General features: G+C 42.5%; 2 protein-coding genes across 2 annotated transcripts; one reads left to right on the top strand and one right to left on the bottom strand.

Moving 5' to 3' along the window:
* Nucleotides 1–12,255: 12,255 nt before the first annotated feature.
* On the top strand, nucleotides 12,256–28,638 carry surf2 (surfeit 2). The gene is made up of 6 exons (XM_028809100.2): nucleotides 12,256–12,422; nucleotides 13,646–13,800; nucleotides 14,808–14,911; nucleotides 15,753–15,944; nucleotides 19,603–19,760; nucleotides 28,451–28,638. The coding sequence occupies exons 1-6, from the start codon at nucleotides 12,348–12,350 to the stop codon at nucleotides 28,535–28,537; spliced, it is 771 nt and encodes a 256-aa protein (XP_028664933.2). The 5' UTR covers nucleotides 12,256–12,347; the 3' UTR covers nucleotides 28,538–28,638.
* A 15,207-nt stretch (nucleotides 28,639–43,845) lies between these two features.
* On the bottom strand, nucleotides 43,846–123,574 carry surf4l (surfeit 4, like). The gene is made up of 6 exons (XM_028809099.2): nucleotides 123,304–123,574; nucleotides 68,182–68,368; nucleotides 62,525–62,601; nucleotides 58,681–58,724; nucleotides 52,494–52,680; nucleotides 43,846–45,025 (listed from the first exon to the last, which is right to left on the bottom strand). Exons 1-6 carry the CDS (start codon nucleotides 123,349–123,351, stop codon nucleotides 44,759–44,761), a joined length of 810 nt encoding a protein of 269 aa, XP_028664932.2. The 5' UTR covers nucleotides 123,352–123,574; the 3' UTR covers nucleotides 43,846–44,758.
* Between the last annotated feature and the right edge of the window lie 20,605 nt (nucleotides 123,575–144,179).

Here is a 144,179-nt window from a genome sequence, read left to right as displayed (position 1 = left end):
GAATGAGCAAGAGAGAGAGAGAGAGAGCGAGTGAGAGAGAGAGAAAGCATGCGCACGCAAGTGAGCAAGAGAGAAAGTGCGAGCAAACGAGCGAGAGAGAGTGCGAGCGAACGAGCGAGTGAGAGAGAGTGCGAGCGAACGAGCGAGAGAGCGAGCGAACGAGATAGAGAGAGAGTGCGAGCGAGAGAGAGAGAGTGAGCGAGCGAGCGAGAGATCCCAAGCAGAAGTAAACATTACAGAAAAAAATTTCCTCATGTATGATGCGCACCTGATTTTCTAATGCTAATTTTTGGGAAAAAATGTGCACGTGGTACACGTGTAAATACGGTACCGTTTTTACTCATGTACCATGCGCCCTCGTGTAAAATTCACACCCTAATTTTTACAAAGAAAATTGCGAAAAATTTTGCCCCGTGTATGACGCGCGTTGTGATTGTATAGAATGCGTTTAGGGCATGTTTTCCACAAAATGCCCTTCTGTTTTTGTTGCTTGACGAAAGAGCGAGAGAGAGGGAGCGCGGCGCGCGAGAGAGAGAGAGAGAGAGCGAGTGAGAGAAAGAGAGAGCATGCGTGCACAAGCGAGCGAGAGAGAGAGAGTGTGAGCGAGAGAGAGAGTGAGAGAGAGAGAGAGAGAGAGAGAGAGTGCAAGCGAGAGAGCCCAAGCAGAAGAAGTAAACATTACAGAAAAAAATGTCCTCGTGTATGACGCGCACCTGATTTTCTAATGCAAATTTTCGGGAAAAAATGTGCGAGTGGTACACGCGTAAATACGGTACTTGGAAAATGGCGGCTAAAGCAAAAGGGCTGCGAAAAAATGGTCATTACAGACAAGAGCCCAAAATAGAACTGAGGTTTGTTACAGACATGGTGGGTTTTAAGGATGGAAGGAGGAAGTGATGTCTTCAGGGGTGGAACCGGAAGTGATGTTCAAGAGCCCAGGCAGAAGTTCCTGCATTTGGTCTGTGGGGAAAAAAGAAAAAGGGCCAGTGTACTCTGCCACCCCCTGATCCAACCAGGAAAGAGCGCCGTTTTGGGGTGGCAAGTGGGGTGATCACTCCCAGGCCCTGTGCCTAAAGGGGCCCTGCTTTTGAGGTCTGCTTGCCCCTTTCATGCAAATTTGTTAAGTTACATTCTCCAGTATATATATATACTAGCAAAATACCCGCGCTTCGCAGTGGAGAAGTAGTGTGTTAAAGAGGTTATGAAAAAGTAAAGGAAACATTTTAAAAATAACGTAACATGATTGTCAATGTAATTGTGTTGTCATTGTTATGAGTGTTGCTGTCATATACATATACATATACACATATACACACACATATACACACATATACAGATATATTATATATACATATACACATATATTTTTTATATATATATATATATATATATATACACATACATACATACATACATACATATACACACATAGATGCACTTACAATAACATAGAAATCAATATAAACAACATTAACATTATCATATGAGAATATGAAGTAATATATAAGAAGCACATTTCATATAAATATAAATTATTAAACAGTAAAATCTTCTTCTATAATTTGCTACTGTGGCTTTTCGTTGGTCTGTCCAGGATTTTAAATCACATGTAGCTTGCAAACCGTTTCACGTATTGACTTGAAATGTGGTACACATATAATATGTCACGTCTGCTATCCGCTTTATGGGTGATGAATGTATTACTCTTTTTATGTTTATTTTATTTTAGAATCAACTCCTATCTGCGCACACCAGGGCGGCCGTGGGCAGATGCGTATGGTGTATTCACTCCATGTTATCGTGCATTGTGCTGTCACTGGTATTTTGATAAAAGAATTTGAACAATATATAAGAAGCGTATAAATTATTAAACAGTAAAACATTAACATTTAAGAAGTAAAGTTACATTGAGTACTACTGTAGTGCCTTCGGGTATACCTCATTTTTTCTTTGCCCATTACATGCTTAAATGTGTACATTTTTTGGTGTACCTACCCGAGAACACGCGACATATAACCGACCGTGGGAGAAGCATGGATTTTAAACACGCGTTGAGTTCATCTGCTGGTCTCCCTCGTGGAATAACTGGTAATGTTTGACTAAAATCTACAGCGAGTAAAACGACATTACCTCCTTTTTTTTTTTTACGATCTCTGAGATCTTGCTTTTTTCGGTTCAAGGCTTCATAAGCTCTTTTATGTTCAATGTTGTACTTAATAAGTACTAATTATCCCAAACCATCATCTTTGAATGTTGCAAGACTTTCGCCTTGTATGTAGATTGGGGTAATTACATTCATTGCATTCCTAGTCTGAATCACAATCTGATTGTATGGGTGGTTACCTGGCACTGTAGGGTTGCCACCCGTCCTTTAAAATACGGAATCGTGCCGCGTTTGAGAATGAAATTGCGCGTCCCGTTTTGAATAAATACTGGACGGGATTTATCCCGTATTTTTTTTATCATTTTTTTTTTAAAGCAGCGTCTCATGCAAATCATCCCACACGCATTTTATGAAGATGCCTCCTTTCCTACTTTTGATTGGGTAATACTTGATGTCATCGTTAGCTGGATTGGTGTTTTTAACTGTCCAGTGAGGAGGGCGTGTCTTTTAAGTACAGTCTGCAAAGTGTTGGCACTGAGATGTTGCGTCAGCGCCATAGTTGAAGCCCCTAACGTTGCGGTCAGCAAGTCGGCTAACATCCGCCATGCGCCGTCTTTCAGTTGCGAGAAGCAGATCATAGAATGGTTGAAACTGTTGCCCCTAACGTTGCGCCACGGCGTGTGCTTCGTTTATACCTCGTGTCCTCTCATTAAACTTTTATCTCGCGAATATGTTATTGCAATCTGCAGCGGGAGCGTTTCTATAAACTTAATTTAAACTTACGTTTTACACCGTGCTTTGTTTCCCTTATGAACATGCTTGTATGCTTAACTCGCTCCGTTCTCAATTGTTTAATTAATTTTTTGCTCTTCGCTGTTTGCGGCTGTTCCTCCATTTCCCCCTACTTCGTTCTTTTATCTCGCGAATATGTTATTGCAATCCTTAACGGGAGCGTTTCAATAAACTGATTGAAAATAGTTTTGCATTTACCTTTTTAGTAAAAGGCGAGCTTTTAATCCTGAGAAATCACCCCGTAAATGCACACGTTTAATTGGACATGTGTTAATATGTATGGTTACACAGTATTAAAAGACAGTGAACAACGTCAGTTACCTTTGTTCCCGCGTTTGATAAAAGGTGAGCTTTTAAGCCTCAGAAATCACCCCGTAAATGCACACGTTTAATTGCACATGTGTTAATATGTATGCTCACACAGTATTAAAAGACAGTCAAAAATTAACGTCATTTACCTTCGTTCCCGCGTGTGACTCGTGCTGTAAATGTCTTCCTTGTTTTTAGTTCACGTGATTACGTAGGAGGCGTGATGACGCGATACGTGACTCCGCCTCCTCCATTACAGTGTATGGACAAAAAATATGTTCCAGTTATGACCATTACGCTTTGAATTTCGAAATGAAACCTGCCTAACTTTTGTAAGTAAGCTGTAAGGAATGAGCCTGCCAAATTTCAGCCTTCCACCTACACGGGAAGTTGGAGAATTAGTGATGAGTCAGTCAGTCAGTGAGTGAGTCAGTCAGTCAGTCAGTGAGGGCTTTGCCTTTTATTATTATAGATATATATATATTGTTCCAGGCAGCTGGCGTCCATGCACAGCCGGGACCCCCCTGCACACTATATTCAGGGGGAGTAGCCCTGGATACTGCAATACCTCCCCCTGGACGCTAGATGGCCGCACCCCTGGGGTGGAGCAGTGCCTCTGTTTCCCACAGGGCTCCCTGGGAATTGGAGTTGGGTGCAGCCCTGTTGGGTCCCGCAGGCACCACCAGGGGGTGCTGTGTTTGGGACTGTGGGGCGCACCCCCCTAGAAGTAATAAAAAAGGGGGTGCGAATGTTACCATATGTGGCGTAATTTCGCTATTCATAGGGAAATTTTAAACTTGTAGCGGTGTATTGGCAGCAAAAAATATCGGAATACATTTTATTAGGGTTTCAAAAAAACATTAGGGGGGCGCAATTAAAACTGTTATGAAAATTCGGGTCGCAAATACTTAAAGGTTGAGAAACGCTGGAATATATAAAGGACTACTGAAGACCCAGCAAACAAGCCAGAGTTGGGAGGTAGAAGACAGAGCTTGTTGGGAGGTGTGGAGGAGAGAATTGCATTGAGTTATTGTAAAGTGCATCCGGAAAGTATTCCCAGCGCTTCATCACTTTTTCCACATTTTGTTATGTCACAGCCTTATTCCAAAATGGATTAAATTCATTTTTTTCCTCAGAATTCTACACACAACACCCCATAATGACAACGTGAAAAAAGTTTACTTGAGGTTTTTGCAGATTTATTAAAAATAAAAAAACTGAGAAATCCCATGTCCATAAGTATTCACAGCCTTTGCTCAATACTTTGTCGATGCCCCTTTGGCAGCAATTCCAGCCTCAAGTCTTGTTGAATATGATGCCACAAGCTTGGCACACCTATCCTTGGCCAGTTTGGCCCATTCCTCTTTGCAGCACCTCTCAAGCTCCATCAGGTTGGAAGGGAAGCGTCGGTGCACAGCCATTTTAAGATCTCTCCAGAGATGTTCAATCAGATTCAAGTCTGGGCTCTGGCTGGGCCACTCAAGGACATTCACAGAATTGTCCTGAAGCCACTCCTTTGATATCTTGGCTGTGTGCTTAGGGTCTTTGTCCTGGTGAAAGATGAACCGACGCCCCAGTCTGAGGTCAAGAGCGCTCTGGAGCAGGTTTTCATCCAGGATGTCTCTGTACATTGCTGCAGTCATCTTTCCCTTTATCCTGACTAGTCTCCCAGTTCCCCACAGCATGATGCTGCCACCACCATGCTTCACTGTAGGGATGGTATTGGCCTGGTGATGAGCGGTGCCTGGTTTTCTCCAAACGTGACGCCTGGCATTCACACCAAAGAGTTCAATCTTTGTCTCATCAGACCAGAGAATTTTCTTTCTCATGGTCTGAGAGTCCTTCAGGTGCCTTTTGGCAAACTCCAGGTGGGCTGCCATGTGCCTTTTACTAAGGAGTGGCTTCCGTCTGGCCACTCTACCATACAGGCCTGATTGGTGGATTGCTGCAGAGATGGTTGTCCTTCTGGAAGGTTCTCCTCTCTCCACAGAGGAACTCTGGAGCTCTGACAGAGTGACCATCGGATTCTTGGTCACCTCCCTGACTAAGGCCCTTCTCCCCCGATCGCTCAGTTTAGATGGCCGGCCAGCTCTAGGAAGAGTCCTGGTGGTTTCGAACTTCTTCCACTTACGGATGATGGAGGCCACTGTGCTCATTGGGACCTTCAAAGCAGCAGAAACTTTTCTGTAACCTTCCCCAGATTTGTGCCTCAAGACAATCCTGTCTTGGAGGTCTACAGACAATTCCTTTGACTTCATGCTTGGTTTGTGCTCTGACATGAACTGTCAACTGTGGGACCTTCTATAGACAGGTGTGTGCCTTTCCAAATCATGTCCAGTCAACTGAATTTACCACAGGTGGACTCCAATGAAGCTGCAGAAACATCTCAAGGATGATCAGGGGAAACAGGATGCACCTGAGCTCAATTTGGAGCTTCACGGCAAAGGCTGTGAATACTTATGTACATGTGCTTTCTCAGTTTTTTTATTTTTAATAAATTTGCAAAAATCTCAAGTAAACTTTTTTCACGTTGTCATAATGGGGTGTTGTGTGTAGAATTCTGAGGAAAAAAATGAATTTAATCCATTTTAGAATAAGGCTGTAACATAACAAAATGTGGAAAAAGTGATGAAGCGCTGGGAATACTTTCTGGATGCACTGTAAATTTATTGTGTTTATGGTGGCTGTGGTGCTTGAAAGACACAGTGAAGAAGGAGAAATATATCATTTTTGTCCGGTGTCTGTGTATCTGTCTATTGGGTTTAATGGGGTGACAGCGACCCCTGGTGTTCTCGGATGTTAGGATTCTGTATATTAAGAGTCAGCTGACGTGATATGTTAGATAAGGTAACAGTAATAGGAAAGCATAAAAGGGAATGAATTGTGTTATAGATGGCTCACTCCATGGACCGAGACGTTTGTGCGCATCGATGTGCAAATAAAGAACCGTCTCTGAGGATGAATTCTTGAAGTACAGAGAAAAGTTTTTTCCACAACAAGAACAACACATTGGACTATTGTGAAGGGGCCTTCTATGAGCCCTGATTTGAGTCTTAGTGAACATGACTTCGGGACAGACTGGACATGACTGGAGCAGTTTGCTCAGGATGAGTGGGCCAAACAACCTTTCGAAGGAGTGCAGAAGACTGATGGGGATCTCCAGGAATCGCTTGTTTGTGGTGACTGAAGACTCTAAAGGTTCTGCAACCAAATATGAGCTTAAGGGTCCCACCATTCTTATCCACGCCATTTTCATTTGTGTTCTGATTTGAAATATTCTTTTGAATCCAAACTGAAAAGCAAAGTTGGATTTTGGTGAAACAACGGAATGAACAACGATGGACGCCAATGACTTTGGTCAGCTTTAAGTGATTTCAGACACCATTGTGGGTTCTTCTTTTTTTGTGGAGGGCTACCAACACGTTTGTCCACGTCTGTATATTTTTAACGAAGTCTCCACATATAATGTCCTTTTCCTCTCTCATGATCTAAAACTTTTTATGTAGCTATTACTGATGTGTTAAGAAAACAATGCCACATTCACACACTCATCTCATCTCATCTTCCCATCCACTCTTCCTGGTGAGGGTCACGGTGGCAGCAGGCCAGCCCAGATGTCCCTGTCCCCAGTTACAGATTCCAGCTCCACCTTTGGAATTCCCAGCCATTCGAGAGATATAATCCCTCCAATGTGTTTCGGGGTCTGCCATGGAGTCTCGACCTGCCCAGTAGGATGTACCCGAAGCAGGTCTAGGGAGGCTTTCTTGCAACTTAGCTAAACCACCTCAACTGGCTCCTCTCGATCCCAAAGAGCGGCTCACCTGAATCACTGAGCTTCTCGCCCTGTCACACCAGCCACCTTACAAAGACCCCCTGACCTGAGAGCGAACTGCCTGGTGAACGTTTTGAGCAGAACTGGGAGATGTGCGTAGAAAAGCAAAAAAAGAGTTCAGCAAAATTAGAAACTGAAGCCTGTTGTGTTTCAGCCAGCAATCCCTCCCTGGGTGGAGTTCAAATTAATTTTTTTCAGTCTGTTTTGTTCATGTTTGATTCTTTTATTTATGTGAATGTTATGTTTGTTGTCTATTTGCCTTTATTTTTCCTTTTGTCTTTGTACCAGGGTGGTCCAGATCTAATTATGCAATTTTCATTACTCTATAACTTAAGTTTATTACATAGAAAATCCCCCATGACCCTGTAGCTAGGATATAGTGGGTTGGATAATGGATGGATGGATGGATGGATGGATAGATGGATGGATGAATGGATGGATGGATGGATGGATGGATGGATGGATGGATGGATGGATGGATGGATGGATGGACATAGAAAATCACCCAAAAAATCCCGGACCATCAAGAAGTGTGCGAACTGACGGCATGAAGAATCGTCTTTGCGCCGAACTGGAATCGTCCCCGTATAAATCAAAGTCATCCAGACGATCTGGATCTGCAGAATTAGATCTGGACCACCCTGTATTACAATTGCCTTTGTTATGTTGCGTGTATGTTTTGTGAGTGGTTACCCAAGAGGTGCCATGTGTCACCAAGCCACTTTGGAAGACTCTAAATCTGCTAGACTGGGCTGGCCAGAAAAACTGAAGCTAATGAATGAGGATGGGCACCAAGCTAAAGTGCCTTGGATTGGAGAGACTGCGCAGCGGAGCCCAGGTGCTTCACCAGTCACAGCTTTATAGAGGGTGGGCAAAAAGAAAAAACATGCAGGGCATCCTGGCAGAAGGCACATTTCACTTGTTTTGATTTTTAACCTGTGTTAGAAAGAAATCCTTGGAAAAAGGTTATAAGAATATTTTTTAGCATATCTATCCATCCATCCATTTTCCAACCCGCTGAATCCAAACACAGGGTCACAGGGGTCTGCTGGAGCCAATCCCAGCCAACACAGGGCACAAGGCAAGGAACCAATCCCGGGCAGGGCGCCAACCCACCGCAGGACACACACACACGGCCACACACACTAGGGACAATTTAGGATCGCCAAGCCACCTAACCTGCATGTCTTTGGACTGTGAAACCCACGGAGAGAACATGTAAACTCCACGCAGGGAGGACCCCAGAAAGCGAACCCGGGTCTCCTTACTGCGAGGCAGCAGCACTACCACTGCGCAACCATGCCGCCCTAATGTCCATGAATTCTCATTAAAATTAATCTTACATGTTCATTTGAAAATGGCAAGGCCTTATAACCTAAACTATCCATTGGAAATGAACGACTTTTAAATTCGGACATTCGTTATTACATTTTTTTTTTGTCAGTGACAGGAATCTGTAGCATATTAAATGTTGCTGCATTCTTAGTTACACTATCCTTTAAATTGATCTGATATTCATTGCAAACAGATACAACATTAAAAGCTACACAGTTTATTGAAAAACGACAAAAATTAATGATTTATCACACATAAAGTATTACGTGTCGTGTACTAGGAGTCCTAAGCACATAAAAGTTCCGAAAAGAACCTAAAGCATTTCCAAAAAAGCCCACTAGAGGGGGGTATAACATCAAGACACAAAAACGGCCTCGGAGAATCTTTATACCGTACATTTGTTTTAGATAGATAGATAGATAGATAGATAGATAGATAGATAGATAGATAGATAGATAGATAGATAGATAGATAGATAGATAGATAGATAGATAGATAGATAGATAGATAGATACTTTATTAATCCCAAGGGGAAATTCACAAATTTAATCTTTGGGAGCTTAGACTCCAAAAGAAGACAAAAGCGCCCCCATCCAAAAAAAAAAGAAAAACACATGTATGGAGAGACAATTCAGAGACAGACTCTCTTCCAGGCAGGTACAATGGATGTTAAAAATTGAAGTAATTTTAATGACAGGATTAGAAAGGAGTACCCTTGAACGGTTGGGAGACAAAGTCAGAAAGGCGAGATTGCATTGGTTTGGACATGTGCAGAGGCGAGATGCTGGGTATATTGAGAGAAGGGTACTGAGGATAGAGCTGCCAGGTAAGAGAAGAAGAGGAAGGCCTAAGAGGAGGTTTATGGATGTGCTGAGAGAGGACATGTGGTAAGGTGGAAAGATTTAATACTAAAGTGAGGGCTGCTGTTGACTTAGTTGCACCTGAAAAGACAGTTAAAAAATCTTCTAGCATTGTTATACCATGGAAGACCCAAAGAATGTCTGATTTAAAGAGAACATGCCGTAGAGCTGAGCGTAAATGGAGGAAGACTAAACTAACTATTGACTATGAAATATTAAAATAACAGAATACAATAACACAGTCCGTCTTGAGAGGCGCTGCTATTTCTCTAAGATTATAAATAACAATGCTAGTAATCCCAGAGTCTTATTTTCGACAATTGATCATCTGTTAAACCAGGTAACTCAAAGGAATGCCTCCTAAGTACTTCCAGTAAAACCTGTGAGGCTATCGCTGTATTTTTCAATCAAAAAATTAATGATATTAGAAATAACATAGTATATCTCCCCAACACTAAGGATCCTCCTAAACCACAGTACTCCATAATAAACAAATTAAAGTCTGTCACTAGGATAGATTTACCTGATTTACATAAAATAATTTCTCAAATGAAACCCTCCACCTGTGCCCTTGACCCAATACCAACTAATTTTTTCAAAGAAGTATCGGGCGTGCTTATTGATAATGTTCTTGACATAGTAAATTCGTCATTAGATACGGGGGTCTTCCCAGACTGTCTTAAGACTGCGGTAGTTAAACCCCTACTTAAGAAAAATAATCTCGACCCCTCTGCTCTTGAAAATTATAGACCCATCTCTAACCTGCCTTTCTTAAGTAAAATTCTAGAGAAGGCAGTCATTATACAGTTAAATGAGCACCTCAATAAACCTGCTATTCTTGATAAATTTCAGTCAGGTTTTAGAACAAATCACAGCACAGAAACTGCACTCGTTAAAGTAGTAAATGACTTGCGGGTAAATGCAGACAGAGGCCATTTATCTGTTCTCATCCTCTTAGATCTGAGTGCCGCATTTGACACTATTGATCATAATATTCTTAAGAATCACCTTAGTCAATGGGTGGGCCTCTCTGGCAGAGTCTTAAATTGGTTTGAATCCTACCTGGCAGGGAGAAAATTCTTTGTTAGTTGTGGTAATTATAACTCAAAGACACATGATATTCTATATGGTGTTCCACAAGGCTCTATCTTGGGTCCGCTGCTCTTCTCAATCTACATGCTTCCATTAGGTCAGATTATCTCAGGGCACAACGTGAGCTACCACAGCTATGCTGATGACACACAGCTGTATTTATCAATAGCACCTGATGACCCCAAATCTCTTGAGTCGCTAACACAATGTCTGACTTGTATTTCAGAATGGATGAATAGTAACTTTCTCAAATTAAATAAAGAAAAAAACGAAATCTTAGTGATTGGCAATAATGGATACAATGAGGCTATTAGAAATAAACTGGATGCATTAGGATTAAAAGTCAAATCGGAGGTAAAAAGCTTAGGGGTAACCGTTGATTGTAATCTGAATTTTAAATCGCATATTAATCAGATCACTAGGACAGCATTTTTTCACCTAAGAAACATAGCAAAAGTTAGACCTCTTATATCATCGAAAGATGCAGAGAAATTAGTTCATGCGTTTGTTTTCAGTCGGCTAGATTACTGTAACGCACTCCTCTCAGGACTACCCAAAAAAGACATCAATCGTTTGCAACTAGTGCAGAATGCAGCTGCTAGAATCCTTACCAGGAAAACAAAATCCGAACACATTTCTCCAGTTTTGATGTCACTACACTGGTTACCTGTGTCATTCAGAATTGACTTTAAAATTCTGCTTATGGTTTATAAAGCTTTAAATAATCTCACCCCATTTTATATATCGGAATGTCTGACGTCTTATATTCCAAATCGTAACCTCAGATCCTCAACTGAGTGTCTCCTTAAAATGCCAAGAGCAAAACTTAAAAGAAGTGGTGAGGCGGGCGACCTTCTGCTGTTATGCATCTAAAATCTGGAGTAGCCTGCCAGTAGGAATTCGCCAGGCTAATACAGTGGAGCACTTTAAAAAACTACTGAAAACACATTACTGTAACATGGCCTTCTCATAACTTCACTGTAATTTAATCCTGATACTCTGTATATCCAATTCATTATAATAACTATTCATTCAAAATCTGTACTAACCCCTACTCTCTCTTCTGTTTCCTTTTCCAGTGTCCTGTTGGTGGTGGCTTGCGCCACCACCATCTACCCAAAGCACCATGATGATCCAACAATGATGGATGGATTAAAAGCCAGAAGTCTGTATGACCATCAGCATCAAGAGACTCCGTGAGAACCCAAACTACAAAGAGGACTATTTCATTTATGTTAGGTAGAATGCCCAGAGGGGACTGGGTGGTCTCATGGCCTGGAACCCCTACAGATTTTATTTTTTTCTCCAGCCTTCTGGAGTTTTTTTTTGTTTTTTCTGTCCACCCTGGCCATCGGACCTTACTCCTTTCTATGTTAACTAATGTTGTCTTATTTTAATTTCTTTTTTTGTCTTTTATTTTTCTTCTCTTCATTATGTAAAGCACTTTGAGCTACTTTTTGTATGAAAATGTGCTATAGAAATAAATGTTGTTGTTGATGCAGGTAATGGGGGTGACAGAGCAAGATGACAAGGACAGGAAGATATGGAAGAAGATGATCCGCTGTGGCAACACCTAATTGTAGGGTACGAATTCAAGAGAAGGCCGTAGTCTACTATTGATTGCTGTGCAAGCCCTGATCGTGACTCGTCACTTTTTTTTTTTATTACAATTTTGTCAGGGATGACAGGGGGATTGGAATTGGTTACAACACCCGCCTTGAGTTAACGAGGAACACTCCAATAATATAACCGACTGAGCAATCGACTCAAGCGTGGTTTAGTAAGATAATAATCCCTATTTCATCGATTCGTTTCGAGATCCAAGTTAATCTCATTTCTCCTTCTGAAGAGATCCCTAGCGCGACACTACAAAATAACAACTTCCCCTCGCCGTCCTTGTTTATGTACGTCACTTCCGCTATTTTCTAAGGCTACCTCACATCCGGTCGGTGCGCTCTCACGTGTTGTTTCCTTTCGCTCGCGTGTTCATCCCTGCCGATTTTGTTCGAACTGGAACGGCAGCATGAGTGAGATTCCGCCTGACGTTCAGGCATTTCTAGATCGACATCCAAGTTTGATGCCAACAGAGCGGGGCAAGGTAAGTAAATGCAGGGCTATGCACTTTATCTCCAAATGTAATCGTTCGTTCGTTGTGTGTGTGTTTGAGAGAGCGAGCCGATGCGCTGCGACCGTTTCCGTGTTACTTTTATACTATAAAATGTGTCCTGTCTTAATCAGTTCCATTAATTTAAAAAAAAGGAAAATCTGCAGTTGTACGCGTATTACGCTTCTTAGTTGACGTACTGATTTGAATAAACGAGTCCTGTGCACGAGGGCACGATTTACCAGTAGAGACATCAGCCAAGACGATACTGTGTTTTTTTTGAGAGTTTTAAGGAACTAATGGTGTGTCCAGCATAACGTAACACCAAAAACAGACGTCCGTAACAGAAGTGACAGCATCCGAAAGGCACACGTGCATTATGGGGTGTTGTGTGTAGAATTCTGAGGAAAAAAATGAATTTAATCCATTTTGGAATAAGGCTGTAACATAACAAAATGTGGAAAAAGTGATGCGCTGTGAATACTTTCCGGATACACTGTAGATTTTTTCAAATACACCAAGTAGAAACTAATTAACATAAATGAAAACCAGCCATACCTGCCCATCAGTTCATGTAAAATCTCGGTAGAAGAGAAGCCAGAAGCCTTGGAGACCTTGAAGGTGCCTCTTCCCTATTGGCCATTCTACAGGTGAGTAGGTGCTAAGCTGGCCAATCTGATGAGCAGACCCTTGAGCAGATGATTCCAGTGCTCCTTTATCTGAGATGACTTCCATAGGCAGGCTAACCACATTCTCGTGCTGATGTTGTTTCCAGAGGTAGTTTGAAACTCCGTTGTGAGGGATGCAGCAGAGAAGAGGTAATTTGTTTACATGCTGTGCACTCTCTGACCCCAACTCTATGATTTCGGCTTGTTTGCCACTTCATGGCTGAGCTGTTGTTGGTGCTTGACACATCCACCCCACTGTAGCTGATAGGAACGAATCTAGAAGAGCTGAAGTTTCACATGCTGACTTGTAGCAAAGGTGGCATCCTATGAGAGTTCCTTGTTTAAAGTCACTGAGCTCCTCAGTACGACCATTATTACTGCCAGTGTCTGTCAATGGAAATTGCATGGCTTCTCTATGCACCTGTTCACAATGATACACCTGAAACTCAATCCTTTGGAAGGGGGCATCCTCAAACTTTTGGTCACATGGTCTGTTTTACGTGAAGAAGTGTTATGTATACTTAAAACATTTCTCATCTCTCTCCACAGATCAGATGTGAGCTCACTGGCCATGAGATCCCCTGTCGCCTTTCTGACCTCCAAACCTACACCAGTGGCAAGAAATACAAACACCTGACCAAACAAGTCCCCAGCTTTGACTACAGCCAATATGAGCCCCACGTGGTCCCTAGCACAAAACAACCGTGAGTGAGTGGACAACATCATTTTTTGTTTTCCTTGGCTGTATTTAGATCCTATTACTCGACGTACTGGATTTTGCCAATAAATAAGACTCCCAAGTTGCCACTGATTTACTTGAATCTTCCTTCAGCTGCACTTTCACTGTTTCTCTGAATTTCTTTCTTTCTACTTTATGAATCAAGTTAAAATTAAGTAACTCAATGCTGTAACACTAGTCTTCCTTTATTTACCTTTCACAGCAGCAGCTTCGTGTGAAGGTTTACAACTGAAATCCTGACTGCACTTGCTAACCCTAACCCTAATTGGGCATCTATTATGATGACATAATAATATAAGCAGGGCAAGATCACTACTTCAGGCTTGATGGGGGGCCGGGCCCTATCTTAGCTGCGTTGGGTACAAGGCAGGAATTATCTCAGAACAGGACGCCAGTCCATCACAAGGCACACTTGGGCAAGAACTGACACTCACACAAACACAGATAGACTTTAGAATCAGCAGTTGACCTAACCGACACATCTTTTGGGATGTGAAGGGAAACCTGGAGGAAGACACGTGCAGACATGGAGAAAACATTTAGAGTGTGGGGTACATATGTAAAAAAAAAAAAAAAATTATTCATTGGGGGGTGCACATACTTTTTCACATAGCTGTTGAGACTACTTTTTTTGTCCTGAGGTTTAAATTTAAATGTTGGTAGGATTTATGAATTTGAAGGCTCATCACAAGCTGCATATCATTGTGGCACAGTGGTTAAGGCTTTGGACTTCAGACCCAGAGGTTGTGGGTTCAAATCCCGCCACTGACACTGTGTGATCACAAGCAAGTCATTTGACCTGCAAGGGAAAAAAAACCAAAAGAACTGTAACCAATTTTATCGTAAATGTTGTAAGTCGCTTTGGATAAACAGCTTCCGCCAAATAAGAAAATGTAAATGCATAATTTGCAAAGTAACAGCTGTGCTAGACATTTAGTCTGACTGTGTCTTTGTTTAAACTTCTGTTCACAGCAACCACCTCTTCTGCAAACTGACTATTCGGCACATCAACCGCACCCCACATGATGTCTTGGCACATGTCAATGGAAAGAAGTACAAACGAGCCCTGCAGAAGTGTGAGTGCTGCCACATTTTAAACCTGGTCCTTTATAAAGCGAACAAGACTCAAACGTCTCAATTGTTTTTTTTTTTTTTAATTAATTCTCAATCAAACAATAATGAGGTACAAAATGGGCTGACACATGACCAGCTCACCAGCAAGGTCAAGTTCTTAGTAATGTTGATCAGCTCAGGTCCACAAAAAAATTGTTAGTACTCTTAGTAAGAAGAAAGTCAACCATTTTGGAAGTGTCAGCTGTGGCAGAAGGAGAGCACCAGAAAGCCATAGCATTAAAGGACGGGTTTAACAAAAACTGACTTCTAATTAAGAGAAGTAGACTGTTGTACTGTGTTAGCCATAGATTGATTAAATAGATTAACTAAATTGATTACAAATGTAAGCTTTCGAGGCAGCTAAGGCACCTTGCCTGATGAAGAGATCATAGCTGCCTCAAAATCTTGCATTTGTAATCTATTTAGTTAGCCAATAAAAGGTGTCATTTCACCCTACTTTCTCCTGTTCTTATTAAGAGACAGGTTGGAGTGAAATTGGCTGGAGTTTGGGGCCCTAACTTAGCTGGTCATTTGTTGGCTCACTTCACATTTCATTTTTGTTTGGCTGTCTTTTAAAGCAGAAAGAAGGAATTCAGAGGACTGAGTCTTGAAAAAAACATGGAAATTAAAATGAAAGGGAAAAAACTCCAAGAAGTTGCAGAAGTTTACAAAGTATATCAAAATCAAAAAAAATGTGGTCACCGATGAAGGAAATGGCAGGAAGGAAAACCTGCAACCCTGTTAGCCCTCCAGGATCAGAGCTGGACACTCCTGATTTAGGCTAAATGTCCTTATGTGTTACAGATGAGCAGTGTGTCCGGGATGGAGTAGAGTTCGTGCCAGCCTGTCTTCAGAATAAGCAAAAAAGAGTGGGAAAGAAGGAGGAACAGGAACAGGAACATGAAAGGACAAAAAAGAAAAGCACGGGCTTTTGGGAGCCCACATCTAGTGACAGGGAAGAGGAGTCAGATGACAGCATGACTGACCTTTATCCAGGTAAGGCTTCTAGATCTGTTATTTTTATCTGAATTGCCATTTTCTTATAGATACATAGATTTTTATATATACATAGGTTTATGTATGTGTATATATATATGTGTGTATATATACTGTATATATATATATATATATATATATATATATATATATATATATATATAATTATATAAAATTAGCATCTGGAGATCCACAAAGGGAGACCAAAATGAATCATGTATCATAAAGTAGTTTTTATTCCTGAGCTTTCAGTCCCTACCAGGAGCCTTCATCAGAGGATAATGTTTAGACTTACAAGAATCAAAGGCAATATATAGATATAATATTCAGATAAAAATGAGCTCCTTCCCTGTCCATCTTGGCAGTGATCTCATCAGACCTGCCTCTACTGTAAAAAATCTTGGTGTCATTTTTGATTCCTCCCTCACTTATTCCGCCCACATAAATCACATTAAGAAACTTTCTTACTTTCACCTCCGTAACATATCCCGTGTTCGCTCCTTCCTCTCCTTCCCTAATGCTGAGAAACTTGTCCATGCTTTTATCACATCCCGGTGGCTCTGAGGCTAGAGATCTGCACTGGCAATCGGAAGGTTGCCGGTTCGAATCCCGTCAATGCCAATAGGAACTCTGCTCTGTTGGGCCCTTAAGCAAGGCCCTTAACCTGCAATTGCTGAACGCTTTGAGTAGTGAGAAAAGCGCTATATAAATGCAAAAAATTATTATTATTATTAAAAAATTATTATTAAAATTATTGTAATTCCCTACTGGCAGGTGCCCCTTCTAATCTTATATCACAGCTCCAGCTTATTCAAAACTCAGCTGCAAGAGTCCTTACTCGAACCAGCAGCAGCGAGCACATCACACCCATCCTGCTCCATCTCCACTGGCTCCCTGTGCCTTACAGAATCGAATATAAAATCCTACTAATAACCTACAAAGCCTTAAATAACCTTGCGCCAAACTACATCAGTGATCTTCTCCATCACTATGTGCCTGCCCGCCCACTAAGGTCCTCTGATTCTGGCAATCTTGTTGTGCCCCACACTAATCTACACTCCATGGGTGACAGCAGGGCCTTCAGCTGTATAGCGCCCAGACTCTGGAATGACCTACCGAAATTAATCAGGTCAGCTGACTCCATGAATTCTTTTAAAAAACAACTCAAAACTCATCTGTTCATTAAGGCTTTTAGCTCGACTTGACTTTATTACCCTTCTCTCAGTTTACTTCTGTGTCAAGATGCTCATGTAACCTGTATGTGTGTGCGAGACCATCAATTATGTTGTGTTTTTTTTCCAGTATTTACTGTCTTAATCTTCTTTATTTATCTGGTTTGTACAATGCTATATACTGTATATTCTGCCATTCTTTATTATATTCTGTAAGTGCCTTGAGCATGGGAAAGGCGCTATATAAATAAAATGTATTATTAATAATAATAATAATATTATAGCCTGGTGCAGGTCTACAATTTTGTTTCTGGTGTCCTTTGACAGCTCTTTGGTCTTGGCCATAGTGGAGTTTGGAGTGTGACTGTTTGAGGTTGTGGACAGGTGTCCTTTATATTGATAACGAGTTCAAACAGGTGCCATTAATACAGGTAACGAGTGGAGGACAGAGGAGCCTCTTACAGAAGAAGTTACAGGTCTGCAGGAGCCAGAAATCTTGCTTGTTTGTTATTGACCAAATACTTTTTTTTCCACCGTAATTTGCAAATAAATTCTTCAAAAATCAGACAATGTGATTTTCTGGATTTTTTTTTTCTCATTTTGTCTCTCATAGTTGAGGTATACCTATGATGAAAATTACAGGCCTCTCTCATCTTTTTAAGTGGGAGAACTTGCACAATTGGTGGCTGACTAAATACTTTTTTTCCCCCACTGTGTAATATATAGATGTACAACCCAGTACTCCCGTACCAATCACCCACTGTCCAGGCCTTTCACAGTGCCTCTCTTCATGTCTTCATGACCGCCTCCACTCCTCTCCTCCGAGCTCCGTCCTCTTCCACCCGACTCCAGCCCTTGAACGGAGGGAAGCGGCCCCCTTTATCCTCACCCGGACGTGCTCCAGGTGCCTCCCGATTAACTTCTGCCGGCACTCCCTGGTGTGGCGGAAGTGCCAGCTGTGCACCCGGAAGCATTCCGGGTGTCCCTGGTCTTCGTCCCCGCAGCACTTCCGGGTGTGGCAGAAGTGCTGAGGGCCAGAGCTCTCCAGGCATTCAGGCACCCCCTGGCGGTGAACACGGGCCCCTATAGGGTTGAGCTTCCATGCTCCTTTCCTGTGGTCCCCATAGCCACCGACCGCCCCCTCGTGATCCGGAGTAGGCGTAATCCCTCTTCCGGTCCTTCCGGGCATTCCAGCTGGGTACCAACCCCAGCTGCTCTCCACACCAGTCAGAACTAACAAAAGTAATTAGAACTTATGACACTGTCTCCTTCATAGAAAACTCTGGAATGCTTCCTTCACATAACTTCAGATAACTTAATTTCACATTGATTCTGTGTACAGAACGCAATATTATTTGGCTTTAGTTTAAGGTACTCCCATAATTTAGAAGTCCGTGGTCTTTTACACAAAGGACCTGCAGGTGAATTAGGCGCTGCAAAGTTGAACTCTTGAAAGATGGTAAAAACGCGATACATCAACGTGTGCAGCACCAACCAACAAATTTAAATAATCGACTATGTCGATTACACCAACACACACACACATACACACTCACAGGTCTGATCACTTCCCAATTCAAATGTTCATATCCATATTTTCAACTGGTTCACAGATTGTACCTGAGCCCAGTTAACCCAGTGTGTTGCTGGTGTTTAATTAAAGTGCCAGTGAAACTTTTCCTAAATATGTTTTGGTTCCGTCTTCCTGCTGAGTTCATTCTTATCTTTTGCTGATGTCTTCCTGTTCTCTGTGTTAGTTGAACTCCTTGTATACCATTGGACTTCATCCGTTTCAACACTCGGTTAGGTGGCCGTATTGTAGTTAAACTCGTGTATATATTCCTCAAAGTAAATGACATCAGAGCAAAAAATGAATAACATGAATGTCATGTCAGTTTCTAACCCACTTAGTCCAGACGAGGAGCGTGAGGGGTGTTTGGAGCCTATCCCAGTTAGCGTAGGCATGAACAAACCCTGCGTAGAACACACACACGCCCTTGACAAGCCAAACCCAGACTGGGGCCCAGTTCACTTAACCTGCATGTCTTTGGAGCCACGCAGACACGGGGAGGACCTCTGCAATTTCACTGTGCCACCGTGCACCCCATTACATGAATGGACAAATTTGTAATGTTGACCAGTGGTGTGAATGTGTGCACTCTTAATGTTCTCAGTAATGGAGTGACATGCCATCCAGGGTTGATTCCTGCTTTGCGGTCAGTGCTGCCCACATTGGCCCCATGTTGCTTCAACTTTGTAATGGAAGAGCAGCAGAACTGGGTTCAGGAAGCGACACTGAAACTTCTTCCACAGTTTGAAGTAAAAACAATGAAAGGAACAGCTCACATAAATCAGCGATGGAGTAGTATCTCAGCCAGGTTTGGTAACCCCATGATGGATAAAGGGGGGTCCTGAAAGTGGCTAGACGGGTTGTTATTGTTTAAATTATTCTTTGGCGCTCAGTTTTTTTTTTTCTTTTCCAACAGAGGAGATGTTCCCACTTAAAACTTCCCAGGATGTGGAGATGAAAGCCACGGAGTGTGACGACTTCCAGTCGGACAGTGATGAGGAGGCAGCATCAGATAAACTGAACAGTTCAAAAAAGATGGAGGTGGAAGTGTCGACACAAAACAAGAGAAAAAAGGTAGGTGGTGAGATTTGTTTTAGACAATTATAAAAGCGTTGTCCAGATCAGCATGCTAAAGAAGGAACTGTTTGGTTCACAAATTGAACATGAACATGAAAAGCATGTTGCAGAATAAGGACATCTGCTGCAGGTAAGCAAAATAGGCAATAAGCGAATTCAAAGTTTAAAGATACGCTGGGTGTTTTTCAAGTTGAAGTTATTTATTCACAGTGCATTCATCTGCCTGGTGGTGGGGGAGCCTGTGGCCACTGCGAATGTCAACGACCAAACTTGTAACAGACCTCAAAATACTCTAATAAAAAACATGAAATTTGACAAATGAGATGAGACCATTCAGTCCTTCAAGCCCACGTGTTTAGCTAATAGCTAATCTGTCTCAATATCTCATCCAGATTCTCCTTAAAGGTTGTCGATGTTTCTGCTTCAACTCCATGTCTTAGGCAGTGAAATTGAAATGGCCAGTGAACTCAAAAGTGATTCTGGTGAATCCGAAAGTGTCACACATGTCATTCGGATATGTGCTGCTCAAAAGCTGATCAGTCTGGAAGGAAAATCCGCAAGGAATCACATTACTATTGTCATGGCTGTGATGTTGGATTGTGTATTTCACTGTGTTTCAAAATATACCACACAAACGACACATTTTAACAGTATATGCCAGGGGTGTCCAACTCGGTCCTGGTGGGCTGCGGGTTTTCATTGTAACCCTTTTCCTAATCCGTGCCCAGTTTTCACTGCTAATTAACTTTGTGAATTTCCCATTGGGATTAATAAAGTATCTATCCATCTATCTATCATATAGTGCCTTTCATATCTATCTATCTATCTATCATTATATAGTGCCCTTCATATCTATCTGTCTGTCTGTCTGTCTGTCTGTCTGTCTGTCTGTCTGTCTATCTATCTATCTTTTCCCTTAATTTTATTAGCCCTGTTTTTAAGGATTCAGTCCTCTGAATTGATTCTTTTCTTCATGAAATGGCAGCCAAACAGAAATGAGACGTGAAACGAGTCCACAGATGACCAGCTAAATTGGGGCTTCAAACTCCAACCAGTTTCTCAATTAGAAGCAGTTGTTAATTAAACCTATTATTTAATTCCATGGCTTGTTCCTGCTCTCATTTTGCCACAGCGGACATTTCTAAAACTGCTGTTCTTTTCTGTTTTTTTCTAAGAACACCATCAAAATGTCTTGGTTGACCTGCGAGATCAACCTTACCGAGACCTTCACCTTACTTTATTTTCAGATATTGTGTGATACGCACAGATGAGCTGGTCATGTGGTTTTGTGTCTCATTATTGTTTGGTTGCTAATTAAGGAAAAAGAAACCATTAAGGGGCCTGAGTCAGGTTACTTAAAATTAAGCCAAAAGAAGTTAATTAGTAGCAAAAACTGGTCACTGATGAAGAAGATGGTTAGAATGAAAACCGGCAGCCACTGAGGCCCTCCAGAACCCCTGGTATATGCGGTGTTAGAATTATTTGTTTTATTATTATTATACTTTCTACACTTCTGACTTTATACTTTTAGTGTTTTGCACATTTTACAGTTCAGATTTAATAAATATGCAGTTTTTCAAGGCCAAAAATGCAATGCTTTTTACGTTTTTTTTTTTTTTTTCCCCAAGAAAATTAAATGTAATGCTAAAGAGGCTACAGGTGCAGACCCTTTTCATGGGCAAACCCAGAGCAGCCCATTTCCACCTTTTATATACATTAAGGAGACGCAAACTAACAAAAGGCCAGTAGTGCATGTGGGACCTGCTACAGCCTGCAGGACCTTCAGTGGTTTAGAAAATCGATTGTAAGGATGAACTGGACTTGTAGGAGGTCCACTATGTTTTCTTAGGGTCTTGGCTGAGTTATGTGAATTTCCAAATGCAATAAAACACTGGCTTTAAAGGTAGGCCCCTAAATAAGCCATACGCGTACTTCTTATCAACTGAATTACCGTATATACTCACAGATAAGTTCTCCCACGGATAAGTCGTGACTTGATTTTATTGTATAATTTCTGGAATTTTATAATGTCGGTCGTATAAGTCGAATGCGGAAAACTCACGCTGTTGGTCCAAGAGATTACGATCTGCTAACACCCGCCTGAGAGAGTAACCACGGAGCACACGGCCCTTTTCTTTCTATGTATTGTGCCTACGTGACCACACGGTGGTACCTGAACTATTCCGAAGCGACGTTTGCACAGATTTGTGTTTTTCGTATCTCACACCTTCATACACCTTTATCTATGATGGAGAGTTTGCTCAGAAGAAAATATGAAGCTGGTTTTAAATTAAACGTCATTGAAGTAGCGAAAGAAATTGGTAAACGCGCTGCTGCAACAAAATTTGATGCATTTGAGAAACTGGTGCGAGATTAGAGAAGGCAAGAAGATGTAAAAAAAAGAAAAAATGAATTGTCACATTTTTGAACGGCCATATAAGTCGGGGTCTGATTTTATGATCAATATTTCAGGTTTCGAGACCCGACTTATATGCGAGTATATACGGTAGGAAACTTTGCCAGTCAGAGGCTTCCAAAAGTTAATGCCTCGTATGTCAAAACGGTTCTAAATTTGAATGTTCCAGAGTTCGAATGCTGAGGAGAAGTATGATTTGGAGTTTGAACGATGCTTCTACATTCGGACTGTGCACAAAGTGCAAAACAGATGACAACAGATGGCGCTTATGCAGCAGGAGTAAATTCGTCTGTTGTGTACAGTCTTAGTATTATTACAGCGGCTGTTGTTGATATACAGGCATAATCAGCCCCCCCCCCACCCACCTTACCGGAGTCTCCGGTCCTGTCCTGCCAGTGTTCCGTGTGGCCTGCTAACTCCATAGCTGTATCCGGAATGAATGAAGCCACATCTGTGTAATTAACAGAATACAACTGTCCTCAATGATCTTATTTGCTGTAACCTGCATCTTCAATGCGTCCATCGTATTTGCGAAGGATCTTGCATTGATGAGAAAAATACTAGGAAGAGGCGGCTTATGTGGCCCCTCCATAGTCACGCCAGCCCTGCAGACCCACTTCTGCCTCCTGTCCCTGTGCCACCTCCTACCTGTGGTGAGTCCTGATACCTGGCTGTGTCCACTGGCATGTCGTGGGAGTGGAGAAACTCGGCTGTAACAGGCTGTCCGCTCGCTGCGTGGTCCTAGTTTTAGGAGATCATGTCGGCTTTAGATGAAGAACAGCAACACGAATACAAACAGACACACAGAGCACCGAGCCGCCGTGACTATGTGTGCCACCGTACATTTCATTTTATTATACACTATTTACGTATTTTATTTATTATTTAGGGCATGTGATGAGAAGTCAGGCAAAATGACACTTTTTATTGGTTAACTTGAGCCCCTTCTTCAGGCAACATGCAATACACAGACTGGAATTTAGGGCATTTCATTGTGTTGTTTTTACCTTAAATTAAGTGTGTTTGCTGTTTAAGTTTATCGAAATGGGTAGGGCCTGGTCGCCAATTTATTCACCTTCCATTATTTCTAACTCACCGTCCCCTGAGGCTGAGGTAGTACTGAAACAGGACAAACTTTAAAAATCAATAACCAAACAGGTATCGCTAGCTAAGCGGAGGCGAGGTCCTCTCCAAAAAGTGGTGAGCGGGTAGAGTGACTCGAACAGAGGCTGGCGCGTGAGTGAGGAGGGCTCTGCCCGGCTCCCCACTCCTGACGTAACGCTGCCCCCTCCCCTCAGCCCGTAGCCTCTGTCTCGGATTTGTGCGAATAAATCGCTCCTGCAAGCTAACTATGATTCCAAGCGCAATGAGAGAAGTCGCAAAATCAACCAGAATGTTCCAGCAAATTCTACAATAAAAGACAAGATCTAAATGCATTAAGTAGTACTCTCGTGAAAAGCAGACAGACATACAGACGTTGGATTTTATACATACTGCTCAAAAAACTGAAAGGACCCCTTTTTAGTGAGAGTATAGCATCATGTTAATGACACTTGTGGGCGATTGATGTGGTCAGTTAAGTAGCAGAGGGGCTTGTTCATCAGTTTCAGCTGCTTTGGTGCACTAGAGGGGCAACAAGGAGACGACCCCCAAAACAGGAATGAATGGTTTAACAGGTGGAGGGAGGACACTGACATTTTTCCCTCCTCATCTGTTTTGTCACTCGTTTTCCATTTGGCTATGGTCAGTGTCACTACTGGTAGCAGGAGGCCATACCTGGACCCTACAGAGGTGGCACAGGTAGTCCAACTTCTCCAGGATGGCACATCAATACCATGTGGCATTGCCAGAAGGTTTGCTGTGTCTGCCAGCACAGTCTCAAGGGCATGGAGGAGATTCCAGGAGACAGGCGGTTACTGTAGGACAGAGGTTCTCAAAGTCGGTCCTGGGGGCCCCCTGTGGCTTCAGGTTTTTGTTCCAACCAGATTCATAATCCGTGACAACACCAGACAACAGTGATCTCATTTAATTAGCTGTTTTTTTTCTCGTCTCTTATTCTACATTAAGAAAGCACCGCAGCATGATTCTTACATTAATAAGACATTTAGGAATATTTCCATTTTTGCTGTAGATTTAAATGCTTCACTCCCTTTTGTTGATTTCATTCTATTTTGCCCTTTCTCTGTGCAGTTTGCTCCCTTCATTGTATCTTAATAATGACAACCAGCAGAGCAGCAGACAGCCAGGTAAACAACAATGAATAATCAAAGGCTGCAACTACTTCAGCTTTAGACCCACTAATTAGAAAATAATTAATTAATTAAACAATTAGAACACTTGGCAAAAAACAGAATGAAAAACAAGATGAAAATATTGTTAAAAAGAAAACAAAAATACATTATTCCAATATAACTGCTTGGTACATTTTAATATACCAAACTTAGTTTTCTAATTTCTACATTTTTCCCAAAACACAGAATCTGACAAATAACAGTTCACTTAATTAGCCCAGGAGTCCAATTAAAAATAGAAGCTGGTTGGAACAAAAACCTGCAGCCACAGTGGGCCCCCCCCCAGGACCGACACTGAGAACCTCTGCTCTAGGAGAGCTTGACAGGGCCCCTCGTAGATGGTCCTTAACCCATCAGCAGGACCCACCAGTATCTGCTCCTTTGGGCAAAGAGGAACAGGATGAGCACTGGCAGAGCCTACAAAATGACCTCCAGCAGGCAGGCAGGCCATTGGTGTGAATGTCTCTGAGCAAACAATCAGAAACGGACTTCATGAAGGTGGCCTGAGGGCCCAATGTCCTCTAGTGGGCACCGTGGAGCTCGATTGGCATTTGGCATAGAATACCAGAATTGGCAGGTCTACCACTGGCGTCCTGTGCTTTTCATAGATGAGAGCAGGTTCACCCTGAGCACACGTGACAGACGTGAGAGGGTCTGGAGAAGCCGTGGAGAACGTTCTGCTGCCTGTGACATCGTTCAGCATGAGCGGTTTGTGTGGGGAGGCATATACATGGAGGGACGCACAGACCTCTACAGGCTAGACAACGGCACAGTGACTGCCATTAGGTATTGGGATTAAATCCTTGGATCCATCCTCAGACCCTACGCTGGTTCCTCCTGGTGCACGACAATGCCGGCCTCCTCATGTGGCGAGAGGACGAAGGAACTGATACCATTGACTGCAAACGCTCACTCGCCTCACCACAATCCAATAGAACACATTATGTTTCGGTCCATCCGACGCCTCAGCCTGTCCAGGAGCTCAGTGATTCCCTGGTCCAGATCTGGGAGGAGATCCCCCAGGACACCATCCGTCATCTCATCAGGACATTGTCAGGCATGTTGGGGGGGGGGGTTGGCATACAAACTACTGAGTACAATTTGGAGTTGCTGCAATGACATTTCGGCCAAATGGACTCGCCTGCCTGCCCCATCATTTTGTTCCCTTTGATTTTCGGGGTGTCCCTCTGTCGGTTGATCATTTTCATTTCCATCCTTTCGTTCCTCACACGTCACCATATCAGTCCTTATCAGTAGAGAGAGCCAGCAGAATTGTTTTTCCCATTGAGATCTCATGTGTTTTCAAAGTGGTTCTTTCATTTTACTGAGCAGTTATATAGAGATGGGGAAAATCGATTTGGACTTTGAAAAATTCAAACGGCCTCCTGAATCAAGGCACCACTGTACTTTGACTTTTGTAATCTTTCAGGCTGTTTACGCAGACCTTCAACTTGGTTTGTGCCAACTTTTGACCTGTTGAAAATCCGATCAGTAAATAAAGGCTCAAATCAGTTTATCTTCTATGCTATTCCTTTGACTGGACAAACCTGTGGAAGTAAAGTACAGTAGACGCCACAATTGACTTGACGCAGTGTGGAGCTCGGAGACACTGGAGGTTGAAAGTCTTTTGCTGAGATGGATGGATGGATGGATTACTGCTTGAAAAGACTGACTTATAATTTTATTTTTCCCATGTCAGCAGCCATTTATCCTGTGTCCTTATGGGAGACTCTCTTGGCTCATCTTTATTCTTTTCCTTTGAAATTCACTTTAGTTATTAAAGATTCTTTTGTCATTGTGCCAGCACAGTGGAGACCTGGCCGGTCTGCTCAGTAAAGCGGGTCAGTTGGTTTTTCTGTGGCTCAGATCAGATTAGATTAGATGGACTTTATCAATCCCCTGGTGAAATTCAGATGAATATGGCGGCAAAAACATAAATAACAACAATACAGTCAGCCAGTCAATCGATCAGTCGATAAGTAAACCCATCCATCCATTTACCAACCCGCTATATCCTAACACAGGGGTCTGCTGGAGCCAATCCCAGCCAGCACAGGGCACAAGGCAGGAACCAATTCCGGGCAGGGCGCCAACCCACCGCAGGACACACACACTAGGGACAATTTAGGATCACCAGTGCACCTAACCAGCATGTCTTTGGACTGTGGAAGGAAATCCACGCAGACACGGGGAGAACATGCAAACTCCACGCAGGGAGGACCCGGGAAGCAAACCCAGGTCTCCTTACTGCGACACAGCAGTGCTACCACTGCCACCCGATAAGTAAACCAATAAATAAAAATATTCTTAATGAGTACATCGGGTGGAAACAATGAATTGCCTGCTAGCAGTGGGCAGAAAAGACCCCTCAGAGGTGCTTCTTAGCCCACCGTGGTGGAATGAGCCTGTGGCTAAAAGCACTCAGTGAGAGAGCGCCTCCTGGAGGAAATTTTTCACGATGGCATCCAATTTTCTCATCATCCTCTCTTGGTCCACAACACCTTCCAGCATGTCCAGGGTTTGCATGCTTTCCTGCTGTTTGTTCAGGCATTGTATGCTTCTTTAGTGCTCAGGTCTACCACAGCATAGACCACCACACTGGTGACTGTGGATTGGTAGAACATTTCCAGCAGCTTGCTAATGCAAATCAAACCACACCCTGGGTCTGGCCTTTCTTGTCTAGCACCTCTGTGTTGTCAGATCAGTCCAGTTTGTTGTTGGTGTGATTGCCCCCCAAACCACCCCGATAGGTGATGGGTCTCGGAGGCCCCTTGGCATGCCTGAAGTCCACCAGCAGCTCTTTTTGTCTCGCTGATGTTTGTGAGTTGCAGGTTGTTGTCTTCCATGACCTTCCTGTACCCCAGACTCGTCTCCATTGTTAAAGTAGCTATGATGGACACAACGGATCTGAACTCCTTGGGGTCTCTGGAAGGCCCCTTTCTTTGAAACTGGGACCACACAGGATATTTTCCACAGCTGGTGAACTTTCTGCAGTTTAGGGCTGTTGTCCCAAACATTCAGTTCTGTGTTAAAAAATGATGACATTACAATGGCCTCCTCCAGATACACATCAGTCTAGCATTGTGTTGGGAAATTCTAGGGTCTTCAGTGGGGACTTGAGTGGGCCATGGCAGTAGCGTAATGTTTGTGTTCCTTTAACCGTTTGATTTGGACACACATGTTGAATCATTGAGGCAGCCAGGTTTAAATTTAAAATCTCCTGGTAGTTCACGTGATGCCACGTAACATAATGAAGGATAAAGAGAGCTGCAGCACCACAGAGCCTCCACCGTCCATGACAGAGGTGAGGATGAGGTGATGATCAGCATAGCCCTCCGTTTTCACATCAAACCCACCTTGAGTTGTTACCAGAAAGCTCCAGTTTCATTTCATCCAAATGCCAGTAGTGTTTGTTGAGCTCCAGGTGTTCACGTCTGTGGATGAATGGCAGGGAAGGGCGTTTAAGACAAAGGTGTCCACTTGTCCTCTGAGGGAGAGAAGGCGGCAAATGGGAGATAAACGAGGAAGGGAAAAGAAACAGAAAACCAAAGTGAACAATTAGATGAGCGCAGCTGTGTGTGTGTGTGTGTGTGTGTGTGTGTATGTGTATGTGTGTGCAGTTTGAGAGACCGACAGCTTACAGGGTTCATTTAATGTGATATGCAGAGGGGGCAAAACTAAAAACAGGGAGACACAGAACTCCCTCAAAACCAACGTCTGCGCTCTTAAGTGCATCCGCCAAGAATGTCAGTGTCCCTGGGGGAGTCCGCACTGCACTGCACAGTCATGTCCCAGGACTTCTTTCAAATAAATGTCCCCCAGTGCCCTGATGTGTTAAATAAATGACCACCAGGCCTGAACAGGTTCTCCATATCCTGACCAGTTTGTAGCAAATGGTCGGCTGGGTGAAGATTTTTTTTTTTAATGTTCTGAGCGTACCGCATGTTCACATCTGATGACTTCTTTGTTTTCTTTTGCAGAAGCAGTTGGGTTCGTTCCAGAAAAGATTCAAAGGTCAGCACCGGAAAGGGAAAGGAGTCAAGAAAGCAGGAAAAGGAAAGGCCTGAGTCATCTCTGCATTTTCTATCTGACGGCGTGGTGTGTCACTTAACTGGTAGCGTGTTTTCAAACTAACTAAATGTACAAATAAAAGTATTTTTTTTGGAAATGTGTAAATTGCAAAGTTGCTTTTGGATGTAAAATACTTTAGATCAATAGCAAAATAACATGTGAAAGGCACTATATAATTATATGGATATGAAAGGCACAATATAATGCATAGATACATAGATGTGAAAGGCACTGTATAATAGTTATATGGATGTAAAAGTCACTATATCAGAGACATGAAAGGCACTATATAATGCATAGGTACATAGATGTGAATGGCACTATATAATAGTTGAATAGATAGATGTGAAAGGCACTATATAATAGTTTGATAGACATGAAACGCATTATATAATAGAAATTTAGATATGTAAGGCACCATTTAATGCATATATACATATATAGAGAGATGTGAAAGGCACTATATAATATGAATATGAAAGACTAATACATTAATATTAAAGGCACTATATAATGCATAGATATACAGAGAGATGTGAAAGACACCATATGTACATTACATTTTGGTTTCTGATATGCCCACTAGATGGCGCCAGCGTAACAGTTTATTATGCTTGCGACTCAAGCGGCGGACAACTCAATGGAGATGCAGGTTTCGTTCAGTGTGTGTGTCTGTAAAGACCAGTTCTCTTTGACTGGTTTATTTAGAGTTCTTCACTGGTTTATACTTTTAAATTTTGGGTTCATAAGAATTACTTCTCAATGCTTTGTGTTGCGCCTCCTGACTCAGTAAAAATCCCCCGGCTCTTCTTCCATTGGAGACTGTGGTCCTTTTAATGTGTGTAGTGACACCATTCACATCCTGTACATCTTTGTGATGGCCAGTGTGGTGTGCTGGGCTGGTCACATCAATTCAAGAGAGGACCACAGAATCAACAAGCTAATTAAAAAGGGCAGACTCAGTTACAGGACACACTCTGGACCCCCTGGAGGTGGAGGAGAGAGTGAAGACAAAACTGAGAGCCATTATGAACGATGCTGCACATCCTCTCTGTGACACAACAACACTGAGGACTTTCAGCCAATGAATCACTCAGCAAAACACGACTGGGGGTCCTTTATACCAACAGCAATACACCTGAATAGCACCTCACAGGGAACTGGGACTGCCAAGTCAGAAGTGTTCTTTCTATTTAAATTCCTTTTTAGTCATTCTGGTGTGTGTTCAGACCACAGTGTGTGTTTATATATCTGTTTAAAGTGCTTCAGTAAAAAGCCAAATTTCAACGCTGCCTGGGGGACAAATAAAGTCGTGTCTAGTGCAGTGCCTTTCACATCTACCTATCTCTTATATAGTGCCCTTCATATCTATCTATCTATCTATCTATCTATCTATCTATCTATCTATCTATCTATCTATCTATCTATCTATTATATAGCGCCTTTCATATTTATCACATAGATACATAGATATGAAAGGCACTATCTAGCTATCTATCTAGCTATCTGTTATGGCGCCTTTCACATCTATCTATCTATCTATCTGTCTCTTATATGGTGCATTTCATATCTGTCTGTCTGTCTATCTAATAGATAGATAGATAGATATGAAGCCTGCCTGGGGGACAAATAAAGTTGTGTCTAGCTCAGTGCCTTTCACATCTATCTATCATATAGCGCCTTTCATATTTATCATATAGTGCCTTTCATATCTATCTATCTATCTATCTATCTATCTATCTATCTATCTATCTATCTATCTATCTATCTATCTATCTATCTATCTATCTATCGTGCCTTTCATTTCTATTAGATTTTGTTTTCCATGTCTATGTGTCTGTCACATCCTGCCTTTCCCTCTCATATAGCGCCTTTCACGTCTCTCTGTCTTAATCTCACAGAATGACCAAAAGCCAATCTCTGACTGAAATACTGTATATTTATGTTCGGTAAAAGCTTAAAGTCCCTCATTAAGAAGTAATCATTTTTAGCAAAGCCACACTTCCAGCAGTTAGTGGCCCCCCTAGAACTTCTTGTGCCCAAAGCGTAACTGAAGTGTTTCTTCCATTCCTGTCTTATATTTTTGAAGTTGATCAAAGGGTCTTTCACCCCTTAGGCACGATAGATAGATAGATAGATATGAAAGGCGCTATATAAGAGATAGATGTGAAAGGCACTGAGCTAGACACAACTTTATTTGTTTAATTCCACGAGGTCCTAAATTTCGGGTCAGAGTCCCTCATGTGAGGGGACACAATTCAGAGGAAGCTAAAGTGTGTTGGTCTTCATAAGTCATGGAATGGCTTTAAAAAAAAAAATCGTCCACTCCCCTGAGGATGGTGGTTGAGGACCCCCTTACGCTTCTTCCATCAAATGGACCCCTCTGTCTGGTTTGAGGGTAACTGTTGTGAACCCCACATTTCATCCCCAGTAACAGTCATCAGTCTGTGAGGATGAAGACCCTGCGATGATCTCAGAGAAGCTCTTGTGACTCTCATAATCTTGAGCTGCCATCGACTCGCTCGTGAAGTGCGCAGCTGAAAGTCACTGGGAAAAAAATGCATAACGTCACAGGACATCGAGACACTTTTGCTTTTAGTGTTTGTCAAGTTGACGGTGGTGGCATAAATGAATTAGCAATGTGAACTTGTGTGCTACGGGGTACCCTGGGGATGTTCATCTCCATTGTAAACGTTGAGAGGAGACCCCGTATCTTTTCTTTATTTTAGTATACAGCTGAGTCGGTTGGCAGCATGCGCTGATGGCACGTTACCTCAGCACCACCCTGGACCAGGGTGAGGTTTTTGACAGTGGCTGCAGTGCCAATTCCTGCCACCAAGCCCCAAATTGTGCCTGTAAGTTGGAGGACCTCCTTCCAGTAGAGTGATCACTACATAAATAATAAAATAACGAGTCTGTTTTTGCCGTTTATAATGCATCTGACCGACCCCAGGGTCCACCGCGGCACACAAGTTCACAGGGCTAATTCATTTATGCCACCACATCATGAAGAAACAACCTCAACTTGACCAGTGCCAATTGGCCAGTGTGCCAATCTACACTCATTGAGCAAATCCTTAGGAACGTCCAATCAGCTCCATGCAGTTACCTAATCAGCCAATCACGTGGCAGCAGCACAATGCATAAAGTCAAGTAGACGCAGGTCAGGAGCTTCAGTGAATGTTCACATCAAGCAACCGCAATGGGGGGAGAAAAGATGTGAGGTCAGCGATTGGCACCGTGGCGTGGATTGTTGGTTTTGAGGATTTCTGGAATTTTTGACATTCTGGGATTTTTCACACACACACACACACACATTAGCAGTCTGTAGCCTTTCCTCAGAGACACAGAGAGAGGCAGATTGGGAGCCTGCACTGATAACCGCTCATTGCCACACCCAACACATGACAGACCACCTCAGGACCCCCAAATTAGGACCCCCGTGCAGTTTCTCTCAGAACAAATACGGGAGTGATTGGCAGGTCTGTGGCTGGAGATGAGGAAAGTGGGCAGCCGGTCACTCGGATAACCCAACTGTGGTGGGCAGACAAGCGTCCCTGAATGTACAGCAAGTCAAACCTTGAGGCAGATGGGCTATCAAGACTGGGGTGGGCAGCGTCGGTCCTGGGGGGACCACAGTGGCTGCTGGTTGTTTCTTAATGAGAGGTCAATTATTGCTCAAGTGCCATTTTGAGGCTTCATTGTGGTGGTATCGCTTGTGAAGCCCCCCCAACACACTGCTTATTTCAGTCTTAAACTTTTAATGACTTTCTTATTAGCAATAAGATGCAAATGACAAACTTGTCTAACTTGTCCCCATTGTCCCATCCTGCACTATCCGGTTTAATAAAAGGTGACACAAACTTTAAATGAGCCGTTTGAGGCTTCAACTCCTTTGACTGACATCCTTGGAAATTAAAAAATCAACTTCAGTCCAGCAAAGCTCGCCAGTCCCGTCCACTTCATTCTTCTACCATAACATCAACTCACACTTTGAAGGTCCCTAAAGTCCTCCTGTCTAACACACCACTTGGTTGCTGTGTGAAGAAAAAACGTCCTAACGTTTGTGTGAAATTTACAACTCACCTTCATGTTACTTTGGAAGAATGGACTGGACAGGACTGGCGGGCTTTTGGGCTGAATGGCCTCATCTTGTGCAGACTGTTCTAATGTTGTCACTGTGTCCCCGACAAAGTCCTTTTAATGTCACCATCTCGATCCACAGAACTAATTCCCTTCATCATTCTGAAAAACTTCAGTCAGGTCTCCTCTTCATCTCTTTAAAGGCTCAGCTCTTTTAATCTTTCCTCACAACTCATCCCCTGTAGCCCCCCATAACCAGCCCAGTCGCTCTTCTCTGGACTTTCTCTTGCGCTGTTATGTCTCTTTTATAGCCTGGAGACCAAAACTACACCCAGGACTCCAAACGAGGCCACTTCTTTCTAATGCAGACCCCCCATAATGATGTCTGGCTGGTGAGGGCTTGTTATCTCTCAGGAAGACCCTTCTGCCTTCTGAGGTCCACCAGCAGGTGCCACACTTTGCCCGATCCGAGTACAGCGTCTCTCCTCTGTGCAGGTGCTTGTGACGTTCTGACTTGGCTTGATGAATGTCACAAGGGTGGATTTTAAATTAAATGTGCATCTCTACATACAGTCATATGAAAAAGTTTGTGAACCCCTCTTAATTCTTTGGATTTTTGTTTCTCATTGGCTGAGCTTTCAAAGTAGCAACTTCCTTTTAATATCTGACATGCCTTATGGACACAGTAGGATTTCAGCGACATTAAGTTTATTGGATTAACAGAAAATATGTAATATGCATCATCACAAAATTAGACAGGTGTATAAATGTGGGCACCCCAACAGAGATATGACATCAGTACTTAGTTCAAATCTAACAGCCTCTAGACGCTGTCCTCCTATAGCCTGTGATGAGTGTCTGATTCTGGATGGAGGTATTGTTCACCATTCTTCATACCAAATCTCTCCAGTTCAGTTCAATTTGATGGACAGCCTGCTTCAAATCATCCCACAGATTTTCGATGATATTCAAGTCAGGGGACTGTGATGGCCATTCCAGAACATTGTACTTCTCCCTCTGCATGAATGCCTTTGTAGATTTCCAACTGTGTTTTAGGTCATTGTCTTGTTGGAATATCCAACCCCTGCGTAACTTTGACTTTGTGACTGATGCTTGAACATTATCCTTAAGAATATGTTGATATTGGGTTGAATTCATCCGACCCTCGACTTTAACAAGGGCCCCAGTCCCTGAACTAGCCACACAGCATGATGGAACCTCCACCAAATTTGACAGTAGGTAGCAGGTGTTTTTCTTGGAACGCGGTGTTCTTCTTCCGCCATGCAAAGCGCTTTTTGTTCTGACCAAATAACTCCATTTTTGTCTCATCAGGCCAAAGCACTTTGTTCCAAAATGAATCTGGCTTGTCTAAATGAGCATTGGCATACAACAAGCGACTCTGTTTGTGGCGCAAGTGCAGAAAGGGCTTCTATCTCCTCACCCTGCCATACAGATGTTTGAATTGTAGAATGATGTACAGATACACCATCTGCAGCCAGATGTTCTTGCAGGTCTTTGGAGGTGATCTGTGGGTTGTCTGTCACCATTCTCACAATCCTGCTCATATGCTGCTCTTGTATTTTTCTTGGCATGCCAGACCTGCTGGGTTTAACAGCAACTGTGCCTGTGGCCTTCCATTTCCTGATTCCATTCCTTACAGTTACAGTAACTGACAGTTTAAACCTCTGAGATGGCTTTTTGTAGCCTTCCCCTAAACCAGGAGACTCAACAATCTTTGTTTTCAGATCTTTGGAGAGTTGCTTTGAGGATCCCATGCTGTCACTCTTCAGAGGAGAGTCAAAGGGAAGGAAGCACAACTTGTAATTGACCACCTTAAATCCCTTTATATCTCATGAGTGGACACACCGGTCTATGAAGTTCAAGGCTTAACGAGCTCATCACACCAACCAATCAGCATTGAGCAGTGACAGGCATTCAAATCAGCACAATGACAAGGGGACCCACCTTTGTGCACAGCCAGTTTTTCACATTTGATTTAATGTCATACAACTAAATACTGCGTCACTAAAAATCTTTTTGTTCAGGAAACACCGCAGTACTCAGATGTTCCTAGGAGATGAAAGACAGACCACTGATATCTTTATTGTTGAAAGGAGAGTCAATTATTATGCAGGCTCAGAGGGGGTCACAAACTTTTTCATTTGACTGTACATACTGCTCAAAAAACTGAAAGGACCCCTTTTTAATGAGAGTATAGCATCAAGTGGGCAATTGATGTGGTCAGTTAAGTAGCAGAGGGGCTTGTTCATCAGTTTCAGCTGCTTTGGTGCACTAGAGGGGCAACAAGGAGACGACCCCCAGAACAGGAATGAATGATTTAATAGGTGGAGGGAGGACACTGACATTTTTCCCTCCTCATCTGTTTTGTCACTCATTTTGCATTTGGCTATGGTCAGTGTCACTACTGGTTGCAGGAGGCCAAAGCTGGACCCTACAGAGGTGGCACAGGTAGTCCAACTTCTACAGGATGGCACATCAATACCATGTGCCATTGCCAGAAGGTTTGCTGTGTCTCCCAGCACAGTCTCAAAGGCATGGAGGAGATTCCAGGAGACAGACAGGCAGTAACTCTAGGAGAGCTGGACAGGGCCCCTCGTAGAAGGTTCTTAACCCATCAGGAGGACCCACCGCTATCTGCTGCTTTGGGCAACGAGGTACAGGATGAGCACTGGCAGAGCCTATAAAATGACCTCCAGCAGGCAGGCAGGCCACTGGTGTGAATGTCTCTGACCAAACAATCAGAAACAGACTTCATGATGGTGGCCTGAAGGCCCAGCGTTCTCTAGTGGGCACTGTGGAGCTCGATTGGCATTTGCCATAGAGTACCAGAATTGGCAGGTCCACCACTGGCTCCCTGTGCTTTTCAATGATGAGAGCAGGTTCACCCTGAGGACATGTGACAGACATGGAAGGGTCTGGAGAAGCTGTGGAGAACGTTATGCTGCCTGTCACATCGTTCAGCATGACCAGTTTGGTGGTGGGGGGGGGGGGTCAGTGATGGTATATCTGGGAAGGCATATCCATGGAGGGACGCACAGACCTCTACTGGCTAAACAACGGCACCACGACTGCCATTAGGTATCGGGATGAAATCCTTCATCAGACCCTACGCTGGTTCCTTTCCTCCTGGTGCACGACAACGCCCAGCCTCATGTGGCGAGAGGATGAAGGAGTTGTTACCATTGACTGCCACCCCCCCCCCCACACGCTCACTTGCCTGACCTCAATCCAATAGAACACCTCTAGGTGGGACATTATGTTTGGGTCCATCCAACACCTCAGCCTGTCCAGGAGCTCAGTGATGCCCTGGTCCAGATCTGGGAGGAGATCCCCCAGGACATCATCTGTTGTCTCATTAGGACGTTGTCAGGCATTTTTTGGGGGGTGTAGGTTGGCATGCAAACTACTGAGTACAAGTTGGAGTTGCTGCAATGACATTTCGGCCAAATGGACTCGCCTGCCTGCCCCATCATTTTGTTCCCTTTGCTTTTTGGGGTGTCCCTCTGTCGGTTGGTCATTTTCATTTCCATCCTCTCGTTCCTCACACGTCTCCATATCAGTCCTTATCAGCAGGATTTATTTTTCCCCATTGAAATCTCATGTGTTTTAAAAAGTGGTCCTTTCATTTTACTGAGCAGTTATATAAAAATCCAATCTGTCTCGCTGTCCGCTCGTCATGAGAGAACTACTTCACGGATTTAGATCGGGCCTTTTTCTATAAATTCTTGAACATTCCGGTTGATTCTGCGACTTCTATCATCATACTAAGTATCAGTTTGCTTACGGCAGCGATTTCTTCACACAAATCTGATAGAGACGGGCTGCAGGGCCCTCCTCACTCACGTGCCAGCCTAGCTAGCGTTACCTGCTTGTCTGTTCAGCAGACATTATCATCTACTGTAGAGATCGTTAAGGACTAACGTTTGACGTTTCTGACAGTGAGATTACAGAGATATCACGGCCACGTGCTCTTCTCCGAGCTCTACACGATCACGTACAGTGCCAACGTGTGATGCTGGAGGGTACCCACCTTCCACTTGGCCAGAGATACCTTGCCCACTTTTTACATTTTTGGCAAAGAGATCACTCGCCCCTGCTAGCAAAACCAAAACTATTGGATATCAAGAGGCCTTCAGCTATGAAAGCTATCAATAGAAATTCTTCTCAATACAAATTATTATTTTTTATTGATTTATTAATTTGGCCTGTTTAACTACTACGCGGGCAACGCCACGGGGGACAGCTAGCACAGCATATTAATACTGTAATGAAAAGTAATGGTGGCCAACCAATCAGTACAATTTAAAATTATGAAGGGAAAGCGACTGGGAGCCCGATCGAATCGGGCTACAAATTCTACCCGGGGTGCAAGGGTCCAGATTTTAGGAGGCCTAGACCCCTCATAGACCCAGTGATCATCAAAGGTGACTGTGTGCTGATGGTGCAGACCTATAAATATCTGGGAGTGCAGCTGGATGATAAATTAGACTGGACTGCCAATACTGATGTGCTGTGCAAGAAAGGACAAAGCCGGTTATACTAACTTAGAAGGCTGGCTTCCTTCAACATCTGCAATAAGATGCTGCAGATGTTCTATCAAACAGTTGTGGCGAGCGCCCTCTTCTACACAGTGGTGTGCTGGGGAGGCAGCATTAAGAGGAAAGACGCCTCACGCCTGGACAAACTGGTGAGGAAGGCAGGCTCTATTGTTGGCATGGAGCTGGACAGTTTAACATCTGTGGCAGAGCGAAGGGCGCTCAGCAGGCTCCTATCAATCATGGAGAATCCACTGCATCCACTAAATAGTATCATCTCCAGACAGAGGAGCAGCTTCAGCGACAGACTGCTGTCACTGTCCTGCTCCACAGACAGATTGAGGAGATCGTTCCTCCACCACACTATGCGACTCTTTAATTCCACCCAGGGGGGGTAAACGTTAATATTTAACATTATACAAAGTTATTGTCTGTTTTTTTCACCTGTATTACTATCATTCTTTAATTTAATATTATTTATTGTATCAGTATGCTGCTGCTGAAGAATGTGAATTTCCCATTGGGATTAATAAAGTATCTATCTATCTATCTATCTATCTATCTATCTATCTATCTATCTATCTATCTATCTATCTATCTATCGATGGTATGCACCGCGTTCCAAATTATTATGCAAGTTGTATTTAAGTGTCATAAAGGTTAAATATTTTTGTTTTCAATTAAACTCATGGATGGTATTGTGTCTCAGGGCTCTTTTGATCACTGAAATCAAATCTCGGACACCTGTGAGAATTTAGTTTGCCCAATTAAAGGAAAAATACTACTAAAGAAGGATGTGCCACAGTATTCAGCAGACCACCATTTTCAAGCAGTATGGGAAAGAAAAAAGGATGAAAAGCGTGAAATAGTTGAGTGCCTTGGACAAGGTATGAAAACCTTAGATATTTCACAAAAACTTAAGTTTGATCATCGTACTGTTAAAAGATTTGTGGCTGACTCAGAGCAGACACGGGTTTGTGCAAAATGAGGAAGGTTTCTGCCAGACAAATACATCGGATTGCTGCTAAAATGGCGCTACAAAGCAGCAAACAGGTATTTGAAGCTGCTGGTGCCTCTGGAGTCCCGCGAACATCAAGGAGCAGGATCCTCCAGAGGATTGCAGTTATGCATAAACCTTCTATTCGGCCAACCCTAACCAACGCTCACAAGCAGACACGGCTGCAGTGGGCCCAGAACTACATGAAGACTAATTGTCAAACAGTCTTTGTTTACAGACGAGTGCCGTGCAACCCTGGATGGTCCAGATGGATGGAGTGGTGGACAGCCACCGTGTCCCAACAAGGCTGCGACGTCAGCAAGGAGGTGGCGGAGTCATGGGGAGAGAGAGCTGGTCGGCCCCTTTAGGGTCTCCCTGAAGGTGTGAAAATGACCTGTGGAGTTTCTGACTGACCCACTTTCTTCCATGGTACAAAAAGAAGAACCGTGTTTTCCGTAACAAAATCATGCGTGACGATGCACCATCTCATGCTGCAAGGAATATCTCTGTATCATTGGCTGCTACCAGCATAAAAGGAGAGAAACTCATCCCCCCCCCCCTTGACCTCAGTTCTATTGAGAACCTTTGGAGCATCTTCAAGCAAAAGGTCTAGGACAGGGGTAGGCAATGTCGGTCCTAGTGAGCCGCAGTATGTGCAGGTTTTTGTTCCAACCCAGAGAAGTCAATTATTGCTGATGAAGCACATATTGCTTAAGTGACATTTTAATGCTTCATTTTAGTGGTCTCGCTTGTTAAGGTTCTCCATCCTTAATTGCTTATTTCAATCTTAAACTGCTGCATTCAGTGTTTTAATTGCTCCTTATTAGCAATAAGATGTAAAAGACAAAGCAGCCAGCAGTTCTCCAGCTAGCTTTTTTCCAATTACATCTGTGTGTGTTCATCATGCACGGTTTGATTTAATAAAACACTTAATAGAAAAATGTGACAGACTGAAAATGATCTGTTTTAGGCTTCAAATCATTTGGATGATATCCTTGGAAAGGAAAAAAAATCTACGATATAAAAGCCTTACATTGCACAGACTAACAAGCCATAAAATTAAATAAGGTCTGAGATTGGCAATGATTGGTTTCTAATTAAGCAATTGGGTTGGAATGAAAACCTGTAGCCACTGCACGGCTCTCCAGGACCGACGTTGCCTACCCCTGGTCTAGGAGGGTGGCAGCTCTGGGAGGCTATTCTGACATCCTGCAAAGAAATTCAAGCAGAAACTTTTCAAAAACTCACAAGTTCAGTGGATGCAAGAATTGTGAAGCTGCTATCAAATGAGGGGTCCTACGTTAATATGGAACTTGACCCGTTAAGATGTTTTTGATTGAAATAAATATGACCTCCTAATGCTGCAAATTCAACAAATGGCCATTTTCAGTTCTTTACAACCTATAAAATGTTTTGTAACTCTGTTGTGCGTAATAATTTGGAACAGTGCATTTTTTTGAAAAACATACCGTTATCATTAGGAGGTTTGTTCAGTAACATTCGAATTATACTCTAACTAGTCATTTAGCCCGTTACAGTAACGGGCGCTAGAACAGTAGTGCATAAACATTAGTAAGTACAGTCTATATTAAATGGCAAGGGACTTTGACCTCATTCTGTTTGTTGGTCGTATTTATCTTTCTTTCAGCCTTTCTTTTGTTGATGTTTACTTGCTGAGCTGACCGTTCTTCGTGGGCTGCCGCCGTGTATTGTGTGTCTTTAATTTTCTGTGACAGTAATACTGTCTTGTACGGCTCTATTCAATAAGGGCGCGCACAAAAAGGCGACCTCAATTGAGTTCCAGAATTCCTGCTGATTGCCAGGTGTTCAAATACTTATGTGCAGCAGTGCAATACAAAGAAATTCTGTACAAATCATACAATGGGATCTCCTGAATTTCTCTCACAGTGAGAATGCACCTACAATGGGAATTTCAGACCCCTCCATTATTTCTAAGTGGGAGAACTTGCAAAATCGCAGGGTGCTCAAATACTTCTGTTCCTCACTGTATTGACGCGAACACCATACATACGGATACTATCAAATTATATAGAAGGATTAGTCCAATGGAACGAGACTGTGACGTGAACATGGGATCGTAAAGAACAGCTTGTTGTCCAAGGAAGTTCTGCTCAAGCTTTATAACACACTGGCGAGGCCTCATCTGGAGTACTGGGGTGGTCTTCAGACTATAAAAAGGACAAAGCAGCACTGGAGAAAGTCCAGAGAAGAGCCACTAGGCTGATTCCAGGACTACACAGGGGGGTGAGTTATATGAGGAAAGATGAAAAGAGCTGAGCCTTTAAAGAAAATGAAGGTTAAGAGGTGACACGACGGAAGCGTTTAAAAATCACAAAGGGAACTAGTCCAGTGGAGATTTAAAAATGAGTTCATCAAAAACATGGGGACAATCTGCACAAGGGCTAGGGGTTCTGCACTGGCAATCGGAAGGTTGCCGGTTCGAATCCTGTAAAATGCCAATAGGGACTCTGCTCTGTTGGGCCCTTAACCTGCAATTGCTGAGCACTTTGGGTAGTGAGAAAAGCGCTATATAAATGCAAAAAAAAAAAATTAAGTACAGGCCATTCAGCCCAACAGTCCTGTCCAGTTAATTCTACCAAAACAACATTGAGTTGTAAACTTGTTCAGGGTAAATGTCACACAAACATTAAGAAGCGTTTCTTCATACAGAATACCACAGACGCCTGGGATAAGGGACCAAGTAGTGTGGTAGACCAGCAGTCGCCAACTCCAGTCCTGGAGGACCACCGTGGCTGCAGGTTTTCATTCTAACCCTTTTCTTAATGAGTGACCCATTACTTCTTTTGAACTAATTTTATTTGACTTGCTCTGGAAGACTCCGACCCCTGAATTGTTTCTCTTTTTCCTTAACTAGCAGCCAAACGATACCCAGACAGGGGTGGCACAGTGGTAGTGCTGCTGCCTCGCAGTTAGGAGGCCTGGGTTCGCTTTTTCCTCCGGCTGCTCTGGATTCCTCCCACAGTCCAAGGGCATGCAGGTTAGGTGCATTGGTGATTCTAAATTGTCTCTAGTGTGTGCCCTGTGGTGGGCTGGCGCGCCCTGCCTGGGGTTTGTTCCTGCCTTGTGCTGGCTGGGATTGGCTCCAGCAGACACCCGTGTTAAGATATAGCGGGTTGGACACTGACGGACAATAACCAGATATAAAATGAGCTAAAACAGGACCAGCAAACTGTGCACATCATCCAATATCTGAAAATAAACAAGGATGAAGGCCTCAGGAATGCTGATCTGCTCAGGTCCCCAAAACATTTTAACTGAGCTCTTAGGAAAAAGGAAAATCCACAATTTCGGACATGTCTGCGAATGCACCGTGAGAGCAAGCCATAGAATTGAAGAACGGGTTTAACTAATGACAGGAATCAACACCTCATTAAGCAGCAGGTTGGAGTGAAATTGCCCTGACCGACTCAGTTGGTCTTCTGTTGGCTCCCTCACTTCACATTTCACTTCTGTTTGGGTGCCATTTAAAGAAAGAAATGAAGCAAATCAGGGGAGCAAATAAGAAAAAAGCAACTCGATTCAAATGAATGAAGAAGTTAATTAGCAGCACAAACAGGGCACTCACATTAAGAAAAGGGTAGAATGAAAATCAGCAGCCGCAGGACTGGCGACCCCTGTGGGGGACTTTCAAAACTCGACTTGATGTAACTTTTGGAAGAATTGAGTGAATACAACTGGCGAGCTTTGCTGGGCTGAATGGTCCGGTCTCATTCAGACTGCCGAGCCGTGGGATGCCACACCTGTGAGGTTGGTGATGCCACTGGGCCACCCGCACACTGCCCTCTGTTTTCCTGTTCTTCATGACTGTTACACCCTGAACAGATATGGTGCACTTTTTTTTTTTTTGGCTTCGAAGGTAATGCTGGAAAGAGAAGAAGGAGCCGGACCACCGGACTAAAGTTAAGTTACACTAAGACACAGACACTTGGAATAAGAAGGTGAACAAGTAGTGTGGTAGGCAGGAGGACATCTGGGACCTTCAAAAACTCAACTTGATGGGATTTTGGAGGAGTTAAGTGGACAGGACTGGCAGCTTTGTTGGGCTCATCTTGTCCAGATTGAGCCCCCAAATCAAGACTTCCTGGCTGTATGAAAAAAGTGACTCAACCTGGGGGGGGGGGTACTGGCAACTACCTGCCCACGCTGGTGGGAATGCTACAAACGTTCCTGCCTTGTGGGTGCAGACGTCACCAACGTTAACCTTAACTTACTGCACTAATCAATCAGAGGCTAGGGATCTGCACTGGCACTCGGAAGGTTGCCGGTTCGAATCCCGTAAATGCCAATAGGGACTCTGCTCTGTTGGGCCCTTAACCTGCCATCGCTGAGCACTTTGGGTAGTGAGAAAAGCGCTATATACATGCAAAGAATGATAGATAGATGTGAAAGGCACTATATAATAGATCGATATCTGAGGCTACGGATCTGCAATGGCACTCGGAAGGTTTCCGGTTCGAATCCCATAAATGCCAATAGGGACTCTGCTCTGTTGGGCCCTTAACCTGCCATTGCTGAGCACTTCGAATAGTGAGAAAAGCGCTATATACATGCAAAGATAGATAGATAGAGAGCTATCTATCTATTATATAGTGCCTTTCACATCTATCTCTCTATCTATCTGAGGCTAGGGATCTGCACTGGCACTCGGAAGGTTGCCAGTTCGAATCCCATAAATGCCAATAGGGACTCTGCTCTGTTGGGCCCTTAACCTGCCATTGCTGAGCACTTCGAATAGTGAGAAAAGCGCTATATACATGCAAAGATAGATAGATAGAGAGCTATCTATCTATTATATAGTGCCTTTCACATCTATCTCTCTATCTATCTGAGGCTAGGGATCTGCACTGGCACTCGGAAGGTTGCCAGTTCGAATCCCGTAAATGCCAATAGGGACTCTGCTCTGTTGGGCCCTTAACCTGCCATTGCTGAGCACTTCGAATAGTGAGAAAAGCGCTATATAAAATCAAGAATGATAGATAGATATGAAAGGCACTATATAATATATAGATGTGAAAGGCACTATATAATAGATAGATCTCTGAGGCTAGGGATCTGCACTGGCTAATCGGAAGGTTGCCGGTTCGAATCCCGTAAATGCCAATAGGGACTCTGCTCTGTTGGGCCCTTAACCTGCCATTGCTGAGCACTTCGAATAGTGAGAAAAGCGCTATATAAAATCAAAGAATGATAGATAGATATGAAAGGCACTATATAATATATAGATGTGAAAGGCACTATATAATAGATAGATCTCTGAGGCTAGGGATCTGCACTGGCTAATCGGAAGGTTGCCGGTTCGAATCCCGTAAATGCCAATAGGGACTCTGCTCTGTTGGGCCCTTAACCTGCAATTGCTGAGCACTTTGAGTAGTGAGAAAAGTGCTATATAAATGCAAAGAATTATTATTATTAACTAATTGGCTAGCGTGTGTTGATCCATCCGTTTGCCCCCCTGTCTGTACACCCTTGTATGTATCGCCCTTTTGGTATAACTAATGGCCCTGACTATCAGAAAAAGATAACGCCTCATGCATTTAGAATTCACCATTTATATACCAAAAAAAAAAAAAAAACCCATCAATACACAACAATGTGGCAACCTGTTAACACGTCCAAAAGAAAAATGTACTTTTTAAATTTTTAATGAAATAAAAAAAAAAAAAAAAAAAAAAATACAATATATCATTTATTTTTTTTCCCAAAAAAGACCTTTATACGTTTAGGCTTTTATTTCGGAGGCAGAACACTGAGTTGAACAAGAACTTCGAAGGCGCTCCGAGTGTGAGCAGTCACTTTGTCTACTGTGCTCATGAAAGACGAGTCTGCAGCATAGCATGATTGTTGGCACACACGCGACACCCACCCCCCCCCTCCCCAATATTGTGTGTGTCTCCTGCCCACTCTAATGGCAACAACAGATGATAGACCTACTGTCCCCCTTTGTCCCTCCCCAACCAAGCCAGAAAAGTATTTAACTTAATCAAAAAAAAAAAAAGTTACTGAAATGAGGACCTGCCTGGCACACCCGCTCCTGCCCACTTGGCACACCTCCATTCTGGCGTGCTAGAAAATTGAAGAGCCAGGTGACGAGAGCTTTGTGTTAGTCAGTGAGGGTGGGGTTAGGGCCTAAAATTGGATATGGGGGGGGGGGGGGTACCAGTTGTTTCATTTTACTGCCTCTTGTAAGCGTTTCACAGATCTGCTGTACGTGAGAGAGAGAGAGAGAGAGAGAGAGAGAGAGAGAGAGAGAGAGAGAGAGAGGCCCGCCCAGGTTTTGGTAAACAGAAACGCTTGTTTGCAGTAAAGTCTTTTCTTGTAGACACACGACGATAACTTAAAAGTATTCTTAAATGTCTGAGTGGCAGTTTTTTTTTTGGTGATTAAAAAAAGGGGGGGGGGGGGGGGCTCAAAATCCAGTAATAAATCGATTCTAGAACTAAAGAAATTACAAAAAGAAAAACAAAAGGCCTAAGAGCTTGGGGGTGGGGGGGGAGCACAGACTTCCTTTGGGGGAGGTGGGCCAGGGTAGGACGTGCTGCTCACCACTCCTTTTTCTTCTCATCCATGGAGACACCCCCAGGGCCCAGTGCAACCACCAGCAGCAGTCCCCCAATGACCGACATCGACTGGAAGAAGTCGTACTTCAGAAAGTCGTGCATTGGCTTGTAGGCCGGGATTGTCCAGAAGGCATTGAAGTAGACGTTGATGGCAAAGAGCCACACCACTAAAGTAAGGGCGGCCAGCTTGGTCTTGAAACCAATCGCCACAAGGATGATCAGCGCTGTTCCCACGATGTTCTGCAAGATCTGTGTAAGAGAAGACATTAAAATAAATATATATACATACATACATACATACAGTGGGTATAGAAGAGAATCCCCCCTTGGAAATAATCCCATTTGTTTTTGCTTTGAACCCTTAAATGAAAACACACAAACCAATATTTTTCCCAACTTTACTTACTCAATGCCACCTCTAACATCCAAGTGAAAGATATCACAGCTACAGTTTAGAAGACCTACTGAGATTAATAAAGGCTCACCCCCCCAATGTCATTTTGTTGACCCCACCCTTTTGCTTTAATGCTTTCTCCTCTATCAGCTTTGCACATCTAGATTGAGTAATATTTGCCCCCCACTCTTCTTTACAGTTTAACTGTTCACGTTCGGTCACATTGGATGGTGAGCGTTGGTGGTCTGCTATCTTCAGATCTTTCCTCAGATTTTCACTGTGACTAAGGTCTGGGCTCTGACTGGCCACACCAGGACATTCACTTTGTTCTCCTTCAGCCACCGTGTGCTCCATTTTGCTGTGTGCTTCGGGTCGTTGTTGTGTTGAAAGGTGAACATTCTGCCCATCTTCAACTTTCTGGCAGAGGGTAGCTGGTTTTCCTCAAAAATTTGACAGTATTTTGCCCCATCCATTTTTCCTTCTACCCTAACAAGAGCCCCAGGCCCCCCACAACAGGATGCTGCCCCCTCTATGCTTTACTGTAGGTATGGTGTGTTGTGGATGGTGAGCTGCATTGGTGTACTGTTTGGTATTGAGGCCAAATAGTTTGATTTTGGTCTCATCTGACCAGAAGACCTTTTTCCACTTGGCATCAGAATCTTCATGGTGCATTCTGGGAAAGCTCAAACGAGTCTTAATGTGGCCTTTCTTGAGAAGTGCGACCCTCCCGAACAAGCCACCATTGAGGAACGCTTGTGAAATTGTTGTCACATGAACACCATTAATGACCACACTTTGCCATCAAATCCTGTAACTCCTTCAAAGTGGCCATTGGCCTCTTGGTAGCTTCTTTTACCAGTTTCCTCCTTGCTCTTCCATCCAGTTTGGAGGATCTAGTAGTACTAAACACTTGCCACTTCTTTATGATGGACTTTACTGAGCTCGTTGGGATTGATAAAGCCTTTGAGATTTGTTTGTCTCCATCTCCTGCCTTATGTCTGTCCACAACTCCATCCCTGAGATCTTTTGAAAGTGGCTGGCCACCCATAGTCAGTTGTTTGCTGTCAGTTGCACTGCCAAGCAGGGGATGAATGCTCCAGGAACAGCTTCACTAATCACACTCATTACAACTGATCACAAGTGGGAGGAAGCCAGTAACTGCAATGGGAATGGTGGGCACTGACACCTGACTGAGTTTAGGAGGGGGGTGATCTTTATTAATCTCAGTAGTTCTTGATTTTTATCATTCTTCTGAACTGTAGCTGTGATGTCTTTCACTTGGATGTTAGAGATTGCATTGAGTAAGTAAAGCTGGAAGAAATATTGGTTTGTGTGTTTTCATTTAAGGCTGTAAAGCAACAAAAATGGGATCATTTCGAAGGGGGGGATTCTTTTCTATAGGGTGGTCCAGATCTAACTATACAACTTTTAATGCAATGCAATAATTGCATAATTAGATCTGGACCACCCTGTATATCCACTGTACAAGCATACATACAGTATAACATTAAAGCCGCACCAATGAAATCTAGAACAGGGTTTCTTATCCGCAGAACAAAAACGCTTGTAGGGGTCTTGTGATCCAATCAAGTCACAAACAGATCCGTGTATCAGGTGAAGCTACTGGAGGTTTGGGCAGCTAATAGCCTCAAGTCGACGTCACAATAAACAATCTCTAGTCGGGAGGAGAGGTCAGCCATGACAACTGCAGTTGCTGATCTCTGTGGATTGTGTCAGTTTATATGACTGAAAACACGAAGGAGACAGCAGATGGCTTAAAAGCTAAGTGTCTGTCCGTGTATCTGTCCAGCTGCTAGGTCTCCGTCATTCCAAAAGATGACATTCCTAGTAATAAAATGGATTGCATTTGTCATTCCAACAGATGGCGCATCCCAAGCGTTAACACCGCTTTTATGATTCAAACACCAAAAGGCCTACTGTATAACAGAGATACACAGTCACCGGCCACTTTATTAGGTACATCTGTTCAACTGCCTCTCTTTAACAAAGACATCATATGAGCCATTTAGAAAAGACAGCCATTTTTATACAGTGGGTATGGAAAGTATTCAGACCCCCTTCAATTTTTCACTCTTTGTCATATTGCAGCCATTTGCTAAAATCATTTCAATTAATTTTTTCCCTCATTAATGTACACACAGCACCCCATATTGACAGACAAAAAAAAGAATTTTTGAAATTGTTGCAGATTTATTAAAAAAGAAAAACTGAAATGTCACATGGTCCTAAGTATTCAGACCCTTTGCTCAGTATTTAGTAGAAGCACCCTTTTGAGCTAATACAGCCAGGAGTCTTCTTGGGAAAGATGCAACAAGTTTTTCACACCTGGATTTGGGGATCCTCTGCCATTCCTCCTTGCAGATCCTCTCCAGTTCTGTCAGGTTGGATGGTAAACGTTGGTGGACAGCCATTTTTAGGTCTCTCCAGAGATGCTCAATTGGGTTTAAGTCAGGGCTCTGGCTGGGCCATTCAAGAACAGTCACAGAGTTGTTGTGAAGCCACTCCTTCGTTATTTTAGCTGTGTGCTTAGGGTCATTGTCTTGTTGGAAGGTAAACCTTCGGCCCAGTGTGAGGTCCTTAGCACTCTGGAGAAGGTTTTTGTCCAGGATATCCCTGTACTTGGCCGCATTCATCTTTCCCTCGATTGCAACCAGTCGTCCTGTCCCTGCAGCTGAAAAACACCCCCACAGCATGATGCTGCCACCACCATGCTTCACTGTGGGGACTGTATTGGACAAGTGATGAGCAGTGCCTGGTTGTCTCCACACATACTATTTAGAATTAAGGCCAAAAAGTTCTATCTTGGTCTCATCAGACCAGAGAATCTTGTTTCTCACCATCTCAGAGTCCTTCAGGTGTCTTTTAGCAAACTCCACGCGGGCTGTCATGTGTCTTGCACTGAGGTATGTGTGGAGACAACCAGGCACTGCTCATCACTTGTCCAATACAGTCCCCACAGTGAAGCATGGCGGTGGCAGCATCATGCTGTGGGGGTGTTTTTCAGCTGCAGGGACAGGACGACTGGTTGCAATCGAGGGAAAGATGAATGCGGCCAAGTACAGGGATATCCTGGACAAAAACCTTCTCCAGAGTGCTAAGGACCTCAGACTGGGCCGAAGGTTTACCTTCCAACAAGACAATGACCCTAAGCACACAGCTAAAATAACGATGGAGTGGCTTCACAACAACTCTGACTGTTCTTGAATGGCCCAGCCAGAGCCCTGACTTAAACTCAATTGAGCATCTCTGGAGAGACCTAAAAATGGCTGTCCACCAACGTTTACCATCCAACCTGACAGAACTGGAGAGGATCTGCAAGGAGGAATGGCAGAGGATCCCCCAAATCCAGGTGTGAAAAACTTGTTGCATCTTTCCCAAGAAGACTCCTGGCTGTATTAGCTCAAAAGGGTGCTTCTACTAAATACTGAGCAAAGGATCTGAATACTTAGGACCATGTGATATTTCAGTTTTTCTTTTTTAATAAATCTGCAACAATTTCAAAAATTCTTTTTTTTGTCTGTCAATATGGGGTGCTGTGTGTACATTAATGAGGGAAAAAATTAATTTAAATGATTTTAGCAAATGGCTGCAATATGACAAAGAGTGAAAAATTGAAGGGGGTCTGAATACTTTCCATACCCACTGTATGTGGACAAACTAACAATCATAAATGTAATGATCATTTTCAGTATTTGGTTGAAAATTCTCTCCCGTCAATGACTGTCTGAAGTCTGAACCCATGGCCGTCTCCAAGCGCTGCATGTCCAGCCCAGTGATGCTTTGCCAGGCCTTTACTGCTTGCTTGTTTGTTGGACTTTCTGCCTTCAGTAAGTGACCTGCATGTCCATTTAGGTTGAGGTCAGTCGATTGACTTGGCCACTGCAGAATATTCCACTTCTTTACCTTGTAAAGCACTTGGTTTGCTGTCCCAGTACGTTTGGGCTCCTTGTCCATCTGTACCATGAAGTGTTGTTGTATCAGTTGTGCAGCATTTGTCTGAATCCGAGCAGACAGTATGGCACCCTGGACACTTCAGAATTCAACCTACTACTTCTGTCAGCAGTCACATCATCAAAAGACACCAGTGACCGACCCCTGTTGGCAGCCATGCATGATCAGGCCATAACACGGCCTCCACCGTGTCTCACAAATGATGTGCTATTCATCAGATCATGACCGGCTTCTTCTCCATTCCATACTCTTCTATTTCCATCATTGTTCTACATATTGTTCTTAGTTTCATTTGTCCAAAGAAAACTGTTCCAGAACTGGACTGGTGTTTTAAAAATGTTTTCTGCCAAAGTATAATCTGTCCTTCCTATGCTGGAGGATTCCCAGTGGTCTGCACCTTGTGGTAAACCCCTCTATCTTTACTTTCATGAAGTCTTCTCTTGATTGTAGACTTTGGCAATGATAGGCTGACCTCCTGGAGAGTGGTCTTGGTTTGGCTAAATGTCACGAAGGGGTTCTTCTTCAACAAGGGCAGAATTCTGCAGTCATCCAGCACAGTTTTCCAGACCTTCTGGTGTTGCCGAGTTCACCAGTGTGTTCCTTCTCTTTAAGAATCTACCAAACGATTGAGTTGACCACTCCTGGTGTCTCTGCCGTCTCTCTAAAGGGTTTGTTTTGTGTTCTCTGCCTGTTGTTTACTTGCATGGTCATCTCTTTGGACCTCATACTGAGAGTTCACAGCCACAGCTTCCAAATGCAAATTCCACACTTGTAATCAATGACAGACCTTCTACCTGCTTAAGAGTTCATGAAATAACGAGGGACCTGCTCACACCTGGCTATGAAACAGCTGGTCAGTCAAATGCCCAAATATATTTGAGCCCCTGGAAATGGGGGCTATGCCAAAAACGGCTGTCATTCCTAAAAGTTTTTTTTTCTGTTAAACCCCTTAAAGCTGAAAGTCTAAACTTTAATCACATCTTGATTTGTTCGGTTTCAAATCCACTGTGGTGGCATACAGAGCCAAAAATATGAAAATGGTGTCACTGTCCAAATGGACTGGACTGTAAAAATGTTCTTTAAATTTACCAATCTCCTAACTTAAAACATTATTTTTTTAACACTAAAGGTTTTTAATCTTTGTAACTTGTGCTTATCATCTTCCATAATTACAAAATTTTTGGTTCAAAAATTACTAATCATGCAAATCCCCCAAACTATGCAACTCTTCAATTCCACCAGGGGGGGTAAACGTTAACATTATACAAAGTTATTGTCTGTCTGTATACCTGCATTGTTATCACTCTTTAATTTAATATTGTTCTTTATCAGTATGCTGCTGCTGGGGTATGTGAATTTCCCCTTGGGATTAATAATCTATCTAATCCTGCCTACTACACCAAATACTATTTATCTATCTAATCCTGCCTACTACACCAAATACTATCTATCTAATCCTGCCTACTACACCAAAAACTATTTATCTATCTAATCCTGCCTACTACACCAAATACTATCTATCTATCTATCTAATCCTGCCTACTACACCAAATACTATCTATCTATCTAATCCTGCCTACTACACCAAATACTATTTGTCTATCTAATCCTGCCTACTACACCAAATACTATCTATCTATCTATCTAATCCTGCCTACTACACCAAATACTATCTATCTATCTAATCCTGCCTACTACACCAAATACTATTTGTCTATCTAATCCTGCCTACTACACCAAATACTATCTATCTATCTATCTAATCCTGCCTACTACACCAAATACTATCTATCTATCTAATCCTGCCTACTACACCAAATACTATTTGTCTATCTAATCCTGCCTACTACACCAAATACTATCTATCTATCTATCTATCTAATCCTGCCTACTACACCAAATACTATCTATCTATCTAATCCTGCCTACTACACCAAATACTATTTGTCTATCTAATCCTGCCTACTACACCAAATACTATCTATCTATCTATCTATCTATCTATCTATATCTATCTAATCCTGCCTACTACACCAAATACTATTTATCTATCTAATCCTGCCTACTACACCAAATACTATTTATCTAATCCTGCCTACTACACCAAACACTATCTATCTAATCCTGCCTACTACACCAAATACTATTTATCTATCTAATCCTGCCTACTACACCAAATACTATTTATCTATCTAATCCCGCCTACTACACCAAATTCTATCTATCTAAATATTCAAAGGATGAATGGGTTTCACATGTAACAGTTGAATTGGAACCCTGGTCCAATGTGCACCTGGCATATGTCCGAGTCTCATATCCTTCTGAGCTTATGCTTAAAAATTAATGCTGCTATTTTATTATTCAGTAGGATAAATGTATTTCTTATTTTATATAACCCCTTAAGAGAAAAATGTTATATTTATGGCATAACCATCCTTCTATAGTATTGAGTATCTTGTTTTTTGTACCCATCTGGATCATAAAAAAAAATTCTTTTAAACCATGAGAAACCGGATGAACATGGAGAAACTCGCACGTCTCCTAAAATAAGAATACATTTTAAAATGTCACATACATCTTAAGTGAATAGGACTATCAATCAAATTGTGGTCATTTAGGGTATCGACATTTTGATCTGTCCCGGTGTAACCAATCATGTTAAAAGTTTTTTGATTATGTAATGAATTCCTCTTTTGAGTCGTGACCTAATCAACGAATTGTACAGGGTGGTCCAGATCTAATTATGCAGCTAACTGTTTGACTGACGACCGTCTCCCTGCCGTTTTTGGAATGCAGGGCAGGTGCTGCCATCTATTGGCAACAAAAAGAATTTTAAGTGAAATCTCTATGTGCAGGGCAGGTGCTGTGAATTCTCTATGTAATAAACTTACTAAGTTATAGCATAATGAGAATTGCATAATTAGATCTGGATCATCCTATATAGATAGAGTGCAGAGGACACTTTATTCTGGTAGCATGTGGCTAACATGTAATGCACTTGTTACCTCTTGCGAGATTTAGAGAAAGAATAACGATTGACGTTTTCTCCTGCACGTGTTTTACTGCTTAAATCGGGGCATTCCAGTGGGGGGTGACTGTATTCATAATTTTTTTCCCCACACACAGTACAATCTGAAGGTGTCCAAGTTTCAACATCAACATGTCCGTCACACTGACAAGGATTTGTTTTATACCAATTTAGAATGTCTGGCTCTGAAGAATGGGTGGTCCCAAAACACGTCTGCCAGAAGCACGTGATGAAGACTGAAACGTGGATACCCTCCCCAAATTGCAGTATGGAAGACATTCTGGCGACAAACAAACACAAAAAAAACTACACAGCATACTCACAAAAAAGAAGCTGAGATCGAAGTGCAGAAGCGTCATGAACATCAGGACTAAGAGGACTCGTCCGCCCAGCTGCATGTACTGTTTCGGAGAGCTTTCTCCCATGGTTGGTACTCCAGCAAACATGCTCTTGCCCTCAGAGCGAGACTCTGCCAAAAGGAGCAGGAGGCCACCACCCAGTGCCAAGTTTCTACAAAGAGAAGGAGTAGAAAACATGGATATATAGCAAGGCTGAACTTAGAGTTAGCAATCCTATGATGTGCCTTAAAGATGGACACACAACATCTAAACATAAAAGTAGACATTTGAAATCATTTATTATATTATATAGAAATGGCAATTACATTGTTTTGACCCTGACCTATTAAGAAAACCAGTTTTACTACTGAACGCAATCTCCACAAACACTTAGTTTTTCTGTCTTGTGCGACCCAAATTCTGTGGCTGACTTGGCATTTCCATCAATGGCACAGCATCTGCCACAGAGGCAAACTTTCAGACCGGCCAGCAGGTGGCAGTCACACAGTCCCAGGTCTAGAGAAAAGGGTGAGGTTGGGATCTCTTCAAATACACAGTTTAATTGAGAAGGCCTTGCAACCCACGCAGTACGAGCAGAAAAGGGGTGGCCGACGTCTTCCATCAGCACTTTTCCATCAGGGACTGCCACTAGGGCCATCACGTAACCGACACTTTCATCGTCACAGAAACTGTACACATCATCTTGCTGGTATTGACTTAGTCCATAAATTTCTGTGGTGTTGGAGAACCCCCCCCTTCATGCTTCCATCAACATAATTTGGATACCAGAAGCATTCTATTGAGGTTTCATCCTCTAATTATGAAATGCTTGTAAAAATTTCTCTCAGTCTGCATTTTTTTAGTTTAGCATGATGCACAGTATCAAGGTCTAATGAACAAATGCAATGCATATGTTTCTGTTATATGCCATCAGGTATGTGATTTGTAAAAGAAGATTAAATGTTTGTTTTGCGCAATCCGTTGGAATGGTACATACAATGCATGTCTGTTATATGCCATTTGGTATGGGTTTTGTAAAAGTAGTGTTCAGATTTGTGATGCACCATGTGTTGGAATGAAAAATGCAATGCATTTTATTACTACAAATGTTTGTGATATCTGTTAGCGTGACAGACTTTGCAATCGGACAGACACATTTTTTTTTTCCTCCCCAAACTATAAAATGTGCAAAAATGTTATCCACCAACTGAACCAACCCATCTGGTTTAAATCTAAGTAATCAATACAGACCACTCCCTGTCAACATTTGCAGTGCACTTATCTAATGGAGTGTATTTTGTTTGCAATGCATGTAGTGATATAAAGCATTGCATTTGTCATTCCAGCAGATGGCGCATTACAAATATTTGTAAAAATAAAATGAATAGTAACAGAAAGACATACTCAATACATATGTCTCTGTTATATGCTCTCTGTTATGGGATTCATAAAAGCAGTTTTAATATTTGTGATGTGCCATCTACTGGAATGACAAATGCAATGCATTTTTAACTACACATTTGTGATGTGTTAATGTTCTCAGTGCACTATCTACTGGAGTGTATTTTGCAATGCATGTGTCATTAAAGCAGATGGTGCATTACAAACATTTGTTGAAATAAAATGAATAGAAATAGAATGACAAACACAATGCATATGTTTCTGTTATATGCCATCTGGTATGGGATTTTTTAACGGTAATTTTAATGTTTATGATGCGGCATCTGTTGGAATGACAAATGCATTGCACTTGTCTTTGTTACATTATATGTCATTTGGTTTGGATTTGTAAAAGCAGGGTTAATGTTTGTGATGCACCATGTGTTCAAATGACAAAAGCAAATGCATTTCATTACAAAAAATGTTTGTAATGCGCCATCTGTTGGAATGACAAATGCACTGCACATGTCTGTGTTATATGCCATTTGGTTTGGATTTGTAAAAGCAGGGTTAATGTTTGTGATGCACCATGTGTTCAAATGACAAAAGCGAATGCATTTCATTACAAAAAATGTTTGTAATGCGCCATCTGTTGGAATGACAAATGCACTGCACGTGTCTGTGTTATATGCCATTTGGTTTGGATTTGTAAAAGCAGGGTTAATGTTTGTGATGCACCATGTGTTCAAATGACAAAAGCAAATGCATTTCATTACAAAAAATGTTTGTAATGTGCCATCTGTTGGAATGACAAACGCACTGCACGTGTCTGTGTTATATGCCATTTGGTTTGGATTTGTAAAAGCAGGGTTAATGTTTGTGATGCACCATGTGTTCAAATGACAAAAGCAAATGCATTTCATTACTAAAAATGTTTGTAATGCGCCATCTGTTGGAATGACAAATGCACTGCACGTGTCTGTGTTATATGCCATTTGGTTTGGATTTGTAAAAGCAGGGTTAATGTTTGTGATGCACCATGTGTTCAAATGACAAAAGCAAATGCATTTCATTACAAAAAATGTTTGTAATGTGCCATCTGTTGGAATGATAGACAGACAGCAATCAGGCGGACACACAGACACTTGTCCTTTTATTAAGGCGAATAAAAGAACTAGATTAGATGGGCCCCTCTATTTGCACTGCTCTGTTTCTCTTTTTGGGTGTGGGGTGAATACAGAGTTCTTTTCTTTGAATTAATTTTGATGTATTCTGTTGTATCTGCTATACGGTATTATTTGATTGGTTAAGGTGTATTATTTTGTAACGTTTTGTTCTCAAAGAAAGGACGGTGGGGGGGGACTAACAAACCTCCAAAGCTGAATTGTTCTCTAGAGTCACAAATATCACACTGGTTGGATTTTGTTTCAGGTTTTCAGCATTCACATTGACTTCAATGACAGACACTTGTCAAGTCACATATTTAGCACACATGCGCTAATCTCTGGCCACTTACAGAATCATCCACCTGGGGTATCCATTTCAGGCTCAGGCTCAAAACCCTCTGACCACCACTTGTATAATTGACTTCTAAATGTACAGGTAAGAGCCCTCGCTACTCTTTTCATCATTTGCCTCTTTGCAGGTAAAGAAGAAATGTATGAAGAAATCAAAGAAAAGGAGTACAGGGTGGCAAGCACATGCAATTAAGGACAACATTTTTTTGTCCCCCAAAAGAATTGGAACAAAAGTGTTAGCTTTACCGAGAAAGTGAGCAGTGAGAAAAAAGGATCTGTGAGGTAATTACTTCCAAAAGAATGAAGACAAAACGGGCAAAAACTTTTGGAGGGCAATATTTTAAAGATGCAATGAGCTGAAAGAAGAAAAAAAAAAAAATAAAAAAAAAATCAGAAAATGGCAAGGCTACAATTCTTTGCCCCCCTGACAAAGAAAAGTCAATTGTGCCCCCTTTCTTACTCGCAACTATAGGTATTGCCAAGATTGGCACACGTCTCGAGGGATCTTAGCCCACTCCTCAATGGCAAATTGCTTAGACTTTTTTTCAGGCATGGACCTCGACTGTGAGCTCCCACCAAAGAATAGGAGTAAGATGTGGGCTTTGAGAAGGCCGCTCTGGGACCTTCATTTTGTTGTCCTTCAATAAGTTATGGAGCAATGTCGATGTGTGCTTGGGGTCATTATCTTGTTGAAAAACCCAAATGGCAACCTAAAGACAGACTAGCAGCAGATTTCTTCACATTATCCTTCAACATGTTAACATAACCTTCCTTCACGATCCCCTTGTACCCACAAAGGTTCCCTGTGTCTGAAACAGCAAAACCCCCCCAGCACCACCCATAGCTTTATGCGCCCACCTCCATGTTTAATTGTGGGAACTGTTCTTTTTTACGATTAAAGGCCTTGCCCTTCCTTCACCCAACGTCCATGTGCCCGGACAGCTCTAGTGTTGTCTCATTGGACAAAGACTCCCAAAAACTCAACACCTCCAAGTTTCAGATGGTTCTGGGCAAACGTCAGTGGAATGTGTGGGAGATGCGAGCTTTCCTGGGTCAATGGCCTCGAAGCCCACATAACAGTCTTTTTGAGACTTCAAGTCCAGAAGACACAGGTTCATTGTCAATTGCAGACATGGACAAATTTGATGATTCCCCTCCACAAAAAAAAAAGAATCACGCCCAGTTGTCTCTGAAATAACTCACTGGCACCCATCGTTGCTTATTGAGTATTTAACACAAATCTTTTTGCTTAAGAGTTTGGATTCAACAGAATATTTCAAATAAGAACTCAAATGAAAATGGCAATGAACAAAAATGATGGGACCCGTCGCCTAAAATTTTTTGTAGCACAACCTTTAGAGTTTGCAATCCCTGCACACCATCCAGTCCTGGAGCTCTCCGTGAGACTTCTGCGCCTGTCCACAGGTCATGTGCTCCAGTGGTGTCAGGTTTTGAAGGCGGTCTTCTCCAGACTGCATGTTTATCCGTTTTATCCTTAGATGTTTGATGGGATTCAAATCAGGGCTCACAGAAGGACACTTTCACAACAGTCCAATGTGTTGTTCTTTGCCATTCTTGGTGCTTTCCGCTGTGTGTTTTGGCTCCTTATCCTGTTGGATGATCCACGACCTGTGATTGAGACAGAGCACCCTGACCCTGGGCAGGATGTTTTCGATCCAGAATGCCCCTAAAACAGAAGTGAAACTCCTCCATGATTCTTGGTCTGGTGTTCTTCTCTTTGAAATCTTTGTTTCTTCATCTGTGGACACTGAGCTGATTTGACTGGTCAAAAAGCTCCAAGTTGTGTCTCATCTGTCCAAAGGAACATTCTCCTAGAAGCAATGTGGTCTGTCAATATGTATTTTTGCAAATTCCAGTGTGGCTTTTTATTTTATTTTTTTTGCTGTGGAGTCCTGCTTGGTCTTCTCCATTGAGTCTACTATCACTCGAAACGCGACAGATGGTGCGATCAGACACTGATGGGCCTTGACCTTGGAGTTCAGCTTGGATCTCTTTAGACCTTCTCTACCATCTTCGGTTTTTGTCTGCCATTCTCACTATCCTTTCTGCCCATTCTAGGGGCGAATTTCCTCTTGTTGCCACGTCCACGGAGGTTGGTTGCAGACCCATGGACCTTCAACTTCTTAATGATATTTGCATCTGTTGTCACAGGAACATCAAGCTATGTGGAGATGGTGGTCTTCTAGCCTTTGCCTTCAACATGCTTATCTATCATTTTCCTTCTAATCTCCTTAGATGGATCTCCTCTTCTTTGCTTTCTCTGGTCAATGATCAGTGTGGGACACAAGATGACACCAAACAGCAGAGTGATGACTTTTCTCCATTTAAATCGGCTGAGTGACCGATTGCACAATTGAATTAAAGAAAACAGCTAATTGGAATAAAAAAAATGATTGAGGATCTTTTCTAGGGGTAGCAACAAATATATTAATGCCATTTTACATCTCTTTGCAGAAGATCTCTTGCTACACTTGATATCTCAAAGGCATGCAGGTATACAGCTTTTCACTGCACTTTTTCCAATAAGCTATGAGGTGACCAACAAAGTGGTCCACACATGAACATCTTTACAGAGATCTGGAGGTTCTCACCTCTCATGTCTTTCACTTGTGACCATGCCCAGGTTTGTTTCTAATAGGAAGTGCCACCTTGAACTTTGCGATCATGCAACAATGTACTGTATAGCTGTTCTGGAAACTGTGAAGCACTTTACAATGACAGTATGGCCGTCTCCCTTGAGACAGGCCATCCACTACCTTCTTTCTGAGGTCCAGACTTTCTTTGGTCTCTGGCCCGATGACATGACTTGTTACAAAGACTAAGCATGGTGGTGGCTCTCACTCCGCCTTCAGGTGCCATCGGTGCCACTCAGGTGAGTCCATTTAGCAAAACGTAGTGCTGACTGCTTGGTGCCATCAAGTCTGGTGGGGTTCAAGTGTGGTTTGAAACTTGGAAAGTTCAATCTTCTTTGTGTCCCATGCGGAATTCAAATGGGAGCTAAGAACTATGACACCCCAAGGTTTGCAATAATTTTCTTAAAATGTATAAAATGTACCAAATGGGGCCTTTACACTGATGGATGTTTTACTTTGTAAGGTCCCCGTTAATATTGGACAGGAGTTTAGGAAAATGTTCCATTTCTATTGGGGGGGTTAATCATTTCATCCTTAACTTTAAACACATTTACCTTCCAGACTTTGGTGATCTTAAAACATACAGTAATAAACAGTTTACAAAAAAAACATGATCCATACCTCATAAGAAATTTAACATCCCATAAAATGCTGTATGCAACAGTCTGCAAGTGTAAAAGAAAGAGACGTTAGACACATCAGCCAAGTAAACATTTTATAGCTCAACATTATTAACTTCTGGGGACTGGGGGCAGCATTAGTGCAAGCAAAAGTTGCCCAAGTTCCTCTGTGTACAATTATTTTAATTAAAACATACAGAAGACTAACACCACATAATGCTTATACCATTTTTTTATGAAGTATTGCCAGAAATTGAATTAAATTTTTAAAAAGTATTTTGCATATAAATCCAAAGGTTTCTTCTTTAGTTTAAGGATTAATTCTGCAAGCAGAGTTGATGTGATTAGGACTAATATCAGAGGTTGGTGATAGAAAATCATTTATGGTAATTCCAGCATAAATTTCAAAGATTGTGATGTAAGCAAACCAAAGGACAAATCAATTAATTGTTAAATATCGACACTCACATGCGCATAGGAGGCAGTCTATGAACTTAACTAAGGGTCAAATGCAGGGTCAGGGGTTGACAAAGTGCACCAATGTCTTCTCTCCCTCCTCTGCAGAACCGCAGAAGGGAAGACCAGCTAAAGCCTAACCAGCTTCTACTCCCCTCTCCAGACCACACCCTCCTGCTGACCTCACTTCCGCCGGTGCCCTGCTGGACCCTCCTCTTCCCGTCCACCGCTTATAAAGCCAGTCACTTGCCTTCCCCATTCAGTTCCATTCTGGACTTGGTCTTTTGGGACTACTCTACAGAGCTATCGACACTAATGACAATATACAGGGTGGATCCCCAAAACCTTTTACTTCTTTCTGTGTTCTCTTTGACAAAATATAGTACCTCAGATAAAAACGGGGCCTAATGTGGACTAATGCCATCTCCAATAGCTAAAAACTAAAATGGATGGCTGCTGTACTGGTGACGCTTTGCGAAGAATGTGGGAGCGTATCAGCCGACGTCACCCAAGTAGTGCACCACTCAGACTGGGCAGAGACGGGCTCTGCACGGCAGAGAATTGAAGGTGTCAATTTAAGCTCATACCACAAAGAGTTTGTCTCTGTGTCAGAGAACGCTGGTTTCACAGTTCACCACAGTGCAGATCTTCAAACCGAGATGCTTCATGGTGCGAGTCCACAACAAAATCAATGGGCGATAAAAGTGGGATTTGCACTATGGACGGCTGAGAGTGAACTAAAAAAATCAAACAAAATAGATGACCACAGTAGTGGCAACAGTGTTTGTGTTTCAGCCAGTACCTTCTCTGTGTAGAGTTCAGCTGACATCACCAGGGAAGCGCACCGCTCATACTGGGCAGAGACGGTCTCTGTGCAGTCTGATGGATGAAGGTCTCCCTTTAGCTCATGCCACAATGCGCCCGCCTCTGTGCCAGAGAATGCCAATTCACAGTTCACCACAGCACAAATCTTCAACCTGAGATGCTTTGTGGTGATAAGGGTGGGATTGGCACTGTGGAACGGGTGGAGTGTAGTGGCGACACTGTGCAGAGAAGGTAAGAGCGAAAATACAAAGAGCTCAGCGGATATCACCAGGGAAGTACACCGCTCACAGTGGGCAGAGTCGGGCTCTGCACGGCGGACAGATGAAGGTCTCCATTTAGCACAGACCACAAAGTTCTCGCCCCTTAGGCACAGACCACAGGCTCGCAGTTCAAACTGACAGTTCACCACAGAGCTTTGAAATGTATAAACACAGTAGAGCACGTGTACACGGTCAGCGCTGAGGGGTGAGTGAGTCACGCCAACATACCCACAGTCACCAGCTCCTTGACCACTAGCTCAGCACAGGAAACATTAAAAGTACAGTATTTTTTTTTTTTTTGGGAGTATAGGATAGGGATAATCAGGGTTATTTATATATATATATATATATATATATATATATATATATATATATATATATATATATTGTGGCACGCGGCTGGGGGTGGTACCCAGCTGGGACGCCCAAAAGGACCGGAGGGGGCGACCAACCTGGTGGCTTTGGGGACCACGGGTACAGAGCTTTGAAGGGCAACTCTTTAGGGGCCCGTGGTCACCGCCAGGGGGTGCCCCAATGCCTGAGGAGTCCTGGCCCTCAGCACTTCCACCACACCCAGAAGTGCTGGGGGGGAAGACCACCAGGGACACCCAGACTGCTTCTGGGTGCACAGCCGGCACTTCCGCCACACTGGGGACTGCCGGCAGAAGACTGTCGGGAGGCACCTGGAGTACATCTGGGTGGTTATAAAAGGGGCCGCCTCCCTCTGTTCGATGACTGGAGTCGGGTGGAAGAAGGACGAAGACTTGGTGGAGAGGAGTGGAGGTGGACCTGAGAGAGAGACACTGTTGAGAAGGCGTGGACTTTTGGGGAATTTGGGGGTTGTGTGTGCACTATTGTATATATAAGCTGTTTAATAAACGTGTTGTGGGTGAATTAACGACGTCCGCCTGTCTGTGTCCGGGCTGCTTTCCACAATAATATATATTTTATACAGTACATATATATATATATATATATATATATATATATATATATATATATATATATATATATATATATATATATATATACTGTATACACATATATATACACATATATTTATATATATACTGTATACACATATATATACATATATATATATCTGAGGTGGGTTGGCACCCTGCCCGGGTTTGTTTCCTGCCTTGTGCCCTGTGTTGGCTGGGATTGGCTCCAGCAGACCCCCGTGACCCTGTGTTCGGATTCAGCGGGTTGGACAATGGACGGACATACATACATACATACATACATACATACATACATACATACATACATACATACATACATACATACATACATACATATATAAATAAATGGAGGATTGAAAAAGTATTTAGACCTGTTCACTTTCTACACATTTTACTGTGTTGTAGACTGGTACAGTGGCACAGATGCAAGATCACCAGGGTTCACAACAGAGGTCCTCCTTGAGTGGCATTTACATGTTCTCCCATGTGTGTGTGGTTTTCTCACACATTCAGGTTAAGTGGATTGGTGATACTAACAAGTGTGTGTGTCAGTGTCTGCATTTACCCCAGGACCCCAAACGTTTGAACGGTAGTGTGCACATATATACTTTTTTTTCTTTTTTTTCTTTGAGCTTCTGTAAAGGTTTAATTTCCCTTTGGATGGTAAAGGCACAATGGATAGTTGGGATTCCCAACAACTCTGATCAGGATATTCCACTATCTACCCACTGGGTTACATTCACATGTAATTATGGCTACAGGAAGCTGGGGGCTAACACAGGTCTTTTAATGTCCGTGTGCCTGATGGATATTTCTGGCAGTCACTTCTGTTTAAAATTGATTGTGTTATGTGGTATTCTCTTTTGGAAGTAAAATGCTATTGACAGCCTCGGTTTCTAATGGAGCCCCAAAAATATTTTGGTGCCTTCAGCCGTAGCAAACTGACAGCAGTGCTGTTAACTTCAGTCACACTAAAGTGCACCAAATCCACAATCCTGCGGTGGGTTGGCACCCTGCCCGGGATTGGTTCCTACCTTGTGCCCTGTGTTGGCTGTGATTGGCTCCAGCAGGCCCACCCGTGACCCTGTGTTCGGATTCAGCGGGTTGGAAAATGGATGGATGGATGGAAATCCACAATCTATCTCACCAAGAAGGTACGACAAAACGTCCAGAGTGCTGCACTTTATAATAGATTGCTGGAAAAAAGCCAATCCTAACAAAACTAAAGTGCTGTTCAAAGCTGAACCAGTTATACTGAATATACAGCAACCAGGGAATATACTGTACAGTAAATGCTTGGCTATTTGAAATTCAAATATATTAAAATAAATAAACTTACCTGTAAAGCTATAATGCCAAATAATCCAAAACAAGCATACTGTACAAAATTTCTACTGAGAATAAGGACACAGCCACCTGTCAGACAAAAGAAATGCAAGATCAGAAACAACAAGTGGAGGTTTTGGCATCTTCAGTTTATTTACCTGCTTCTGGAAGCTGGAAAGCTCTGGAAAATGTACAGTGCCCTCCATAATGTTTGAGACAAAGACATGTTTCTCTTTGATTACCTCCTCTGCTGCACAGTTTAATCTCGAGTCTGAATTGTCTGATTTGTAATTTTAAAGTTCACATTGCAGGCTTTCATTTAAGGAGATTTGCAGAAATTCTAGTCACACAACATGTTTTCTACACATTCCCCCCATTTTAGGACACCATAATGTTTAGGACAATTGGTGTCCCAGGTGAGTTTCATGGCTTCATAAGATATCTCGGTTTGCTTCTACCCTTTGGTGTCTGCAGTTGCCATTGTTCAACATGAGGACAAGAGTTGTGCCAGTGAAAGTCAAAGAAGCCATCATGAGGCTGAAACACGAGAATAAAACCATCAGAGACATCAGTGAAATCTTAGGATGACCGAAATCAACTGTCTGGAATATCAAGAAGAAAGAAAGAACACACTAGTGGGCTCAGTAATCACAAAGAGACTGGTAGGCCAAGGAAGACCTCCACTACTGTGAAGAGAAGAATCCTCACTATGGTCAAGAAAAAAACCTCCAAACGCCTGTGTGACAGATCAGAAAAAGGGGGCCAATGTGCGTGTGTCAGAGACGACTATCAGCAGAAGACTTCATGAACAGAAACACAGAGGCCACACTGCAAGATGGAGACCACAAAAACAGAAAGGCCAGATCACAGTTTGTGACAAATTAGTTCAAAGAGCCTGCAGAATTCTGGGAAAAGATCTTGTGGGCAGATGAGACAAAGATGAGCCTGATCAGAGTAATGGTAAGAATAAAGTGTGGAGATGACAAGGAACTGCAAAGCAGAGCACCTCATCTGTTAAACATGGTGCGGTGGCAGGGGTGGTTATGGCTTGGGCATGTATGACTGCCATACTTCTTCTCTTCATTGATAGCAGTGGCACAATGAATTCTGAGGTGTGTAGAGACATCTGATCTCCTCAAGTTCCAGCAGATGCCTCCAAACTCCATGGATGGCACTTCATCCTATGACAAGATAATGAGCTAAACAAACTGCTGAGGACACAGGAGTTTATCAAACCTAAAAAATGGAAAATTCTTCAATGGCCAAGCCAGTCACCCGATTTCAATATAAATGAGCAGGCCTTCCATATGATGAAGAGAAAACTTAAGGAGACTGTGGAGCGACTGAAATCAAGGTAAAACGTGTCTTTGTCTCAAACATTACGGAGGACACAGTATATTAAATGCTTTTATACATAAAGAAATACACATTTTATACAGTTAAAACAATCTGTAATTTAACTGACACTCTGGCTGGTTATTTGACTCAAGGGAATAAGCCAGCAGGATGGGCTGCTTTTTTGGACAAGTAAGTTTGCATGCTAAATGCAAATTTGCTCTACCGTATTGAAATGTTTAATACGGCCATTCATTTCTGAACTTTACACGTGTATTTGCCTTCCAACATGCAACCATAGCTTGACAAAAAAAGCAGTAAACAAATTTGAAGTCACTGGGACAAAGTATTAAAGTGTCTTCTGGATTTGATAATCTGCTATACTGTACAGTGTGTGTTTTATATTTAAACTGCTGGCTTAATTAAGCCTTTCATTATCCCTTTTTTCTTTAGGCTAATGGATATAGAAATGCTCACAAACATTGCACCACAACTAAACTTAATACAGGTGCATTTCAATAAATTAGAATATCATTGAAAAGTTCATTTATTTCAGTAACTATTCAAAAAGTGAAACTTAAATATTATATAGATTCGTTACACACAGAGTTATTTATTTCAAGCTTTTTTTTTTATTATTTTTATTGATTTTATTGGAATCACACAACATTCCATACAAATAGATCAATTTTACAAAAATAGGATTAAAAACAAATCAGCCCTCACCCCTGAGAAAGCCTGTATGGTCAGCAGAACAAAACTTAAAGCCAGTAAAACAAGTAAATAGATGAATTAATAAGTGAATAAAGGTAAACGGAGAAGAAAAAGAAATGGGGAGGGAATCTGCTTCCTCAGTGCTTTAAAAGCTTATTCTAAAATGTTATTGATCAGATCCTGCCAGGTTTTGAAAAAGTCCTGCGCAGATCCATAGATAGATAGACATGAAAGGCACTATATAACAGATAGATAGATAGATAGATAGATATGAAAGGCACTATATAAATGATGTGAAAGGCACTATATTAGATAGATATAGATATGAAAGGCACTATATAAATGATGTGAAAGGCACTATATTAGATAGATAGATAGATAGATAGATAGATAGATAGATAGATATGAAAGGCACTATATTAGATAGATAGATAGATATGAAAGGCACTATATTAGATAGATAGATAGATAGATAGATAGATAGATATGAAAGGCACTATATTAGATAGATAGATAGATAGATAGATATGAAAGGCACTATATAAATGATGTGAAAGGCACTATAACATAGACAGACACAGATATGAAAGGCACTATATTAGATAGATAGATATGAAAGGCACTATATTAGATAGATAGATAGATAGATATGAAAGGCACTATATAAATGATGTGAAAGGCACTATAACAGACAGACAGACAGATATGAAAGGCACTATATTAGATAGATAGATAGATATGAAAGGCACTATATAAATGATGTGAAAGGCACTATAAAATAGACAGACAGATATGAAAGGCACTATATTAGATAGATAGATATGAAAGGCACTATATTAGATAGATAGATAGATATGAAAGGCACTATATAAATGATGTGAAAGGCACTATAAAATAGATAGACAGACAGATATGAAAGGCACTATATTAGATAGATAGATAGATGTGAAAGGCACTATATAATAGATAGATAGATAGATAGATAGATAGATAGATAGATAGATAGATAGATAGATAGATAGATAGATAGATAGATAGATAGATAGATAGATACTTTATTAATCCCAAGGGGAAATTCACATTTTGATTTTTTCCAATTTCAAATAATGTATAATATCAGTTACCCACTGACTCAAAAGAGGAGAGTTACGATTCTTCCAGTTTAGCAAGATTAAGTCTACGTGGCAATAGTGTAGTAAAGGCAATCACTGTTTGTTTGTCCTTCTGCACTTCAAGCCCCTCTGTGAGCCCACCAAACACAGCTGTTAGTGGGTTAGGAGGGATTGTGACCCCAAGGCTGTCTTGAAAGGCATTTAAAAATTTGGGTCCAGAATGATGTTAATTTGGTGCAAAACATGTGACCCAGTGAGGCTGGAGTTCGATTGTATTGTTCGCAGGTGGGATCTTGCCCTGGAAACATTTTGGACAATTTTAAATGAGACCAATGTGCTCGATAAATATAAATTTGAGTTGAATAATTGTATGCTTTGCACATACAGTGCATCCAGAAAGTATTCCCAGCGCGTCATCACTTTTTCCACATTTTGTTATGTTACAGACTTATTCCAAAATGGATTAAATTCATTTTATTCCTCAGAATTCTACACACAACACCCCATAATGACAATGTGAAAAAAGTTTACTTGAGGTTTTTGCAAATTTATTAAAAATAAACTGAGAAACCCCATGTCCGTAAGTATTCACAGCCTTTGCTCAATACTTTGTTGATGCACCTTTGGCAGCCATTCCAGCCTCAAGTCTTGTTGAATATGATGCCACAAGCTTGGCACACCTATCCTTGGCCAGTTTGGCCCATTCCTCTTTGCAGCACCTCTCAAGCTCCATCAGGTTGGATGGGAAGCGTCGGTGCACAGCCATTTTAAGATCTCTCCAGAGATGTTCAATTGGATTCAAGTCTGGGCTCTGGCTGGGCCACTCAAGGACATTCACAGAGTTGTCCTGAAGCCACTCCTTTGATATCTTGGCTGTGTGCTTAGGGTCGTTGTCCTGCTGAAAGATGAACCGTCGCCCCAGTCTGAGGTCAAGAGCACTCTGGAGCAGGTTTTCATCCAGGATGTCTCTGTACATTGCTGCAGTCATCTTTCCCTTTATCCTGACTAGTCTCCCAATTCCTGAAACTGAAAAACATCTCCACAGCATGATGCTGCCACCACCATGCTTCACTGTAGGGATGGTATTGGCCTGGTGATGAGCGATGCCAGGTTTCCTCCAAACGTGACGCCTGGTATTCACACCAAAGAGTTCAATCTTTATCTCATCAGACCAGAGAATTTTCTTTCTCATGGTCTGAGAGTCCTTCAGGTGCCTTTTGGCAAACTCCAGGCGGGCTGCCATGTGCCTTTTACTAAGGAGTGGCTTCCGTCTGGCCACTCTACCATACAGGCCTGATTGGTGGATTGCTGCAGAGATGGTTGTCCTTCTGGAAGGTTCTTCTCTCTCCACAGAGGACCTCTGGAGCTCTGACAGAGTGACCATCGGATTCTTGGTCACCTCCCTGACTAAGGCCCTTCTCCCCCGATCGCTCAGTTTAGATGGCCGGCCAGCTCTAGGAAGAGTCCTGGTGGTTTCGAACTTCTTCCACTTACGGATGATGGAGGCCACTGTGCTCATTGGGACCTTCAAAGCAGGAGAAATTTTTCTGTAACCTTCCCCAGATTTGTGCCTCGAGACAATCCTGTCTCGGAGGTCTACAGACAATTCCTTTGACTTCATGCTTGGTTTGTGCTCTGACATGAACTGTCAACTGTGGGACCTTCTATAGACAGGTGTGTGCCTTTCCAAATCATGTCCAGTCAACTGAATTTACCACAGGTGGACTCCAATGAAGCTGCAGAAACATCTCAAGGATGATCAGGGGAAACAGGATGCACCTGAGGTCAATTTTGAGCTTCACGGCAAAGGCTGTGAATACTTATGTATATGTGCTTTTTTTTTTTTATTTTTAATAAATTTGCAAAAATCTCAAGTAAACTTTTTTCACGTTGTCATTATGGGGTGTTGTGTGTAGAATTCTGAGGGAAAAAAATGAATTTAATCCATTTTAGAATAAGGCTGTAACATAACAAAATGTGGAAAAAGTGATGATGTGCTGTGAATACTTTCTGGATGCACTGTATATAGCGCTTTTCTCACTACTCAAAGCGCTCAGCAATTGCAGGTTAAGGGCCTTGCTCAAGGGCCCAACAGAGCAGAGTCCCTATTGGCATTTATGGGATTCGAACCGGCAACCTTCCGACTGCCAGTGCAAAGAAATATTAATGACGATGATGCTGCCTTGTGCCTGGCAGACAATGGACAGATGGATACACTGGAGAGAGCTCGGGCGGAGTGGTGGCTCTGAGGCTAGGGATCTGCACTGGCAATCGGAAGGTTGCCGGTTCGAATCCCGTAAATGCCAAAAAAGGGACTCTGCTCTGTTGGGCCCTAAACCTGCAATTGCTGAGCGCTTTGAGTAGTGAGAAAAGCGCTATATAAATGCAAAGAATTCTTATTATTACTACTAGTGTAAAACCATCAGCTGCAGTCAATGGAATTGAAAACCGAGCAAACCAAACACAGGCAAAATGAAAACGTTAAATGACACCCCTTTGACCAACTCACCCAGCTGCCCCATAAGGTTAAGGAGAACAAAGCAAGTTGCCAGGAAGTAGCCACAGTTCCAGGTGGCCTCGATGTAGTCCCTCTGCTCATTCCACTGAAACCACATGCGGATCCCATCCTCCAGGAATGTGCTGATGAGGCAGAGCCTTGCCAAATGAGGCAGATACTGCTTTGTCATACGAAGAAACTGTGTAGGTAAGAGACGAAAAGAGCTTGATTAGTTACAACGACAAAGCAATTCAAACAGTGCAATAATTAAAGTCAAACAGTGTAGCTGTAGAATGAACCGGAAGGCAAACCTGACCACAGCCTCTGTCCTCAGTCATTTAGAAATTATCTTTCAATACAGAAGGTAAACACAACATTTTGTAGCCTTCGCAGAATTCACTTTTAACGTCCTGGTGCAGGTTAGCCCAACGTCTCCCATCAGCACAGTTTTAATCTTAAAACCACATCCTTGACGATAAAGAAAAGCAGACACTGCTAAACACGTCTATCAGCCATCGCTCCATTGCTTAATCAGATTAGCCACCTGCAGGTTCCAGTCAAACTCTGCAAATTCTTATAATGGGCGAACCAGGTAGGAAAACTGACATTTATGGAATTATGAAGAACACGCAAAGGCGTTCCTGGCCAAAAATATTGGCACCCCGGCACTTCTTTCAGACAACAGTTGCAATTCCAAATGCTTTGGTCTTCATGTTTATCTCTTTTGTTTGTATTGGAATAACACAAAAAAGCAAAAGAAATGGACTGGACTTCGCTTATTTCCGGGCTTATCATGGTTAAGTTTGACTTCACTAAGCACTCTGAGCAGATCAAGGACTAATTTTTGGCTTGTCCTTCAGCAAAAGTGCCAACTGCTGAGCCTCTCGTGTTTGTGCTACTCAACCAGTATTCAACGCGTTTCATGAATTCGCCGACATTTTACCCGACGAACACCTGCACACTCTCACTTTTATTATGTTGCATTTGAATGCCTCTGTGAATTTTGTGTTTGCATATTTATACATTCAAGGATACTTATTTATGAATGTGACCTTCATCTCCACAGACATTTTATCATTAAAAAAAAAACACCTCAGAAAAGAACAGACGGCAGTCAGAGGAAGACAGTCAACCCGTTAGGCCATGGGTGTCGAACTCCAGGCCTGGAGGGCCACAATGGCTACAGGTTTTCATTCTAACCCTTTTGCTCATCAGTGACCACTTTCACTGCTAATTCACTTTTTCCTTTCATTTTAATAGCCCTGCTTTTAAGGATTCAGTCCTCTGAATGGATTCGTTTCCTCATTAAATGACGGCCAAACAGAAATGAGACGTGAAACGAGCCAACCAGCTTAACCTGGAGCTTCAAACTCCAACCAGTTTCTTGATGAGAAGCCAATACTTGCTGTTAATTAAACCAGTTATTTAATTATTCATTCTGCCACAGCAGACATTTCCAAAACTGATGATTTTATGTTTTTTTCTAAGAACACCATCAAGATGTTTTGATGACCTGACCTATTTTCAGATATCTGTGTGATGGGCACAGGGGAGCTGGTCATGTGGCCGCTTCTTTCGTGTCTCATTGTTGTTTGGCCGCAAATTAAGGAAAAAGAAACAACTAAGGGGCCTGAGTCAAGCTAATTAAAAGAATTAGCAGCAAAAACTGTTCACTAATTAAGAAGATGGTTAGAATGAAAACCTGCAACCGCTGCGGCCCTCCAGGACTGGAGTTAGGCAACTTCACCGGAGGGGTGCCAGTTATGGGGTGTGTGTTATGGGCACCAAAGGGCAAAGTTTACAGTGCTTTGAAAAAGTGTTTGCCCCCTTCCCGATTTCTTTTTTTGCATGTTTGTCACACTTAAATGTTTCAGATCATCAAACAAATTTAAATATTAGACAAAGATAACTCAAGTAAACATAAAATGCAGTTTTTAAGTGATGATTTTATTTATTAAGGGGATAAACCATCCAAACCTACATGGCCCTATGTGAAAATGTAAATTGCCCCCTAAACGTAACAACTGGTTGGGCCACCCTTAGCAGCAACAGCTGCAATCAAGCATTTGTGATGACTGGCAATGAGTCTTTCACATCACCGTGGAGGAATTTTGGCCCACTCTTCTTGTTCAATTCAGCCACATTGGAGGGTATTTTCTGGGCATGAACCGCTTTTTTTAAGATGTAATCAAATTATCTTGCCTGAAGAAGGGGGCCTGAGTTGCCTTGAAAGCTTGCATATTGTTAATCCTTCTAGTTAGCCAATAAAAGGGGTCATTTTGCTTGACTTCTCACTGAACCCACTATACACAGAGATGTTAAAAAATCTGGACATGAGCGTCAGTAGGCTTTGCACCCTAGGAATCAAGACAAACACGTCAGTAATTATTTACCGCTCTGATCATAAAAGAGGTCATTACGATAGCAACTGACGAGTAGAATTCCTAATTCATTACAGTATTGGAGGGTTCCTCTAGAGCAGGAGTGTCAAACTCCAGGCCTGGAGGGCCACAGTGGCTGCAGGTTTTCATTCTAACCCTTTTCCTAATCAGAGACCAATTTCACTGCTAATTATCTCCTTTTCCCTTCATTTTAATAGCCCTGTTTTTAAGGATTCAGTCCTCTGAATTTATTCGTTTCTTCATTAAATGACAGTCAAACACGGAGTGGTGGCTCTGAGGCTAGGGATCTGCACTGGCAATCGGAAGGTTGCCGGTTCGAATCCCGTAAATGCCAATAGGGACTCTGCTCTGTTGGGCCCTTCAGCAAGGTCCTTAACCTGCAATTGCTGAGCGCTTTGAGTAGTGAGAAAAGCGCTATATAAATGCAAAGAATTATTAAGAATTATTAAACAGAAATGAGACGTGAAACGAGCCCACAGACAACCAACTGGGATTTCAAACTCCAATTAATTTCACTCCAACCAATCTCATAATGAGAAGCTGATCCTTGCTGTTAATTAAGCCTGTTATTTAATTCCATGGCTTGTTGCTGCTCTCATTCTGCCATAGAAGACATTTCCAAAACTGTTGATTTTTCTTGTTTTTTCACAGACCACCATCAAAATGGTTTGGTGACCTGAGAGATCAACCTTACTGAGACCTTCACCTTTTCTTTATTTTCAGATATTGTGCAATGCGCACAGATGAGCTGGTCATGTGGTTTTTTTGTCTCATTATTGTCTGGCTGCTAATTAAGGAAAAAGAAACCACTGAGGGGCCTGCGTCAAGTTAATTAAAACTAAGGCAAAAGAAGTTAATTAGCAAAAACTGGTCACTAATGAAGAAGATGGTTAGAATGAAAACCTGCAGCCACTGCGGCCCTCCAGAACTGGAGTTCGACACCCGTGCTCTAGAAGCAGGGGTCCGCAGCCCACTACCGGGCCGCAGCCATCTGACAGCTGGGCCGCGAGAGAACTGCCAGCAACGGAGACTCACTCAGACTTTTCAGAACGCTTGGCAGGCGGCGGCTTTGCAGCGGCGCAGACAGAGGAGAGAGACCGAGGTGACAAAGTATTACAACAAAGTATTTTTATGGTCCCGACAGCTTCCCCATATGACATGAGTCTATAGAAATCGCGTTACTACGAAGTACATTCAGCAGATGTTTTCATTACAACGAAGTGACCTTGAAATGCTTGAACGAATCATCCACAGAGCAGTTAGACCTGTGGTCGCAGCTCAGTTGTGCACATTTACACAATGATCCCCAAACAGAAACTTTCCTCGTACTGTTTTTTTTTTTTGCTGTTTTTGTTGTCTGTGGTTTTCAGTGATACCTTTTTGCTTATTGCTTGTCAACATTTGAAAAACACCCATTGGAATTTAAGTCATTGTCACCCTCCTATAGAAATGGCAGACACAAAAAAAAAAAAAGATAGCAGTGTTAATGTTTGTGATGTGCAATCTGTTGGAATGGCAAATGCAAAGCATATGTCTGTTATATGCAAAAAAAGAAGAAAAATCTCGGGTTGCAAACGTATCCGAACTGCTTAATAACTTAATAATACTAGAAATGTTATGTAAATTGCGTATAAAACTGCCCCCCCCTCCCGGTCTGTGGAAAAACTTGCATCTAATAAAGTGGTCCTTGCTGTCAAAAAGGTTGTGTACCACTGCTCTAGAGGGCCTCTTTCTCTTGCATGATTTGGCTCAAAAACTAATCAGCACGTTGTGTTTCTCATAACAAGCTGAAGTTTCTAGTTTAGTATTTTTCCGTCCAGTCATTTTAGATCTAGATCGTCCTCGAATCTATAGCTTTCGCTCCTCCCTCAAAGACGACAGGTTATGATAGGGGAGGGTGCAAAGCAAAAATGTTTTGTTACCCTCCATGAAGACGACGAAAAAAAAAAAAAAAGAACCCAGAATTGTCTCCAAAATAATTTGAAACCTGACAAAAGTAATTGGCTCCCATTCTTGATTATTCACACATCCATCTCCACATTCTCACTTCTGCCACATCCACCTTCTCCTGCACTCCCTTTACTGCCGTACATCATTGCTGGTCTTATTGCATGCAATGTGTACAGCGCCTCCAGAAAATCTTCAATCTTTTTCACCACTTTCAGGAAACTTTAAATGCTCCCGAAACTGACTTTTTTCCCCTTTCCCTTTTAACCTATGAATACCACATAGACACGTATAAAATTAAATATTCATCTTAATAAAAGGATAAGCATGCCTGTCTTTTTGTTTGTCCTGTTGCTATGTCTGTCAGTCCAAGAGATTGCATATCTCAAACATTTTTAGTAACAAAATGCATTGCATTTGTCACTCCAACAAATGATGCATCACAAACATTAACTCTGCTTCTATGAATCCCATAACAAATGGCATATAACATTTATATTGAATGTCATTCCAACAGATGGCACATCACAAACATTAACACTTTTTACGAATCCCACACCAAATGGCATATAACAAACTTGTGCATTGCATTTGCCATTCCAACAGATGACACCACAAACATTAACTCTGCTTCTATAAATCCCATACCAAATGGCATATAACATTTATATTGAATGTCATTCCAACAGATGGCATATCGCAAACATTAACACTTTTTACGAATCCCACACCAAATGGCATATAACAAACTTGTGCATTGCATTTGCCATTCCAACAGATGACACCACAAACATTAACTCTGCTTCTATGAATCCCACACCAAATGGCATATAACAAACGTGTGCATTGCATTCGCCATTCCAATAGATGACGCATCACAAACATTAACTCTGCTTCTATGAATCTTATTTATTCTATGAATCCCATAACAAATGGCATATAACACAGACATACACATTGCATTTGCCATTCCAACAGATGACACATCACAAACATTAACTCTGCTTCACCAAATCCCATAAGAGATGGCATATAACAGACATATGCATTGCATTTGCTATTCCAACAGATGACGCATCACAAACATTAACTCTGCTTCTACAAATTCCATACCAAATGGCATATAACATTTATACTGAATGCCATTCCAACAGATGGCACATCAAACATTAACACTTTTTACAAATCCCACACCAAATGGCATAGACTTGTGCATTGCATTTGTTATTCCAACAGATGACGCATCACAAACATTGGTAATACTACTTTCTGTTACTACAAATGTTTGTGATGTGCCTTCTGTTGCAATGACAAAAGCAATACATTTGATCACTACATGCATTACGAAGTACATTCCAGTAGACGGCGCACTGCAAAAGTTAACACAAAGGTCTACGCTGGTTATTTAGATTTCAACTCGCAGCACAGATAGTCTCTCTCTAATGGTGTGCCGTACCATCATGGCTGGTCTTATTGCATGCAAACTGTACAGCGCCTCCAGAATTTCTTAAGTCCCCTTCACTTTTGTCACTTTTTGTTATGTTGCGGTTTTATGCTAAAATCACCCCCCCCCCCCCCCTATCATCATGCAATACTCAGTACCCCAGAATTCATTTTGTAAAAAGCAGGCTTGAACACAAACAAGTGGATTATTCTGCATATTCAGCAAGAACCACCCTAAATATACACTTAATATTTATTTTCTGGAATAGCAGTCTATACCACTGTTGAGTATTTTAAATTTAGAGTCAATGGAGGTAATTTTTTTTTAATATGCAATCACAGAACCAGCACTTGTGAACATCGGATGATGAGAGACTCGCTGTGTACAGCCGGCCACAACCTCCAACATGTCTACTACCTGTACACACTCACGCTTCTAACTTTCTCATAGTAAAAGGTAGTCTGCTAAATGAAGCACAACCCTTTAAAGGATATACAAAGACAACAAAGAGCAGAAAAGCATCTCTGAGGGCTCAACACACCAAATCTTGAGGCAAATGGGCTACAAAAGCAGAAGGCCAAGTCGAGTTCCACTTCTGTCTGCCAAGAAGTGAAAGCTGAGGCTGCAGTGGACAACACGTCACCAAAACCGGACAGGTGAAGTCTGCAAAAAAAATGCAGCCTGGTCAGATGACTCTTGACTTCTGCCAAGGGTCACAGGTAATAGGCTTAAAAATTTAATCCATGCACCCGACCTGCATTGTGTCAACAGTCCAGGCTGGCAGTGGTGGTGAAATGGGGAATGTTTTCTTGGCACACTTTGGGCCCATGAAAATCAATCAATCATCGCTTCAATGGCATGACCCCTTTGAGCATTGCTGCTGATGGCCACAATTTACCCATCTTCTAATGACGCCTTCCAGCATGACGACGTAGGTCAGGTCACAAATCCAACGTCTTCTCAAACTGCTTTCATGAACCTGACAAAAGAGAGTTCAGGTGTTCCTCGGTGAGCCTCGCCATTCACCAGATCTGAATGCAGCAGGACACCTTTGGGGTGTGGCAGGATGGGAGATTTGCAGGGTGAATGGGCAGCGGACGAATCTGCAGAAATTGTGTGATACGATCAGGTCACTGTCGACCAGAATCTCAAAAGGAATTTTTTCCAACATCTTGTGGAATCCACAACATGAAGAACTGAGGCTGTTTGGAGAGCAAACGGAGACCACGTACCCAGGATTATGTAAAATTGTGCCAAGAATTTGTTCAGTTTATTGCAAATATAGTTGATTAGTAGTAAGAACACAAACTCCTTTCAAACTATTAATGGAAGGGAATGAAGAGATGTGAAAAGTATACAAACAAACTGGACGGCTGTTAAATAGTATCTGAATGAACGTAACATTTTGATACTTGAAGGAAACCTGAAGAGATTGTGTAAAAGTTTACTCCCATCGTTCATTTCTTCAACGCTCTCCATCTGCATTTCCTGGAGTATCGCATAGTGTGTTCATTGTTTCTAGGATTAAAGTTAAAGCAGCACATCCACAAGCTTAACCTCCCCCTGGCAGCTTAGCAGATGCACCAGTTGGGCAGGCATACGTAAAGTGGAAAGAATGGAGTGCAATTTCAGCTACTTAGCAGGCCCATTTTCCACCATGTAACAAAGAACAGCTTTGAATCACAAAACGTAATAAATGCGTTAAATGGACGCGCACATTAACCTGGGGATTGAACCTTCAATGACGTAGGTGCGACTATAAAATAAAGCCCACACTGGAGACCTTTCTGATTAAATATTAACAGATTAACATGGAGATGACAAAGTGGTGAAAAAGAACAAACAAGTTCAGAGTCAAAGGACAGTGCAGTTTAAACACTGCCTGCTGTCCAGTCTGCCGTAGTCCACAGCCACTACTTCAAGGCCCTATTTTGTCCTTTAAGGAATGGCCTTCAAACTGCCCCTCCGTGCTGCCCAAACCTGCAGCACAAAGTCTCCTCTTCACAGTACACACTGACACTTGGTACAGTATTAAGCTGTTGTGCTGTGAGGCACCTGTGATCACGTAAGCTGGTGAAAATTTTAGACCCATCTCTAACCTGCCTTTAAGTAAAATTCTAGAGAAGGCAGTCATTATGCAGTTAAATGAGCACCTCAATAAACCTGCTATTCTTTATAAATTTCAGTCAGGTTTTAGAACAAATCACAGCACAGAAACTGCACTCAAAGTAGTAAATGAGTTGCGGGTAAATGCAGACAGAGGCCATTTATCTGTTCTCATCCTCTTAGATCTGAGTGCCGCATTTGACACCATTGATCATAAAATTCTTAGAATTCGCCTTAGTCAATGGGTGGGCCTCTCTGGCAGCGTCTTAAATTGGTTTGAATCCTACCTGGCAGGGAGAAAATTCTTTGTTAGTTGTGGTAATTATAATTCAAAGACACATGATATCCTATATGGTGTTCCACAAGGCTCTATCCTGGGTCCGCTGCTCTGCTCAATCTACATGCTTCCATTAGGTCAGATCATCTCAGGGCACAACGTGTGCTACCACAGCTATGCTGATGACACACAGCTGTATTTATCAATTGCACCTGATGACCCTGATTCTCTTGATTCACTAACACAATGTCTAACTTGTATCTCAGAATGGATGAATAGTAACTTTCTCAAATTAAATAAAGAGAAAACTGAAATCTTAGTGATTGGCAATAATGGATACAATGAGGCTATTAGAAATAAACTGGAGGCATTAGGATTAAAAGTCAAAACGGAGGTAAAAAGCTTAGGGGTAACTGTTGACTGTAATCTAAATTTTAAATCGCATATTAACTCTTTTAGGGCGGATGTCGACTTTTGTCGACAGGAGGGGTTGAAGGCGAATGTCGACAAAAGTCGACATCCAGGGATAGGGGGCGACAATCAGCTGTTAATGGCGACAAATCTCACTGTCACGTCACAGGCATTCCCTCTGTGCTTGGAGGAATGCTAGACTCGTTGACTCAGCAAATAAACATTGCGTGTGCGTGAGTTGCGAAATGTAAACAGGCAAGATGGCACCGACATGTGAAAAGGCAGCGAAGCAAGTGCAGAAAAGGAAACACTCGGCAGACGATGTTTTGCGCATTATCGCGGAGTCGGACTCTTGATTTTTCAGAATCAGACTTTATTGGCAGTGATCAGGAGATCGAGCAAGAGAGTTAGAAGCAGGCATCAGCTGATCAGACACCAGCCGATGCTGCGCCAGCGGATCTGCTGCCAGTTGCGTGCCTTCGCACAGCCGATGCATCTACGGCAAGGTTCGCATGGGATAAATACACAGACATTGATCCGTTGAGAGCCGATCTGGCTACCGGAGTTTACAAGACGGCATGGCTTGCTGTTGGACACGACAGATCACCAGCTGCTGTACTTCAGGCTGCTCTCTCCTGATGCTGCTTTTCAGCTACTGTCAGACGAGACAAACAGGTAGGCAGAGATTTTTTTTGAATCGCGGGCTGCGTTTGCATCGCATTCTTGTTTTTCAAAGTGGAAACCCACAACGAAAGACGAGATGAAGCACGCTGTGGCATTACAAATAGAGATGGGACAGAACTGGTGATATAACTTCAGGGAGCATTGGTCCAAACGTGTTTTGTCCCCTGGTGGCTTAGGTACGTGCTGCTGCAAAGTTTTATTCACTTCTGTAATAAACAGAAGCAAATCCCATGGGGTGAGCCAGGCTATAATGCCATACATAAAGTTCATAAAGTTTCAGAAGATGAAAAGATGTGACAATATGGTTTTCATGCAGGCAGAAAACTTGGTGGCAGTGGCATGGCACGATGGCAAATGGGTGACTTGTCTCTCTACAGTACACACTAACAATATATGTTAGAAAGTGCAGCAACAGACAATTGAAAAATAGGCACCAAAGCAACACGTATTGTAAGGAGTGCAATGTGGCAATGACTGAAATTGGCTGCTTTGAGCGAGATCAGACTTTGCTGTGTAAAATGTATGTGATATGTATGTGAAATCATAGAATATGCAGGCTCATACAACATGCAAGACAGTAACATTTGTCAAAAGTAAATATTTTTTGTTGATTTGATATGTTAAACAATTGCTTTGTGTTCTTTTTTAAAAAATGTTAGTTTTTGGAAAAATATTCAGTCCTGGGAGAAAAGAAACAAAAAAAAAAATTAGCCCTAAGAGAGTTAATCAGATCACTAGGACAGCATTTTTTCACTTAAGAAACATAGCAAAAGTTAGACCTCTTGTATCATTGAAAGATGCTGAGAAATTAGTTCATGCTTTTGTTTTCAGTTGACTAGATTACTGTAACGCACTCCTCTCAGGACTACCCAAAAAAGACATAAATCGTTTGCAACTAGTGCAGAATGCAGCTGCTAGAATCCTAACCAGGAAAAGAAAATCTGAGCACATCTCTCCAGTTTTGATGTCACTACACTGGTTACCTGTGTCATTCAGGATTGACTTTAAAATTCTGCTTATGGTTTATAAAGCCTTAAATAATCTCGCCCCATCTTATATATCGGAATGTCGGACGTCTTATATTCCAAATCGCAACCTCAGATCCTCAACTGAGTGTCTCCTTAGAATGCCAAGAGCAAAACTTAAAAGAAGTGGTGAGGCAGGCGGCCTTCTGCTGTTATGCACCTAAAATCTGGAATAGCCTGCCAGTAGGAATTCGCCAGGCTAATACAGTGGAGCACTTTAAAAAAACTGCTGAAAACACATTACTGTAACATGGCCTTCTCATAACTACACTGTAATTTAAATCCTGATACTCTGTATATCCAATTCATTATAATAACTATTCATGGTGGCTCTAAAATCTGTACTAACCCCTACTCTCTCTTCCGTTTCCTTTTCCGGTGTCCTTTTGGTGGTGGCTTGCACCACCACCATCTACTCAAAGCTCCATGATGTTCCAACAATGATGGATGGATTAAAAGCCAGAAGTCTGTATGACCATCAGAATCAAGTGACTCCGTGAGAACCCTAACTACAAAGAGGACTATTTCATTTATGTTAGGTAGAATTCCCAGAGGGGACTGGGAGGTCTCGTGGCCTGGAACCCCTACAGATTTTATTTTTTTTCTCCAGCTTTCTGGAGTTTTTTTTTTTTTTTTTGTTTTGTCTGTCCACCCTGGCCATCGGACCTTACTCCTTTTCTATGTTAACTAATGTGGTCTTATTTTAATTTCTTATTTTGTCTTTTATTTTTCTTTTCTTCATTATGTAAAGCACTTTGAGCTACTTTTTGTATGAAAATGTGCTACATAAATAAATGTTGTTGTTGTTGTTGGTGACCTTCATAAGCTTGTCTTCTGATTGGCTTGTGACTTGGGCTCTGCCAGGTCTCCTCCTGTCAGTTTCTTCCAGTTTCCAATTGCCTTCGGATTGTGTAGGACACCACTGGACTCCCCCCGACACTTGGACTGTTTTTGCAATTTATTGAAATAAAAGGTCTACACTTCTGAGGGTTGTAATATTTGGTCTCATTTCATTTGTTAATTGCTGTTTTCTTGCCATTATCACTGGAATATTGCCCAAGGTGTATTTCAGAGGGTGTAGTAATTCAGTCTGTTCCAACTCTGCTTGAAGACAGTCAGAAGGTTTTAAGTAATCAATAGAAGCTGGGACACCCGTGCAAACTGTTTGCTTCAACTTGCAAGGCTTCATTTACTTTCATTGCTGCAGAACGTCTGGAGGTTGCAGCCTATTAGTTGTTCCCTGAAGGAGGCCCACTTGGAATATTCTGATATTTCCTTGTTTTCAGTTTTTGCCAAACCTCTGGCAATTGACTGCTTACCTTTCCACCATTTTAGGTCACTCACTGCACTTCAACTGATTACAATTGAAGAAAAAAAAACTGAGGGGTTCTAAAATATTTGACTAGTTGAGTATGTGCAAGCAAACAGAGTGCAGCAGACATCCTCAGACTATGAAATCCTTAACTGTAACCTGATAAAGGGTTTATGTGGCCAAATGACCGGGTTACTCACGGAGAAATCTACGCATGTTAGCCCAGTTTCTCAGAGACTAACAACCTGCGTTCTCTAACTGGAATACGGTGTTTTAAGAGACGGGGCTTCTGTGAATAACCAGTGTGATAGACGGCCGGCAGCTCAATCCGGCCAGGACATCCCTGAACAAGAAGAATGGAGGAAGGCAGCCTTTTCAGGACACTGCCTCCCCCGGGACGTTAGGTGGCAGCTCCCCTGGACGGTAGCTGTATCCCGGATTCCCTCAGGGCATCCTGGAACATGGAGTCAGGGGGAGCTCATAAAGAACCCAGGGACTCCTACTTTTCTTATAACCCGGAAGTACTTCGGAGTCACGAGGACGGAAGCCAACAGTACTTCCGGGCTACTTGAAGACAGATGATGTGGCGTTTGACCCAAAAGAAGAGAAGGAACACTTCTGGGTCATGGACTATTTAAAGGACTGGTGAAGACCTAGCAAACAGAGCCGGAGTTGGGAGGCTGGGTGACGAAGCTGCTGGGAGTGGAGGATTATTGTGATTATTGTATTGTTATTAGAGAATTGTGGAGTGTGTGGTGCTTTGTGCACTTTATTTGAATATTAAAAAATTCTTCTTGGTGCTTTTACAAGTGTTTTACTGGACGTCTGTCTGTGGGGTTTCACGGGGCAACAGCACCCCTAGCGTCCACACCAGGTTATTAAAGCGCATGTAAACACCCTCAATACACCTCTTATGCTAAATCTTCTTCCAATAATGAAGGTCTTATAATGAACTAAACTCTAGAAACACATCCGCTTTGTTAATCAAAGTATTGCTGTACTGTTAGAGGAGGCACAGAGTGATAGTACACTTTGTGAAACATGCTGCACAAAATGCACTGCTTTCAGGGAACTTTAAATGCTCCCAAAACTGACTTTTTTCCCCTTTCCTCGTTAACTTATGAATACTACATAGACACGTACAAAATTAAATCTCTCTCTTAAAAGGATAAGTGTCTGCATGCCACTGCATGCTATGTTTCTGTCAGTCCAAGAAATTGCATCTCTCAAAGATTTTTCGTAACAAAAAGCATTGCATTTATCATTCCAACAAATGACGCATCACATACTAATTCTGCTTCACCAAATTCCATAAGAAATGGCATATAACAGAGATATGCATTGCACTTGCTATTGCAACAGATGACGCATCACAAACATTAACTCTGCTTCTACAAATCCCATACCAAATGGCATAACATTTACATTGAATGCCATTCCAAAAGAGGGCACATCACAAAAATGAACACTTTTTACGAATCCCACACCAAATGGCATAACAGACTTGTGCATTGTATTAGTTATTCCAACAGATGCCGCATCACAAACATGGGTAATACTACTTCCTATTACTACAAATGTTTGTGATGCACCATCTGTTGGAATGACAAAAGCAATACATTTGATCACTGCATGCGTTACAAAATACATTCCAGTAGACGGCACACTGCAAAAGTTAACAAAAAGGTCTACGCTGGTTATTTATATTTCAATTCATAGCACAGATAAGCCATTCTCTCCCTAATGGTGTGAATGGCTTTAGTAGTATCTTAACGCAAGTACCCAGGTTGAAAATGACACAAAAATATTTTTAAAAAACAGGCAAATTTAAAATGTGGAGAAGGTATTCACAACATGTCCTCTTACAGCCACACATCTAGGAGAATATAGACTGCAGGGGTGTCGAACTCCAGTCCTGGAGGGCCACCGTGGCTGCAGGTTTTCATTCTAACCATCTTCTTAATTAGTAACCAGTTTTTGATGCTAATTAACTTCTTTAGCCTTAGTTTTAATTAGCTTGACTCAGCCTCCTTAGTTGTGTTTTTCTTTAATTAGCAGCCGGACAGTAATGAGACACAAAACAAGCCTCCACATGACCAGCTCACCTGTACCCATCCAACAAAATGTAAAAATAAAGAAAGGTAAAGGTTCTCAGTAAGGCTGATTTCTCAGGTCACCAAGAAAATAATAGAATAGCAACAGTTTTGGAAATGTCTGCTGTGACAGAATTAGAGCAGCAACAAGCCATGGAATTGAATAACAGGTTTAATTAACAGCAACAACCAGCTTCTCATTAAGGAACTGGTTGGAATGAAATTAGTTGGAGATTGAAGCCCCAGCCATTTGGTGGCTTGTTTCACATCTCATTTCTGTTTAGCTGTCATTTAATGAAGAAAAGAATCAATTCAGAAGACTTAATCATTAAAAACAGGGCTATTAAAATAGAGAGAAAAGAAGTTAATTAGCAGTGAAAACTGGACACTGATTAGGAAAAGGGTTAGAAAGAAAACCTGCAGCCACTGCGGCACTCCAGGCCTGGAGTTCGACACCTGTGATATAGAGAGCAAAACACCACATACAGTAACTTCATAAATATCTTCATCCTTTTGAAAGATGTCTTTTGTTGATAAACTATAATGACAATATACTTTATTTGCCATATAGAATTTCTTGCTTTAGGAATATGTCATTTAAAATAGTACTATTTTCCGCCATTCTATACTTTTATCATTTTGTAAAACACATTTCAAGAGAAAGGAGAGTTGTTGTCATTCAACCGCCTCTTCCTGTCCTGATGAAGCTGCCTGTGTAGCTCAGTAAGATAAAGCACATGTTGGCTTTATCTTTGTGTATCCAGGAAACCAGATGCATTTAGTGCCCTTTAGATTTCTTTTAGAGCTTCACAGTAATCAAAACTACAGTAAAAAAAAAAAAAAAAGTCAAAAGACATTTTATAGGTGCTACTTAATACAAAAACATGAAGGGGGGAAAAATAAAATAACTTTGTGGATTAGTGAGAAAAGCACTATATAAAATGTAAAGAATTATTACAGTAAAGGTTTGGGGGAAATAAATTCTAAAAGCTTTGGTCTTCAAACCCTGAGGTTGTGGGTTCAAATCCTGTGACTGACACTGTGTGACCAGGACAAGTTTTTTTCAGAATTTATTGTCTTAATCTTCTTTATTTATTTATCTGGTTTGTACAATGCTATATACTGTATATTCTGCCGTTCTTTATTATATTCTGTAAGTGCCTTGAGCATGGGAAAGGCGCTATATAAATAAAATGTATTATTATTATTATTAAGTTACTTCACCCGTCTGTGCTGCAATTAGAAAAACCTGCGAAATGAAAGGGATTGTGTCTCAAATGTTGGACATTACCTTTGATAAGGGTGTCAGCTAAATAAATAATAATAATACGTGCATTTTGTCCAATATGCTGTAAAGGGCTACCCACATGGCGAGAGACTGCCTAGGAGAAGAGCACTAGCAGAATGGCACGTGGCAGGGTAAAAGTCCACAGGAAACCTCACACACAATTCGGAAAATATTCACTTTTTGACTTAAATAAATTTGCACCCCTTTCTTAAAAATTTTTCACTTTGGATGGCGTTTATATTGATGGGCAAAATGGCAAATGTATCATTTTAAAATTAAACCTACAAGACGATAAAGGGTGCAGAGAGAAGGGTTTGGAATGCCTTCTGAATCTACTGTAATTACACACAATATATAAATAAATATGTGCAGTATATCCTACAATAAATTCGTTTTCTTCTTCTTAGTAAAGAAAATCTTGTTTCGTATTAGTATCAGGTCCATTTACAGTGCTTCTCATATTACAAAGAACGTAGAAATAACTCCCGTGTTTCAAGCTGTGCACTCATACAACAGCAAGCCACAGTCTGAAGTTTTCACTTAAAGAGTTAATCCCCTCCGAGACAATGCTTCAATCCGATTGGCTACTCTCTCCTCCAATCGCCAGAAGAGAGTTGCTCAGAAAACCACGTCAGCATAGCCGGCCAGTCAGAATGCAACAAGTACTACATGTGTGTTATCTTGAATGGGAAGAAGGTCAGCCAATGAGCAGAGGTGACGCCACTCTGCACGCGCAGCAGAAAGACGTGCAGCACAGTCAGTTAACACGGAGTTCTGAACTAGCAGTGCAAAAAAAACTGCAAAGTCCGCTACGTTTACGCAACTGCACATTTCAAATTACATTCAAAGCGATTCAGTTTTGATGATACCGTTTCTGCTACTTAACAAACCGAACCGTCATACTGAACATTTGTGTTTTATGGTGTAAACGTGTCCAGGGAAGGCGCTTTATTCTCGGGAGGAAACTTTTAATATTGGCGGTTAATACTGGAAATGCTGAAACGTTTAACTTTGATTCGCATATACGTGCTGCAAAACTTACCTCTTCAACACACACGCAGCACAAATAATCTCAAATACAAAGCAAGAATATCTCAACACCAGCCGAGGTTTGCTACCTCAACTTCGATATTTTACCAGAGGCCGTAACCGCTCCGCACACGAGGCGTTTCTGCCGGGATTCGCTTACGTGTCGATCCGTCTTCAGATCGCTTCCCTTGAGAAAGCACATTTCAGAATAGCCTAACAGCAGCACCCAAGAGCCGCTACTCCCCTCGGGTTTTGTATTCCGATGGTCACTTTAGAAAGGGCTACACAATCTTAACAAAAGCCAAGGACTGATCACAGTCCGACGGTACGTAACCGAAATGGCCGCAGTTTATTTAAACAACAATCCGCGGTCATTGCTAAATGCAAGTAAACGGCAGGAAAACTTTAACAATGCAATACTCAAACAATTTAAATCACTAAGTATGTTAATGTGAAGAAAAAAAAAAACAGGTGTAAATGATAGATATGAAAACACAACTTGAACGTTTCAACTCGGGGTCACACAGCAGGCTTGATTTCCGGCGAGGCTACAGATTTGGTTGTTTCTGTCTTTCCTTAAATCAGATGTGATCCCTTGGGAGTGAAGGGGCCGTTTGCAGATGACAAACTTTAACCGAGTGGTCTTCTCTTTGGCAGTTGCGTCTTCCTTATTTTTAAAATCCCTTGATTTATTAAGTTTTGCTTACTTGCCTTACGTTACATATTGCATCAGTCAAAAAAATTTGGGACAACTGATAAGGCTAAGGAGCTGCGCTGGTATCCCGAAGGTTGCCGGTTCGAATCCCCGTCACTGCCAAAAAGGCCACTGCTCTGCTGGGCCTTTGAGCAAGGCCCTTAACCTGTAATTGCTCCAGGGGCGCTGTACAATGGCTGACCCTGCGCTCTGACCCCAAGGGGTATGCGAAAACTACCAAATTCCTAATACAAGAAATTGTATAAGGCGAAATAAAGAACAAAAAAAAAAGTACCCACATTCTGGTTGATTGATATAATTAAGTTACTCCTGTCTAGACGTGTTCATCTGAAAAATCCCAAGCCTCCATTTCACATATTCTTACAAGCACACATACACACAAAGCTCAACTTTATCAAGCTTAAATACGTTCATTGTAATAAACAATGATACCGTTTTATCCATTTCATTCTTATTTTCCATGAATTCCTGCATGTCTATTTTGCCTACACCCCAGAATTTCACCGAATCCCGAATTTAACAGTCTTGGAAAACGACCTCTTGAATATTAATGAGCTCATTAGGTCATTTATACCTGCCTGCTATTTCAGTTACTAGACATTTCTCACACAAGCTCTGTGCACATAAGTGAAAAATCATTTAAATAATTATAAAATAAAAAATTACGAGTCATGTCTAGCATGCTGTAAAAGTACAATTAAAGTAAAACCCTTTAAAAACGGATTGAAAAGGGTCTGAAGGCTGAGAGAACTACTCGCCAGTGTTCGAGGCTGAAGCAGAACCAGTAAATGACATCAGAGTTGAAGTAGAGAAAAGCCAAGCAAAATGACACCTTTTATTGGCTAACTAAAAAGATTACAATATGCAAGCTTTCGAGGCAACTCAGGCCCCTTCTTCAGGCAAGATGTAATATAGAAACTGGAGTTCCCTGTGTTTATATACATACTCTAGGACAAGAAACGACATTGGTAAATCTTTAAATGAGAAATTTTAAATGTAAAAAATTAATAGATTCATTCAGGCTAGGGTTAATTTAACAAGAGAGAAAAGAACAATGTATTGTCAAGATCTCTGGATAAGATAACTATCCAACAAAGCCTTTTGAAGTTTGTAATGAGTTTTTTCAAAACACTGTGGGTCTGTAGACAGGTTGTCTGTCATTCTGAGAGATGTAAACAATCCTCATATCTGGCCATAAAACTCTTGTCTTTATTCAATCCATGTTGTAAAGCAGTGCTCCGCAACCGGTGTGCCGCGGCACACTGGTGTGCCGTGAGCCGATACAGGTGTGACGCGGTCAAATAAGACAATTTTCTAACTAAATAATATTTCAACGGTCCTCCTTAGAAACACAATAACGAGAATACGTGCAATGAAATATTCGCGTAAATAGCCTTTTAAAGGTTTCATAATTTTATGTGTCATTTCTCTGAAATAATAAATCCCATCGCCTGTCGCCTACGACGTAGGCCCTACGTAGTCGCCAGACAACTCCGTAGTATGCTTTGATAGGCAGATCGCTCCGTGCCCTCACCTAGATTCAATTCAAGCTGACGTATTAGTCGTGCTACGTCGCATTCACTCGTCTTGCGACAGTAGTTATCATTCATTACTATTAGTTGTGTTGCTGAATTGTGTATGGTTAACGTTCTTCGTGTGATTCATATTTAGTTTTATACCCCTTTAAATATGGATAAATTTTTACGTGGAAAAGATTCGTCTTCACGTACAGATGATGAAGAACCCAGCACAAGTGTTGCAAAAAAAACCCAAAGAAGATTGTGAAAAGGAAGTACAACGAAGACTACATTCGATATGGATTCTCGTGGTGTGGTGACGAAACGGCTCCAAAGCCACAATGCATCATTTGCGGCGATCAGCTATCAAACGAGGCAATGGCACCCAGTAAACTAAATCGCCAGCTAAATTCAAACCATCCCAGTTACGCCAAAAAAGACAAACAACTCTTGTGTTAATTAAAAATGATAAGCGGTCATGCTTAAAAGATCTTGACCAAGAACTTCGGGTTGCGCTGTCAAATATTGAGCCGAATATAAAACTTTTGTGTTCATTGAAACAAGCGCAGGTATCACATTAATCAGTCATTATGTTATAATAATTATTATTATTAAAAAATTTGACGCCCCAAAGCTGAAAGAAATGTTTTTTTTTGCGCCTCCTCAAGGAACAAAAAAAAAAAGAAAGTACCGTAGTTTGGACGCCCCTAAATAGCTGGCGCTCGGAGCGGAGCCGAACCCCCCATACCCCCCCCCCCCCGCTACAGCGACGACACTGCTATATATTATAGCTTTGATGTGCCGCGGAATTCTAGGAAGAACTTTGGTGTGTCGTAGGTATGAAAAGGTTGCGGAGCACTGTTGTAAAGTATTAAAATTTTAGCATAAGTTTAACTTCCCACTCTTTTCTCTCTTGCTGTGTTTTGTAGTTGCCCATAAGCACTGTGACTTTGAACTCCTTCTCACAGTGTCCATGGCTGTTGAAGTGTGCTGATACAGGAACATCTGTGTTGCCATGTTTAATGTGGAACCTGTGTAAATTCATTCTCTGGCGGAGTGTTTGTCCAGTTTCTCCTACATAGAGTGCAGTGTCAGGACATTTCATGCAGAAAATTAGGTAGACTACATTAGATGATCTGCAGGAAAATGATCTCTTTATGTGATGTTCAAGTCAGCAGTGTGGTATAACTATATGGCCTGTATCATAGATGTGGGCACATGTTTTGCATCTTTTCTGTAGGCATGGAGATGTGCCATTTTCTGTTGGTATTAGAGTTGAAGGTAAAGTGTCGCAAACCTCAGTTAACACATTAACTCTCAAATACAACTTGTATTCTAACATATCGTCTCCTCTACAAAGAGAAAAGTCAGATATTTTAATCTGTGTAAATTAGGGCATTTTTGTGGTTTTTAACTTTATTCCTACAAATCAGGCATCAAAAATATTATTATTTGTCTGACACCTTTAACCAAGGTGACTTGAAACATTTATGATACAATTGGCTTAATTTCTTTTGTTTTTCCAATTGCAGCACAGGCAGGTGAAGTGACCTACTCAGTCACACAATATCAGTAGTGGGATTTGAACCCACAACCTCAGGGTTCAAGTCCAAAGCCACACTCTGTGCGCAATATACACACATACCTATATATACCTACCTACCTATCTATCTATATGTTCCCCCTATATCTATCTACCTCCATGTATATCTATGATCGGAAGGCAGTTTATATAAAGTATGCGAACCCTTAGGAATTATCTGGTTTACTGCATGAATTGGTCATAAAAAGTGATCTGATCTTCATCTAAGTCACAGGTACTGATATACACAATGAACTTAAGCCAATGACACACAAAAAAATTCTACTCTTTCATGTCTTTATTTTACAAACGCATTCAACGTTCACAGTGGTAGTGGAAAAAGTAAGTGAACCTCGGGATTTAATAACTGGTTGACCCTCCTTTGGCAACAATGACCTCAACCAGGCGCTTCCTGTAACTGCAGATCAGACCTGCACATCGTGCGGGGAGAATTTGAGCCCATTCTTCCCTGTGGAACTTCCTTAACTCTTCCATATTCTTTGGTTGTCTTCTTTGTATGGCTCTCTTCAAGTCATTCCACACCATCTCAATAGGATTGAGATCTGGGCTCTGACTGGGCCACTCCAAAAGGCAGAGTTTGTTCTTCTGAAGCCATTGTGCTGTGGATTTGCTGCGATGTTTGGGGTCGTTGTCCTGTTGCATCACCCAGCCTCTTCTGAGTTTAAGTTGATGGACAGACACCCTCACATTATCCTGGAGAATTGGTTGATAAACTTGTGAATTCATTTTCCCTTCAATGATGGCAAGCTGTCCAGGCCCCGATACAGCAAAGCAGGCCCAAATCATGATGTTCCCTCCACCATACTTTACTGTAGGGATGATGTTTTGATGTTGATATGCAGTGCCCTTTATACGCCAAATGAAGTTCTGCTTGTTCCTTCCAAATAGTTCAATTTTGGTTTCATCACTCCACAAAACATTTTCCAAGTACCATTGTGGAATGTCCAAGTGCTCTTTCACAAACTTCGGGCGTTCTGCAATGTTTTTTTTTTTCTGATAGCAGTCGCTTCCTTCTTGGTGTCCTGCCATGGACTCCTTTCTTGTTCAATGTTTTGCGTATAGTTGACTCTTGAACAGAGATGTTAGCCAGTTCTAATGACTTCTTCAAGTCCTTTGCGGTCACTCTAGGGTTCTTCTTTACCTCATTGCTGACTTTGCGTTGTGCTCTTGGGGTCATCTTGGCAGGGCGCCACTTCTAGGCAGAGTAGCCACAATACCAAATTGTCTCCATTTATAGACAACTTGCCTAACAGTAGACTGATGAATATCTCAAATCTTTGAGATGACTTTGTAACCCATTCCAGCCTTATGTAGATTAACAATTCTTCATCGTAGCTCTTCAGACAGCTCTTTTGTGCGAGGCGTGATTCCCATCTGGATATGCGTCTTGTCAAAAGCCCAAACTCAAAATTAGTGTTTGTTTTTAATCAGTCAAAGTCATTCAAGGCTACACCTCTGAACTCTTTCATTAAATGGACTCCTGGTGTGCTAAATTCTGACTGCAATGAGCTTTTTAAGAAGTCATTAGCTTAGGGTTCACTTACTTTTTCCAACCTTCAGTTTCACAGTTTGAATGATTTATTCAATATGGTCAAAACTTCTCTGAAAATCTGTGTCTCTTTAGTTATAGGAGACTGTTTGTTCATTATTGTGACTGACATGAAGATACGACCATGTTTTATACGGGAATTAGACATAAATATAGATCATTCCTAGGGGTTCACATACTTTTTACTTTGACTGTACAACTGCCTTCAAATCATTAGCAAGCTCCTCCAGTGTAGTTTTGGGCTGATCCCTCACCTTTCTCCTGATCATCTTCACCCCATGATGCAAAATCTTGCATGGAGCTCCAGACCGAGGGTGATGGAAGAAATATACAATGACCATCAATTTCTGAATAATGGCACCGACAGCTTCTTGCTGATGGTCTTGTAGCCCATTCTAGCTTTGTCCCTGATGTCCTTTGACAGGTTTTTGGTGTTGCCCATGGTGGAATGGAAGAAATTGATTCTATGGACAAGTGTGCTTTATATACATTACGAGTTGAGATCAGGAGTATCTTTGATTGATTGATTGATTGAATGTAATCTGTGTGCCCAGCCAATCTGTGGGAGCCAGGATTATGGCTGGGTTGTAGGGGATCAAATCCTTATTTCACTCAATGATATGCAAATCAATATATAATTTATGTAATGTGTTTTTTTCTGGATTTTTGGCTGATATTCTGTCTCACTCCATTAAAATGAAACTACCATAAAAAATAGAAGACTGTTCATTTCTTTGTAAAGGAGCAAACTCGCATATTCAGCATGGGAAGAAATTATTATTATTTCCCCCACTGTACCTACACATACATGCACAGACAATAGTGGCTGTCCAAGGGTAACAAGCCGCCACACATCCTGAACTAATTTATAATCCCACCACTGACACTGTGTAACCCTAAACAAGTCACTTCACCCGCCTGTGCTCCAACTGGAGAAAAAAAAAATGTAACCAGTTGCATCTCAAATGTTGTAAGTCACTTTACATAAAGGCATCTGCCAAACAACTAAATGTAAATGTAGTCCATACTTAAGAAGTTAAAATGCCTGCCAGAACTCATGACTTCTTTGGAAAGAGCAACACAAAACCAACTTATGATGCAATTTATACAATAAGCCAGACACTCAAGACCAAATCCTGATTATTCACCTTATTTGCACAATTCTGTGGGAAAGCTGAAACACACCATGGCTTAAATATAATGAAGTAATTCTCCGGCGATTACACAAGATGGCTGAAATCTTTCCAGCAGGCCAGGATTTAGATCCACCCAGACAATAGATGAGATGTTGACTGAAAATTTCAGGGTTGCTAAAGACAAATGTGGAATAAATCATTTTAAATGCAAGACTTGCAGTGGTTGGACTGAATTATAAAAGTGAGAAGTCCACATAATTCCTTGTAGTAAATGCAAGGAAAACTGAAGAGATGGTCATTGATTTTAAGAAAATAAAAGACAGAGGTCCCATGTATGGAAATCAATGATGAACTAGCAGAAATAATCGTCTCCTTTAAAACGAGAAATGTCACAAGTTTTAAGCTGGGTAAATGAGAGCAATTTGAGGGATTTAAATTTTATTCCTATAGATCAGAAAATATTTATTATTTGTCTGACACCTTCATCCAAGGTGACTTAAAACATTTGAGATATAATTGGTTTCATTTCTTTTGTTTTTCTAGTTGCAGAACAGACCGGTGAAGTGACCTGCTCAGGGTTTCACAGTGTCCGTGGTGGGATTTGAACCTACAACCTCACGGTTCAAGTCCAAAGCCTCACTTCCTGCAATAAATATACACATATGTACAAATACACACACACACACACATTATATATTATATATATATATATATATATATATATATACATACACACACACACACACACATATGGACACAAACACACACATACATATACAGTAATCCCTCCTCCGTCGCGGGGGTTGCGTTCCAGAGCCACTCGTGAAATAAGAAAATCCGCGAAGTAGAAACTATATGTTTATATGGTTATTTTTATATTGTCATGCTTGGGTCACAGATTTGCGCAGAAACACAGGAGGTTGTAGAGAGACAGGAACGTTATTCAAACACTGCAAACAAACATTTGTCTCTTTTTCAAAAGTTTAAACTGTGCTCCATGACAAGACAGAGATGACAGTTCTGTCTCACAATTAAAAGAATGCAAACATATCTTCCTCTTCAAAGGAGTGCGCGTCAGGAGCAGAGACTGTCAGAGAGATAGAGAAAAGCAAACAAATCAATAGGGCTGTTTGGCTTTTAAGTATGCGAAGCACCTCCGGTACAAAGCTGTTGAAGGCGGCAGCTCACACCCCCTCCGTCAGGAGCGGAGAAAAAGAGAGAGAGAGAGAGAGAGAGAGAGAGTTTGTTTTTCAATCAAAAATCAATACGTGCCCTTCGAGCTTTTAAGTATGCGAAGCACCGTGCAGCATGTCGCTTCAGGAAGCAGCTGCACAGAAGGTAGCAACGTGAAGATAATCTTTCAGCATTTTTAGACGAGCGTCTGTATCGTCTAGGTGTGCGAACAGCCCCCCTGCTCAATCCCCCTACGTCAGGATCAGAGAAAGTCAGCGCAAGAGAGAGAGACAAAGAAAAGTAAGTTGGGTAGCTTCTCAGCCATCTGCCAATAGCGTCCCTTGTATGAAATCAACTGGGCAAACCAACTGAGGAAGCATGTACCAGAAATTAAAAGACCCATTGTCAGCAGAAATCCGCGAACCAGCAAAAAATCCGCGATATATATTTAAATATGCTTACATATAAAATCCACGATAGAATGAAGCTGCGAAAGGCGAAGCGCGATATAGCGAGGGATCACTGTATACACATATACATATACACACACAAATACTGAAGGGATTGATAACCAGTTACGATTCAATGCAAGTGCTTCCGTCCATAAATTGAATGACTTTAGCGTCGACTGCCACATTCTCCATGTTTTACGTGCCTGTTCTGCAGACCATCATCCTTCGTTTTGGTTTAACCTGCATCTTTGGCAACATGCGTGACCAAGTCAAAGTCAAACTTCAGTGCCTAATTGAGGCAGGTTGGGGTGGAAGAAACCTCAGTGCAACAGCAACTATACGAGGAGCTTGTCAAGACCCAGGCCCATCAGTCCCTCAAAGCTCCCACACACCAACTACATTACAAATTTAATTTTAACTGTGTGGCACTACACAGATTCTTGCATCTTGAATGCCAAATAAAAACTTCTAGATATTAGAGATCACTGGTGTCCTCAACAATTAGGCTGTTCAATGAGAACAGTAACTGGAATACATGTCCATCAGCAACATGGCAGATTCATAGATGTCACTAAGTAGATGGATGTTGTGGCCGAGTGCAAGAATGACACGTCACACAAAGGTAAAAGTCGGGACACCAACTAGGTTGTCCCGTATAATTAACTGAAATGTCTAACAAAAATATCGCCTTTTGGCGTTTACGCTTCTTGCCTTTAGGCTTAACACAAAACAAATAAACTCTGCTCCAGCCACAGATATGGGAAGTCTATAAGATAGGAGGCCAATCTGGCCGGGTCACTCTGGTCACATAAAAACCAGATGAACCAGATGGGGCAGAGCCAAGTGCCCTCACAGGGTGTTTCACCCCACCCAGTGCTGCAGGGAGAGAAGGAGAAGAGAATGTTGACGACATCGCCCCCTCTCTACCTGGCAGGTTGTTACATACCTTCATGGAGCCCATGAGGAGATCTTCCAACACCACATGTGTGACAACGTACAGTTTTTTAGTATTTCTATTTGCATATGTATTTATGCACTTTGGTTTTCAGATACATGTGGTTCCTTATACTGTATTTTCTCTTTCATTCTCTTTCTACTGTATGTTTAAAACCCCAGGTCTATGTAAGCATATTACTGATGCACAAACCAAATGAATTTCCCTATATGGGATAATAAAGTTGACTTGAATCCTCTAATCTGCATCTAGGTATTAAACAAAGTTCAGTCTACCTATTATATAGTGCCTTTCACATCTCTCTACGTATTATATAGAGCCTTTCACATCTCTCTATGTATTATATAGTGCCTTTCACATCTCTCTACGTATTATATAGTGCCTTTCACATCTCTCTAACAAATCTGACGAGAGGAGACAATCCAGTCCATCAGGCTTGTTTGTGTAGCTAATGGCTGAGCCATCCCAATGTTCTCGTCCAGATCCTTCTTAAAGGTTGACCGGATTTTTCTTCTTGAACTCGGCATCTCGGTACTTTGTTCAGATTCCCACAACTCTCTGCATAAAGAACTGCGTTCGGTCTTCAGTCCTAACTGCCCATTCCCCTTAATTTACACTGGTGTCCTCGAGAACGTGATTCACCATTAACTTGACCAAAAGTAAAAATACCCATCAAGGACACACAGCGTGTTAACGTCAGCATTATTTACAGAATGCGTTACTTATGCACGTGTGGCTTTGCATCTTACGCTCACATTAGCAGAAACCCATCCTGAACTTGCATTAGCAGACACATTAATGAATTTCATTTACACAGAACACCTACCATCAGACGTATTCACTGCTCCAGCCTGGACTGCCTGACATTAGAAGAAAAGCCCTTCAGAAGACGGCAGACTCTTTAGTCTGACGAGAGAGGAAAAAAAACAAAGTTGCCCTGCCCTTTATATCGAATCTACATGATAAATGCAAAGCGTGGATGTGGTCCCTCATGGCATTTATCTATGCAAATGGAAAATTTGAAAATAAAACTAAGTGTTACCATAAGTTAATTAGGCACTTTTAACCTTGAGGGAAAAAAAAAAGATCAATGACAGCAGACTTGAAGAACAACCCAAAAATTAACAACTTGTGTAAACCCATTTTCTGCCATGCAAAGGATCTGAAAATACAGGCGGTCGTCAACTTATGACCATGTTCGGTTCCATAAGACTGGTTGTAAGTCGATCCAGATATAAAACTGACCGGCATATGTCCTTTTGCAGAGATATAGGGAGCGCCACATACCCCTTTCCAGCGACCTCATGACCCTCCCATGCTCTCCCAATATGTCTACTGACTTCATAGGAAGGGTCACCAGAGACATCCCTTCAGAGAATTCTTGGGTGCCGCTGGTTTACACAATACAATTTTGTATAGCCCAAAATCACACAAGAGGTGCCGCAATGGGCTTTAACAGGCCCTGCCTCTTAACAGACCCCTAGCCTTGACTCTTCAAGACGACAAGGAAAAATTCCCAAAAAAACCTTGTAGGGAAAAATGGAAGGAACCTCGGGAAAGGCAGTTCAAAGAGAGACCCCTTTCCAGGTAGGTTGCACGTGCAGTGGGTGTCAAAACAAGGGGGTCAATACAACACAATACACAGAACAGAACAAATCCTCAATACAGTATAAAAATAAAAATTTTAGACGGAGCAGAATTTAACAGTAGATGATAATCACATAATAAGATTTGGATATATTTAGAGTCCTGGAGATCTCATCCATCAAGCGGCGTCCACCATTTGGCCATTCCACGGCTGAAACAGTGCTGGGCCAGCCAGTCCGATGAAAGGACCCCTCTTTCCCACGAATACTGCGATCCTCCATCAGAGAGGATCAGGGTTTGACTTTGTGTTGCTCATGGAGTCCCGAATGAGGCACATGACCTGCATTGTAATGGAACGTCAGTTACGGGCACTACGGCCATGTGGTGTGATTACCCGAGGGTGATCCAGCTCACAGGACCCTCATTGTTGAGGACCCGAGTGGTTGGACCAGGCCAAGGGGACCCCCACGTAACACCTGGCTGTGGCAGATAGAGGGTCATTTCCGGAGGGTGGGACTGGACCTCGCCTCTGCCCCAGGGGTTGCCAACCAGGATCCCGGGCTGTTGTGTCATGTGGTGGGTATAGCAACGCACTGTACCAGTGCATGCTCCCCAATCTGATATGACCTGGCCGATACATGTACTCAAACATGACCGCTTGTACAGTACTGTACGTCCCTTAAGTCAGATTGTTTTATATCCGTTTTATCATCATTCCTAGCACATTATGGGTGGAATGGTGGCTCCGAGACTACAGATCTGAGCCTCATAAACGGCAGAAGTGACTATTCCGTTGGGCCCTCGAGCAAGGCCCATAACACCATCCAACGTATGATGTTAATCTGCATCCAGTCATGCAAGCTGATCCTCCAACTCACAGGGAGAACTTAACAGCATTGGCACTCCAGCCACCATTTAAAAAAAAAAAAAAAAAAAAAAACTGGTGCTAAGGTGTCACCAGCTGCACTCGGGTCCCAATCAAGGTAGTCTGTCAAGTGATGGGTGAGGCAACGTGCTATGAGTGCATGCTCCCAACCTCTCTGTCTCTCAGCACACTGTGCAGATTTTCTATCTTTTTTTGTACATAAATTATTATTTTCTTTTGTCATTACTGTTGCTCACATGGGTGCCAAACCTTTCAACAACTTCACCAAACCTTTCTTTGTGTTATGTTACGTCATCAGTGTGAGCCTCTCCCAGTGTTCATTGTGGTAACTGTGAGAGGGGAGAAATTGTGCCGGGAGATTCTGAGCACTCATAGGTTCTTCAGCCTGTTAATTATAAACATTAACAGATAAAGGAGTTCAGTGTGGTTTCATTATCCCTTTGTGGCGGTTTGCACAAAGCTGCACATCGTGAGTCACAACACAAAAGTTTCGGAAGTTAAGCAGATTCAATGCCAGAGCACAGCAGTACAGCGCGTGAGGTGAACACCGGTTACAATGGAATAACTTAAATTCACAAACAATCTTATATCCACTTTCTTTTCTCCCTCATACTACTTGATCACCTTCACTTTTGTGTTGAAGTCAACTGCCTTTTTTCCTCTAAGACAAACATTTCTCAAAACAGAAATCGAGTGGAATGAGTCATGGCATATGGAGCGGATGGCGAAAACTGTCATTTGCCTGTGAGGTGCAGAAGCGGTAGTAAGTCGAAAGGTCGTAAGACGCATAGATAATAAGTTGACAACCACCTGTAGCCTACCAGGTAACCAACTCTAGAGAGAATGAACCGATCTGATCTTATCAGCAACCATTCTCACTCCAAAGGATGAGCATCAATGAGGTATTTCCAGAAGGAAGCAGGTGGTAGGAACACAGGACATCACCCAGGACACAACTTAAGCTGATGCCAGAACGGTTCAATGATAATGGAAAGTCCATTCCGTCTATAGTAACTTGCAGAGTAATATCTGAAGCAAAAACGTTAAAAGTCCATGTCACGTTACACAAGTTCTAGTCGTAGGGAATGTCAGACTTGCTGACTGTCATTGTTGATCTCGTCACTACAGCACAAAAAAAATTAATTTATAAAGAATGTTTTCATACAAACAATGTAGCTCAAAGTGCTTTACAAAATGAAATAAAAGGAAGTTAAAATGCAACATGAACAAATAAGATTAGGCAATAATATTATACAGTATGTAACAAAGTAAAGGTAAGGTCAGATGACCAGGAGGACAAAACAAAACAAAAACAAAAATAAAATCTAATTAAAACAAAATCTGCAGGGGTTCCAAGGCCAAAAGACCGTCCAAGCCTATGAAAAAGCCGTTTTAAAATAATGGGTTTTTATCAGTTTTTTATAAATCGTTCTAAAGTATTAGCCTGGTGAATTTCTATTGGTAAAGTATTCCAAATTTTAGGTGCATAACAGCAAAAAGCCGCCTCACCATTTCTTTTCAGGTTGGCTCATGGAATTATAAGCAGATCCTTATTTGAAGATCTGAAGTTATGACTTGGAGCAGGGGTCCTCAACCGCAGTCCTGGAGGGCCGCAGTGGCTGCAGGTTTTTTGTTCTAACCTAGTTGCTTAATTAGAAATTAATTCTTGCCAATAATTTAATTTCATGGCTTGTTAATGCTTTAACTCTGCCATGTCAGGTCATTCTCATATCCTAGATTTTCTTCCCCTTTCTAAGGATATCATCCAAATGATTTGAAGGCTAAAATGGGCGAGTAATTCTCAGACATTCACTTTTTTCTCTTCGCTTTTCTTTTAAGTATTTAATGAAACCCAACAGTGCATGATAAATACACACAGGTGTAAATGGTAACAAGCTAAATGGAGAAATGCTTGTCTCCTTTGTCATTTGCATGTTAATGCTAATTAGGAGCAATTAAAAACCACGAATACGGCTGTTTAAGACTAAAATAAGTAATAAAAGGTTCAAAATCTTAATAAGCGAGACCACTAAAGTGAAGCACAAGTGTTACTTGAGCAATAAGTGCTTCTCATTAAGCAACTGGGTTGGAGCAAAAACCTGCAGCCACTACGGCCCTCCAGGACCGTGATTGAGGACTCCTGACTTGGAGTGTAAGGGGACAAACATTCCAAAATATAGGATAGCATGAGATTATTTAAGGCTTTGTAAACCATCAGTAGTATTTTACAGTCGAAACTAAGTGACACGGGTAACCAATGTAACAACGCTAAGACTGGTGTGATGTGCTCAGATTTTCTTTTTCTAGTTACGTTTCTGCGCTAACTGCAACTGATTGATGACTTTCTTAGGTAGTCCTGTAAGGAGAAGTGGCATAGCTCGAGTTCGCGCCACTCGGGCGGGGCTTCAATTTGCCGCCCTCCAACATATCTGAATATGTTAACCTATTTAAATAGAAAATTAAAATGACGTACAGAGAAAAATTAAGATACATTTTGCATAGATTTATTTATATATAAACAGCAATATTTTTTCACATATAAATTATTTATAAGCATCAACTAGACAAGAATATAGTACAGACGCACTGATAAGCCATGTTCTTATTATTAGTTTAATATAATTACGCTGCAAAAACCAGAATCGGTGTGGTGTACAAGTGATAGGTGGGGATGAGCAAGAGCGCTTTCGGATTGTTAACGAAACAAAATTATACATTGTGAATTAGATGTTTATCTTCCTAGAAATTATTATCGGTGTAATGAATTTGTCAATTTCCTCTTTGGATTAATACAGTATCTATCTAATGTTTCTGTTTATTTTTGTTATTGCCTCATAAATTTCAACTGCTGTGTCTGATGCCGTCACAGAAGGACCGTCTGAAAATGATTTTTGAAGCATTTGTGGATGAAAATCAGAGAATTCATTCATGAGTGATATTGTTCTGAACCCTGCTGCTTACACGTGAAGTGTTCCGAGCCTTTTGGCCAATAATGCCGCCCCCAAAAATGTGCCACCCGGGGCGGACCACCCCCTCCAGCTACGCCACTGGTAAGGAGTGCATTACAGTAATGTGGCCGTCTGAAAACAAAAATGTGAACTCGTTTTTCAGCATCTTGTTAAGTTATAAAAGGTCTAACTTTAGCTAGATAAATTTACACAAATGAAATACAACATTAGCTGAAAATGGTAATTTTAATGAATTTGTCAGAACGTTCCACCACAGTCTTGCTCGCCTGTTTTTCATGGGAGCCAATAGCATGCTGCCTGACGGAGCCAGTGCTGTACGATGGGTTAACAAGTATGGCGAGTTCAACCACAATCGTAGCCTATTCCATACTCTGTTGTGGTACATTAAACACCAGGTATCAGACTGACAAGCTTTACAGATGTTCAAACTCCACACCCTTATATTTTACTCAGTTGGCATCAGTTAAGTCAGTAAGCGACCAGGCATCAATCCAACACAGGGCACTGTCAGGCACAAACTGGTTAATTGGGGACTATGAGAATTTCATAAATCTTGGGATGTCTATTGGGCATAGGGAGGGGGAGGGGTGGGGGGGGGTGGGCATATTTGCAAAAACAGTGTAGCCTGTGTCAGCCTCTAGTAATGGAACTGTATGACTGCCACACAAGTTCCCATCAGTAATTTAATAAATTACTCAGACAACCACTTCCATTAGAACAATCTGGACGAGGACAGGCCATTCAGCCCAACAAAGCTAACCAATCCTATCCACTTAATTCTTCAAAAAAAAAAAAAAAATAAAATAAAAACAAGTCCCATTTTGAAGGTCCCCACACTACTTGGTCACTTATTCCATGTGCCTGTGATTCTCCGTGTAAAGAAAAACTTCCTAAGGTTTGTGCTAAATTTACCCTTCACAAGTTTCCAAATGCGCCCTTGTGTTCTTGATGAACTAATTTTAAAATCATTCTCTTCATAATTTTAAACACTTCTGTCAGGTCTCCTCTTAATGTTCTTTTCCTTAAGCTGTAAAGGCTCAGCTCTTTTAATCTTTCCTCATAACTCATCCCCTGTAGCCCTGGAATCAGCCTAGTTGCTCTTCAACTGGACTTTTTCGTTGCCATTTTGTCCTTTTCGTAGCCTGGAGACCAAAACTGCACACCCAGTACTCCAGATGAGGCCTCGCCAGTGTATTATAAAGCTTGAACAGGACCTCCTGTGACTTGTACTCCACACATCAAGGCGCTATAACACCCGGCATTCTGTTAACCTTCTAAACACTGACTGGCAGTTGATCATGTCGAGTCCACTATGACTCCTAAATACTTTTGATTTTTAGACCTCCCATTGTGTATTCAAACCTCACATTTTTACTTCTATGTGTATCACTTTACATTTACTGATATTTAATTTCATCGTCCACAAATCTGCCAAAGCCTGTCTGCTGTCCAAGTCCCTCTGTGACGATTCAATGGATTCTCAATTATCTGCCAATCCACCTATCAAACTTAACCAGCTTGTTACTTATATTCCTATCCAAATCGTTAATATATATTAAAATATCAGTAGTCCCAGCATTGACCCCTGCTGGTCACCAGTCTTAACATCAGCCAAATCTAACCAGTTCCTCACACCATCACCCTCTGCTTCCAGTGTCTGAGCAAATTCTGCACCCTCCTACACACCACACACTGAGCTGCCACTTCTTTTTGTTTGGTGCCCAACCTCACACGTATCATATACTCCACTCGGAGGTCATATCCTTTTGTTGCTTCTTCAAACCATGCTTGTGGTAACCCTGGCTGTAGAAATAAGAACTGATTTTCATAGATAATCTATTCATCTTCCAAATTTGCTTATTCTAGTAATAGCTTAGGGAGGGAGAACAGATCTTGACATCACCCAAATTGTTATATGGTGCTAGCTTGTAACAGCAGATACCTAGGGCTACAGGTGCCAAAGAACCTAACTTGAACCTCAGGAGGACATGCAAGGGCCATACAGATATTGCCTGAACCAGAATATGAACACAAAACAGTAGAGCTATGTGCTATGGCCAAAAGTTATGTGGATACCTTTACCCCGAGATGAATGAGTTCAGGTGCTTCATTGTTAACAAGTGCATCAAATCAATCACGCAGCCATGCAAATCGCCAACAACAACCATGTGGTCATACTGAACTGCTCAGATTACTTTAAACGTGGCACTGTCATAGGATGCCACCTTTGCCCCAAATCAGTAGCATGAAATGTCCACTCTGCTAGATCTGCCAATCTGGATGGTTTGTTGTGAGGTGGGTGCAGCAACGTTCTGTAAAATCAGCACATGCTCCCCACCAACCTAAACCTGCCCCGATGAACTGGAACTGCCATTATTACAAAGTGGAAGTGTCGAGGAGCAACAAAACCTCGGCCATGGAGTGGTAGATCATACAAACTAACAGAGCAGGGGTCGACGAATGTTGAAGCACACAGAAAGTCACCTATCCTGTGTGACGTCTCTCCCAAAACTGCCTCTGGAGGCCACATTGGCACAAGAATCTTATGTCAGTGGCTTTGTAAAACGGGTTTCCATGGGTGACTCGTGTGCACAATGCCAAGCGTCGGCCGGACTGGTGTAAAGAACGCCGCGCCCACCATTGGATTTTGGAGTAATGGAAGGGTGTTCTCTGGGGTGATGAATCACGCTTCAACCTGAAAAACCAAGTCAACACATGTAGATTTTTCTACGAGTGACCTGGTTGTTTGGCCATATGTAATAATAATTACATTTACACAGTGTTTTTCTCACTACTCAAAGTGCTTTACATAGACACAGTGAAATCACTTCAATCACCACCATGTTAATTTCTCTGCAAGTAACCCGGATATTTGGCCATGTACGGTACCAGTCAAAGGTTTTTGAACACCTCTGATTTTCCAGTTATTCTTCAAAATGTAATCAGTTGAAATGCAACGAATGACTTAAAGGGGTGAAAAGGTAAGCAGTAAATTGCCAGAGGTTTAAATTTAAAGTTTAGGTTAGCAAAAATTGAAAATAAGAAAATTTCAGAATATTCCAAACTAGCTGTCCCCTGCGGCTCCACCTGCAAAGAAGTAAAACAGGACAGCGAGCAGGGCCCTGCCCGGCTCCCTACTCTTGATGTCACGCATCCCCCTCCCCTCGGCCTGCAGCCTCGGTCTCGGATTAGCACGAATACATCGCTTCTGCAAGCAAACTATAATTGTTCAAGCAAATTCTAGAAAAAAGCCTGATCTAAATCTGTTAAGTAGTTCTCTCGTTCTCTGAGCGGAGGAAAGGAACGCCCTGAGGCTGTCTTGTGAGTGAGAGAGTCAGGAGGGCCTCCACAAGTAAATCAGTACAGTGATCCCTCGCTATATCGCGCTTCGTCTTTCGCGGCTTCACTCCATCGCGGATTTTAAATGTAAGCATATGTAAATATATATCGTGGATTTTTCACTGCTTCGCGGATGTCTGTGGTCTACAGTACGTGTGCCTCCTCAGTTGATTTGCCCATTTGAATTCAAACAAGGGACGCATTTGAATTCAAACAAGGGACGCTATTGGCGGATGGCTGAGAAGCTACCCAATCAGAGCATGCGGTTAAGCTCCTGGGTGCTGTGCTAACTCTCGAGCGTCTCGCGACCATTCTACGAATGGCAAAAGATCTCCAGACATCAGTTGAAGAATGGGACCCGCAAATGATTCGTTCTTTGCAATTTAAAAATGCTCTTGACAGCGCCACGGAAGTGTATAGGAACCTCTTTACACAAATGAAAAAGCAGCGCCAGCAACTGCCCATCACGATGTTCCTTACATGCAAAACACTGCCTAGTACGCCTTCAGTGGAAGAAGACAACGCCGGTGCTACACAGTCGCTTGAAGAGGCTCCTTTAGAACAGCTGTGACAGTGCAGTAAATATCATTGTTATCTGACAAGTTGGTGAGTACCCAAAACTATTTTTCTACGTACTTAGTACATGAATGTACGTTTATTGTAACTGTGCACACATTTTACACAATTTTTTCCTTGCATTGTTGGTATTTATTGCCAGTGGCCTGTCTATCGTAAAGGCTGTAACAAATGTGATATCGGAGACGCTCTACAGTATCTTTAAAATAACATTTTGGTTTTATGTACAGCATTTACATGTTATAGATTTTTCACGTATTTTTATATTACCTACTCAATTACAATATGTTTAAAACTGTATTACATATTAAATAAAACTCCTCAATGATATACGATATGTATGTTTGTGAGTAGTATATAAACTGTGTTTACATACATAATTTCAACGAATCTTACCTAATAACTAAGAATATAAAGGGTTTATGCTGTATAACTGTACGGGGAATATTTATAAACCATGTGGGAGAGTTTATAAAGACTTAAAATATATAAAAATAACCATATAAACATATGGTTTCTACTTCGCGGATTTTCTTATTTCGCGGGTGGCTCTGGAACGCAACCCCCGCGATGGAGGAGGGATTACTGTACCGCAAGTGAACTATGACACTTAGGGCGATGAGAGAAGTCGCAAAATCAACCGGAATGTTCCAGCAAATTACAGTAGAACCTCTGGTCACGAATGTTTCCGAACACGTACAAAAAGTTTGCCAAAATTTTGCATCTGTTCACGACCACAATCTCTGGTGGCGAACAAAAACACTGGCCAGTTTCCCTACACGCCAGTGATTTCCCATTCTCCGTTTCCCATTTTCTTTTGTTTGCGTATACAGGGCCTAACAAAGCAGCTGATGTTGCAAAAGGAGTTACAGTGTTAACCAAGCAGAGGCCTCAAGTGCTGAAAGAGGTGGAAAAACTGCTGCTAGTGTGGTTGAACGAGAAGCAACATGCAGGGGATAGCGTAAGCGAGGCGATCGTATGAGAGAAAGCCAGGAAGATTCATGGCGATTTGCTGAAAAAAAAAATCCTTCAAGTGGCGAAGGTGAAGAATTTAAAGCCAGTAGAGGACGGTGTGAAAAGTTTCACAAGAGAAGTGGCATTTCATTTTTTTTCCCTGTGCTTAAAACTCATTAAAAAAAAGTGTTTACAGCGAACGGTTCATAAGGGTCCAGCGCCAACTCTTACAATGGTTTTCACAGTGTTATTCAATGTTTTTACATTTAGTTTACTATTACACTGTGCATTCTATGGTATAATTATTTTGTGCTTAAAAATATATATATATTTACATACAGTTTGTACGGTCTGGAACGGATTAATTGTATTTACATACAATCTTTTGGGGAAATTATGTTTGGGTCGCGTCCAGAGTTTTGGAACAAATTACGGTCATGACCAGAGGTGCCACTGTATAGAAAAAAAAAAAAAAAAACCCTGATCTAAATCATTTAAGTGGTTCTGTCATGAAAGGCAGACAGACAGACTTTGGATTTTATATAATAATAGGGGGCTTTGCCACTCACATTGTGGGGGACATTGTGTAGGGGTGGGGGAGGCTTGGAGGGCTGAACGCATGCTAAGGAGATGTGGTTGGATCAGCTGCTGGCTTGCTGCGTGTCGATCATTTAAAACCCTGTACAGCAGCTGTCCTTTTGTCTCACGGGACGTTAAACTGTCTCCGAGAAAATCACTTGTCTCCTTCCAAGCTTTTTTTTTTTTGAGAAAGAAAGAGAGAGAGAGACCATCCATCCATCCATCCTCCAACCCACTATATCCTAACACAGGGTCACGGGGGTCTTCTGGAACCAATCCCAGCCAACACAGGGCGCAAGGCAGGAACAAATCCCAGGCAGGGCGCCAACCCACCACTGGACTGGGCCTTCTTCAGGGAATAACTAATAGGTTACAACATCCAGATGTTCTGCAGCAATTAAAGTAAATGAAGCCTTGAAAGTTGAAGCAAACAATTTGCACAGGTGTCCCAACTTCTGGCGATTACTTAAAAACCCAGTGTGCGTCTTAAAGCAGAATTGGAACAAACTGTGTTGTTATACTCTCTGAAGCACTACTTGGACAATATTCCACTGGCATTGAACAAATAAGCAATGGCAAATAAAAAAATATGTATGAACTCTTAACCACGTTACACTTAAGGATTGCGTAGTCTGCTCCTGTCTGCTGCCACGTGTATTACCATCACACATGCTTTCAAACGCCATGGGTGGAAACATCCACAAGATCACATTATTCCTTCTCCTGGCTGAAATAATCTTTTAATATTTCACAAATCACTAAATTTATGATGATGTGCTGAACATACAACGCTAAACTCAGCAGCACAATCTCAGGACCAGAGCTGTGGGTAACACATTAAAAGTAATGTGTGTTATGTAGTCCAATTCCTTTTCAAAGTAACAAGTAACCTAATACTTATTTTATTGAAGTAAAAATACCTGCTGTCACACGTGTCAGAGGACCTTCTCGTGGGCTCAGTCAAGGTATGTATTTGGGGCTCATCAGGTGTACGCACTGCTTTTCTTTTAGAGCCTTCTATCAAATTCCTATTTTTTTTAAACAACAACTTGAATTGTTCATTCTAGTTAAAGAATAGTTCACAATGTTATTTTGCTGTACAAGTTACCAAGCACAAATGTTTAAACCATCTGTTCCTTAATGCTCTCTTGATCTTAAACAAAACCACCCTTATCTAAAAATACTCCCTTGCTACAAACAAGTATGGCACGGTGGCACAGTACTTAGCTGTGCGGCCTCACACGCATAGCGGCGTGGTGTGAATCCCACATGCAGGTAACATGAACTCCAAGCTGTTACCCTGCACCAGCACTGTATATAGAAGTCAGAAATGCTGGCATGCTGAACTCCCCCCACTGTTATGTCCCTAGTCAGGACGCCTGTCAATGCTTGCATAATGGCTCAGACTTAAATAGGGAGGCAGCTTTATTTCATGGCATTCACTTCATTTGTACAAGTTATATATATAATCCCTAACATGTCATCATTTCAAGATCAGCGTGCAGTTTATAAGTGCATCTAACATGAACAACTCATATCTTCAAATAATAAGTGGTCTTTTTTAGAAGCATACGGTATCTTAAAATTTGCAAATGAAGAGCACAACCTCATTAATTAAGGGCAACAACTTTGTAATTGACCGTTTCGTAGCATTTTTGTTTGCACATGTCAAAGAGGCACACTGCTTTACAAAGCTTTGGCCAATCTTAAAGTGAATGTTTCAAGGATAAAAACATGAATGCCACCTCTGCTGCCTGTAATCCCCCCCCCCCACCCCCCCCCCCCCGCCCACACCACCCCCCACCCTTGTATACTGCACAGTGCCACTGACCCTGCTTTGCTCGATAAGACTAGCAAGTACAACGACATGCCACCACCTGTTCAGTCTACGGAAACTATTTTGACCCTCAAGGTCCCTGCTAGGCCTGCTTGGTTAATAATTTGAATTCTCCAGGGTAGCCATTGAGAGGATCCCACTAATGCGCTCAATTATTCTACATTGAATGGGATTATAGCCTTCGCACCTTCAATACTCCACCCAACTTTCTCAAAAACCCTTGTTTATGAGGACCGGTCATTAAACAATAATCAGAGGCAGAGCTGCAGGTTCACATAGATGGGAATGGGGCAACACGTTCAAATATCTGGGATGTACACAAGGCAGATACGCCCATCAGTCACAACACTAAAAGCACTGCCAGGTGAAGTGACTAACATGGATTACGAGAAAGAAGAAGTCATTTATATTGCGCTTTTCAAGACAATCAAAATGCTTTACATACAGAAGGATGGAGCCACGTCAACCACCACCAATGTGCAGCATCTATCTAGATCAGGGGTGTTGAACTCCAGGCCTGGAGGGCCACAGCGGCTGCTGGTTTTCACTCTAACCCTTTTCCTAATCAGTGACCTGTTTTCACTGCTAATTAACATCTTTTGCCTTCATTTTAATAACCCGGTTTTTAAGGATTCAGTCCTTTGAATTGATTCTTTTCTTCATTAAATGGCAGCCAAACAGAAATGAAACGTGAAACAAGCTGACAGATGACCAGCTAAATTGGGATTTCAAATTCCAACCAATCTCTTAATGAGTAGCTGCTAATTAAACCCGTTATTTAATTCCATGGCTTGTTGCAGCTCTCATTCTACCACAGCAGACATTTCCAAAACTGTTGATTTTTCTGTGTTTTTCTAAGAACACCATCAAAATGTTTTGGTGACCGGAGAGATCAACCTTACCGAGACCTTCCCCTTTCTTTATTTTCAGAAATCGTGTGATGGGCACAGGTGAGCTGTTCTTGTGGCGGCTTGTTTCGTGTCTCATTATTGTTTGGTGAAGGAAAAAGAGACAACTAAAGGGCCTGAGTCAAGTTAATTAAAACTAAGGCAAAAGTAGTTAAATTAACAGCAAACACTGGTCACTAATGAAGACGATGGTTAGAATGAAAACCTGCAGCCACTGCAGCCCTCCAGGACTGGCGTTCAACACCCGTGACCTATTGATGAGACAGCAGCCATTTTCCGCCAATACGCACACCACACAGCAAGTTATTAGGGGGTGAAGGGGTGCAAGACAGACAGTTAGCCAATAAAGGACAGGGGATGATTAAGGTGACAGAATGACTGAAGAAGGGACCCGAGTTGCCTTGAAAGCTTGCCTATTGTAATCTTCTTAGTTAGCCAATAAAAGATGTAATTTTGTTTGACATCCCACTACATCTATAATGGCTAACACGGTACAACACCGTACTACTACAACACCCTTTTACATATCCAGAGTATTGTGTGCTCTGACCAGAAACTCACCTGAATGCACCAAAGTGGGCTGACAAAACGTCACAAGTCAAAGTGCCAAATACAACGTGAATACCACCTGTGGGAGCACCGTATGAACACAGCATTAAGCCGAAAGGTCAAGAGTTGATAACCAATGAGCGCCCTGCTGGAAGTGCACAATGCATAAAGTGAAACTATGAGGAGTCAGCAAAGCAAGTGTTTTAGACTTCAGAGTGATGAGCCTCTCTTCTATTTGTTGTGCCATAACAGAATGGAGTTAAACAAAAAACGTGCTGTGGTTGCTCCCAAAATTGGCCATACCTGGAAATCATTCATACAGCACCGGCTCTGTCTGGTAACAACACTGTCGCCAGTCTGAAAAAGGCGTCAAAGCTCACGATACTCTGGATATGTGAAACTACGCTGGAAAGTCGTCACAAAGTTGTCTAAAGCAGGGCATCACATTACAAGACATCTAGTCGGAGGGGACATCAGACTTGACAACTGCTGATCTCATCTAGTCATGTAAATCGTAAAATAAAATTTGTAAATTTCCCCTTGGGATTAATAAAGTATCTACAGTGGGTACGGAAAGTATTCAGACCCCCTTCAATTTTTCACTCTTTGTTATATTGCAGCCATTTGCTAAAATCATTTAAATTAATTTTTTTCCTCATTAATGTACACACAGAACCCCATATTGACAGACAAAAAAAAATTTTTTTGAAATTGTTGCAGATTTATTAAAAAAGAAAAACTGAAATATCATATGGTCCTAAGTATTCAGACCCTTTGCTGTGACACTCATATATTTAACTCAGGTGCTTTCCATTTCTTCTGATCATCCTTGAGATCACCTTCATTTGAGTCCAGCTGTGTTTGATTATCCTGATTGGACTTGATTAGGAAAGCCACACACCTGTCTATATAAGACCTTACAGCTCACAATGCATGTCAGAGCAAATGAGAATCATGAGGTCAAAGGAACTGCCTGAAGAGCTCAGAGACAGAATTGTGGCAAGGCACAGATCTGGCCAAGGTTACAAAAACATTTCTGTTGCACTTAAGGTTCCCAAGAGCACAGTGGCCTCCATAATCCTTAAATGGAAGACTTTTGGGACGACCAGAACCCTTCCTAGAGCTGGCCAAGCTGAGCTACCGGGGGAGAAGAGCCTTGGTGAGAGAGGTAAAGAAGAACCCAAAGATCACTTTGGCTGAGCTCCAGAGATGCAGTCAGGAGATGGGAGAAAGTTGTAGAAAGTCAACCATCACTGCAGCCCTCCATCAGTCAGGGCTTTATGGCAGAGTGGCCTGTTGGAAGCCTCCCCTCGGTGCAAGACACATGACAGCCCGCATGGAGTTTGCTAAAAGACACCTGAAGGACTCTGAGATGGTGAGAAATAAGATTCTCTGGTCTGATGAGACCAAGATAGAACTTTTTGGCCTTAATTCTAAGCGGTATGTGTGGAGATAACCAGGCACTGCTCATCACTTGTTCAATTCAGTCCCCACAGTGAAGCATGGCGGTGGCAGCATCATGCTGTGGGGGTGTTTTTCAGCTGCAGGGACAGGACGACTGGTTGTAATCGAGGGAAAAATGAATGCGGCCAAGTACAGGGATATCCTGGACAAAAACCTTCTCCAGAGTGCTAAGGACCTCAGACTGGCCGAAGGTTTACCTTCCAACAAGACAATGACCCTAAGCACACAGCTAAAATAACGAAGGAGTGGCTTCACAACAACTCTGTGACTGTTCTTGAATGGCCCAGCCAGAGCCCTGACTTAAACCCAATTGAGCATCTCTGGAGAGACCTAAAAATGGCTGTCCACCAACGTTTACCATCCAACCTGACAGAACTGGAGAGGATCTGCAAGGAGGAATGGCAGAGGATCCCCAAATCCAGGTGTGAAAAACTTGTTGCATCTTTCCCAAGAAGACTCCTGGCTGTATTAGCTCAAAAGGGTGCTTCTACTAAATACTGAGCAAAGGGTCTGAATACTTAGGACCATGTGATATTTCAGTTTTTCTTTTTTAATAAATCTGCAACAATTTCAAAAATTCTTTTTTTTGTCTGTCAATATGGGGTGCTGTGTGTACATTAATGAGGAAAAAAATTAATTTAAATGGTTTTAGCAAATGGCTGCAAAATGACAAAGAGTGAAAAATTGAAGGGGGTCTGAATACTTTCCGTACCCACTGTATCTATCTAAATCGACATGCACACACAACATTGCATCACTTCCAGAGTAACAAGTGCTACAACCAAAAATTCAAGTGAATGCACTAAACTGACTGGTGATACGTTGCAAGGCAGAGTGCCGAATACCACCGTAGGGCACCAAGTGGGACTTGTGTGAATGCTAGAGCAGACAACCAATAGGCATCCTGCTGGTGTCCACGTCCCTGTGATATATAGAAGCGTGAGGCGGCTAGTAGGTAGGAAAAAAAGAAAAGACAGACGGTGGCTGCAGGGAAGAAGGCGGCAGGAAGCAGAGAGAGGTGTGAGAGAGCGAGCGAGAGCAGGCTTGATGGAGCAAAGGCAGGCAGCTGGGAGGTGAGCCCCTGCAGAGGAGTGTTTGGCCGACACTCGGTGGGGCTGAAGAAAGCGGTCACTCCGGCTGAGTGATCACGGAGCTGGAGTGACCGGTTTTGAAGACGACTGGCCGTCGAAAGGCAACAGCAGTCGTGGAGGCTTTGGGCAGGTTTAGCCCCAGCTTGAGCGCCCTGGCCACTGGGGAAAGAGCCCAAGTCTCGGTCCGGATGGAGCCCGACGTAGCCAGGGATCGGAGGGCTACCGGACCAGTGTGGAAGGCAGCTGCACCTGCAGGTAGGGCGACTCCCCTGTTGCGAAGCCCGATGGGAGAAGCAGGGGAGCCGCCAGGTAAAAAAGAAGAAGGCACCGTGCTTTGGATTTTAAGAGACTGCTTCCAGCCATTGTTTTAACCTCGCTGTTTTTAAAAAGATTTTTTTCTATTGGATTTTAACCTCCACCTTTCACCCATTTTAATGGATTATTTATTTGAAGACTTTTGAACACACTGCACTATTTGGACACTGTTTTGATTTTTGTTGATTTTTAATAAAAGCACTTGCCATTATTACACCATCCCCTTGCTTCATTGTTATGCCTCCCTGCCAAGCTCATCGGCGACATTACCGATGGTTCAGGGCTCCCGGAAGGACGATGGGAGCATGGAGTGAACCCGCATCGTCACAAGCTGGTGTCCATGTTAGGGGTTTACATGCACAGCGAGTTCAGCTGTGATCTTGTCCTAATTTTTTCATGGTATGTAAACATGAGATAAGAGCGGATTTTAGTGGTGTGCTGCAGAAAATAAGGAACCTGAAATGCATTATGACCAACCATTATGTCAATTGTGTTGCTGTTCTGCTGCAATGAACTGGAGATTAAAGACGTTCTAAACGTGTAAAGGACATCATCCAAGAATTTGAATTCTTTAAAAGATATGATGCTGGTCAGCCAGGTATTGCAGAGAGTACTTGCTTTTCAGGGCTTTGAACAAGAACAGCAGGGCCTCCCGAAATCAACACTATACAAGCATTACCAAGCCAATCAAAAGGCTTGAAGACAAAATATAGAAATCATACAAGAAATACATGGAGAAAAAAAAAAAGGCAGACACTACAGTGCATATAATTACTGAGTTGGCCACACTGCAAGACGTGGAAAAATCAGGCCTGAAGCAAAAGTCAAGAGGGTATAATTAACATCACACAATGGCAACGAAATTATGGTGCCAGTACTAACAAACATGCATCGTCTGCAATAAATAAACCTTCTCCAGCAACCCACCCATACATTTTCAGGATCCGTTTCTCCCATTTGAGTTGCTGAGGAAGTGCAGTCTTTCAGTAGAGAATGACACAAGGCACAGAAATCGACACAAATGTACCCTCTGACTACTGCAACTCCAGACATCACGTGCTCTGACCAGAGTTTCAGTATCTCAGCTTGACACAATCCATCCTCGCGTGTCTTATGGGATTGTAGACACCTAGCAGACCCGGACATTAGCATAACAGCAGGACCAGGCCTGTGCGGACGTATCAGGAAATCCTGTAAAATTACAGCACTGAACCGGGACTCGTGGCAGGAGGGAGGATGATTGGCAAAATGGAAGACAATTTTGGATAATACTGCAGATCATCTCCATGATATGTTGCTCTCCATTATGTTTGGGACAAATACATTTTTCCTTGATTTCCTCCTCTGCTCCACATTTTAAAATTACAAATCAGACAATTCAGACTTGTGATTAATTCTTTGAGGGCTGAATATTTCTTCCAAAAAACAGTTTCTGAAAAGCAATGGTTTCACACAAATATCAACATAAAACGTCTGTTGCTGCATGCTGCGGCTGCCAGTGGCAGGCTTGCTGCCAGGATGTCTTCGCGTGGCTGCGGCGGCAGTAGCGGTCACGGTTGCAGTACACTGCAATCTGGTTTCTACCTCTTACCATTGTTAAGAGGCAGCCCTCCTGGCGAACACTGGCGTAGGTATGTCAGCTACATGATTAGCTGGGGACCAGTCTGCTGAAGCTGGAACCTCGCATTCATTTTCGATCACTTGCATCAAAATCGGAGTCCAGCAAGTCATAGTCCAGTTCAAAGATAATAGGCAAAACTTTGTCCACTGAGTATATCGCTTCACGCATTCGCTTTGATCTCTTGCCATTATGTCAGTGCCATTTTTGCCATTGTACGTAACTTACTACTCACACGAGCGCAGGAAATCTCGGTCAAACCAATAAAACTAACATTGATTCTAGCAACGAGAGTCCATCAACATAACGGTTGGTTTTGTCACAGTTGACAGGTGATTACCATCCTTTTGACAAAAGTCGACAACAGCCCTGAAAGAGTTAAAGTGCACATTGTAGACTTTCGGTTAAGGGAATCTTCAGACATTTCGGTCACACTTTTTATCCACAATCCCCCCATTTCAGGGCATCATAATGGTTGAGACAATTGGTGTCCCAGGTGTTTGAGATTCCTCAACTGTGTTTCATGGCTTCATAAGATATCTCGGTTTGCTTCTACCCTTTGGAGTCTGCGGTTTGCATTGTTCAACATGAGGACAAGACCTGTGCCAGTGAACATCAAAGAAGTCATTATGTGGCTGAAGCACAAAAATAAAACCATTAGAGACATTTGTGAAACTTTAGGGTGACCGAATTCAACTGCCTGGAGTATCATGAAGAAACAAAGAACACACTGGTGAGTTCAGTAATCACAAAGGGACTGGTAGGCCAAGGAAGATGTCCACTGCTGAGGAGAGGAGAATCCTCACTATGGTCAAGAGAAAGCCCCAAACGCCTGTCTGACAGATCAGAAACAGGGGGCCTGATGTGCGTGTCAGAGACGACTATCAGCAGAAGACTTTGTGAACAGAAACACAGAGGCCACACTGCAAAATGCAAACCAACAAAAACAAAAATGCCAGATCACAGTGTGTGACAAAGGACTTCAAAGACACTACAGAATTCTGGGAATAGGTCTTCTGGACAGACGAGGCAAAGATGAACCTCAGAGTGATGGTGAGAGGAAAATGAGGAGATGACAATAAAACTGCAAAGCATACCACCTCATCTGTTACACATGGTGCTACGGGTGTTATGGATTAGTCATGTATGGTTGACTCCAAACTCAGTGGACGGTGCTTCATCCTATAACTTTTTGTGAAAAAAAGGACTTCAAAGAGCCAGCAGAATTCTGGGAAAAGGCCTCGTCAGCAGACAAGACAAAAACAGACCATCTTATCTGTTAAACATGGCGGTGCTGGGGGTGTTGTGGCTTGGGCATGTATGGCTGCCACAGGTCCTGACACACTTCATTGATGATGGAGCTGCTGATGGCAGTGGCACAATGAATTCTGAGGTGTGTAGAAACATTTGATCTGCTCAAGTTCAGTAAATGTCTCCAAACTCAGTGGATGGCGCTTCATCCTACAACAAGATAATGAGCCAAACGTACCGCTGGGGTAACATAAATCTAAAAAATGGAAAATTCTTGAATGGCCAAGGCATTCACCCCATTTCAGTCCAACTAAGTAGACCTTCCATATGCTGAAGAGAAAAGTGAAGAGGACAAGCACCCCTTAAACAAGCATAAAGTCTTGGCAGAGCATCACCAGAGAAGACCCTCAGCACGTGGTGATGTCTATGAATGGCAGATTTCAAGCAGTTATTGTATGCGAAGGACACACGACATAAATATGATAGCAGCTTTAATAGACCTGCCATTGCTGTGTCACAAACATTATGGTTCACTGAAAATTGGGGAACCAAGTAGAAAAAGTGTGGGGACCAAAATGTCTGCAAATCCCCTTAAATGAAAGTCTGCAGTGTGCATGTTAATCACAAGTCTGAATTGTTTGATTTGTAATTTTAAACTGTGGAGCAGAGGGGGAAATCAAGGGAAAAAATGGGTCTGTCCCAGATATTATGGAGGGCACTGTATATCAAAGTAACAGCGAGGATCCAGTCTTCTAACTCCCTTCACAACTCTAGAGTCCTGGTTTCAGATCCCAGTGTTGTGCAAGTTCACCCCTCACAAGAACTCGCTCAAAGTTCAGTTCACACAGATAAAAATGAATAAATTCATAATTATAGTTCATTTCAGTTTTGAAATAGTTGCTCATTTTGTATTTTTAATAAGAAGTGCGAATAAATGACCAATGAGTTTACTTGTTTCAATTTTGCATCCCTTGTATCAGGCTATTACAGTGTTCTTGAATAAAATACAATAATTATGAACACTTTTTTTATTTAAATATACTTTCGAGTTATACCCAGCAACAAACATGTATAACCATATACTGTATGCTAATATCCTCCAGGTCAAAAGTATACATATAAATTACAGCTCTATTTCCAACCATGTGACACAAATGGTGACTGTGGAACCAGCGCGTAGGTGAACTAACTTATTACACTGCCGGTCAAAATTTGCGCCACATATTGCATGTCCAATGGGGAAAAATATAAAGTGGCCTTGCGAAGAGTTCAACGCTTTTCTAAAAGCGAAAGCTGAGCTTCACGGCGTGCTCGTGTCACCGGGGGTACAGCTTAAGCACGAGCAGGCAGACACAGACTATTTGATTTGACGTTATTTTTTTCCTGAAAACAAATAAATGGCAAAACATTTGTACGAAATAATTATTTGTAAAAATCCACTATTTGTGCTTATCCGAATACCGTATTCAGATTCGGCTCCACCCCCTACCTACATTACAGGGTAAGGCAAAACGTTTAATCTGGACCTAAACCAGATCGAGAATGTCACATAAAGTTGAACTAGCTCGCGTTCAAGTTCTTCAATTGCAAATACGTTACATTCACTGTTCTTAGATGAGCCGGTCTTTTGAACTAGTTCATGCACAACACTATCAGATCCACATCCTAGACCAGCGGTTCTCAAACTTCTTTAGAATTTCTTGCGTGGCGGTCCCTTTAAAAAAATTATTTGATGGCTCGCGGACCCTTTTATTAAAAATTCAAAAAATCAATTATTATTTCAAGAAAATTGGGGGCGCCAAATACTTTGCACAAGGGTGCCACATACCCACTGCGCGGCACTGCATAGGTCCAGGTTGCTGTGAATAAAATATTTCTTGACAATTATTTATTCAGAAAATATTATGTACATCTTAGTTATTAAATTTAAGTTAAAATTTTAATGGGATGGATGCATCTGCTTTGCCTTAACCATTTGCGTTGAGCAGGCAATTTCACCACTTAACACAAAAAATGTAAAATATGTTGTTTGTTGATTATCTGTATCCACCTCTGATTTGCTTCTAAAATATACGAAAACTGTTTGCGAGTGTTTTGATTCTACGAAAGAATTGATCATTTTGATTATGATAAAAATAATAAGGGCTGGTTTGTGCCAAGCGATAACGATGGGAAAACAATGCGGTGGCAGCGAATAACGGGAACAGTGGATTAGTGGTCGGGTCTAGATGGTGGGGGTAACGACGGAGTTCAGTCACTTACTTCCCCTTGGATGGTAAAGGTTAATAATTATAAAAATGTAAATAGTATAAATATGCAATAATTTCTCACGGTCCCACTGAAACCGCTTCACGGTCCCCTAGTTGAGAACTGCTGGCCTAGACACTGTGTGTACGAAGTAATGTTAGATTGGTACTAAAATTTTGACTTTGATATCGCTACCAGCTTTCAGACCTCAATAGGTAGGTAGATAGGTAGGTTAGGATCATGCACTGATACAGCATGTTGCTGCACCCACCACATGACAAACCACCTGAAGACCTCAGATTAGGACACGAGTGCAGACACACAACAGGTGACACCTCAGCACCACACTAGTTCAGATGGAATGGAACAGTGTAAGGCTTTTTACGGCGGCTAGAGTGCCAATCCTGTCACCAATTCCCAAGTTTTGACCTGCAGGTTGGAGGGCCCACTTGCAGGGCTGGATGCAGATTAACGTCATACCCAGCTCCGTACCGGTACCAAAATGGTTCTCAAGCAAACACCAGATAACTCAAAGTCTCCATCACGTCGAAGCCTGTGGTTTCTCATTGTGAACTCTACAAAATGGATGTTTTTTTCCCAAATCTACACTAATGAGTGTCGAGGGCAGCGACGGGTTGATTGGGAGGAAAGTAAGCGTTTACTTCCACTGACGCAAAACGCACAATGCTGGTCCCGTACCATTTTAAAATTTAGCGTTTTCTACACTTATTCAATTCGGGTATACTGCACAACCCTAGTACAGAAGTGTCCAGTATAAAATTTTACTTCATACTCCGTAAGCTTGGTGGCAGGTGGTCTCACTTCCTCACTGCCCCAGCGTCACCGGTAAATCAGAGCAAATAGACCTTTTGACAGATTGGCATCCCCTTCTGGAATTTTCCACTTGAATTAAATACTGCAAAGGTAGACAAGAGTTCACCGAGACCCTGAAAGGGTTAGAGAATGAAAGAAACATGACTAATAACCCTGATAAAGGCACTATATTAAAAAAAAAAATGCATTTGGCAGAATGCACAGACGGTAGGGGGAAACGATTGTGTACTGAAGCACCAGTGCTCATGGTGATGCACGGTATCACAACTGATGACTAAATCAGAAGACAACTGAGGAAGAAACACACAGAAATGGGAACAAAGAGAGTCCTCAAGTGCATAAGGCCTGTGCAGACTCATTTTGTGGTGTCACCTGTTCAGTCTGTCCCTAAGGCTCCAGAAAGTATTTGCCACAGCAGTGACATCCTACATTGTTCCTGTTCCAAAGTAGACAGACACCTCTTCACCTAATGAATACAGAGGAACTGCTTATTGATTTTGACCACCCCAGATAGCCTCTATGTCAGATCACCATTCAAGGAGTGGATGTGGTGCCCTGTTACAAGTATTTGGGGGTCTGTATCAATGACGGGCTGGACTGGTCTCAAAACACATAGAGAACTGCAGAAGAAAGGGAAAGTGCCACCCCCACCTTAGAAGACTGCATTCTTTAAATGTGGAAAGTGTCACATCTTCTACAACTCTGTGATGGCCAGTGTGGTATACAGGGCTGATAACATCACGCCCACTGAATCGATAAGGTCATTAAAAGGGCAGGCTCAGTTATGGGACTCATTCTGGACCCCCTGGAGGTAGAAGAGGAGGAGAGAATAAAGACAAAACTGAGTGTCATTATGAACAATGCTCAACATCCTCTCTGCAACACACCAACACTGAGGACTTTCAGCCAACAAATCACTCAGCAGAAGCATAGTGTAGTGGTTATGACTTTAGACTACAGACCCTGAAGTTGTGAGGCTAAATCCCACTACTGACACCATGTGACCACAAGTAACTCATCTCCTGCTTGTACTCCAACTGCAAAAACAAAAAGATGGAACTAATTGTATCTCAAACGGTTTAAGTCCCCTTGGATAAAGGAGTCGGCCAAACAGTAAGTGAGCCAAGAAACACTTCTGGGGCTCCTTTCCACCCACATTAACGCACCTTTTGTACGCCTCACTGGGCCTTATCTTTTCATCACTAGCCATGGCAGATGTTTTATGTCTTTTTAGTCAATCAGCTGTGTGTTTGTTGTCCTTCACAATATAACACTTATTGGGCGTCCGTAAGCAGCCAAATTTCCCTGGGACAAGTAAAAGACTTCCGTCTATCACAAATGATATTATTTCTTCAAGTTTCCTTCGATTATTTTGCATTTTTATTCCTGTTTATTATTTCTTATTCAGATCAATAACCAAGTGGAGAAAAAGTCAAGGCAGTGGAAGCAAAAAACTACAGCAAAAACAAACTACTTCACTACACTTTCACCCCAATTGGACATGCCACCAAAGCTTGAACATGTGTGCTATAAAAATCAGGATTATGTTCAAAGTTTCATGCTTAAAGGGTAACATTTACTTCTGTGTTGAGCCAACACCTTAGTTACAGCATAGCCTGATGCGCAACTCCTAAAAAAATGTGACTAGACGATGCATCAACGCACACCTTACACCGACTCCTACATCTCTGAATCGGCCAGTTTAGTAACTACGTATTTCCTACAACACATTTGTGTCCATCCGCTCTCATTCTGAACATGGAGAAGATCGAGGAAACAGTTGTTGAAGAGGTTAGAAAATATACACATTTACTGTATAAAACATTCACCACAACGCTACAAAGAGATTCAGACGACAGCCAATTCGTGGAGCGAAACGAGTAACGTTGGTTTGCAAGATGGCGAATGTATGAAAAAGTGAAGAAATGTGAGTGGAAAGCGGAGTGATGATCCTGGAGGGCAAAAAGCACCTGCATATGTATACATACACACATGCGCGCGCGCAGTGATGCTTCATACTTCAAACAATTCTAACTTCAAATGTTCCAGAGTTTGAATGCTAAATGCAAGAGAAATTTGATTAAATTTGAACAATGCTTCTACGTTCGAACTGCGTGCACAGTGGAGAAAAAAAAAAAAAAAAAAAATGCAGCAACAGATGGCACTTATGCAGGAAGCTTATGCAGTCATCGTCATCTGTTGTGCGCCCAAGTCATCTCTTGCATCACACTTGTGTGTTTTCAGGGCTTTTTTTATTTATTATTTTATATATATATATATATATATATTCACGGCATTCGAAGTCTGTGTCACAATCTGATTATATGGGTGGTTACCTACCAGGTAACGCTTGTGGTTGGCCAGCAATCTGCTAACATCCGCCACGGTGCCCTCAGTTTGTGAGGAGCAGATCATAGAATGGTTGAAATAGTTTACTGTCAATATATATATATATATATATATATATATATATATATATATATATATATATATAAATAAATAAATAAATAAATAAATAAATAAATAAATAATGGTGGCCACACAAAATATTGACACTGTGGGCACAATTTGGACATTTTTCAATTAGAGGTGTACTCACTTTGTTGCCAGAGGTTTAGACATTAATGGCTGTGTGTCGAGTTATTTTAAGGGGACAGCAAATTTACACTGTGATATAAGCTGTACACGAACTACTTTACATTGGATCAAAGTGTCATATCTTCAGTGTTATCCCATGAAAAGATAAAAAAAATATTTACAAAAATGTGAAGGGTGTACTTACTTTTGTGAGATACTGTGTGTGTGTGTGTATCCTCTTTAATAAAATCCCATTGTGCGTCCAGGTGTCCGTGTGTGGGTGTCTTCTGATGAAGTGCACATGCGCCAGGTACGGTGCGATGCGCGATATTACTGTCAGAGAAAGTTAGAGCCGTTTTACGGAAATACAAACCAGTATTACTGCGAGAGGAAATTAAAGGTACACAATACAGTGACGCATATTACAGACACATACAAGCCAGTATTACTGTCAAAGGAGATTAAAGGCATATTACCGACACGCACGCCTGTATTACCGCCAGAGAAAATAAAGGTATATTACAGACGTAGAAGCCATCGGACGTACAAGATGGTATCCTTCAATAAGGGCGCGCACAAAAAGGCGAGCCTCAAAAGGGCGACCTTAATTGGTTGCAGCGAATAAAGGCGCGCGTAAATAAAGATCTGCACCTTTGTTGCTCTTCACATATTCCAGAGCCATTTGAATTAAATTATCTACGAACGCCTTTATTCGCCACGCTCAATTGAGGTCGCCCTTTTGAAGCTCGCCTTTTTGTGCGCGCCCTTATTGAATAGAGCCGTACAAGACAGTATTACTGTCACAGAAAAGTAAAGACACACAATATACGGCGGCAGCCCACAAAGAACGGTCAGCTCAGCAAGTAAACATCAACAAAAGAAAGGCTGAAAGAAAAAAGAATACGACCAACAAAAAGAATGAGGTCAAGGTCCCTTGCCATTTAATATAGACTGTTCCTACTAATGTTTATGCACTACTGTTCTAACGCCCGTTATTGTAACGGGCTAAATGACTAGTATATATATATTCATTCATTGCAGTTGTAGTCTGAGTCCTGACCTGATTGTATGGGTGATTACCTACCAGGTAACTCATGTGGTTGGTCTGCCATTTGGCATACGTCCGCCATGGGGCCCTCTTCAGCTGCGAGAAGCAGATCATGGAATGTTGCATAGTTTACTGTCAATTAATGCAAAGTGTGCGCGACACGTGTCTCGCCCTTATTTGGGCTCATCAGGCGTACACACTCTACTGCTCCCCTTGCGGGGATCGAACCTCGGACGTCAGCATCAGGTCAGGACTCAGACTACGAATGCAATGAATGTAATTACTCCGATTTACAGGTTGTCAAATAAATAAACTACACACCGTGGCGCAGCGTAAAGGGACTTCGTCTCTGACGCTGACATCCGAGGTTCGATCCCCGCAAGGGGAGCAGTAGAGTGTGTACGCCTGATGCGCCCAAATAAGGGAGAAACACGTGTCGCGTACTCTTTGCATTATTTGACAGTAAACTATGCAATATATACGAGGGGGGGACCCAAAAATAACCAGAATTTTGTTGTTGTTAGGTTGGTACTTGTAGTACGTGGTTGGGCCGCTAGGGCGATCTAGTTACACTCCTCACAAGTCAGTCTGCCAAGTGCCATCAGTCTGGAAGGTTGTGCTTGTGTTCAGTGAATTTTTTTTGTAAAAGTAGGTTGCGCAACAGTGTGAGAAGGAAACGCTCAGATTTGTGGGAGTTGGGCGATTGGTTCTTTCATCATGACAACGCTCCATCTTACACTGCTCTCAACATTCGCCAATTTTTGGCAAGAAACGGTATGACAACCCTGAACCACCCACCCTACTCACCGGATTCAGCTCCGTGTGATTTCTTTTTGTTCCCTCGGATGAAAAAAGACTTGAAAGGAAGGCGTTTTGCTGACGTCGAAGAGGTAAAACAAGAAATGACCAGAGCATTAATGGGCATTACTTCAGACGAATTTAAAAAATGTTTCGATCAATGGAACAAACGGTTAGGTAAGTGTATTTCCGCCAATGGAGAGTACTTTGAAGGAGACTAATTGTAGTTTGTACAGAAAATTAAACACATTTTAAAAATACTTCCGGTTATTTTTGGGTCCCCCCTCGAATATATATATATATATATATATATATATATATATATATATATATATATATATATATATATATATATATATATATATAAAAAAACATAAACGTCTGTCTATTAACCAAGAAGAGCATGGAAGCAATGAAGCCTAAGAGGATGGCTGTAGTTTCAACAATTTACGTGAAAAAGGAACTTATCATGAAGCATGTTTATGGAAGTGGTCTCCATAGCAAACATTAACCTTTCTCTTCCTCTCCACCAGCCAAACAGGACATCAGCACTCCTCACTAAGGTACAGTAAACACAATTTTCATTTTATTATACAGTATTTACATGTTTTATTGAGTTTTCATTCATTATTTAGCACATTTAATTGTGATATGTTTACGTTAGATTATGTGTATTTGCTGTTTAAGTTTAACGAAATGGATATTGATGAGTGTCTGGGAACGGATTAATTCACTTTGCATTATTTATAATGGGGAAGACTGATTCGGACTTTGAAAAATTTAGAGTTCAAAATGGTCTCCTGAAACAAATTAAGTTTTAAGTATGAGGCACCACTGTATACACACACACATATATTATATTTATATTATATAAATAGTCTGAGTGTCTAGGCTTGTGAGGGTCCTGATAAAAACCAAGATCCAGGCCTTTAATGACCTCTTGGGCATGGCTATCAGCAGTGTGTCTGTCTGCGGAGTGAGTGTCGACCTCATCGAGAGGTTTACTTGCCTTGGCAGTGACATTCATGTCTCCGGTGACTCTTCCTATGAAGTCAGTAGATGGATTGGGAGAGCATGGGGGGTCATGAGGTCACTGGAAAGGGGTGTACTGTATGTGGCACTACTGATATCTATGCAAAGGTCCAAGTCTTTATGAGTCCTAGTGCTTCCTTTCTTGTTATATGGTTGCAAGACATGGACGCTATCCAGTGACTGAGACGAAGACAGGACTCCTTTGGTACTGTCTCTCTCTGGAAAATTCTTGGGTACCGTTGGTTTGACTTTTGTGTTGCTCACCAAGTCCCAAATGAGACACGTTACCTGCACTGTTGGGAGCGTCACCTATGGCACTACGGCCATGTGGCGCTTTCCCCAAGGGTGATCCAGCTTGTAAAATCCTCATTGTTGGGGACCTGAGTGGCTGGATCAGGCCAAAGGGTCACCCACGTAACACCTGGCTGTGACAGATAGAGGATCATTTCCGGAGGGTGGGACTGGACCGGGTGTCTGCCTGGGGGGCTGCCAACCAGGATCCCGAGTTGTTTCGTCCTGTAGTGGGTGCGGCAACGCGCTGTACCAGTGCACGCTCCCCAACCTTACCTGTATTTATGGAAACTGTACAGCACTTAAATAAACTTAAAATTGACTTGATATATATTTAACAGTTTTTAAGTCTAACGGGCAGGGAGACAAAACCTAGAAAACATTCCTCCATATTATGTGCACACAACTGGGGCGGTGATAATAATCCACGCCCACCCTCGCTGAAATGCAAATACTGGGGATCAGTCCACTTTTTTTATATAGTACTGGGATGAATGGGGATATATAAATCATAAGTAAAATTACTACATAAACTTTAGAAAGGGGCAGTATTAAACTGGGAGGGACGAATGGGGCAGCCCTCTGGGGTAAAATTATCCCCCGACCCCAGATAAGTAAACTGAACAGTCAAACCGGTTGGAAATAAATGACGTATGTTGTAATGAGTGCGCAGCTTTCTTGAAATACTGTAATGCAAGGCGCTATAAACACTACTGGCTCTCCCTACAAACTCTCTGGGGAAAGGAATGGACCGCTCTACTGTGAGAAATGAAGGAGGCGATTATTCCAGCGATTACTCTCCCACGATAAACAGTTAAAATGTTCATCTAAAAAAAATGGTTTGCGCAATGAACTTTTTTTCTTTCCTCCGCCGCGTTTGTCAGTCCCAACCCAGAAATGAAGGCGCGCATAGCGGCGACTCACCGCGATCGCATCCGTCGGCTTTTACGGACATGGCTTGCGTTTTCGTCCTCTGGTTTACGTGTGCAGTTTTACGACTTTCAAATGACGGTGGTGTAAAATCGTCTCCCCTTTCACCGTCTCGTTCCTTTAGAGCCCACTCGCTCCTTCGACTGCCCAACAAGTGGAATATACCGACGGCGCGAAGCGGGCACACGGAAAGGCGGCGGCGGCAATAGCAGCAGCTACCCGTTCACCCGTACGGAGCTGTCGCCCCGTTAGGTCATGTTGGGGACGTTATACCAGTGCACTGCCCTCGCGCCTTTAAGCCCCTAGTCTGACCGCAGCTGGGGCCCGGCTGCTTACCTGGTCTGCCACGTCCTCAGCGGCGCTCATGATGTCGTTCTGCCCCATGTTTCGTCGGTGACTCTCACACGGAGGGGATATGCTGGGCTCGGCTGGCGTTCAGCTCACTGCTTGGCTCAACTTCTTTCTCTCAGTCCCTCGTACCGTCTCACCTGATGGAGGTAACTTTCTATACCCCACTCTCGCTGCAGAGCTCACCCTCTTCTCGAGTCAGGCAGTTCTCCGCCGGGAAAGGCCACCTCTGTCCCATCATGCTGCGCGAAGCATTACCATGAGCGCCCTCTGCTGGCCAAGCGCGGCACACGCCGTCTCGTGCCACGTAGCGGAACCTCTTAAAGGCTCCGCATAACCTGAAATGCACACGACAGGAGAAGCTTAGGGAAACCGGTGACTGCTAGTTTTTCATTCATTCATTCATTCATTCATTCATTCATTCATTGATTTATTCATTCATTTCCCAATTACATCTTCTAAACGAAGTGCTCTAAACTAACTGTAGGTGTTGGTTCACCGTGAAGTGAAAAACAAAATGTGGATTAAGAACGTGGATAGACAATTTATCATGTTGTTTTCATAAGGATTACTGTACTCATGAATGTTTTGAAATCCCTTTTTTTGAGCATCTCCTGACTCATTTGGTATGAGAAACACCCCATATATGAAACAGCGCTCGGCTCGTCCTTATGTCTAGTTCCTTCCTGTTTGAGGACTTCGTTATTCATTAATTGGCCGTTTTTGTACCATATATTGTGTAGGGAATGACACACATATGATAAAGAGTAAACCAATAGATGTCTTCAGAAGAAATGATCTCTACGACCTGAAGTTGTGTCTGCCACATCAACCGACTCCAGGAGTTCAGCTAATCATCATGGCGCATGACAAGCAGAAGTGCATTTTATAGTCATTTCCAGTGGCAAAGCCAGAAATTACAAAGTTGGGGGACCTTGAAGCAACAGGGTTTTGCAAGCCATAAACTGAAACATTTTGTGGACCGAAGGTGTATTCTGGTAGTCCGTCAGAACTTCAATTTAGTTAGTTTAGAAGTTTAGAGCAGCTTGATTCATTGCTAATCAATATAAGGTCTGGTTCGGGGTTCCCACTTGACCTTTTGTGCAACTCAATCAATTGATCTAAGGTTCGAGGGGGATCCCTTGGAGGTGAGCAGATCAAATTATTGACAATTAATGATTAACATAAATCATATAGAAACTTTCAGGGGGCCTGGGTTCTGCATGGGAGAGTCAGCCCCCACCTCTAGTATCCCCCTGTGGCTTTGCTCTTGGTCATCCTCCTTCATTAAAGGGTAAGTGTCTGTGTGTCTGTTTGTGTGTCTGTCCAGTTGCTGGGTCATTGTCATTCAAAAAAATGGCACATCGCAAATATTTTTATTAAAAAAATGCATTGCATTTGTCGTTCCAACAGATGCCGTATCGCAAGCATTAAAACACTGCTTTTTACAAATCCCACGCCAAATGGCATATAATAGAGACATATGCATGGCGTTAGTCATTTCAGTAGATGGTGTATCACAGACATTAACACGGCTTTTACAAATCCCACACCAAAAAGCATATAACAATGATATATGCATTGTATTTGTCATTCCAACAGATGACACACTGCAAACATTAACACTATTTTTATGAATCCCATACCAACTGGCATATAACAAAGGCATACGTATTGCATGGTGCACTGCAAATGTTTGTGCTGAGGTCTAGATTGATTACTTAGATTTCAAACCCATTTTAGATGGGTAGCACAGCTAGTGTTGTCTATACATGGGCAGCACAGTGATATAAAATGTCACTCCCAAGAACTACTGTACAGTGCCACTAGATACTGTAGGGAGGCTACATACAATGGGGATTATTCATATTGTAATCGCCATCGTTGGGAGCCAACCAGACCACCCTATTTAATCTTAAAAAAAAAAAATAATGCAAGTGCCCAATGGCCCCACAATCAACATCACAAATAGCCCTTCATCAGCCACCTTGAAACGTTTCACCAGGCTACTTGGAGTGTTGCTCTTTCTGAGCAGGTCAGGTTTGGAGCACCATCCTGTAAGAGGTTTGGGTCAAAATGTGACTCCTCCTTCCGGGGACATTCATTCTTATAGAGCTCTGACTGGAATGGGCAGGGCCTTCTATGGGCACAAGGGCTGGGTCATACACCCCCTCCTTCTTGGAGATGCTTAGGGAAGAAACAAAACTGTTAGCAACAGTGCCCCCTCTCATCCTGGGGTGGTATCACATGCCTTTGTCAAGCCATGAAGGTGATAAACTGATGCACGACAATATAAATAAAGCTCTGAGCATGTTACAATTAAGCAAATAAAGAATACTGCACAGTTTCCACAGTGCAGATAAATTTATCAGTGAAATATACACTCACCGGCCACTTTATTAGGTACACCTTGCTAGTCCCGGATTGGACCCCCTCTTACCTTCACAACTGCCCTAATTCTTCATGGCACTGATTCAACAAGGTGCTGGAAACAGCCCTCTGGGATGTTTTGGTCCATATTGACATGATAGCAGTACACAATTGCTGCAGATTTGTCAGCTGCACATCCATGATGTGAATCTCCCGTTCTACGACATCCCAAAGGTGCTCTACTGGATTGAGATCTGGTGACTGTGGAGGCCATTTAAGTCCAGTGAACTCATTGTCATGTTCAAGAAACCAGTTGGAGATGATCTGAGCTTTGTGACATGGTGGGTTATCCTGCTGGAAGGGCATACTGCGGTTATAAAGGGATGGACACAGTCAACAGCAATTATCAGTTAGGCTGTGGCATTTAAGTGATGCCCAAATGGTTCTAAGGGGCCAAAGTGTGCCAAGAAAATTTCCCCCACACCATTAATATCACCACCAGCAGCCTGAACTGTTGATACAAGGCAGGATGGATCCATGCTTTCATGTTGTTGACACTGAATTCTGAGCCTACCATCCAAATGTTGCAGCAGAAATTGAGATTCATCAAACTAGGCAATGTCTTTTCAATTTCTGTTCTCCAGTTTTGTTGAGCCCATGTGAATTGTAGCCTCAGTTGCATGTTCTTAGCTGACAGGAGTGGCACCCGGTTAGTCTCCTGCTGCTGTAGCACCCCCATCTGCTTCAAGGTTTGACATGTTGTGCGCTCAGAGATGCCCTTCTGCACACCTCGGTTGTAACGAGTGCTTATTTGAGTTACTGTTGCCTCTCTATCAGCTTGAACTAGTCTGGCCACTCTCCTCTGATGCCTGGCATCAACAAGGCATTTCTGCTCACTGGACATTTTCCCTTTTTCGGACGATTCTCTATGAAACCTAGAGATGGCTGTGCATGAAAGTCCCAGTAGATAAGCAGTTTGTAAAATACAGTAATCCCTCCTCGATCGTGGGGGTTGCGTTCCAGAGCCACCCGCGAAATAAGAAAATCCGCGAAGTAGAAACCATATGTTTATATGGTTATTTTTATATTGTCATGCTTGGGTCACAGATTTGCGCAGAAACACAGGAGGTTGTAGAGAGGCAGGAACGTTATTCAAACACTGCAAACAAACATTTGTCTCTTTTTCAAAAGTTTAAACTGTTCTCCATGACAAGACAGAGATGACAGTTCCGTCTCACAATTAAAAGAATGCAAACATATCTTCCTCTTCAAAGGAGTGCGTGTCAGGAGCACAGAATGTCAGAAAGACAGAGGAAAGCAAACAAATCAATAGGGCTGTTTGGCTTTTAAGTATGCGAAGCACTGCGGCACAAAGCTGTTGAAGGCGGCAGCTCACACCCCCTCCGTCAGGAGCAGGGAGAGAGAGAGAGACAGAGAAAAACAAACATGCAAAAATCAATACGTGCCCTTCGAGCTTTTAAGTATGCGAAGCACCGTGCAGCATGTCGCTTCAGGAAGCAGCTGCACAGAAGGTAGCAACGTGAAGATAATCTTTCAGCATTTTTAGACGAGCGTCCGTATCGTCTAGGTGTGCGAACAGCCCCCCTGCTCAATCCCCCTACGTCAGGATCAGAGAAAGTCAGCGCAAGAGTGAGAGAGAGAAAAGTAAGTTGGGTTTCTTCTCAGCCACCTGCCAATAGCGTCCCTTGTATGAAATCAACTGGGCAAACCAACTGAGGAAGCATGTACCAGAAATTAAAAGACCCATTGTCCGCAGAAATCCGCGAACCAGCAAAAAATCCGCGATATATATTTAAATATGCTTACATATAAAATCCACGACAGAGTGAAGCCGCGAAAGGCGAAGCGCGATATAGCGAGGGATCACTGTACACAGACCAGCCCATCTGGCACCAAAAACCATGCCACACATTCAAAGTCACTTTGGTCACCTTTCTCCCCATTCTGTTGCTTGTTTTGAACTTCAGCTGGTCGTCTTGACAAGGTCTACATGGCAAAATGCATTGCTTGGCTGCCATGTGATTGGCTGATTGGATATTTGTGTTAACAAGCAGTTGAACAGGTGTACCTAATAAAGTGGCCAGTGAATGTATGTTGGACCAGAGGCTCAGGAAGGTAGATCAATGTAATTTGTGTATCACAAGATCTTTAAACTGTCACAGACAATACATAGTTTTATGGGCAGACCGCAGCAGTAATGGAGACTGTGCAATGATTTAAGTCTGATTTGAATTTGGAGCGAGAAGGCCATTCAGTTGTCTAACAGCGCCGGTCAAGAAGCTATTGCATAGTCTTGCAGAGCTGATCTGTATACTCCAAAGCATTCTGCCAGACATCCGGAGAGCCAACAGCTTATGGGAGGGATGGAAAGAGAGGTCAACCAAAATGACGGAGGCCTTGCGAATTCAGTGTTTTGGGTGGTTTCAGACAGGACTCAATGATTTTCTCTTCAGTGCTCACAATATGATTGGGGGGTCTCATGGTCTGACACATTATATAGAAATATTAATCATCTTAATCTAAACAAACAAAGTGTCTAGAAGCAATCTCCACAAAACTACAGAGACGTAGCTAGGGGTTTCAGCGCCCGGGGACAACTGAAGATTTCGTGCCCCCTCCTGTTTGCCTGTTTGTAACATTAATTTGGCACCCCCTGGATGCTGCGCCCGGGGACAAATGTCCCCCCTTGCCCCCCCCCCAGCCATGCCACTGCAAAACTATTGGGGTCCGAGTCTTTCCTACAATAAACAGCCTATGAAGACTGATCACAAAGGTGACACGGTAGAAAGATAAGAAAAGCACTGACATCTCCTAAGAGTGAAGCAAATTCCATCTATCCATCCATTATCCAAACCACTATATCCTAACTGCAGGGTCATGGGGATCTGCTGGAGCCAATCCCAGCCAACACAGGGCGCAAGGCAGGAAACAAACCCCGGGCATGGCGCCAGCCCAACGCAGAGTGAAGCAAATTGCAAAAGCCAGTTACATGATAGGGTGAGGAAGAATGACGGCTGTGGCATACTCTGCTCATCAAGCACATGTGGTGTGGCAACCTGCTAGAAGTCATGAACCACTGGGGCTAGAACCTTGACCTTGGGAGGACTAGGAGTCTGCATGTTTTTCGTTTCTTTGTATTTTTCTTGGACGTTTTTGGCTATTTTGCTAGTAATGTAAAGATTATGATTAAGGGTACAAAAAGGGGGATTGGAGCGTGTGCTCCAAATTCAGTGTCATCACACTACTCAGCCTCTCTGGGAAGGTCTATGCCAGTGTACTAGAAAGGAGGGTTCATCTATTGGCTGAACCGCGGATTCAGGATTTCATCCATGTCAAGGAACACTGGATCATCTCTTTAGCCTCATGAGCATTCTTAAGGATTCATGGGACTATGCCCAACTAATCTACATGGAGCTGAAACATGGGCAGTGTAGCAGAAGTTGGATGTGGCACAAATAAGAATGTTAAGATGAATGGGTGGAGTTACAACAAAGGACAGAACAAGAAATGAAGCAATCCGAGGTACAACAAAAGTGGGAGAGAAATCTAAGAAAGTATAGGAAAGCAGATTGATGAGCTATGGAGATGTGATGAGGAGAGACAAGGAAGATGTGGGCAAATGAATGATGGGAGTGGAAGTCCAGGGAAAGAGAAAGTGAGGCAGGACAAAGCAGAGGTGGTTGGATAAAGTAAAAGAAGGTCTGAAAGGGAAGGGTCTGACTGGGGAGGAGCTGTGTAGAGAAGATTGAGCAGGCACATCAACCCTACTTAGAAGAAGGAAAAGATGAAGAGAAAGAAGAAGAAGAAGAAGAATAAGCCTACATATGTTTTGTGGACTTAGAGAAAGCGTACAACCAAGTCCTTGGGGTGTCCTGTGGAGGGTGATTTGGGAGTATGGGGTACTGGTTTAGGGTTATTTGGTTCCCGAAAAACCGAAGTAAGAAATTGGTTCACATTGTCAGTTATAATCATTAAAATTAAAAGAAATAAACATTTGAAATACATCAGTCTGTGTGTAATGAATGAATCTAATATACAAGTTTCACTTTTTGAATGGAATTACTGAAATAAATCAACTTTGTCATGATATTCTAATTTTATGACCAGCACCTGTACAACCTTCGTTTAGTAATGTAGACCTCCAAGCCCAGATCCGCCGCCATGGTCACTTCAGCACGTGAATCTGCCGCCGTCAGCAAACGACTTCTAGCTAACGACACAGCCATAGAAAAACAAAAACGAGACCGCATGGATAAAAACAATGAACGAAGGCACCTACAACACTCTTCTGAAACACCAGAACCAAAGGAGTCACGGCTCCAAAAAGAAACAGCTTTAGTACAAATATATTTATTTAATTAAATGAAAACTTTCCCAGGACGCACCCACCCTCCATGATTTTTCATCCCTCCAAAGATCGGAGGGAACAGAAAGTGATTGCCATTCTTGGATTTACGATTCTTTCGAGAATCGGCGGTTTGCTGGTATATACAGTATATAATGCGTGCTTGTATGCATGCCTGACAACATCCTAATGAGACGACAGATGGTGTCCTGGGGGATCTCCTCCCAGATCTGGACCAGGGCATCACTGAGCTCCTGGACAGGCTGAGGTGAAACCTGGCGGTGTCGGATGGACCCAAACATAATGTCACACCCAGAGGTGTTCTATTGGATTGAGGTCAGACGAGTGAGTGTGGGGGCCAGTCAATGGTATCAATTCCTTCATCCTCTCACCACATGAGGCTGGGCATTGTCGTTCACCAGGAGGAACCCTGGACCCACTGCACCAGCATAGGGTCTGACAATGGGTCCAAGGATTTCATCCCGATACCTAATGGCAGTCAAGGTGACGTTATCTAGCCTGTAGCGGTCTGTGCGCCCCTCCATGGATATACCCCCCCCAGATCATCTCTGACCCACCACCAAACCGGTCATCATGAACGATGTTACAAGCAGCATAACGTTCTCCACAGCTTCTCCAGACCCTTTCATGCCTGTCACATGTGCTCAGGATGATCCTGCTCTCATCTGTGAAAAGCACAGGGTGCCAGTGGTGGCCCTGCCAATTCTGGTATTCTATGGCAAATGCCAATTAAGCTCCACGGTGCCGGGCAGTGAGTACAGGGCCCACTAGAGGACTTCGGGCACTCAAGCCTCCCTCATGAAGTCTGTTTCTGATTGTTTGGTCAGAGACTTTCACACCAGTGGCCTGGCTGCTGGAGGTCATTTTGTAGTCTCTGGCAGTGCTCATCCTGTTCCTCCTTGCCCAAAGTACCAGATACCGGTGGGTCCTGCTGATGGGTTAAGGACCTTCTACGACCCTGTCGAGCTCTCCTAAGTAACTAACTGACTGTCTCCTGGAATCTCCTTCATGCCCTTGAGACTATGCTGGGAGACACGTGGCAATGGCACGTATTGATGTGCCTGTCATCCTGGAGAAGTTGGACTACCTGTGCCACCTCTGTAGGGTCCAGGTATCGCAAACCTAATGGTTACCAGTAGTGACACTGACTGTAGCCAAACGCAAAACGAGTGAAAAAACAGATGAGGAGGGAAAAATGTCAGTGGCCTTCACCTGTTAAACCATTCATTCCAGTTTTGGGGGTCATCTCATTGTTGCCCCTCTAGTGCACACAGGCAGGCAGACATCACCCCACACACATTTATTGAGGCGTACCATATTTACAATTTACTCACAAGCCCCAATACCCCACAGTCCAGGCCAATCAACAATGCCTTCTCTCTCTGTCTTCAGACCGCCTCCTTCTCTCCTCCAGAAACCTTGTCCACTCTTCCACCCGACTCAAGTCCATCTCTGAAGGGAGGTGGCCCCTTTAAATAAGCACCCGGATGTGCTCCAGGTGTGTTCCCGGCAATCTCCCATTGACACGCCCCAGTGTAGCGGAAGTGCTGGCTGTCTCCCCAGAAGCACTCTGGGTGTCCCTGTTCCTCTTCCCCCCAGCACTTCCTGGTGTGGCGGAAGTGCTGAGGTCCAGGGTCCTCCAGGTATTGGGGTCCCCCTGGCAGTGACCACAGGCCCCTACAGGGGGCTCTGTACCTGCGGCCCCCAGAGCGGTCGCCCCCTTGAGGTCTGGAAGAGGCACAAGCCCTCCTCCGATCTTCTCGGGCATCCTGGCTAGGTACCACCCCCATCTGGGTACCACAATATATATATATATATATATATATATTGTGGTGGGTGGCTATGGTCATTCAGTTCACTGCGGTTCATTGAATGCACTTGTGTTGTTGGTGACTTCTAGTGTGATTTGCTTTGATTTATTGTTCTGAATGTTACACCCTAATCTTTTTTTGACTTTGCCTACTAGACTATGTATTAGGACTCGTTTTCCACCTGATCGGCTTGGTGTTTCAGGCAACTCCTTTTGCCTTTGTGCTCCCCTGAGCTTATTTTTGTGCCTCAGAGCATTTTTGTAAAAATGAACCCTTTTGCTTATAAAGATTCTAGGTTGCCCTTTTTGTGACTAGTCGAGGTTGATTCTTTCTTCTTTCTCTCTTTGAGTCAATTTTGTGAATTTTGTGCTTAGGACCTGTCTAGTTCAGGGCAGTGAGGAGTGCAGACATTCGGGAGGAGCTCAAAGTAGAATCGCTGCTCATCCACTGTGGTGTTTCAGTCATCTGAGTAGGGCGCCTACTGAAAGCCTCCCTGGGGACCTATTTAGGACATCACCAATTGGAAGGAGACCTCAGGGCAGACCCAGGACACATTGGAGAGATTATATCTCTCAGCTGGCATGGGAACACTTTGGTTTCCTCCCCAGAGGAGGTGGAAGAGATGGCGGGGAACAGAGGCATCTGGATGTCTTTCTTAGACTGTGGTTCCCACAACCAGGACCAGGATACATGACAGAAAATGGGTGAATGGATTGAATATTTTAATTAATGAGAGCTTGAAGCTAATGTGTATTTTGGCTCAGTGTTCAGGCTGAAACTAGCTAGTAGAGTAGAGATTTTGGCTGCCTCTGTGTGCACCTTTTCTGAGCAGGTGGTGGGGGTACCATCCTGCTGCTTCCTAGCTTATTTCTGGAGGACTCTCAACAGGTTGGTTACTTTGTAAGATAAATCACAACAATAAGGTCATCAGTCAGTCATTTTCCAACCCACTATATCCTAACACAGGGTCACGGGGGTCTGCTGGAGCCAATCCCAACCAGCACAGGGCACAAGGCAGGAACAAACCCCGGGCAGGGTGCCAGCCCACCACAGACAACAACAATAAGGTTGACTTGGAGATTTACCATGGGACACACCCTGTTTCACTTAATCAAGTGAATGGAACCTATGGCAAGGACCCAAGATGATTTAATTCCAGAAATGACTGTGCTAACAATTTCTTAATTAGTAAAGCTGTTATATATCATCTCAGGTACCTATACAAAGATTTTTAAAATGCTACCCAATATGTGCTGGGTTGCATGTGCAAAGGGATTATACAGGATTTAAGGAAAAGCATTCTTTGAGTTGAGGAGACATATACTGTGTTTCTCCCCCTGGCAATCAATTGAAAGAAACTTTTCCTGGTGACCAACAGTCCCTTCCAATGTATTGAGGTATGAATTATATGTTCCAGATGCAATGTGTTGTGATCTCCTGCCACAATGAAGCATAAGAAAGGGGAGGAGACCTCCAAAAAAATAAACAAAAAGGCCAGACCATCCTTAAATACAGTTTGGTCTGGGTCCCTGGGTTAGGCCTCACCACAGGCGTCTGCTGGAGCCAATCCCAGCCAACACAGGGCAGGAAACAAACTCCAGGCAGGGCACCAGCCCACCGCAGGGCACACACACACCCCCGGGACAATTTAGAATTGCCAATGCACCTAACCTGAATGTCTTTGGATGGAAACCGGAGTACCCCCACACAGACATGGGGAAAACATACAAACTCCATGCAGGGAGGACCCAGGAAGCGAACCCGGGTCTCCTAACTGTCGGGCAGCAGCACTACCACTGCGCCACTGTGCCACCCATATATGTGTATATATATATATATATATATATATATATATATATATATATATATATATATATATATATATATATATATATATATATATATATATATATATATATATATATATATATATATATATATATATTGTAACGCACGAGCACATAGGGAGCGGCTTAAGGACTCGAAGAGCAGCGCGAAAACTCACGGCAGGGGAGAACGGCAGCGTACTAACTTCTCTGTTTGTGAATTTCCCCCTGGGATTAATAAAGTATCTATCTACTGTATCTATCTTCTCTCTCTTTGTTTTGACAAGAAAGACAAGAAAACGCTTCCTTGAGTTCACCGAAAGGCCTATCCAGTAAACCAAGCTACTTCTGGATGTCTTCCTTCCCTCTGGTCCTCATCTGATGACGTCACCACCTCCCATCTACCACAGCAGCTCCTTTCCCAGCATTCCCAGCTTCCATTTCTGTCCCCACTTCATAAATCGTCCGCCAACCACTGTCTGTGCTTGTTTACATGACTGACCACAATTGCTATTACAATCTGTGCTTACAGTATATGGGGACGGATTTTCCAACCCTTAATCTCTGTGTTGTGTGCTTACTTTTACAATATATATATATACAGTATATATATATATATATATATATATATATATATATATATATATATATATATATATATATATATATACGTGGGTACGGAAAGTATTCAGACCCCCTTCAATTTTTCACTCTTTGTTATATTGCAGCCATTTGCTAAAATCCATCCATCCATCCAGTTTCCAACCCACTGAATCCGAACACAGGGTCACGGGGATCTGCTGGAGCCAATCCCAGACAACACAGGGCACAAGGCAGGAACCAATCCTGGGCAGGGTGCCAACCCACCGCAGATTTGCTAAAATCATTTAAATTAATTTTTTCCTCATTAATGTACACACAGCACCCCATATTGACAGACAAAAAACAGAATTTTTGAAATTGTTGCAGATTTATTAAAAAAGAAAAACTGAAATATCACATGGTCCTAAGTATTCAGACCCTTTGCTGTGACACTCATATATTTAACTCAGGTGCTTTCCATTTCTTCTGATCATCCTTGAGATCACCTTCATTTGAGTCCAGCTGTGTTTGATTATACTGATTGGACTTGATTAGGAAAGCCACACACCTGTCTATATAAGACCTTACAGCTCACAATGCATGTCAGAGCAAATGAGAATCATGAGGTCAAAGGAACCGCCTGAAGAGCTCAGAGACAGAATTGTGGCAAGGCACAGATCTGGCCAAGGTTACAAAAAAATTTCTGAAGCACTTAAGGTTCCCAAGAGCACAGTGGCCTCCATAATCCTTAAATGGAAGACGTTTGGGATGACCAGAACCCTTCCTAGAGCTGGCCGTCCGGCCAAGCTGAGCTACCGGGGGAGAAGAGCCTTGGTGAGAGAGGTAAAGAAGAACCCAAAGATCACTTTGGCTGAGCTCCAGAGATGCAGTCAGGAGATGGGAGAAAGTTGTAGAAAGTCAACCATCACTGCAGGCCTCCACCAGTCAGGGCTTTATGGCAGAGTGGCCTGTCGGAAGCCTCTCCTCAGTGCAAGACACATGACAGCCCGCATGGAGTTTGTTAAAAGACACCTGAAGGACTCTGAGATGGTGAGAAATAAGATTCTCTGGTCTGATGAGACCAAGATAGAACTTTTTGGCCTTAATTCTAAGCGGTATGTGTGGAGATAACCAGGCACTGCTCATCACTTGTCCAATACAGTCCCCACAGTGAAGCATGGCGGTGGCAGCATCATGCTGTGGGGGTGTTTTTCAGCTGCAGGGACAGGACAACTGGTTGCAATCGAGGGAAAGATGAATGCGGCCAAGTACAGGGATATCCTGGGCAAAAACCTTCTCCAGAGTGCTAAGGACCTCAGACTGGGCCGAAGGTTTACCTTCCAACAAGACAATGACCCTAAGCACACAGCTAAAATAACGAAGGAGTGGCTTCACAACAACTCTGTGACTGTTCTTGACTTAAACCCAATTGAGCATCTCTGGAGAGACCTAAAAATGGCTGTCCACCAACGTTTACCATCCAACCTGACAGAACTGGAGAGGATCTGCAAGGAGGAATGGCAGAGGATCCCCAAATCCAGGTGTGAAAAACTTGTTGCATCTTTCCCAAGAAGACTCCTGGCTGTATTAGCTCAAAAGGGTGCTTCTACTAAATACTGAGCAAAGGGTCTGAATACTTAGGACCATGTGATATTTCAGTTTTTCTTTTTTAATAAATCTGCAACAATTTCAAAAATTCTTTTTTTTGTCTGTCAATATGGGGTGCTGTGTGTACATTAATGAGGAAAAAAATTAATTTAAATGATTTTAGCAAATGGCTGCAATATGACAAAGAGTGAAAAATTGAAGGGGGTCTGAATACTTTCCGTACCCACTGTATATATATAGTGGTAAAATATAAGGTAAAAGACAAGAAAATGTTTGGGGATGGCCACCCTGTATATTATGTAGCAAAGCTACATAACGGACAGTCAGGTTGGCCTTATGGATTGTCCGTCACTTTATAATGTTGGCTGGGAGGGTGTTTTAAATAGCCCTTCAGGCACCTTTGGTGACGTCCCAGTCTGGGAGGATCCCGCCCGAGTAAATTTTCCAGCTGCCTGTTGCCAGCGTGAGGTTTCCATAAAAACCGAGAGGGGCAAGGATTTTCGGAAACTTTTTCTTTTTAAGGGGAATGGCGGATCAAGGAGGCAGAGAGAAAAAAAGGAAGGATAAGGCTGAAGGCAAGGCGTCGACTATTCACGATCAAAGAATTATTCAAGATCTTACTTCACCCAGGGACGTCTGCTATTTGTGGGTGGCCACCCCGAAGAAATAATCAAGTGACGAATCCCTGAGAAGAGGCCAGGTACTGGTGTTCTCCGGGTGCTCCCGTCTGGTGAGTCGGATCCCTGAGTTTGCATTCTTCGTGATAGTCCGCGGAGAAACCGTTTCGCCAAAGGACTGTTGTGTTTCCTCCTGTCATACGGGAGGAACTGAACTGCAGGGTTTATTGTTTTCTTATATTGTGAACTAAGTTAAATCTTTCTTTTGCGTTCTCAAAGAACAGTTTTTTTTTATTATTTACTTTTTTTTTATTGTCTGTGTTAAACCGGGGGTTAGGATTTGGTGCGCTGGGGAGGGCGTCTGGGTAAGGGGTTCACTAATGAGCACTCAGGCACCGGGCAAGTAAATGTAAACAGCAAATGTTAATATATTCATCAGTCCCACTTCCTGTTGTGCTTTATTTTTTGCCAGTTATTTAAGGGGGCATAGGGGCAAGAGGGGACGAGGACCGAATATGGTAATGCTATTGTAACCTTCAAACATCGTCCACTCCCCTGTCGGGTTGTGAAGTGTAGGAATTGCATTCCCGTATTTTGCGGTTGCTACAACTAAAAGATTTGGCTGGAAAAAAACATGTCTTTACAGAACCGAGTTCACAACTGAACTGAACTAACAGAGTGAGTCTGCTCTATAAGTATGGTGGAGTCAGGGTGGCTGGAACAGGAAATGATGTGGTGGGAAGGTGAATTCTGGGTACTGGAAGTGAAGTCATCAGGGTTGGCCGGAAGTGATGTTAGTGGGTGGACCGGTGGTGATGTCACTGAGAAGCAGGGCCTTTGGCTGAACTGCAGAGGAACAAGAGGAGAGAGGATCAGATGAGAACGCCAACCACTGGTCTGGCTGATAAATAGCAGTATTAGTGTGCATGGGGGACAATGTACAGACTCTAATACTGCTATTTATCAGCCAGACCAGTGGTTGGCATTCTCATCTGATCTTGATATATTTATATAGTAGGTGGCACAAGGAATGGACAGACATCCTGACCAATAAAGAAGACTCCTTACCTGGGCAGGAAGCCCCAGACAGATGCACAGGCATCCTGAATGGACATATTTGCAATAATTTCCCTGGCAAGGACGAAATGGAAGGACAGGGAAGAACTGGCTGTTTATTCCCCGGAATGCTAGATGGCAGAAGCACTGAATATCGGTGCCCATTCAGGAACCAGCAGGGAACACTGGGAGTTCTAGTCCTGCAGCACAGCTCTGCTGGGGCCCGTGGGTGCTGCAAGAGGGTGCTATGGGAAGATGTACTTCCTATTATATGGGACTTCCATGTGTCCAGGAACTACTTCCAACAGGCAGCAGCCTTGGCACCGGAAGTACTCCCAGGTCCTCAATAAAAGGGACCACACTCACTTTTCTGGGCAAGTCAGAGCTGGGAGGAGGACGAGCAACACTCAACTGGAGGAAGGAAGTGTGTTAGAAAGAGAGGAGGTGAATTAGAGTAGAGAAAACTTGTGCATAAAAAATCCATTTATGTGAACCTAGGACAGTATTTGTATGTTCGTGTTGGGGTTTGGGGCTCACTGGCACCCCAGTCTATGTGACAAAGGCACTATATCAATGCCTGACCTGACACAGACAGACACGGGAGGCACACTTATAAAACAAATAAATGTTTTATTTATCTTCACCTGTGGGCAACGCTTAACCCATTCCCAAAGGCACAGCACAGTCCCACAAAAACGAGAACCAAAACACAGCAATACTTTGGCTCCCTCCTCCCAACTCTGGCTCTCGGAGTGGTGGCTGCTGGCTCCTTTTATAGCCCACCTGGAAGTACTCCAGGTGTTTGATGACCCATTTCCGGCTGCACTCCCGGGTGTGGTTGAAGAAGTGCCCACATGGGTTCAGGAACCACTGCAGTGCCACCTGACTCCTACAGGCTTGAGTTCCAAAATCCCATGCCTGTGGCCCCAATGCAACCAAGGGTGGCTGCCGTCTAGCATTCCAGGGCAGGTACTGTCCTGACCAAGCTTGCTCCCCCAGTCCATAGAATGAAGAGGCGTCCAGGCCAGACAAGAACCCTGGCCATCTGTGACAATGAAGCGATCTTGGGTATTTGAAAGGTGCTCAATAAATGTAACCTGTTGTTTTATATATGATTACATTATTACATCTTGCCTGAAGAAGGGGCCTGAGTTGCCTCGAAAGCTTGCATATTGTAATCTTTTTAGTTAGCCAATAAAAAGTGTCATTTTGCTTGACTTCTCACTACATTTATCATGGCTAACACGGTACAACACCCTAGTACTACTAATCTTTATATATAATCTTCATTTGGATCTTGATCTTTGTTTGTCCGCGAATTCCACGCATGCATAGACCACCTTCCAGTTTAGTATGTTGTTGTTACTCACAGATGTCAACAATGTGCCGGAATAATGAAAGGAGTGGTGGACAGTGTTACGCTGGTTAGCTCCTGAGGCCTGGTTAGAGAATGAGATTGCCGAAGATAAAAGGTACGTGCCTACGTAACATATGAATGAAAGAAAGACAGTGGGTAAAATGAATGACAACGTAACAGCACATTCCGGAAATTATTATTGTTACATTGTAGCCGGCGAGTGCTGCGCGTCTCACAGTTGTACCCTGGCTTGCTCACATGTCAGTGAAGTGATCCTTATTTATGCTTTAAAGAGCCTGGATACCTATGTGTCCCCCTTTTATAACCATTGCTCCGTGTATATTGTCTTACTCTTTGGATTGCCACAAAGCAACCTGCGAGATTGGAGAAAGGTTGAGAAGAGATCGTGAGAGGAAACGACATCGTCGTGAAAACGAGATGGACTGTGAACAGAGAGAAGCAGAAATGCTCCTACACCACCACATAATTACTATTCGGACAGTGATTCCAAGTAGGCCGTTCCTATCGAATAAATGTCCAAGGGTTTTGTTTTGTAATTTTGTTTCCCTTATAAAAAATCATAATGCGGTGCGACGAAGGGCCCAGTTCACGACTGGCAGCCGCGTTTAAACAGGGAGCCCTTCACAGACAACTTTAACACGCGGAACGTAGTTGGGCGCAGATGGCTAGTACATATATATATATATATATATATATATATAATAATAAAATTAATAATAATTCATCACATTTATATAGCGCTTTTCTCAGTACTCAATATATATATATATATATATTACATTCACGGCATTCGTAGTCTGTGTCACAATCTGATTGTATGGGTGGTTACCTACCAGGTAACGCTTGTGGTTGGCCAGCAATCTGCTAACATCCGCCACGGTGCCCTCAGTTTGTGAGGAGCAGATCTGCATCCGGAAAGTATTTACAGCGCATCACTTTTTCCACATTTTGTTATGTTACAGCCTTATTCCAAAATGGATTAAATTCAGAATTCTACACACAACACCCCATAATGGCAATGTGAAAAAAGTTTACTTGCGGTTTTTGCAAATTAATTAAGAATAAAAAAACTGAGAAATCCCATGTCCATAAGTATTCACAGCCTTTGCTCAATACTTTGTCGATGCACCTTTGCCAGTTATTACATCCTCAAGTCTTTCTGAATATGATGCCACAAGCTTGGCACACCTATCCTTGGCCAGTTTCGCCCATTCCTCTTTGCAGCACCTCTCAAGCTCCATCAGGTTGGATGGGAAGCGTCGGTGCACAGCCATTTTAAGATCTCTCCAGAGATGTTCAATTGGATTCAAGTCTGGGCTCTGGCTGGGCCACTCAAGGACATTCACAGAGTTGTCCTGAAGCCACTCCTTTGATATCCTGGCTGTGTGCTTAGGGTCGTTGTCCTGCTGAAAGATGAACCGTCGCCCCAGTCTGAGGTCACGAGCGCTCTGGAGCAGGTTTTCATCCAGGATGTCTCTATACATTGCTGCAGTCATCTTTCCCTTTATCTTGACTAGTCTCCCATTCCCTGCTGCTGAAAAACATCCCCACAGCATGATGCTGCCACCACCATGCTTCACTGTAGGGATGGTATTGGCCTGTTGATGAGCGGTGCCTGGTTTCCTCCAAACGTGATGCCTGGCATTCACACCAAATAGTTCAATCTTTGTCTCATCAGACCAGAGAATTTTCTTTCTCATGGTCTGAGAGTCCTTCAGGTGCCTTTTGGCAAACTCCAGGTGGGCTGCCATGTGCCTTTTACTAAGGAGTGGCTTCCGTCTGGCCACTCTACCATACAGGCCTGATTGGTGGATTGCTGCAGAGATGGTTGTCCTTCTGGAAGGTTCTCCTCTCTCCACAGAGGACCTCTGGAGCTCTGACGGAGTGACCATTGGGTTCTTGGTTACCTCCCTGACTATGGCCCTTCTCCCACGATCGCTCAGTTTAGATGGCCGGCCAGCTCTAGGAAGAGTCCTGGTGGTTTCGAACTTCTTCCACTTACGGATGATGGAGGCCACAGAGTTCATTGGGACCTTCAAAGCAACAGAAATTTTTCTGTAACCTTCCCCAGATTTGCACCTCGAGACAATCCTGTCTCGGAGGTCTACAGACAATTCCTTTGACTTCATGCTTGGTTTGTGCTCTGACATGAACTGTCAACTGTGGGACCTTCTATAGACAGGTGTGTGCCTTTCCAAATCATGTCCAGTCAACTGAATTTACCACAGGTGGACTCCAATGAAGCTGCAGAAACATCTCAAGGATGATCAGGGGAAACAGGAGGCACCTGAGCTCAATTTTGAGCTTCATGGCAAAGGCTGTGAATACTTATGTACATGTGCTTTCTCAGTTTTTTTATTTTTAATACATTTGCAAAAACCTCAAGTAAACTTTTTTCATGTTGTCATTATGGGGTGTTGTGTGTAGAAGTCTGAGGAAAAAAATGAATTTAATTCATTTTGGAATAAGGCTGTAACATAACAAAATGTGCAAAAAGTGATGCGCTGTGAATACTTTCCGGATGCACTGTATATATATTGTGAGATATGGCCAGCCATTCAGCCCGGCCAATACCCCCAGGCCGCTAGAAGCTGCCCTCTTTACAGCATGGAGGTGCCCCGAATGTCAGTAGGGAATTATGGACAACGGAGTTTTTATGCACAGCCCTGCTGGCTACCATGGGGACTGCCAGGAGTCGCTGCAGGGAGGCACAAGGACATGTATTTCCCCTATAACCCGGAAGTATGTCCCAGTCACATGGACTGAGGGATCAGAAACACTTCCAGGTCAAGGATTATAAAGGACTCTGGGAAACCCCAGCACAACGAGCTGAGTTGGGAGGCAGGGTGACTAAGCGTCTGGGAGTGGAGGATTGTGAGTTGTTTATTGTTTATTGAGTATTGTGGAGTGGAAGGTGCTTTGTGCACATTTATTATTATAATAAATTCATATTTGAACTTTTTATCTGCTGTGTGACGTATTGTCCGAGGGTTCAAGGGAGCAAGAGCGCCCCCTATCTGTCACTATATATATATATATATATATATATATATATATATATATATATATATATAGTGGCAGATTGCTGGGGCCCTTTCCTGGCCGTCAGGCACTTGTAAAGGAAGGACAATGGGAGCAGATGTGCACAGGGCACTGCCTCCCCCGGAGCACTAGATGGCAGTAGCGGCGCATGAGATTCCCGAAAAGCTCCACGGGAGTTAGAGTTTGGCACAGCCCTGTTGGGTTCTGTGGGGGCCTGCCAGGGGGAGCTGCAGAGCTCTACTTTAGTCTTCTGCAACACCTGGGAGTACTTCCAAATAATGTTAAAGGGCCACCTGAAGTGCTGCCAGGTGCAACATAAAAGGGACTGCCTCACTTCACACGGGGGGGGAACAGGGATGAAGCTTGCTGAAGGAGGAGTGGAGGCAGAAAACAGAGAGAGAAAGAGAAAGAAGAAAAGAAAGTGCTGTACTGTCTGTGAAATGGTGCTTTGAACTGTGCTGTGTGTATAAAATGTATTGCTGGACTTGTGCTTGGTCTCTGTCTGTGTTGGGTTTCGGCAGCTGGTGCTACAATATATATATTGTGATAAAATATCAGGCAGCAGACAGAAAAAGGTATGAGGATGGCCACCCTGTATACAGAAAAATCATCAAAGCAAAGAAACATGTTTTACAAAGTGGAGTTCACAATTGAATTGAGTAACAAACTGAGGAGGAGGAGGAGGAGGAGGAGGACGTTAGGAGCACACACCGATACAGCGCATTGCAACACCCACCACATGACAAACCACCTCAGGCTCCCAGATTAGGACCCGAGTGCAGCCATGCAACAGGTGACACTTCAGCACCACACTAGTTCAGATGGAATGGAACCAGTGTGAGGTTTTTTTATGGTGGCAGGAGTGCCAATTCTGCCACCATCTCCCAGGTTTTCCCTGCAGGTTGGAGGGCCTACACGCAGGGATGGATGCAGATTAACGGCATACCCAGAACGGAGCAATTGAAGGTAAAGACTGCCCTATAAATAAGGTGTGTAGGAGGAAGATATTGGACTCAGGACAACTGGAACCAGATCTGTAGTGGCAGAAAAAGGAATTCTGGGTAGTGGAAATGATGTCATCAGGGTTGGCTGGAAATGATGTCAGTGTGGGGAGGGAGGTGGCTCAATGATGATGTCACTATGAGTCAGGGTTCTCTGCTGGGCTGCAGTGGAATAACTGGCGAGAGGGTCACAGATACGACATCAATACTTAGTTGAGCCTCCTTTCAAATCTAACAGCCTCTAGACGCTGTCCTCCTATAGCCTTTGATGAGTGTCTGGATTCTGGATGGAGGTATTGCTGACCATTCTTCATACAAAATCTCTCCAGTTCAGTTCAATTTGATGGGCAGCCTGCTTCAAATCATCCCATAGATTTTCGATGATATTCAAGTCAGGGGACTGTGACGGCCATTCCAGAACATTGTACTTCTCCTTCTGCATATTTTCAACTGTGTTTTGGGTCATTGTCTTGTTGGAATATCTAACCCCTGCGTAACTTCAACTTTGTAACTGAGGCTTGAACATTATCCTGAAGAATTTGTTGATATTGGGTTGAATTCATCTGACCCTCAACTTTAACAAGGGCCCCAGTCCCTGAACTAGCCACACAGCCCCACAGCATGATGGAACCTCCACCAAATGTGACAGTAGGTAGCAGGTGTTTGTCTTGGAATGCCGTGTTCTTCTCCCACCATGCAAAGTGCTTTTTGTTATGACCAAATAACTCCATTTGTGTCTCATCAGTCCAAAGCGCTTTGTTCCAAAATGAATCTGGCTTGTCTAAATGAGCATTGGCATACAACAAGCGACTCTGTTTGTGGTGTGAGTGCAGAAAGGGCTTCTTTCTCATCACCTTGCCATACAGATGTTCTTTGTGCAAATTGCGCTGAATTGTAGAACGATGTACAGATACACCATCTGCAGCAAGATGTTCTTGCAGGTCTTTGGAGGTGATCTGTGGGTTGTCTGTCACCATTCTCACAATCCTGCTCATATGATGCTCCTGTATTTGTGTTGGCCTGTCAGACCTGCTGGGTTTAACAGCAACTGTGCCTGTGGCCTTCCATTTCCTGATTCCATTCCTTACAGTTACAGAAACTGACAGTTTAAACCTCTGAGATGGCTTTTTGTAGCCTTACCCTAAACCAGGAGACTCAACAATCTTTGTTTTCAGATCTTTGGAGA

The sequence above is a fragment of the Erpetoichthys calabaricus genome, chromosome 9 (genome assembly GCF_900747795.2).
Source record: "Erpetoichthys calabaricus chromosome 9, fErpCal1.3, whole genome shotgun sequence".
Taxonomy (NCBI): domain Eukaryota; kingdom Metazoa; phylum Chordata; class Cladistia; order Polypteriformes; family Polypteridae; genus Erpetoichthys; species Erpetoichthys calabaricus.
This window is presented reverse-complemented; position numbering and strand designations above follow the sequence as displayed.

Excerpts from the sequence above, each read along its gene's own strand:
- surf2 (XM_028809100.2), top strand. The coding sequence starts at position 12,348 with ATGAGTGAGATTCCGCCTGACGTTCAGGCATTTCTAGATCGACATCCA. Across the intron at positions 14,912-15,752 it reads CAAACGAGCCCTGCAGAAGT|ATGAGCAGTGTGTCCGGGAT; the intron begins GTGAGTGCTGCC and ends TATGTGTTACAG. Across the intron at positions 19,761-28,450 it reads CACAAAACAAGAGAAAAAAG|AAGCAGTTGGGTTCGTTCCA; the intron begins GTAGGTGGTGAG and ends TTTCTTTTGCAG.
- surf4l (XM_028809099.2), bottom strand. The coding sequence starts at position 123,351 with ATGGGGCAGAACGACATCATGAGCGCCGCTGAGGACGTGGCAGACCAG. Across the intron at positions 58,725-62,524 it reads TTGGCATTATAGCTTTACAG|ACTGTTGCATACAGCATTTT; the intron begins GTAAGTTTATTT and ends TTACACTTGCAG. Across the intron at positions 45,026-52,493 it reads TCGATCTCAGCTTCTTTTTT|ATCTTGCAGAACATCGTGGG; the intron begins GTGAGTATGCTG and ends TCTCTTACACAG.